Source organism: Pan troglodytes, chromosome 2 (genome assembly GCF_028858775.2).
Source record: "Pan troglodytes isolate AG18354 chromosome 2, NHGRI_mPanTro3-v2.0_pri, whole genome shotgun sequence".
NCBI classification, from domain to species: domain Eukaryota; kingdom Metazoa; phylum Chordata; class Mammalia; order Primates; family Hominidae; genus Pan; species Pan troglodytes.
In genome coordinates, this window is record NC_086015.1 from 175,737,513 (window position 1) to 175,881,691 (window position 144,179).

Genomic DNA, 144,179 nt, shown 5'->3' on the forward strand with positions numbered 1-144,179 from the left:
TCTTATCCTGTGACCTCTGAAGTGCTATGGAAGTGAGGCCTGCAGATCATCGCTGCTCAGCCCCCTGGATTCAGCCCCTTTCATAGGAGTAGGTATGGGGGTCTAACCTCCCACTTTGCTGGAGTAGCAGTTACTTTTGCCAGGAAGCCAGGATATCTAAGGCTCCTGGGGCTCCGTGTGTACCTGAGCGGCTGCTCTGCCAAGACTCCCCATAGCTCTGTGTATCTGACTGAAGGCCCTAGTGGAGTGGGTTCATGAGGGGATCTCCTGACCCAAGAGTAGCAACGATCCATGGGAGAAGCATTGGTCCGCAGGGTCGCTCATTCACTCACGGCTTCCCTGGATGGGGAGGTTCCCCTGGCTCCATGTTTCTCCCGTGTGGGCGGTTGTCCTGCCCTGCTTTTCTCCATTCTCCATGGGTCAGGTTGTTTTCTTGATGAATTCCAACATGTGTATCTGTATGTTTCGGTTGAAAGTGCAGTATTTACTCGCCCCATCTATTTCTCTCTGTGAGAGCAGTACACACTAGCTGCTTCTGGTTGAGCTAAGAAAAATAAATACCCTTTTAATGTGTTTGCTAGAAGATAGAAAACATTGCAAAGAACAGAGTAGAATTCATATTCTTAAAAACGAATATGAAAACTTATTCTACTTTCCTTCTTTACCAATGAAAATAAACATATTTATTGTCCTCCATGCACTTTTTTCTTTGAAATAATAACTCCTCAGAAAGACCCTTGCGGTTAAGAATATCAGCTGTCACACAGAGCTAAATCCTTTTAATTGTGAATTTTTTCCCCACAAAGCATGATGAACTACATCTTGACAGGGCAGGCAAAGTATTAAAGTAAAATATTTTTCCCCAAATTTTATTTTTCTTTTCTTTCTTTCTTTTTTTTTTTTTTTTTTTTTGAGATGGATTTTCACTCTTGTTGTCCAGGCTGGAGTGCAATGGCGTGATCTCAGCTCACTGCAACCTCCACCTCCTGGGTTCAAGCAATTCTCCTGCCTCAGCCTCTGGTATAGCTGGGATTACAGGCACACGCCACCATGCCTAGCTAATTTTTGTATTTTTCGCAGAGATGGGATTTCACCACATTGGCCAAGCTGGTCTCAAACTCCAGACCTCAGTAATCCATCTGCCTCAGCCTCCCAAAGTTCTGGGATTACAGGTGTGAGCCACTGCGCCCAGCCCCCATTTTCTGAGGTGAAATGAAGGAAGAGTTAATCATTCATGCTCCTTTTCTTGGGTTCAGCTGCCATCCTTACTTACCTCTGATGGAGGACCAGGGATTTCTGGGACTTGAACTCCTGTTATAGAAGGTCAGATTAGCCTTAAGCTGAACAGCAGCAGCTACCTGGGCCTTTCTCCCCTGAATAAAAGTTCTGAAGATCTAAAATGAAAATATGAAAGGAAAGAAATTATCAAGTTCTGTCTACTAAATATCTCAGTGGATTTCCTACCTCAACTGGTAGATTCGTCTTAAGGCCTTTGTTTGGAGTGTTTTCCTACAAGTCTCAAAGTCTAACAAAAGCAGGCGTTCCCGGTCAAGCTCTGCCAAATTCACCACGTGACCTAGGACCTGAAGTGAACTTCCGTTTCTCCTGTTCTCTCTCTTTCCGACCTTCCCTCCCCGCCAAGGCAATGCAGACAGGAACTCAATATATTATTTTGAGTTCTCCAGAGGAAAAGAATTATTATTAAAACAATAAGCTCTCAAGATAAATACCTATATATAATGTATATACATTCATATATACATGAGTATATACTAGCTTTCATGTCTGTATTCTTTTTTTTCTTTCTCACCCAGAACTCAAGAAGACATGCCTGTATCCCTTTCTTTTTTGTCTTTTGAGATGAAGTTTCACTCTTGTTGCCCAGGCTGGAGCGCAATGGCGCGATCTCAGCTTACTGTAACCTCCGCCTCCTGCATTCAAGCAATTCTCCTGCCTCAGCCTCCTGAGTAGCTGGGATTACAGGCGCCCACCACCACGTCTGGCTAATTTTTGTATATTTAGTAGAAATGGGGTTTCACCATGTTGACCAGGCTGGTCTTGAACTTCTGACCTCAGGTGATCCACCCGCCTCGGCCTCCCAGTGTGCTGGGATTACAGGCATGAGCCACCGCACCCGGCCCAACATGTCCGTATTCTTAAAGCTATAGAGGTGTCTTTGCTATTTTGTTCTCTTAGGTAAGAACCGGGTCCTCACCTTACACTTTATTCCTCAGGTGAAGAGACTCTGTGTGTGTCCATTCAGGGAAGCATGAGAGCATTTGAATTCAGCTGAGCAGGTTTAGTCATCTAGGAGCTGCTCCCTTAAGTGTTTAACACAATCGTTAACTAACTAAAACTTGCAGGAAGTTAATCTGGAATTTCCCAGTAACTACATGTTTTAGATAAGTTTTTGAATTGAGTCCAAGATGATGTGATAGTGCATGTTCCTAATTAACTAAGAAACTGAGAAAAGCTTTCTTAATCTAAAAACAAAGCCAAAAATCTTTCCATGCAAGGAAAGAAAATCTTAATTGATTAACTCATTAATAGAGCAGGAAAAAGAAAACAAAAGCAAAAGCAAAAAAACTAACTTGAGATATAGCTGAACTCATAATGTGTATTTGTTTTTATTTCCAGTTGCTGCTTACCCTCATTAGCTGTGCAAGACCAAAGGATTTTGTGCTTTCTCTTGCCTAGTAATTGTTCAGTCCAAAATTTAACCATGTTGTTTTTGTGTTATTACCAGGAGCAAGAGGACATGTGTATTGGTGAGAGAAGAGGGGTGAGGAGTCAGGGATAAGATGAATCTGATTAACTTCAGGGGTTATTAGAATAAATCTTGTAGGCTTGAAGAATCTTGTAGGCTTGGAGAATCTAGAGTTCTATGAGAAATGGTAAGTAGACTTTATAAATCCTGGCTGTGTTGCTGCTATGATCTTGGCCTTCCCCTGACATACTCCCAAGAAATAGAAACGAATAGAAATAGAAATCTAATAGAACTAGAAATAGAAATATTTCCCAAGAAATAGAAAGTAAAACTGACAAAGCCAATGCAAAGAAATCAGTTCGGAAGCTGTTAATTTTCACACGATCTGTGTTCAGTAACCGCCCTCTATCGGCTCTCCTGAATAGCACACTATATGGGACGGAGAATCTGAAAGGCCTTTTTGCTGGTTTTCTTACTAACAGAGAGTTCATAAACCAGGATCTTCTTCGGCCTCCAAGGTAAGGAAATTTGTGATCTCCAAGCTCCCTCTTGTATGTATTGTGAACGCCACTGTCAGAAGAGAAACACCAAAGTTATTCACCTGGAAATGTTGCAATATGAAGACCATGTATTTGATGGAGATGTTATTTAAATGGTAACTTTGTTAATGAATTTCTTTGCTAACTTTCCCTGCTTTATTTTCATGCCAAAAACCAGAGAGGTACAGAGAACAGAACTCGGCACCACAGTCTAAAAGTGTTAAGTTTCAGGCACAACACTGCTGTTTTTGAGCTGTAGGTCCTCAGACAAGCCATTTTAGCTTTCCGAGCCTCAGATTCCCACTTGCCTGCTTCTTCACCACTTCCTGGGGTGATAAGAGAAGACCAAATGATATGTTTGTGAAGGTGCTTTGCCACTCATGTACCCTATGCAGACCCTATTATTAGTAGTACTTTATAAAAGTAAGACATCATTTTCTCATTTACAGGACTGAGGATTAGAAAGAATAATGCTGGGTTTCTGGCTGCCTCCGCTTTTGAGGGCCTAGGAGGCATTCTGACCTAAAGAGAGTAGGCAGTGGAGTCAGACATAAATGTAAACACTGTTAGTGTGACCTTTGCAGATCATTTGTCTGCCCTGTGCTTCTATTATGCTCTCTGCAAAGTAAAGAACTTATTTACAAAATGCCTCATACAAGTGGGAATACAACAAACAAGTTCCATCCCTAAAGTTCTTCATAGAAAACAGAGTTATAAGACGCACTCAGTATCCAAGGATAGATGATACCAGGAAAGGGCCAAAGTTAATTAATCCTCTTACAATAAAGAGCATATTTCAAGGTAAATAATAAAAATAATTATATTAAAATTAACAAAATGTATATGGTTATTTGCAACTATGCATTAATTCTTAGTCCAAAGAATGTTGAGGAGTTGATTTGGCATGAAGAGGACACATTTTCTTGGACAAAATTATGGGATGGCACAGTGCGACTTTGTTTAGCTCATACTACCTTTGTGTAACACCATCAAAGGGGATCTTTTTTACCAAAAACTTTTTTTAAATCAAGGGTTTTCATCAATTTTCCAAAGGGATTAAAAAAATTCCTTGACATTTAAGCTGGTACATTTTGGAAGCATTTCTTGTATCATCATCCTTACCGATTACTCTTCTTTAGTGTTAATTTATATGATTCCTTGTCTATTTTTTTTCTTCAGTTTTTACCTAGTCTGTTGACACGTGACTATACTTGATGTTGGAGCAGTTCTCCAACATTATTTTCATCAATTTCATGAAATTCTGCATCTTTTGCAAGAATCACAACTCCACTTTGCCATCTATTTGACTTGTGTTGTCAGATGTTTACAGTATTCTACAAGCAGTAAGAGTTAGGCTGAAAAAGTTTTGACTTGTGATCGGGGATAGTCATTCAAGCTAAGCAGAGAAGATTGTTTGAAAGGGGAACAATTTTATGGGTGTTTGGTTCATGAGTGAATACTTTCATGTAATGGCAAATATTCCTATATAATCATGTTCTAGAGGGATTTAAGTAATGAAAACTCAGATAAGAAGGAGTCTCTGGGCCAGGTGCGGTGGCTCATGCCTGTAATTCTAGCACTTTGGAAGGCTGAGGCAGGTGGATCACGAGGTCAGATCGAGACCATTCTGGCTAACACGGTGAAACCCCGTCTCTACTAAAAATACAAAAAATTAGCTGGGCGTAGTGGTGGGCACCTGTAGTCCCAGCTACTTGGGAAGCTGAGGCAGGAGAATGGCGTGAACTGGGAGGCAGAGCTCGCAGTGAGCGGAGGTTGCGCCACTGCACTCCAGCCTGGGCAACAGAGCGAGACTCCATCTCAAAAAAAAAAAAAAAAAAAAAAAGGAGTCTCTGATAATGCTTTTTCTTCTATCCAAGAATTCCTTTTTGCATTTTTGGTTCAGTTGTGGTGGATTTAGGCTGAACCACATTCACTCTCATATAAAGGACCTGCATTTGCTTGTCAGTTCCCAGCCTGGGTTAAGGGGTGCTAACTTTGCCCAATAAGATCAATTCATTTGCATGGTGTTCTAAATCAATGTCTCTTAAACTCCATTCTGTGCTATCCTCTTTATTAATATTCTGCAAACATATGTAAAATAATGTTATATTTTAGTAGTTTGATGTCAAACAAAATTAAAAGTGATGATTCATTGAATTCATTATTTCTACCAGTAAAGAGAACAGTTAATTTTTTGTTATGTAAAAAGCCAGTAGTTTAATTAAAACACACCACTAAGAGTGAAAGACTGGGAAGAGATATGATTTGTATTATATATTTGTATATTATATAAATTTATATAGTCAGATACCATCTAACACTAGTCAGAATGGCTATTACTAAAACGTCAAAAGACAGCAGATGATGGCAAGGTTGTGGAGAAAAAGAAATGCTTGTACACTGTTGGTGGGAGTGTGAATTAGTTCAGCCATTATGGAAGACAGTGTGGCAATTCTTCAAAGACCTAAAAACAGAAATACCATTCAACTCAGCAACCCCATTACTGGGTATATACCCAAAGAAATAGAAATCATTCTATTACAAAAACACATGCACATGTATGTTCATTGCAGCACTATTCACAATACCAAAGAGATAGAATCAACCCAAATGCCCATCAGTGATAGACTGGATAAAGAAAAAGTAGTACATATATACCATGGAATACTATGCACCCATAAAAAAGAACAAGATCGGCCGGGTGTGGTGGCTCATGCCTGAGGACATGGATGGAGCTGGAGGCCATTATCTTTAACAAACTAACACAGGAACAGAAAACCAAATATTACATGTTCTCACTCATAAGTGGGCGTTGAACAATGAGAACACATGTTCTCCCCACAAATCACATCTTCTTATGTATAGTAAAGTGGCAAAAAATAGCAATGAGTGAAAATTCTGTTGCTGAGAAACTTATAACTTCAAATGTAAACATTTTTAATTCTTTTTTATCGCAAAATCAGAATATTTATTTTGTTCTTTTTCATATGACAGTGTTAAAACATTCCTACCACAGCAATATTGCTCTCCAGGAGCTTACAATCTAAAACAGTCAACGTTATTTGTAGACCCCAGTAAGTAAGGCATTATATCAAATGCAGACTTTTTTTTTTTTTTTTGAAACGGAGTTTTGCTCTTGTCGCCCAGAGTGGAGTGCAATGGCACCATCTTGGCTCACTGCAACCTCCACCTCCCAGGTTCAAGCGATTCTCCTGCCTCAGCCTCCAGAGTAGCTGGGATTATAGGCATGCGCCACCACACCCAACTAGTTTCTGTATTTTTAGTAGAGACGGGGTTTCACCATGTTGGCCAGGCTGGCCTCAAACTCCCGACCTCAGGTGACCCACCCCCACTCGGCCTCTCAAAGTGTGTGAGCCACTGTGCCTGGCCCAGACTTTGTATCTTTTGACGAAGTAGCTGGAGAGGGCAGGATCAAAATTAAATGACATGAAAATGTATTCCCCTCCACCTGCTCCTTATAAGGAACCCCTTATGACTAGAACCCAAGACCAGTACCCACAGCCTGAAAGGGAATTTCAGACAACCCTACCTTAGAAGTAGTGAAGAAACCTTAATCTCTAATCTCCTAGTGGATACAGTGATGATTCCATTTGTGGACAATGGGGATGCTGGGAGTTCCTCCATCACAGACTAGAGATAGCACCTAAGATTCTGTAACTCTGGGAAGGGTACCAGCCTTATAGAAATTCCAGTGGGGCAACTGCCTCTTGAAGCATGCTTAAAGTCTCTAACAGGTTTATAAATGCCAATTTCTGATTGGTATTTATATCCACAGCATACCATGGTCTACTGCATCAGGAGGGCTATGGAGATTTAATACAGTAGACATGAGATTTTAAAAACTGAAAGAAAAGGGAAAGGACAGCAGAGTAAGGGGGCCAAAGAAATGGTGATGCAGTCTTCTAACAGATGTGAACAGGGAAGGAGGAAAAGAGAAGTTTAGATCCAAAATGAACAAAGAAGTCAAGCATTACATTCCAAATGAACAGGTATACAGAAATGAAAAGTTAATGAAATCATTGTATTATCACAATCCAAGAGCTCAAGATGGAATTTAAGCTTTTTCTCCTTCACTGGCTTCATCCTTTGGCAGCCAGTCTAAGAATCTCTGAAATTCATATTTTTTAGGAGATTATCTCTATCCTGAATACCTGTATCTCTATCCTGGATACCTGAAGACCTAATCTAAACTGCTATTTATTTATTTCTGTGAATTTCAAAGTCATAACATTTTGTCTTAACTGGCCTTGAATTTTCTTTTTTTTCTTTTTTTTTTTTTTTTTCTGAGACAGGGTCTTGCTCTGTTACCCGGGCTGAGTGCAGTGGCACAATCATGACTCACTGCAGCCTCGACCTCCTGGGCTAAAGCAATCCTCCTGCCCCAGCCTCCCAAGTAGCCAGGACTACAGGTGTGCACAACCATGCCCAGCTAATTTTTGATTTTTTATAGAGATGGGATCTCGGGATCTCACTGTGTTGCCCAAGCTGGTCTCAAACTTCTGGACACCAGCCATCCTCCCACCTTGGCCTCCCAAAGTGTTGGGATTACAGGCATGAGCCATTGTGTCTAGCTGGCCTTACTGATAAGGTTCTGTTGTTGGGAGGGTATTCTATGGCATTTCATGCTGAGATTTGTAGAGAGCACCAGTGTCACTATTAAATATTGATTTCTATTGATTTCTCATGGTTTTATGATTCCTTGGCTTGGGACAACAGGCTGTATTACACCTTTGTGTTGGACTTTGTCAGTACCTGTCATTCACCCTGCTCATGTTAAGTATCATCATTGCAAGGTGATGGAATGAGAGAAAAGCACAAATCTCTAAATGTTGGTTCTTGGATTTTAACCTCAATCCAGTAGGCTCATAACCCTCTCTTGGTTCAAAGCCATACAAGTATACATTCCTTGCTCTCCAATATTTAACTAGCACCCACGGAGAAAGTACAAAGGCCAACAGGATAGCTGTGTTTTGTTTCCTCTGCCCTGAGACACAACTAGATCTAGCACCAAGGAGGGCAGGATTTAACAGATCAGCACACAACGAATCAATTTAAAGAGGTAGTTTGAACCGGGAATAAGACTGCAGTGTAGGCTACGACTGAACAGAATAAAAATCCTATGTGGTTCTTCATTGAGAACAGGGGTTTTGGCCACTTGTAATGTAATTAAACCCCCACTAATAACAAAGATGCTTACATAGAGGATGAGAATCTGCTTGGTGTGAGCACAGTTGTTGGAGCCTGAGGAAAATCTGGCCATCAGCAAACCACACCCTGAGTCTTACCAAAGAGAAAGCTCTGCTTTTGCCCTTCTGGCTCATGACTGGTAGATTTACACTGCAGATCAAAGGTCTCTCTCAACAATCAAACTACTTCCAAGAAACCATAGACCTTTAAAAATAAAGGCCAGTGATTTCATACAGGCTAGTAAAAATACTTTGGCTATAGCCTTTCACGGATGTGTGCTTGGGTACACATACACACAGGTGGAGCTCAATAAATGTGGAATGATTAGGTATTGATCAGCAGTATTTATATGTGAGTTAAGTCCAGACACACCATCTACCAATCAGCAATTCAAATTTCCATGCCCAATACCAGACAGCCAACCTACCAGGTAATATTTCCTTAGCTTAAAGCAGAGATTCTCAAAGTGTGGTCCCTTGTAACATCAGCAGGAACTCAGAAGTGCCACTTTGGGGGCTTTTGATTGAGGCCCAGCAATTAGTGTTTTAACAAGCCTGTGATTCTGATGCACACTAAAGCTTGAAAATTACTGTTTTAGAGGCAGACATGTGAAAACAATAATGGGAAAAATAATTCAAACTCTTTTGCTTCACTTCAGCTGGAACAAAAAGTAAACTGAGAATGGTTTTACTTAAAAATATCTATTTCTATTTTCTCAAATTGATTGTCATTTTTTGATTGGCAAGTTCATGCTAATCAGAGTGTTAAGTGGGAATGCAAGTCAATGAGTCAGCCATCCAAGAATACACACTCTGCAAGCTGTAAGTCTGTATTTAGTTTCAAACCACCCCTCTGCACACTACAAAGATTTTGGTATAACGCATTGCATCTAGAGAAAGGTACAATGTATTTCCCACTCATTGAATCCAAAAGCTGCACCTTCTTTTCTTTTTTTTTTTTTGAGATGGAGCTTCACTCTTGTCGCCCAGGCTGGAGCGCAATGGTGCCATCTTGGCTCACTGCAACGTCCGCCTCCTAGGTTCAAGTGATTCTCCTGCCTCAGCCTTCTAAGTAGCTGGGATTACAGACACCCACCACCACACCCAACTAATTTTTGTATTTTTAGTAGAGACAGGGTTTCACCATGTTGGCCAGGCTGGTCTCGAACTCCTGCCCTCAGGTGATCCAGCCTGCCTTGGCCCCCCATAGTGCTGGGATTATATCTGTGGGCCACTGCGCCCAGCCTTGGACCTTGTTTTCTAATGTTCTAATGTTAATGTTCTAATGGTTCTAATGTTAAGTTTGAGTTCTGGGTTTAGTTGGGCGAGAATTTCCCTCAGCTGCCATCAGTCCTGGCTGAAGTTAACCCCTTTCCATCACTGACCCAGGGCAAAAAAAATTTACTTACTATCTGTTAAACATCCAGAAAGGAAGCAGATGATCAAGTCAATGAATAAAAAGCTACATGGATTAGATAAGAACATATAACTTGGCTCTAAGATGATGGAGAAGGAAAAGACATCTCATGGGTGGCTTCTCCTTAAGAGAAATGGGAATCTCAGCTTATTAGAAAAAACAATTTGGGAGTTTACTACTTTAGCTCAGAGACTGTAAACTAAACCTCTGTTGAGCAGGTGTGTGTGTGTGTGTGTGTGTGTGTGTGTACGTGCACAAAGAGGAGCAAGAAGGGGTGATTGGAGCAGGAATCACATCTTCAAGTCTTGAACAGCTTCCCAGTGCAATCGATAAGGCCATGCCATAGAGTTTGACGTCAATGGCAATACTCTGTGATGTCCACTACCACTGCCCTCTTCCAGCTGAAGAGGAAGTATCTTGTACCAGCCCCTGCTGTTACTGCAATGCAGAGGTACCCATTGTAGGTCATGAAGATGAGCATGAGGAGGTAGCTTATGACCACCTGGATGATGTGCAGCACTGTTTGCAGGAGGTGAGGAAAGCTCAGCATCTGCTGCCCAACAGTTTTGTGTGTCTACATAAGGATGGTTCCATTTGGTCCTGGGACAGGCATGGAATTGTAGCAAAAGCTGACTTGTGACTTACACAGCAGGCTGTCTTGGGCTATCGAGTCCTTCATAGAACACTGCTAGTATAATCACTGCCACAAAAGCTCCAGCCATTTCTCCAGCTGTATTGATCACCAAACCGGAAAACAGTAGTTCCACATTCTTAAAGCCAAAGTAGAAGGTCATAGACATCATCATCATCATGTTGCTGTCTCCTCCACCACGGGAGTGTGAGGCTGAAGTGGTTGGGTGATGGTGAGGAGGTTGCATGGTAGTGTTGGAGTCCATATAGCTCATCCCCGTATGATGGGAATGATCCATTTTTTCCAGGAAAAGTTGAGAGTCAGCAGAAGATTCTTCCCAGGTCAAGTCCAGCCACTAGCGCCTCTCTCTCCGAATCTTAGCCTGTCACCCCCTCACGACTCCTCGAATGGCCCCTCCACTTCTACCCGGCTCGACATGTCCACGACCACCACCGAAGCCGAGGATTTCCCGCCCCCAACATTTCTAATTCTTAACAGTGTAGCATATTTACAAAGATTGGAAAGACATTTAATAAAATGTTAATGATAAGACTGTGGGTTGTTTTATTGCCTTTATGCTGTTCAATATTTTTTCAGTTTTCTATGATGAACCTGCCTTAATTTATAAACTGAAAAAAATACGTGAACAGTGTTTTAAGGCATCTGCTAAAATGTTAACTAAAAATAGTATCCCATTTTAATTTCAATTCACCGATTCATAATGTAAGTATTAAATATTTTCTTTTGTGTACTTTTTTAAATAAAAGAGAATTTAAAATTATCTGTTTGGATTAATAATCTTTGGATAATAGTCACCAAAAGTATGTATTTTTTCTTTTATTAAAACCATATGCAAGATCGTAGCATTCTTGCTTTATTTTAGAGCAGTTTAGCCTGTGTTAAACATCTCAACTTAAGTCTGGCTGCTTGAGTTTATAGACTTAGCTCTGCTACTTTCCAGCCCATAACTGTAGAAAACTACTTCCTCTCTCTAATTTTTAGTTTCCTTTCAACTGGAATCTTAATAGCATCTATATTAAAAAGGTCATAAAAAAGCAATTTATCATCATTGCCATGATATATGATTAACTTGTTTTTGATTTATGTTTCTGTAGGTCTAGCAATATTATTTAAAGAGAATTTTGAAGGCTGTTTTACATTAAAAATTATTTATGTTTTGAGCTCTGAAAAGTTAAATAGCATAGCTCTAACCAACTCCTCTACCACCCAACATTGAAAATCAGTAATAATCTACATTATCTAATCATTATGACAAATTCATGAAGTCGGCAGAGTGGTATTTTCATTTTACATGTATGGACTCTGAGGCCCAGAGAGGTGAAAGAAGCCCCAGAAGACACAGAGGAGGCCAGAGTAGAGCAGAGGGCTTCCGACTTGCAGACCACACTGGTCACAGTGTGCACAAGCAATTGCTTTCCAGTTGAGTTTAACTTTTAATTCCAATATGGCCTCTCTGGTTTCTTCTTGATCTGTGCTGGGTCCATCATTCCATCCCAATCTCCCACACTCTTGCCATCAACCAAGCTGTGCTGTACAGTGAACTTTCCCACCAACAGACTTATGCTTATATTGGTGCTTTGCCAGAAGTGCCTACCATCCTTCAAGGCTAAAATCACCTTCTTCTTCCTTCATAAAATATTTCCTAATTTACTTCATTTGGTGCTCTGTTTAATTTTACCCTGTTTTAAATCCTGATAACTCTTTGTTTTTCCTCTTGCTCAGCACTTATAATGCTCTGTTTTGCATTTCAGTTATTTGGGTGTTTGTCTTCTCTCAACACTTCTACTGTTTACCTTAAAACCCCTTAAACTACCCAGCATAAAAATGACTTAAAATGAGAGATGCCTAATGGACATGTATTGAATGAATGAATGAGTTAATGATGTAGCAGGCAAATAAGTACCTATTTTAAAATATTTATTTCTGAAACAAGCTTGGAGGCACACATCATAATGTATAGAAATACCTCCCTTTGCCTGAGTATTTTAATGTAGCAAGTGACTTACAGATTCTATCTGCATTTCATTCATGAAAATTTTTTCATGTTTTAAAAATAGGAGTCTTGGGCTGGGCGCAGTGGCTCATGCCTGTAACCCCAGCACTTTGGGAGGACAAGGCAGGCGGATCATGAGGTCAGGAGTTTGAGACCAGCCTGGCCAAAATGGTAAAACCCCGTCTCTACTAAAAATACAAAAACTAGCTGGGTGTAGTGGGGCACAGGCCTGTAGTCCCAGCTGCTCAGGAGGCTGAGGCAGAAGAATTGCTTGAACCTGGAAGGCGGAGGTAGCAGTGAGCCGAGATCTCGCCACTTCACTCCAGCCTGGGTGACAGAGCAAGACTCTGTCTCAAAAAAAAGGGAGAGTCTTGTTCAATTGTCCTTGGGTCTGATCTCATTAATATACTGAAAATGAATTTTCTTTCCTTTTCTGGCACATTAACTCCTACAGACCACAGAGATGAGGCACTCAGAGAGAATTTCCTGAATACCAAACAGATCAGAGAGTGAGGGCTGGAGCCCATCGTTGCAGCCAATCTTTTCCTGGTGGGTCAGGGTATTCCTGCCCAGGGCAACATCATATTCAGCTGATTTGTTTCACAGACTGCTCAGTATGGTTAGACAGACTGGTTGAAAATGTTGTCTTACATATGACGTAGTGGATGATATAATAGTATCTAATGCAAAATGTGATTCTAGAAATTGGGAGAAATATGCCTTTCAAGTTTTAATGCTCATCATCATTTCTTAAGACATGAGTTTTATGTGGTTTTAGATAGCTCTAAGTGGTTTATGCAGTATATCTTATCTATTAAGAAGTCTTGAACTTCTTGAATATGCAAACTAAAGATATAAAAATAAATTTGGATTTTCGAACCAAAGAACCTGTGTTTTTGAAAAATAATTTGGGAAGGGGAGAAAATGGTGAGATGTAGGTCAAAAGATACAAACTTATGTAATATTAATAAGTCTAGAGATCTAGTATATAGTAGAAGGATTATAGCTAATAGTATCGTATTATTAACTATATTGTATATTGAAAATTTGCTAAGAGAGTTGATATCAGATGCTCCTATGACAAAAAAGTAACTATGAAAAGTGAAGGATATGTTAATTTGCTTACTTACAGCAATTATTTCACTATGTACACGTGTAACAAAGCATTATGTTGTATACACTAAATATATACAATACAAATAAATAAATAATTTGAAAAATAAGTTTTATGTTTACAATATTTTAATTTAAAAAATTAGAAGGCCTGGCTGGGTGTGGTGGCTCACATCTGTAATCCCAGCACTTTGGGAGGCCAAGGTGGGTGGATCACCTGAGGTTGGGAGTTCGAGACCAGCCTGGCCAACATGGTGAAACCCCATCTTTACTAAAAATGCAAAATTAGCCGAGTGTGGTGGCACATGCCTGTAATCTCAGCAACTCGGGAGGCTGAGGCAGAGAATCATTTGAACCCAGGAGGCGGAGGTTGCAGTGAGCCAAGATCACGCTACTGCACTCCAACCTGGGCAACAAGAGTGAAACTCTATCTTAAAAAGAAGAAAAAAAAACTCCATCACAAAAAAAAAGAAAAAAAAATTAGAAGGCCTTAGCTTTTTTGGATGATAAGCTACTTTTTATTGTCTGAAATTCTTAGTAACCCCAATGTAAATGAAAGTCAACTTTGCCAAAAAGGAAGTGCAATGGGAATTTCCAGAACATTACCAGCAATGAATGTGTCAGAGGCTTGGAGATGAGCCAGATGAAACTAAATTAACAGATGGGTGATCTCAGAATATTTGATGAAAAGAATTTTTAACAGGATCTCCCCCACATCCCAAAACAATCAATGTAGCTCTTAAAGTTGGAGCTTGGGATCAGAAAACTCACCTCCTTTGGGGTAGAGTGATGTGATGAAAAACTATGGACCTTACAGTTAAATTGATCTGTATTTAAATCCCCCATCTCAGCCGCTTTCCAGCTATGCTGTGGTGGTTAATTTTATGTGTCAACCTGATGGAGCCATGGGGTGCCCAGACATTTGTTTAGGCATTATTCTGGGTATGTCTGTGAGGATGTTTTTAGATGAGATTAACATTTGAATCCGTAGACTAAGTAAGGCAGATTGCCCTCCCAGTGTAAGTGGGCCCCATCCAATCTGTTGAAGTCCTGGAGAGAACAAAAGACTGAGTAAGAGAGAATTCACACTCCCTGCTTGACTGCTGGGACATCAGTATTCTTCTGCCTTCAGACTCAGAGTAAACCTTACACCATCAGCTCTTCTGTCTCTCAGGCCTTCAGACTCAGACTAGAACTGTTACCATTGGCTCTCCTGGGCCTCCAGCTTGCCAAATGCAGATCTTGGGACTTCTCAGTCTCCATAATTATATGAGCCAATTCCTCAAAATAAATATTTTTGTTATACTAAGATAAATATCACATATACACACACACCCCCCGCCCCCATTGGATCTGTTTTCTCTGAAGAACTGAGACTAAAACATATGTGATCTTGGATAAGCTGATTAACCTTTCAATTTCTGGATTCAAAAACCACAAAATATTGCCGATCATTAGAGAAAATATTTGTGATGTATTTTATAAGTATCTATAAGCATCCAATATTTTAAATCTGTTATTGTTACTGTTTCCCTCAGGATTTAGATAGCATTGTTCCAAAAAATAATTATCTTGCTGTTTGTATTTTAGGTAACATAGAAAATAGTTTGTAAGTGGAAGGTGAGTCAAAGTAGCTTAAATGAAATATTTTTAAAGTATGTTCAGTGTTCTTTCAAAAGCCCCGAAGTGTATCTATAACTTTAAATAATAAAGTCTTGAAAATTAAACCAAACTTTGACATTAGTACTTTATATGCACCATGTTCCTTTATTATGTGCTTTGATTTTGAGACATCCTGAATCTTCACTGGGTTTCTGTTGTACCAAACTTGGCAAGCTAAGCCAAGGAGGAAATAGGACATGTCTCTCTCTTGATGGACAATAAAGTGTTCCCTCTTGTTTACAGCACTCTTTCCCTATTAGGTCATGCCAATTTGGAGACTGAAAAAAACATGGCATTGAGACTACTTAGAGGGCATTTTAATCTGGCTACATAGAACTTCATGTGCTATTTGGGGCACACGTTTATTATGGCCCCAGTGAATAGAACAAATCCTGACCACGAGGACCAATAAAACATCGTTTATCACATTACACTGGTATCCAACTCCCACTCAGCAAAGCTGGAACAAATAATCCAAGCTTGATTATAATTGACCCGGCTATGGACTCAACCCTAGAAATGAATCTTGGGGGTAGCTGTCACTGAACCCATGTAGGCAACAGGGCCAGACCCAAGTGAAGTTGTGAAGCTGTGAATATTGCCTGTTGGTGACCTTCATCTCCTATTTGTATCCTATTTTCCTCCTTTCCAGGCCAACTTTTATTATGTTCCTCGTTTCTTTTTTGTGGTCTCTCTAAATGCTTTATTCCTGTTGCAGTTAAAGCTGATTTATATTTTGGAATCAGTGGCTTACTATTTTACGCTTTCAGTTGTATTTGTTTTTTAAACAAAGATGGCAGCTATAGAGCAGTGCCTAGCATAAAGATGCCAATTTGGAGACTTTTAGTTCCATCTCTACCAATTAGTTGGTACGTAGCCTTTCTGGGTCTAAGTTACTTCTCTGTAAAGTCAGGTCAATAAAAATTACCTCCCAAGTTACAGTGAAAATTAAATAATAACAACTGTAAAAAGTGTTTGGTAGGATTTCTAGTTTCTGGCCCAGCATGTAAGGAGGTTGGAAGACACCACTCTATCCAAACAACAAGTAAAAAGCTAAACTTAAAAATCAACAGCTCCTCCTAGATCCACAAGATAAGTGAAGTCACAGGGAAAATCACTGCCCCCAAAATTGGAGTGACCAAGAGGTGAATACAGAGAATCACAACACGGCAAACAAAAGCTCGCAAGTAGCCACCTCCACCATAACCAAAGCCAGAGTAGGAAAAATCTGAACTGTAATTGACGAATTGCTGAAAGTTCAATGTAAAGAACTGATATGGTTCAGCTGTGTCCCCATCCAATCTCATCTTGAATTGTAGCTCCCATAAGCCCTACATATCATGGGAGGGACCCAGTGGGAGATAATTGAATCATGGGGGACGGTTTTTTTCTGTGCCGTTCTCATGATAGTGAATAAGTCTCACAAGATCTGATGGTTTTATAAAGGGCATTTCCCCTGCACATACTCTCTTGCCTGCCGCCATGTAAGACGTGCCTTTGCTCCTCCTTCACCTTCTGCTGTGATTCTGAGGCCTCCCCAACCATGTGAAACTGTGTCAATTAAACTTATTTTTCTTTATAAATTACCCAGTCTTGGGTATGTGTTTATTAGCAGCATGAAAACACACGAATACAACAACTTTGAGAATTAAAAATTCCAGGGGGACCCAGCTGGGGGAAGGGGGCCTACACTTTTGTTTGTCTTACCCGCAAGAGATCTATCAGGTCAGCAGAGTGAATATTAGAGAAAAATCCCCCTGTGCTTCTGGCAGAAAGAGGGGAGGTAAAGGAACCATTTTGAAATACACTAGAGCATTTTGTTCTTCTTAACAAGGTCTTTCCTCCCGATAAATAATTTAACGAGAGCCAAACCTGCTGGGCTTTTATCAGAGCCTGACTGACCTGGAAGAAAGAAAATGCCCAACTCCAGCCTGCTCTGGCCACCCTGTTCCACCAAAGGTGAGGTTGGGAGGACTGAGAAGTATGCATGAAGTTCACAATCTAGAGGCATAGATTCACTAAAAGAGCCCAATCACAGGACTACAGAATGCTTCCTACCCTGCTTACACCTTACCACCATACTACTAAGGTCTTGTTTGTAGCAGTTTCTTTCACCCAGTACTTAGTCTTCTAGCTATCTAGAAAAAAATACACGACATACTAAAAAGCAAAATAAAGAGTTTAAACAGGCAGAGCAAGCATCAAAACCAGAATCAGATATGGCAGGAATGTTGGAATTAACAGATAGAGAATTTAATACAACTATGATTAATATGCTAAGAGCTCTAATAGATAAAGTACAAAGCATGCAAGAACAGATGGGCAATGCAAGCAGACAGATGGATATCCTAAGAAAGAACCAAAAAGAAATACAAGATACCAAAAACACTGTAACGGAAAATGCCTTTGATGGGCTTATTAGTAGACTGGACATAGCAGAGCAAAGAATCTCTGAGTTTGAGGATATCTCAATACAAACCTCCAAACCTGAAAAGCAAAGAGAACAAAGACTGAAAAAAAGAGAATAGAATATCCAAGAATTATGGGACAACTATAAAAGGTGTCACATATGAGTAATGAGAGTCTCGGAAGGAGAAGAAAGATCAAACTACAAGACCCAGCTATATCTTGTCTATAAGAAACCCACTTTAAATATAAAGGTAACATAGGTTACAAGTAAATGGATGCAGAAAGATATACGATGCTAACAATAATCAAAGGAAAGTAGGAGTGCTATATTCATTTTAAACAGAGCAGACTTTAGAGCAAGAAAAGTTATCAGCAATAACTGATAGCAAAATATTAGCAGATTGCTAAGGATTTTTGCATGTGTGTTCCTGAGAGATATTGGTCTATAGTTTTCTTTAATGCCTTTGTCTAGTTTTGGTATTATGGTGATGGTGGCCTCATAGAATGAAACAGAAAGGTGGAGGTTGCAGTGAGCCGAGATCACGCCATTGCACTCCAGCCTGGGCAAAAAGAGCAAAACTCCATTTAAAAAATAAATAAATAAATAAATAAATAAGTAAATAAATAAATAAATATTAGCAGATTGAATTCAACAATGTATAAAAAGAATTATATATTACAACCAAGTGAGATTTATCCCGGGTATGAAAGGCTATTTCCTCATTTAAAAATTAATTAATGGGGCCAGGCGCGATGGCTCATGCCTGTAATCACAGCACTTTGGGAGGCTGAGGCGGGTGGATCACGAGGTCAGGAGTTTGAGACCAGCAAGGCCAACATGGTGAAACCCCATCTCTACTAAAAATATAAAAATACACTCACACACAGACACACACACATTAGCCGGGTGTGGTGGTGTACACCTATGATCCCAGCTACTCCAGAGGCAGAAGCAGGAGAATTGCTTAAACCCAGGAGGGTTTAAGATCATTAACTATGAAGAGTCTTCAAAAAGTTCATAGAAAAATGGAACTTAAAGATAAAAACAAAAATATAAACTTTATTTCTCAATATAAGCTCCATCAAGGTCAAGACATTTTTGTAACCAATAATACCCACCATTTAGTTCGTCCCTAAAGAACTGAGGGTCCTGAGAATTTAACCATGTCACTGTCACCATTTTTACATTATTAACTGAAGAAAAATGGCTGCCCTTTACAGATTTTTTTTTTTTTTTTGAGACAGAGTCTTGCTCTATTTCCCAGGCTGGAGTGCAGTGGCGCAATCTTGGCTCACTGCAAGCTCTGCCTCCTGGGTTCACACCATTCTCCTGCCTCAGCCTCCCGAGTAGCTGGGACTACAGGTGCCCACCACCACACCCAGCTAATTTTTTTGTATTTTTTTTTTATTAGAGACGGGGTTTCATCGTGTTAGCCAGGATGGTCTCAATCTCGTGACCTCTTGATCCTCCCACCTCAGCCTCCCAAAGTGCTGGGATTACAGGCATGAGCCACCACACCTGGCCAGATTTTTTAAAGTTAGGAAATAAAAGAAGTCAGAAGGAACCAAGTCAGAACTCTAAGGTGGATACCTAATTATTTCCCATTTAAAGTCTCACAAAATTGCCCTTATTTAGTGAGGGTTATTCCTCTGAATAAGCAGCAGTATTGTTGTGGTGGAGAAGGACTTTCTGTTGAAACTTGCCTGGATATTTTTCTACTAAAGCTTTAGCTAACTTTCCGAAAACATTTTCATATGTTATCATTTTTTTGCCCTCCAGAAAGTCAACAAGCAGAATGCCTAGCACATCCCAAAGACTATTGCCATGACCTTGGCCCTTGACCAGTCTGCTTGTGCTTTGACTGCACCACTTTCACCTCTTGGTAGCCATTGCTGTGATTGTGCTTTGTCCTCAGGATCACACTGGTAAAGCCACAGTTCTTCTCCTGTTACAATGCTTTGAAGAAATACTTGAGAATCTCAATCTCACTTTTAAAAAATTTCCATTGAAAGCTCTGCTCTGGTTTGCAGCTGATGCGGATGTTGCTTTTCTGGCCAGAAACATCTGTGGCTGGTGGCGCCTTTGCCTAGGTTTTGCTCGGGACTGCTGGGCTCATTCCACCCACTTGGCCTGGCAGGCTGCATTCAGCTCACGCTACCAGCCTGGACCTCACCCCTCCAAGGAGACTGCAAGTCAGGTGTGGAATGGTGAGGGGTGTGTGAGTGAGCATGGGGTCTGGCCACTGCACAGTCAGACACGCTGTTGCTACCATGGGGCAGGCAGCTCCAGGTGCCAGCATGGGTGCCAGCTCTCTGCGAGCCTGAAGCTGTACCAGGCGCACCACAAGTAGCTTCCCCAGCTGGCACTGGGAAATGAGTGGTGCCCAGTAGCTTGGAGATGCCAGGAACTGCAGGGCCCCAAAGAGGGAGTCATAGTCCTGGCTCAGGATGCTCCCAGGTCTGGGGTCCCTGAAGGGCCGCAGCTTTTCTCTCCTTCTCTTTGCCCACAACATGGTGAGCAAGGGTCTTGTCTCAGCCCTGTTTGTGGGGCATGTTTCAGCCCTGCTTGTGTTACAGCTTTTTTAGCCTCGCCATTTGGTGGGTCCCAAGTTCTTGTCCTGCAACCAGGAAGAATGAGGTATGCAGACAAGTGGAGGGTGAGCAAGACAAAGAGGAGCTTTACTGAGGATAGAACAGCCCAGAGGAAACCCGCATGGGGTATCTCATTTCCTCAGCCAGGGTTTCCTGATGAGTGTTCAGCTCCTAGCAGAGAGGAGACCCTAGAGTAGGGTCTCCAAAGCTCCTCTTTGCAGTCAGGTCATCCCGTTGAGTGTTCAGCTTACAGCAGAGAGGAGGCCCTAGAGTGAATAGCTCCTCTCTGCAGACAGGCAGGCCCATCATCTCTGCAGCTGTCAGCAGGGAGAAGGTCCTAGAGTGGGTGGCTTCTCTCTGCAGGCAGGTCCCCTCATCTTCTATGATCTACCTGTTCTCTCCCCGAGTCTGGCTGAGTCTGGGCTTTTTATGGGCCTCAGAGGGAAGGAAGTACTTGCTGATTTGTCCATGGCTGGCCATGGGCAGGCCCAAGGAAAAGCACCACAAGTTCCCCCTCTGGCCCGAGGGACTGGCGATGGTGGCCCCAGCCTTCCAGCCCTCCCCGGCTTAAAGGTGGGGCTTCACTGGGGACCAGCCCTCTTCTGCCCTGGAGCCTGCTTCCTGCCACTATTCATGGTGCCCAGGCTGTTCATGCCAAAGAGTGTCTGCAGGCCAGTGCCAGGCTGTCCTCAGCACTACCTTGGCCTCCCTCCCATGCTTGTCAGTGCACAACATCAGGAGGGGGCTGAGACAGCAGGAAGCTGGCATGTAAGTGCTGCCCCAAGCATGTGCACACCCAGCCAGGCTGTGACAGCACCCAGTCTTGGTGTCATCCTTGCTCTGAGATCAGATCAGGTGATGACAGTGGGGAGAAATCAGGCAGTGGGAGTAGGCACTGCTGAACCTCAAGGGGTGGAGCAGGGAGGGATAAGGGGAAATTTCCTGGGCCCCCAAGAGCACAGAGATGCCCAGGTCCAGAGTGGCAGCAGGGCAGCTGCAGCTGTACCCAGAGAGCTTCCACCCCACCAATTCCAAAGGGGCGGGCTCCCACTTGTCCCTGGCTACCACCAGCTCCATGGAGTGTGCAGCCCTGGCCATACTTCCTCACAGTCTGGGGCAAGGGCTCCAGGTCCTCACTGGGTCCCTCTCTGGCCACTCGCTCTGGCCTCTTGCTGCACTTATATACTTGGCAGCTGCAGGACACTGTGGTCCCTGGCGGTCCTGCCTGAGGGGCAGGTTTTGATGCAGGCACTGACTCTGGCTTGAGGTGGGGTGGCGGTGTGGCCAAACTGCTGTGGCTGTGCCCTGGCTCCAAGAAGGACTACATAGCTCATGGGAGGATCAGGGCATCCCTGGCCCTGGCAGCAGCAGCAGGCCTCAATGTGAGCAGCATGGGTGAGGGGCAGCGGTGGGGGCACCAACACCTCGGGGCTTCCTGGGAGCCACTGCCACGCCCAAGCATGCTGTTCTCTCGCTGGCAGGTGGCTCAGCCAGCCCCATCATGGTGGCCCCTAGGGCAGTGGGCTCCTGGGAGACTCCCAGGGGCAGACTCCAGGGATTGTCTGCCTCCTCCCTGCACCCTCCCCATAGTGGTGGCAGGCAAGAGTGGTGATGGAGGGCCAGGGGTCCCACCACCACCACTGCTGCTCCTGTGGCCACTGCCCATGTCACCTCACTGCAGCCTGGGCCGCTTGGGACGGCCCGCTGCTGCCAGCACAGTGATTTTGGCATCCATTGAATGGACAGTTTGCTCAACTTTAATTTTTCAGTCACATTTGTGTAAACTAAACTAATCAAGATGTCTACGGTGTCGGCTATTGTTCCTGCTGTTAAAATAGTCAGTCCACTTCCAGTGGGGCACAAACAAGGTTTTTTCTTTACAAACTGATGTGGATGGTCTGCAGCAGCGGGCTTCATATTCAACATTGTCGTCTCCCTTCTTAAAATGAGTTATCCATTTGTAAACTACTAATTTCTTTGGGGCATTGTCCCCATAAACTTTCCATGAAATATCAGTGATTTCACAATTCTTCCACCCAAACATTAACATACATTTGATATTTGTTCTTGCTTCAATTTTAGCAGAATTCATGTTGTTCTGATAGGGGCTCTTTTCAAACTGATGTCTTATTCCTTCTTAGTGCCTCAAACTAGATCCTGTTTAGACATGTTATAACAAGTTAGTATGAGTTAATTTTGGTGGAAAAAAATTGAAATCCATGTGTAGTTGTTTTCATAAGATGCATTTCCCATAATATTTGTAAAGTCCCTTCATATGTTTGCAAGTCTTGCATATTGTGGTGAACAGCTGCTTTCTTTTTTAGGGCATGACTCTTTTGGAGAATACATTCACTTTCATTTTCTACCTGGTGCTGCTCCTTTTGAAATTCTTTTATGATTTCATATGCACTGATATGAGCATTCCCTATTAAATTTTCCATCTTCTGTGACATGCTTCTATGTTGTTTTAGAGGCACGCAATTCATTCCACATGCACTCGTATACAGACCACAAATTTGCTGTAAACATTACTGGAGATTGAACAGCAACACTATTACATAAGTGTTTTCTTAGCCTACTGTGCACAGAATTATTTGTCAACCAGTCCATAACTTTGCTGGCTCCTTCAAGCAAATGTGGCATTAATTCATTAAAAGCTACTGGAGTTTCATCAGCTGGAAGGAATGCCAATGCAGATAAATAATGTGTTTTTATTTATTTATTTATTTTTTGAGACAGAGTCTCGCTCTGTTGCCCAGGCTGGAGTGCAGTGGCACGATCTCGGCTCACTGCAAGCTACACCTCCCAGGTTCACGCCATTCTCCTGCCTCAGCCTCCCGAGTGGCTGGGACTACAGGCACCCGCCACCACGCCCAGCTAATTTTTTGTATTTTTAGTAGAGATGGGGTTTCATGGTGCTAGCCAGGATGGTCTCGATCTCCTGACCTTGTGATTCGCCCTCCTTGGCCTCCCAAAGTGCTGGGATTACAGGCGCACGCCACCACGCCTGGCCAATAATGTGATTTTAAACCGATGTTTTTGTCATTGCCATATCATGTGGTCAATCCACTCATCTGAATTTTCTGCCAAATGCATTGGGCTGAACAGTAAAAGCACACTTTATTGGTGACACCTTGAAATTCACTTTTAGAGGCCTTGATTACACCTAATTTCAAATCTGCCACTATGGTTTAGGGATTCAGTTAGAAATTAGGGATTTGGGGATTTTGACATTCGGGATGGTGGCATCTGGGATTGTGTTTTTTGGGATTACAATTGGCACCATTTCATTATCGTGCTGGTGAACCATAGGGTGCAAAGCATTAGATGTGGGGTTCAGTCTACAGGCCCTGCAGGCTGGATATCTTCTATTTGCCCTTCCAGATCCACCCCGCAGTACTCTGCCCTGCTGTGGGCCCAGAGTCTGACCGATATGGCCTGCACAAACAAGCTACCCTAGTTTCTGTTTAGAACATGGAGGCAATGGCAGAAGAATGAAGTCAGAAAGAGAATGTATTATACCATTCTTGCACTGCTATAAAGAAATACTTGAGACAGAGTAATTTATAAGAAAAGGGGTTTTATTGGCTCACAGTTCTGCAGACTGTACAGAAAGCATAGTGGCATTTGTGTCTGGGGAGGCCTCTGGAAACTTACAATCATGGCAGAAGGCCAAGGGGCAGAGAGCATGTCACATGGCTGGAGCAGGAGCAAGTTGGGGGAGGTGCTACACACTTTTTTTTTTTTTTGAGACAGTGTCTCGCTCTGTTGTCCAGGCTGGAGTGCAGTGGTGTGATCTCGGCTCACTGCAACCTCTGCCTCCTGGGTTCAAGCAATTTTCCTGCCTCAGCCTCCCGAATAGCTGAGATTACAAGCACCCACCAGCATGCCCAGCTAATTTTTGTATTTTTGGTAGAGATGAGGTTTCACCATGTTGGCCAGGTGGGTCTCGAACTTCTGACCTCAGATGATCCAGCTGCCTTAGCCTCCCAAAGTGCTGGGATTACAGGCATGAGCCACCGTGCCCAGCCAGTGCTACACATTTTTAAACAACCAGATCTCACAAGAACTCACTCACTATCACGAGAATAGCATCAAGGGGATGGTGCTAAATCATTCATGAGAAATCCAAATCTATGATCCAGTCACCTTCCACCAGACCCTACCTCCAACAATGGGGATTATAATTCAAACAGAGATATGGTGGCAAACAGAACAAAACCATATCAGAGAATGAAGTTTGGAGAACCTGTTTTCATGCCTCCTTCTCTGTTGGTTTATACGGCTGCCTCCAGGCTTTCCTTACATAGCTACCCTCTCTTAGAGTGGGGAATAATTCCCTTCTTTGTCTTACCAGGCCTCGATGAGGATGCCTGTTACTACTAGTCACAGAGCATTGTACTGCCTCTTGTTGGTTTCCTTAATTGTGCCCACATCTCTGCACAGAGTCCCTATATTAAATGCTCCTCAAATGGGCCTGTTTGAGCTTGCCATCACCTTCCCATCTGGACTTGACTTATGCTCCTCATGTGCAGGGAGAATATAATGCACCTCAGGTGGGCCTTTCTATCTTAGATCCTTAAAAAATTAGGCCGGGCATGGTGGGTCATGCCTGTAATCCAGCACTTTGGGAGGCCAATGCAGGTGGATCACTTGGGGTCAGGAGTTTGAGGGAAGCCTGGCTAACATGGTGAAACTCCTCTCTACCAAAAAATACAAAAACTAGCCAGGAATGGTGACATGCACCTGTAGTACCAGCTACTCAGGAAGCTGAGGTGGGAGAATCACTTGAACTCAGGAGGTGAAGGTTGTAGTGAGCCGAGATGGCACCACTGTACTCCAGCCTGTGCGACAGAGTGAGACCCTGTCCCCCCCGCAAAAAAAGGAAAAATATAAAAAGCCATAATAGAAATCATTTTCTATTCATTTCTCTGAGTAATTCACCAAGTACTGTGTGACATTTTTCATAGCTCTAAACCATTTTATAAATGTTTACATACACTATTTCCACCAATCCTGTTTATGAAGCAGGTGATCATCAGTAGCAGCTTCACATAACACAGGGGCTCTCACAATACAGCAGCATAGGTCAGCAACATCACTTGAGTCCTTGTTAAAATGTAAATCATTGAGTCCCACCCCAGACCTACTGAATCAGAAACTTTTTGGGTAGGACTAACAATCTGTGTTTTAAGAAGCCCTCCAGAGGATTTGAAAACCACTGACGTAACATGATTACATATGCATTTTTATGTGAGGAACCCCATCCACTACCCCCTGCACCTCCACCCCAATGCAAAGCAATATTTTTTAAAAATTCAGTCCAGTGGGTCTCAAACTGGGGTATATCAATACATCAGAATGACCCTTGGAACTTGTTCAGAATCCCAGTGCTCAGGCCCTAAACTGGACTCACTGAATCAGAATCTCTGGGGCAGCATCTTACACGTGACTACCTCTGTGATATTGTTTGGCTGTGTCCCCATCCAAATCTCATCTTGAATTCTAGTTTCCACAATTCTCACATGTTTTGGGAGGGACCCCGTGGGAGATAATTGAATCATGGGGGTTGTTTCCTCCATACCGTTCTAGTGGTAGTGAATAAATTTCATGAGATCTGATATTTTTATAAGGGGTTTCCCCTTTCACTTGGCTCTCATCATTCTCTCTTGTCTGCCACCATGTAAGACATGCCTTCACCTTCTGCCATGATTGCAAGGCCTCCCCAGCCATGTGGAACTGTGAGTCCATTAAACTTCTTTTTCTGTATAAATTACCTAGTCTCCTATATGTCTTTATCAGCTGTGTGAAAACAAACTAATACACTCTGCTTACACCATCAGCTGGAGACACCTGGAATAGATTACAACAAGCCAGAAGTTAGAATGCATATCACCTAGAGGGTTAACTGGTTACCGCTGAGGATTGGGAGCCGAGGTCCTAGGGGAAGATCCAGCTACTTACAACAGAAAACCCTTTCTCCCTATTCCAAACCTGCAACAACCTGGAATCAGTCTGAAGGCAGCCCCCCACTTTCCTCAGAGTTGTTGCAGGTTTGCAACAGGGAGAGAGGGTTTTCTGTTGTTCATAGCTGGCTCATGTTTGTGGCAACTTTGGATGCAGATAAGGGTATAATGTTTGATCTTTTTTGAGCTGCCTGCCCACTTGCGTCTCTCATTCTGAGACTCTACTTCCAACCATAGCTCCCACTAATTGGGCATATGAGCAGGACCCAGATGATTGCACTCAACCAATTTATTGGCTGGCTAGCAACCAATCAGATTCCCTCTCAAAAAAAAAAACAACAAAGTGCAGTAAGGCCTTGCTACTCAAAGTGTGGTCAGCTGACCAGCAGCATTAGGGAAATCCCTGGGAGTTTATTAGAAAATTAGACTCTCTGGCCATCTAGACCTACTGAATTAGAATCTGCAATCTAACAAGGTCCCCAAGTAATTCATATGCCAGTTAACCTTTGAGAAACACTAAGTCTGGGCAGCATGGTGAGAACTTGTCTCTACAAAATAAAAATATTAGCTGGACTTGTGGTGCATGCCTGTAGTCCTAGCTACTTGGGAGGCTGAGGTGGGAAGATTGCTTGAGTCCAGGAGGTTGAGGCTGCAGTGAGCCATGATTGCACCACTGCACTCCAGTTTGGATGACAGAACCATACCCTGTTTCAAAAAATCAAAAAGCAAACAAACAACAACAACAACAAAAACCACTGACTTAAGAAACAATGTTAAGTCAGTAATAGGTGCCATACCCCATCCATAATTGGTTTGTTTTTATACATTTCTGATACATGGAGAGGAAGAGGAAATAGCCTGGGTCTTGAATTTTCTGTATCAAGCTCTCTGAGGGGAAAGCTTTCCTTTATTTTGTGATCTTGGATGTCCAGGAGATTTTTGGTTGTATCCCTATGATAAACCTCACTCTACTTAAGCTATCTTGAGTGAGTGTTTTTTGCAAGAGATAGCTTGCCAAGTGATGAACTAAATCACGACTAAAAGAAAACTAAAATGGAAATTTTGTGTCCTTTTGTAGATTTTGTACAGAGTATTAGTTATGGGTAAACCAGCTTTTCTTTCCCTTTTTAAAATAAGAAATAATAAATCATCATGAAAAATTCAAAGCCAGGTGCAGGGGTGCACACTTGGCCAGCTACTGGGGAGGCCGAGGTGGGAGGTTCACTCAAGGCCACAGGTTTGAAGCTGTAGTGCACAATGATCATGCCGATGAATAGTTACTGTGCTCCAGCTTGGGCAACATAGCCAGACACTGTCTCCAAAAAAATTTTTTAAATAAAAAATTCAAATGTTTCAGAGAGTAGCAAACTGGGGGAAAAAAGTTTTTCTTCCCTTAAGATCTCTGTTCCCAGTCCTCAGAGGTAATGAATTAACAACTTTCTGTATAACCTTTAATAATTTTCTTGATTTTTTAAAAATGTTTTTGACATGGAGTTTTTCTTTTGTTGCCCTGGGTGGACTGCAATGGCATGATCTCAGCTCACCACAACCTCTGCCTCCCAGGTTCAAGTGATTCTCCTGCCTCAGCCTCCTGCGTAGCTGGGATTACAGGCATGCACCACCACGCCTGGCTAATTTTGTATTTTTAGTAGAAACGGGGTTTCTCCATGTTGGTCAGGCTGGTCTTGAACTCCCAAACTCAGGTGACCCACCCACCTCGACCTCCCAAAGTGCTGGGGTTACAGGCAGGAGCCACCACACCCAGCCAATCTTTAATAATTTTCATATGCACCTATAACATTTTCTTTTTTTCCATGAGCCCCAATAAAAGAAAATCAGAAAGCAGATTATCTTATCATCAATACACATCCAGGGATATATTTGACAATATCTAACATTTGACTTTGGTTTAACTCAAACCTTTTTAAATTGCCCTTCTACAGCTTTATTTTTAATAGTCCTTAGAGACAAGTAGTAGGACAAACACTGTTACTTTTATTGATTCAATATATGGTTACACTGATGTTTAAAGTCACGTCCACAGTTCTCATTGAGGTTCATTAAATAAATAGTTACGTGAAAGTTCCTGCTGTATTGCTTTAAAATAATTGAGGACATTATTCAGTAGGTCACATGTCGGGATTTTCTTTTAGAATTTAGTGATAAAGAAAGATGATCAACTCTGAGAAATTAGAAGACTTCTTCCTGTTTAAAATAAAGACTGAGTCACTGACTAAATTTTCTACTTTTTGCCTTGACTGCCAGGGTCCTCAGGGCCAAACTGGAAGTTCAACCACATAAACTGATTTTTCTAGTTAGCATATTTTTGTTCATTTCCTTGGCTATGAGCCGGATATGGTTTGGCTCTGTGTCCCCACCCAAATCTCATTTTTAATTGTAATCCAAATTGTAATCCCCAGGTGTTGAGGGAGCGACCTGGTGGGAGGTGATTTGATCATGGGGGTGGTTCCCCCATGCTGTTCTCATGATAATAAGGGAGTTCTCTCCCAAGATCTGGTTGTTTGATAAGTGTGAGACTCTTGCCCCTTTGTGCTCTTCTCTCCCTCCTGCCACCATGTAGGATGTGCCTTGTTTCCCCTTCATCTTCTGCCATGATTGTCAGTTTCCTGAGTCCTCCCCAGCCACGCAGAACTGTGAGTCAATTAATCCTCTTTTGTTCATAAATTACCCAGTCTCAGGTATTCTTTATAGCAGTGTGAAAACACACTAATACAGAGCTACTATTTCTGTGTCACAATTTCATTATATTTTTTGTTTAATTATAAGCTGTTTCAAGTATTTGGGGGGAGTAAGAAAGAGGTTTAGATAAAATGACTTTTAAGATGGGGAACACAAAACCCCAATAAAAACTTAAATTTACAGAGATATTTACTGGCAGAGCTGGAACTGGGATTACAGTTTCCCAAATTTTAGTTCATGGTATTTCCTCTCTTCTACATGAAATGAATGGTGAGGTTTTCCTTCTTAATCATTTTATGTCTGTTTTTAAAAATATGGCAGTTCCACAAACATCATGGCTGGATGTTGTTTGCTGGAACCTGTGCCCCAGCTTTTGAAGGCCACCCCTCCCTGCCTTATTTGTTGTTTTCAAAGGCAGTTTTTCTATAATGCAGTACTGGGTGCCTGGGGTTTGCCAGCAAACAGAATGAAAAGATAAAGGTCGTATATTTCCTGCTACACTAAATGGTTCTTCAAAAATGCAGAACACCACTGTTCTGTCAGCCTTTCTGCAAAGGGATGGCAAATATCTACCTTGAATAAAAGCATGTTAAAAAAAATAAAACACTTTGGCAAGCAGAGAGGTGAGTCATATTTCAACAAAGGATTAATGCAAGTCCTGTTTTGTTTGTTTTGAGAACTCAGTCATTTTTTTAATCAGGTAGTTATGAGAATTTTAAATTCTATTTTATAAAAAACAACCCAACTTAATCCTGTGATGATAAATTCTATTTTATAAAAAACAACCCAACTTAATCCTGTGATGAACTATGACTTTTATTGACCTTTTACAAAAAGTACAAGAAAGCTATTGATAAATCTTTTCTTTCTTTTTTGTAAAAAAAAAAAGAAAAGAAAAGAAAAGAAAAAGAATCCAGATGAAACACAAAACACAAACCGCAGTGTATGGGATGGCAAACGCCGTTGACTTTCAAGGCGCCCTCTACTGGCAATGGCTTTAAATTTTTAAATGTCTATTATATTACAGGCTTTGGAATTTCATTCTTTAACCAAATAAGATTTTCAATACATTAGTAGAAAGAAAACACATGCAGGAAAGAAAGCCCCAGATATTTTATCTCGGGAATATAAATAAGCGAATATATACAAAAGTATCAGGTATTATTTTACATATCCTGAAAACTATGCGTTGTTAATAGGAAGAAGAATAATACAGTTAGTTGTTCATCAAAGATTTATTGAGCGCTTATAAGAGGCACCATGTCAGGCATTGGGGTCACAGAGGTGAGGCTGACGTGACCCCCACATCAAGGGTCCTAGTCTTGTGAGGGAGTCAGACCTACCTGCAGACAATTACCATGTCATGTGTGGAGTGCAGTGTGAGACCCGAGGAACGACCCCTAAATCCTCCTGAGAAAGGAGTTAGGAAAGGCTCCTGGAGGAGGCTGGCAAAGAAATACAAGAACAGTGAAAAGCACTCTAAGGGGAAGGAAGGGTGTTAGGTAAGAGAACATGGCGCATGTGCGGAACACGAGCAGAACCGCGGTAATAAGTTCCGGGTTGGCTAGCTGTACCACAGCACGATGTGCAGGGACGGCCAGGAGAGGATGCTACAGAGCAGCAGCTCTCAAACTTTTCAGTCTCAGGACTTTACAATCTTAAACATTATTGATGACCCTTCCCCCTCCCCCACGAAGAGCTTTTGTTTATGTGGGCTTCATTTATTGATGTTTACTTTTTTTTTTTTTGAGACGGAGTCTCGCTCTGTCGCCCAGGCTGGAGTGCAGTGGAGCGATCTCGGCTCACTGCAAGCTCCGCCTCCCAGGTTCACGCCATTCTCCTGCCTCAGCCTCCAGAGTAGCTGGGACTACAGGCGCCCGCCAGCACGCCCGGCTGATTTTTTGTATTTTTAGTAGAGACAGGGTTTCACCCTGTTAGCCAGGATGGTTTCGATCTCCTGACCTCGTGATCTACCCGCCTCGGCCTCCCAAAGTGCTGGGATTACAGGCGTGAGCCATCGCACCCGGCCGATGTTTATTTACTTTTAAGAAACTGTTGGATGGGCATGGTAGCATGCACCTGTAGTCCCAGCTACTTAGGAGGCTGAGGTGGAAGGATCACTTGAGCCTGGGAGGTCGAGGCTGTTTGCCAAGATTGTGGCACTGCATGCTCCAGCCTCTGGGTAACAGAACAAGACCCTGAGGAAAACAAACAAAAAGAGAAGGAAGGAAGGGAGGGAGGGAGGGAGACTAAAGCTGATAAATTTGAAATGTAGTTATTAATGTATTTAATTACATGTTATCTTAAGCTCTATTTTACGAAAGAAATCCTGAATTTTTAAAATACAAATTAGTGAAAAATGTGGCGTTGTATTATATTTTTACAAGTATCTTTTTTTTTTTTTTTGAGACGGAGTCTCGCTCTGTCGCCAGGCTGGAGTGCAGTGGCGCGATCTCGGCTCACTGCAACCTCCGCCTCCTGAGTTCAAGTGATTCTCCTGCCTCAGTCTCCCGAGTAGCTGGGACTACAGGTGCGTGCTACCACGCCCAGCTAATTTTTGTATTTTTAGTAGAGACGTGGTTTCACCATGTTGGCCAGGCTGGTCTTGTACTCCTGACTTCAGATGATCCACCCACCTCGGCCTCCCAGAGTGCTGAGATTACAGGCGTGAGCCACCACGCCCGGGCCTACAAATCTCTTTAATGTCTAGCTTAACTAGAGACAGCTGGATTCTCACACCTGCTTCTGCCTTGGATCTGTTGCAACATCACATGTCTGTAGCTGCTGGAGGACTCCGCTGTGCACTCATGAAAGAAAAAGTGACAAAGGCAAATAACATAGTATTATGAAAATAGTTTTGATTTTGTGGGCCCCCAAGGGGTCCCCAGACCACACGTAAGGAACTACTGCTGCAGAGGTGGGCAGGGGCAAGGTCACGAGGGAGAGCCGGGCACATAACATTAAGTGGCTTGAAACCTGCCAGTAGGCAACAGGACTTGAAGCTGAGAAGTATCTTGTCAGGTGTGAGTTTTAATTCATCGTTTTTGCAGCTGTGGAGGGGATATATTTGAGGAACATGAAACTGAGGGAGACAAGAAAAGTAGTTAGGGAGTTATTGCAATTGTTTGGGCAAGAAGTGATGACTCAAGTAAAACAGTGTGTCCAGGGATGGAAAAAAAAGGGAATGGTGTTGGGAAATATTTAGGAAGTAAAACTGATTGGGCTTGGTGATTGATTGAAAGTTGAAGGACTGGAGGAAATAAATAAAACTTATAATTCTAGCTTGAGTAACTAGAGACCTCAGAGAAGGTGATACAATCAAATGACATAGGGACCATATAATGCAATGGCACCGCAGGGAAGAAGGTAATGCATTTAGATTGAGGCTTGCTGCCCTGGTAGGCCTAAGGATGGCTCAGGAGAGACATCTGGAAGGAGGGTGAATGTATGAATCTGAATCTTGTGCATGCGCATATTTACCGTAAAACTTGAGTTTAGGGCCCTTTATCTGAATAGGCCCCTTTTACAGGTACACAAGATGTTGCTTTTTAAAAACACACATAGGTAAAAATACTTTTTAAGTGCAGTTAGTATCACTGACTCTTCCCACCACAACTTCTCCTCCATTGTGATTCTCCACATGTTAGATGGCTTGGAATGGCTACAGGCATTTTGGGGATCTGCTAAGGAAAAATTGAGCTGGGGATACATTTAGCTTGAGTTTAGAAGGATATATTTATTATATGCAGCTGCTTCAGTTAAGTTATTGCTGACTTATCCAGGAGAGGAACAGCTTCCAGGAATATCCCATTCTATACTCTGCTGAAGTGGAGGGCGTATGTATTGCAATATGAACTTATTCAATGGCACTAAGCAAAATAAATTTCAGCAGAGTGGAGCAAAAACAATGTTAGAAATGTTTGGGGTCAGAGTGAATCTGTGAAAAATTCTCTCAATCATCAGACATAAAAAATGTAAAGAGAATTTTGTTCTTATCGCTGACTAATCAAAATGGAATTCTCCTCTGGAAAGAATTGTGGTGCAGTAAAGATGGCTATAGGCTGGGCGCAGTGGCTCATGCCTGTAATCCCAGCAGTTTGGGAGGCTGAGGTGAGTGGATCACAAGGTCAGGAGTTCAAGACCAGCCTGGCCAACATGGTGAAACCCCACCTCTACTAAAGATACAAAAATTAGCTGGGCGTGGTGGCGCATGCCTGTAGTCCCAGCTACTCGGGAGGCTGAGGCAGGAGAATTGCTTGAATCCAGTAGGCAAAGGTTGCAGTGAGCTGAGATTGCGCCACTGCACTCCAGCCTGGGTGACAGAGTGAGACTCTGTCTCAAAAAAAAAAAAAAAAAAAAAAAAAAAGGCTATAAACTCTTAATCACACCCTCCATTGTGTGATGGTGTCTGTCTCCCCTCTCCTTAAATCTGGGCTGGTCCTATAATTTGCTTTGACCAACTGAATATGGTGGAAGTGATGTTGAATAACTTCCAAATCTGGACCTTAGAAGACACAAAGCTTTTCGCTTTTGCATATTGAGAATGTTCTATCTTGGAATCCAGATGCCATGCTTTTAGTATTACAATTCAGAAGGAAAGCCATGTAAAGGAGATCCAAGGCAGTCAACCAACAGCCAGCACCACTGCCAGCCTCGTAGTGAGCCATCATGGAGGTTCTAGCTCAGTGGGACCCTGAAGTTTGTAGTCACAGGCAACATCAAGTTTAGCAGATGGTCCGCCAAGCTAAGCTCAGTCCACCCAGAATTCTGAGACAACAAATGACTGTTTTAAATTGCAAGTTGCATAATAATTTGTTGCTTGGCAATAGATAACCAAAACCCTATTGCATCATGTATAATTTTAAACTCTCCTTTGGTGTATGTGGTGTGTGTGTACACACACAAAAATTTTTCTTTAATGGAAATCACATGAAGTAGAATTTTGTGATGTTGATATTTGTCAACTTCTAAAACTATGGACAATTCAGTGTTTGGGCCAGAAGGAAAATAAAAGTCAAAGGGGAGTTTTTTGTTGAGAGGACAAATTTGACTGTATTTATAGAGCTAAGAGGAAGGAGTGAGTAGAAACAGAGAGTTAAAGGTACAGGACAGAAGGGAGGTACTTTAGCAAGTCCTTGAGTGAGACAATAATGAATTGGATTAAGGACACAAATAGAAACACTGGCTTTATCCAGAAGGAAGTTAACTTCATTCTGTGAGACTGGTGGAAATGACGTAAGCAGGAGAGTTGTTACTCAGCTTAGTAAACCATTTATCTTAAAGTACAATACTTAAAATAACGTTAACCTGCAGCTAAGCAAAATAAGTATTATTTCTTGATTTCATGAATTTAGCTGGAATGAAAAACATTTTCTCTATTAAAAAAATAATGAAAACAAAAAGGGAAAACCACATCTTAAAAGTGGTAGATTGCTGTTGGCCGGGCGCAGTGGCTCACGCCTGTAATCCCAACACTTTGGGAGACTGAGGCAGGTGGATCACGAGGTCAGGAGATCGAGACTTTCCTGGCTAACACGGTGAAACCCCGTCTCTACTAAAAATACAAAAAATTAGCCGGGCATCGTGGCAGGTGCCTGTAGTCCCAGCTACTCGGGAGGCTGAGGCAGGAGAATGGCGTGAGCCTGGGAGGCGGAGCTTGCAGTGAGCCGAGATCATGCCTCTGCACTCCAGCCTGGGCAACACAGTGAGACTCTATCTCATTAAAAAACAACAACAACAACAACAACAAAAACGTGGTAGATTGGTTTGTCTGGTTAAAATTTCTCAAACTCTAGGCCCAGCGCGGTGGCTCACGCCTGTAATCCCAGCACTTTGGGAGGCCGAGGTGGACGGATCACAAGGTCAGGAGATCGAGACCATCCTGGCTAACATGGTGAAACCCTGTCTCTACTAAAAATACAAAAAATTAGCCGGGCGTCGTGGCGGGCGCCTGTAGTCCCACCTACTGGAGGCTGAGGCAGGAGAATGGCGTGAACCCGGGAGGGGGAGCTTGCAGTGAGCCGAGATTGCGCCACTGCACTCCAGCCTGGGCGACAGAGCGAGACTCTGTCTCAAAAACAAAAACAAAAACAAAAATTCTCAAACTCTAAAATTGACTTCAGGCTGGGCATAGTGGCTAACGCCTATAATCTCAGCACTTTGAGAGGCTAAGGTGGGAGGATTACTTGAGCCTAGGAGTTTGAGACCAGCCTGGGCTACATGGTGAGACCCCATCTCTTAAAAAAAAAAAATTCCGTGGAACACTTATAGAATATGTTAGATAGGTCATTTTTTTAGTGCAGTTTACAATGGTTTATTCAACATAGCAAAAACTATCTGCTGAGAAAAATTTAGAACAGACATGAGTTGTGCAAAAAGCAAAAAGAACTTCACTCAAAAGCATTTTTTGCTTTAAAATTTGGTAGTTAAAAACAGGGCTTCCTTTCAGTTGTTTCATTTTGTTTGGAAATATTTACTTATTAGTCTTAATTATATTTGACATAACTTACTTCTTAAAGAAGAAGGGTAATAATACCCCAATTCTTATAAGTTTAATTTTTCTTGGTGAGGACTTATTCAAAATCAACTTTAAAAAAACCACTCAGGCCAGGTGTGGTGGCTCACACCTGTAATCCCAGCACTTTGGGAGGCTGAGGCAGGTGGATCACTTGAGGTCAGGAGTTCAAGACTAGCCCAGCCAACATGGTGAAACCCCATCTCAAATAAATACAAAAATTAGCCAGGCACAGTGGCACGTGCCTGTAATCCCAGCTACTCAGGATCGTGAGGCAGGAGAATTGCTTGAACCTGGGAGGCGAAGGTTTCAGTGAGCCAAGATCATGCCACTACACTCCAGCCTGGGTGACAGAGCGAGACTCAGACCATGTCCTCTCCCTCTCACTCCCCACAAAAAGAGAAGAACATGGCAAATGGCAGTTACAGCAAAGAAACACACTCAGGAAGGAGGCTTCAAAATCATTTTTTCAAAGTCTACTGTGTGTCCTGTTTTAAGTGCTGAGAAAACAGGAAAGGCCAAGAAAGACAAAGTTCCTGCCCTTGTGGAGCTTACAAATAAGCACGGGGAAAAAAGAAAACAAGCACATACATACAGACATGATCATCAGAAGTGAGATGGAACAGCAACAATCAGTGTCGCAATCAGATGAGAGGGCCAGGGGATGGGGACGGGGTGGTGATTGGGAGGGTTGGGCAGACTGGCTGGCTGAGATGGACTTCTCTGAGGCGGGGGCATTTAATCTAAGATGCCAACAATGAGTCAGCCATGAGAAAATCTGGGAGAGGAGCCTTTCAAATGAAGACACGTGCAAATGCTGTCACCAACCTCTCTCACTCTGATGACACAAAATGTACTGACAGCACTGAGCTACCATGTGTGCCTATTAGAAATCATATTTACATTTCCAGTCTTTTGGATTTGAGACATCTGGTACTGATATCCGTATCTTCTAGATGTTTCAATAGGGGGTCCATTAGAAAATCTGAGTTATAAAAAAAATTAAAAACATAGGGGATAAAGAGAGAATGAAAATAACAAGAAAATCAATATTAAAACACACATACAGTTTACATTTAAATGCCCCAAAGGAGATGTGTTGGAGCTGTTTGGGGATCCATCCAGCCAAATATAACCACACACCAAGAGGTTTTGTTAGGGGACATGAAAGTAACTATAACAGAATAGGAAAACCAAATTTACACACTTGTATGTGGATCATTTAGAATATAAACAATTCACTCTGAAAAAAAGTTTTATAAATTCCTCTGGTATTGACATAAACTAAGCATAATAAACTCAAGTGTGAAATTATTAGATTTATTTGTAATGACAAGGTCAGTTTGAGAACCTGCCTTCAGTGATAGTGATGCTTTGGCTGAAACAATTCAGCTCAAACTCTTGGCATTATGATCATCCTTTCCTAACATGTGTACTGAAGGTCCCAAAATAGTCCCAGGGCCTGCTTGGCTTTTATGAATACTCTAGCCAGTCCAAAGGAGGGCAACACATACTGTATCCAGACACGAAACAAATGTCATCAAGGAGGCCACTGAACCACCTCTCTAAAGGAAAGACAGCTGGAGTACTCCACTGGGCAGAAGATTGGGAAAGAATTGTGGCTAGCAATTTGGCATACAGAAAGAAGAGAAGAGAACACTGTTTTCAAATGGGAAACAGAAAATGAGACGGGAAAATGAAAGCACATTCCCAGATGGAGCAATTTTATTTCCAAACATGATTCAGAATAGATATATGCTTTGCTACCTCCACACTGGATTTTCATTTTATAAAATATATTTGCTATTAAAATCATTCATAAAATCTACCTTCCCCTTCATAGTGGGAAATAAGCAAAGTCAAAGGTTAAAAGGTCATGCATAAAATAGATCCACCAAGATAATTATATAATAGTCTTAAATTCTTCACAAATCAATAAAACATTAATTTATACTTCACTACACAGCACTTCAAGGTTTTTCTTTATATATTAATGTTTATATTTCACAGACAACAATTTTACAAAAAGATTATCATTTTTTTCATAAAATAGGAAAAGAAAGCCACAGTACTAAAAAAAAAATCAATCTGCAGAGTGTAAACATTTTTTATAAGAATACAAACTAAAAGAACAATGAAACTCAAGTACATTATCAGAAACAGTGGTTGACCTCTTTTTTCCTTTACTCCCTTTTCATCTGAGAGAGCCTTTTAGAGATCCGGAATCATTTGCTGTCTGCCATTACTATAGGCTTTGGCTCACAATTCTGGGGAAAAATGCCAATTGAAGGAACCCTGCATATACATTTTATTTTCTTTTTCTTCAAGACAGACAACCTCAAAATAAGGTCCAAATATTGGTTCCTTCAAATGGTGTCAAAAAGAATAGTATTATATGAGGAGGATAGTTATCATAGAATAAGAACTAAAATCCCATTTTTTTTTAGGAAAAAAAGACCTTCGATGATGCAGGTGTCTGTGTATAAGGAACTATGACCTACCAAAAAACCACCACATAAGGAGAGGCCAATATAATTTGCCAGTCTGACAAGATAGTTGGTATTATAAGTGGAAGAGACCTCAAGGATCACATAATTCAGCTCTTTGATTTTAGACGGAGGAAAGACGAGGCCCAGAGATGGGAAGTGGCTTGCCTAAGTACATTAGCAAGTTAGCTTCAATGGTTATTTTTATACACACACAGGCACACATACATACTGTTGCACTGACTTCTGTTTTGTACATAAAATGCTACTGGCTCATACAATACATCAATAAATATGCAACTTTTCATTTGTTATTTCATTGCTGGAAGTGGGAAATACCCCATCTTCCCAGGAGTGAAATGGTTCTACTTTCTCTCCGTGGTGCCCTGTATCATTACTCAGCTCTACTGCTGCTCTCCGCAGCCCCTAAAAGTAGCATGGATCGGGGAAGAAGGAAGGACGGCAGGAAGGCAGGCAGAGATCCTCAACTCAAATCACAATTGGAGTGTCTTGTTGTGTCAAAGATGTTCCCACTGGCAGTGAAGACTTTACATGAAGTTAAGCTTGGGCTGTTGAAACTTCCAGACCTGGCTGGAAGGAGGAGATGGGGGATCTAAGCACCACCAGGTGCCAGTGTACGCCCTTCACTCAGAACATGAGCTTGTGTTCCTCTGACCCTAAAAAGCGGAGATGAGCAGTGTGTGCCTTGCCTAAGCTACTGAACTATAAACCTAGATGACTTTACTAGGTGCAGTCATAGTTTCTAATTATTTTAACTTGTATATGCATATAGACATGAAAATATTTATGCCTACGTTATAGTAGTATTAATAGCTGTTATATCATTTCCACAAAATTACACGTGGTTATAACTGTAGGGAAGGTTTTAAAACCCTAAGGCAGTTTTTTTAAAAATACCATTGTTTTTAATATTTATTATGGACATCTTTCTGAAAAACCTTAAGTCTAGCTATGTATATTAACATTAAATAACTTAAAAAAATAAACAATACATTATATTGTAGCAAAATAGCTCCATTTTAAAGCCATATAAGTGAAAAAATTGAGTTTTCAATAATAGACTAGACCTTCTAAAGGTATTTTTCACAATTTTGAACTAATATTAAATGTATTTTCTTTTTTGACTATGCCAAGTATATTCACACTGCTCTTGGTACTTTATGTCAGAAGTATTTTTATGTGAAACACTAGGTTGTTTCATTTGTCTGTTTTCACTTGCTCTATAATGAAAAGTTTACTCTAAATCTAAATAAGTTTGCTCCCAAAGATCTCCCCAAGGAGAAGGGGGACAGCATAACCAAAAAAACAACAAAAACCTAATGATATACAGATATCCAGTGCATGCGACTTCATATTTTCTAATAATAGTGGTAGAAAGTAACTTTCAAGTATCCCTGTAATCCAACTGGACTTACAGATAGCGATCTCATAAAATGAACATTCTAGAGGAAGAAAGTCCTTTGAGAAACTTGTTCTTTCCAGAAAACCTTTGCCAAAATTCCCATAGGAAACAAAACCATCCATTCACAAAAGACCAGAGGGTACTTGGTCCCCAGTACTGACCTGAAAGTGCACGCATTTAATACTGCTCTGAACTCAAGGTTAACTCTAGCAGAATTGAGGAGTCCTCGTTTTTTTAACTTATTAAAGGTCACTCTATCATCCAGAGCTGGAAGAACTGCTTCTAAAAAGAACGTCCTAATGAAGGCAGGACCCAAAGTTATTTCCAGTTCCTAGTCCTGCTTTCTGTAGCTGTAGGTATGAGTATAGTTGGCTAAAATAACAAGAACAGAGAGATTGGCCCACTCTGGGAACCAAATTTAGATGTTTTGCACTTAAGTTAGTCAAATTCATTTTTAAAAATTAGGTTATCATAAAGACTTCAGTTATGGAATAGAAATTCCATAACTCGCAAGTAGAGGGGAATGGGAGGAAGAATTAGTCAACTAAAAAGTGCATGTCTTTCCAAAGCAGGTGTAGGAGGTCAAGAGGGGCTCGAGGCTTCTGGAAGTTTTGCTCCTTTACAGGTTTTGATCTAGCCACTTGATGTAACTATTCCTAGTCCGGATTCCCACTGAGAAGTTGGTGGGCCAGCTAGTGAAAATCATACATCCGTGAAAGCCATCCTCAAAGTGATCTAGGGTCACCTCCACACCGGCACTCTCCAAACGCTTGGCATACATGATGCCATCGTCTCTGAGGACATCATGCTCACACGTCAGAATGTAGGTCTTTGGGAGGAGCTGCAGCACTGCCTGGTCTGCAATGAGTGGGGCGGAGCGGGCATCCAGCAACTGAGGAAGCTCCTGGACAATCCTGGCATTGCCTGTGGTCTGTACGACAGGCTTGTAGTTCTTTGTGAAGGATGCAGGCAAGAGGGATGTCCAGTTGAGACGGGCCCTGACGGCAGCAGCCTCTTCCACATCAAGTGAAGTGTGATTGTTAACGATCATTGCCTGCACAAAGTCATAGTTGCCTTTGAAGTAGTCCACCCAATACTTCACCATGACATAGCGGGGCAGGATTGGGGTGTTCACATTTTGCTGATAAGATGGTGTGTTAAAATCTAAAGCTTGAAGAACCGGATAAATTAAAGCTTGTAGTTTGAGCTTATTTTTTAGGCTGGCATCTTGAGTAAACTAGAGAAGAGGAAGCAAATACATTATTTCATTTTGCATGCCTTCTTTTATAGGAACCATACCCTGTAGAGTAGCTTAATGTGTTACTCTGAATCTGTCAATGGTATAAGTGTTACATTTCTACCAGGCACTGTATAAATAATATAGTTTAAAAAATAATTCTCCATCATTACCATCACCACCCTATCAAGCTGCTAGATATTTAACTAAGAAAGGTATGACGTTTACAACTCAGTTTTGAGTGAACCCTGTACTTGTATCTATCTTTAGGCAGTTAAGACACCTAGGTATTATGAATGGATAATGTGTGAACCTTATTTAATTTTTTATTCCCTACAAAACCCCCCAAAAAGGTCATGGCTTCCTAGGGGGAAAAAAAATTAGTCTTACTCTTCCAGAAGAGAGGGGCAGAAAAAACTTAATAAACAGATTACGAGACTCCTGAGTGTTTTAGTAGGACCTCAGGGTATGCTTTCTGGTGAGCATCTTCACGCTTGGTGAGACAGAATTTAAATAGTTCTGGCAATGCACCCTCCATTCTACATAATGAGCATATGCCAGAGTGAAGTTGTCATGGGAATGTGAATGAATCCCTTACCTCAACAGATCTCAGTCCCCCAACACCTCCCCACAGTGTTAACATTGCCCCATTTTGTAATTCTGGTGTGCAAAATTATATATTTGTCGTGTAACATCTAAAAGAAAGCTAACTAGTCATGAAGCTTCATAGACAACTAAATAATCTTCAAGGTAACTTTAGCCATACACTTCTGCTTCATACTTGGACTTTAGAAACCCATTCCCAGGTGAGATGTGACTGCTCTCCAAAAGCAAGAATGGTCAGTAAATAGTACTTTGAATACGTGCCAAAAATTGTATACACATCACCTCACTAAGTCCTTGCAACAGCCCTGCAATCAGATGACACTGTCCTCGTTTTTCTGAGGCTCAGAGAGGTTAAGGGACTTATCCAGGGCCCCGCAGCACTCAACGGTGGGTCCTGGGTTAGATCCCAGTGCTGTCTGGCTTCAAAGCCAAGAATGTTCTCTCCACTGAGCCAAGAGTCTCTTCTGACCATATTTGGATGGAAAACTTGCCAATGCCAAATGGAAAATCAAGTTCTCGAATTATAGCAAAAGAGTTAGAAGCCAAGGTACATCATAATTAGAATGACAGATGGTATTTGAGGACACCAAATGAAATTTGGAGGTGAGAAGACAAAGATGTCTTAAGTTACTTCATCCATAACAGGAAGAAAATGTGCTTTTTCCCACTTGCCAAAAAAATTGGGGTGCTATTAGAAGCTAGATATAGTTTTCAAAGAATTAAACCAGGTAAAGCTCATAGTAACTTGTAAGATAATATTTAAATGGCTGAATCGTTTAATTTCTTTCTTTTACATTAAAAAAAAGTTGGGGAAACAAATTTTAAGGTTTTAATTTGGCTCAAAGTTGTAAGGAACAATCTTAGGAACTGGAATTTAAGCAAAAATACTCCGCTTTGCAAGTCAAACATGAAAAAGGGGCAGGGGATACTGGAGTTCCATCCATAGCCCTGAGAAGCAAGGGATGTCAGCCCTTCTCTAACACTGACTGTAATCAGGGACTTTACAAAGACTCATAGGTGACACTTCCTCCAATGACCCATCTTCCTACTTCAACAAGATCTCTGAGAGCTCTACAAGTGTAATCGCATGAACAATTTGGCCATCTAGTGACCGGCCCACCCAGCTATGCGTTTGCCACACATAATGGAGGGTGTGTTGGTCTGCTGGACCTTGTCATGCACCGCTCAACCCACCAGCACCTTAGGACAGTGGTGTTACCTGTTGTCCAAGGGCAGCAGCCAGATTTCCACCAGCACTGTCACCAGAAATGCAAATTCTGCCTGGATCAACCATATACTTCTGTAAGACTTCTGGCTTCAGGAAATACTTTGTGGCCCGTACAACATCATGAATTTGCTCAGGAAAATAAACCTTTGGAACTAGCCTGTATCTGTAAAAACAAAAGTTGTATTCATTTAAGGCCTTCTCCAATTTTGGGGGACATTTAAAGTTTAGATGGAAACTGGTTCTTTTAAATCTGGAAATAGATAAGAAATTAATTCAATGGAATTATTGTATGAAAAAGAAAAAATAATAAAATATAAAAATAAACCATTTTCTTGCAAATCAAATACTTAGTTTAAAATGTGATGATTTTGTGTTAGTAATAGTACTATTTTTCTTTAAACTATCAGCCACCAAACCAAACCTACTTACCACCAAGAACAACCAAAATAAAACTTCAAAGTAAAAGGCGGATGTTCATTACAAAGACATGGATAGCACAGTAATAGATTTTAGAATTTTATTTCTGGAAGTCAGTGTTCCATTCATAATGCCTCTGGATTAAGAGGTGACTTGGCAGGATTAACCACTTCATTGGTCTCACATTTAATGAGTCCATCATTTACTTCATATAATAAAATTGTACTTCACTGGAGAGGTCCATATTAGCCTGACATTAAACCCAACAAATGCATTCAATACCTGGAAGACTGTAACTAAAAGGCCGGTTGTTAACCCACAAAAGGGAAGCTAAGTTTTCTAGACGGCCTAGAGCAGGCCCTCGGGGATACTTCTGGGGCTTCTCCAACTGGCCCCACTTCGCAAGATCAGAGTCCTTTGGAATCCTACTCTGTACACCTAGTAGAATTCATATCCCCTTAAGATTCCCAGAAAGCTCTGGTTTTGTCAAATGCCTCACCCATAGTGTTATCTTACACATCTACATTGGCAATCTTGGTTTAGAGTTCCCTCTCACTCTCTACTCCCCTCTTTTGCTTATTAATTCTCACTCATCCTTTAAGCCTTAACTGGAGGGTTTGGCCTCCTCTAGGCCACCTTCCTTGGTCATATCTCCACTTGCTTTTGGGCTTGAACTGGCTACCATTCCTTGATATTTCTATGTGCCAGGGTATGTCACTCACTGTTCTTATTGGCTCATATGAAAATTATCATATGTTTTTCCTAAAGATTGTGTTCTCTGATATCAGGAACTGTGTTTTATTCATAACTGTGCTTCCAGTATCTGCCAATGTGAGGGGCACATAATCATCCATCCAATAAATCTTTTTTGAGTATTAACATACCTTCATTTTGCAAACGAAGAAACTAAGGCATACAAAAGTTACTTGATTTGCAACAACTCAAAAACAGACCAAAATTAGGTAGGATAAAAACTAATTACCTAATTAAAAATTAATAACAGTCAATGAAGACTCAAGACTTTTGATTTCCATCTTATAATTAGCATACTTATTTTCACAAGCTAATTTTTTCTAAGCTACTCTAAATAAAGACATTTATTTTCCACAGTCTAAAATCCAGCTAGTTGGGCTGAGAGCGGTGGCTCACACCTGTAATCCCAGCACTTTGGGAGGCTGAGGCAGGTGGATCACTTGAGATCAGGAATTCAAGACCAGCCTGGCCAACATGGTGAAACCCCATCTCTACTAAAAATACAAAAAAAGGGCCAGGTGCAGTGGCTTAGGTCTGTAATCCCAGCACTTTGGGAGGCAGAGGCGGGCAGATCACCTGAGGTCAGGAGTTCGAGACCAGCCTGACCAACATGGCGAAAACCCGTTTCTACTAAAAATACAAAAATTAGCCAGGCATGGTGGTGGGCGCCTGTAATCCCAACTACTCGGGAGGCTGAGGCAGGAAAATCACTTGAACCCAGGAGGCGGAGGTTGCAGTGAGCCTAGATGGCGCCACTGCACTCCAGCCTGGGTGACAGAGCAAGACTCCATCTCAAAAAAAAAAAAAAAAAAAAGCCAGGCATGGTGGTATGCACCTGTAATCCCAGCTAGTTGGGAGGCTGAGGCCTGAGAATCACTTGAACCCAGGAAGTGGAAGCTGCAGTGAGCTGAGATCGAAAGAACAAGACCTGGGCGAAAGAGCAAGACCCTGTCTCAAAATAAAACAAAATCCTGCTAGATAATTAAACATCTTGACATTCATTGTAGATAAAATCAAATGGACAAATGTTTGTGAAATACGTTGACAAGTAGTGAATGTGGATCTGGTCATTCTGGAATTACCACATTTTGAAACTAAATGCAATAAAAAAAACTCCCTTAGTGGAGGTGGAGCTTGCAGTGAGCTGAGATCACGCCACTGCACTCCAGCCTGGGCGACAGAACGAGACTCTGTCAAAAAAAAAAAAAAAAAAAAAAAAAAATCCCTTAGCGTTTGCCATATAGCAGATAAAATAAATTTTCTAATTTCTTATTTTTCCATCTGGGGTGGTCAATTAATCATGCAAAATGCTTTTTTTTTCCAGTTGATTTTTCACTATGTATGAAAGCTGCTGCTATATAATCTATATAATTCCATTTGAGCAAAAAAGTAGAATTACGCAGTTTTGTCCACTAGATGACATCATTTCATATGAGTCTATTTACCCCTAGTTCTTGGGGTGGGGGGGTGGGTCTCAATTTTTAATCTTCAGTATTACCAAGCTGAACTTTTAATTTTAATAAAAACAAATGTACTTCATGACTCGAGTTGTGAAAACAAAGGTTATTTCATTTCAGCAATATCCCACATATCACAATAAACTGTTTTCCTGGTTGCCCAGATGGTCAGAACATATCCACTAGTATCCATATGTCAAATAAGTTGAATTTTTAGATGTTATTTCAGAAAAGGTCTGAGAGACTTTGATCAAAGGAAATTGGTAACCTAAAAAAAACATGCTACTGCTCAATCTTCTCAATTAATAATTGGCTTATATAATAGGATAAACATGCTTAAAAACAAACAGGTTATGATGCAAGAGTGTTCCTGGTGCCATAAAGATCCACGGCCTAACCCCTCCCCTCATCTGTTTTCATGCTGGAAACATTCTTCAGTTTTACTCAATAAAAATGGACACTTTTGGCCAGGCACGGTGGCTCACCAGCACCAGGCATGGTGTAATTCCAGCACTTGGGGAGGCCAAGGTGCGCGGATCACGAGGTCAGGAGATCGAGACCATCCTGGCCAACATGGTGAAACCCCATCTCTCCTAAAAATACAAAAATTGCTGGGTGTGGTGGCATGTGCTTGTAATCCCAGCTACTCAGGAGGCTGAGGCAGGAGAATCACTTGAACCAGGTAGTTGGAGGTTGCAGTGAGCCGAGATCGCGCCACTGCACTCCAGACTGGTGACAGAGTGAGGCTCCGTCTCAAAAAAAAAAAAAAAAAAAAAGAAATGGAGACTTTGTAGACTGAAGAATATCCTGAAAGTAGATATTTATTAGGTTACGTGGCATAAGATGAACTTTCAAAGTAGCTTGAAATTCACCTAAGAAGTATATCAAAATTTTGTAATATCTAGACACAGAAAGCCAAGAATCAGGAGGAAATTCATGGGTGGTACAGCCAAATAAAGCATACATAAATATATCTGCTCTCTGCTGCTGGTGCTCAAAGCTATGTCCCTGCAAAGTAGTGAAAGAGGGTTCTGACATTCAATATTTAAAAACTGCAGATCTTAAAGTACCTGATACATAAATATCAAAGATGTTATATTAATATTATGGATGCATATATATTCCTCAATTTGCCCAACTCACTTCAGGGAGAGGATGACTCTGCAATGTCAAGTGGATTACCTAGCTTTATCACTGCATGTAACTCCCATCAGAAGAACAAAATTTGGTGTAAATTCAGGCATGAGGTTTAATCAAATTAATGTGTACAGTCTATCAAAATGACCATATTCCTGCTGGGTGAGGTACCTTGCCAAATGTTCTACAGACGTATGTCACTCAAATCTCAAGCAAACTTCTGGGTTTAAGGATGAGAATGTGAGGTTGAAGGAAAATGTGTAACTTGTCTGTAACAGCTAGAAGTGGCAGAACTGGGATCTGAACTCACAACTGACTTCAAACCTATGCCCCTAAGCCCCGAATGACACCAATGTGCTAAGAGGGTTGAAATGCGCAATTCTTCCTCAAAATAACCTAACCTGGAAGCCATATGTACAACCTTCTGCTGTGGAAGGGACGCCAAGTTCTCTTCATATAGTACTAGTTAGGTGAAAGATACATGCGGCATTCTGGAATAAAATTATACTCCTATCAGATTCAGCAGGAGAGAGGATAAGCCTCACTCCTTTTCCAGATTTTTTACTTTTCACCATCACCCAAGAAAATCTCAATAGATTCATTTTGGGAACATAAAAGAGTTAATATTCCCCACTGTCTTAGGGGTATTTTTAGTAGGGGATATCCAAAACAAATCAACACTTAAAACCAGATTGTGCTCTCTGAGTGAGACAACTCCAGAGGGAGAATCTATTTATTCCACTAACAGAAGTTTCCTTTCTACTGTTGCATCACAAGGTCAAAAAAAAAAGCAAAGCTTCCTTTCTTCCCTGCCCCCTTTATTTTTATTTATTTATTTTATTTATTTATTTTTTTTGAGACGGAGTCTCGCTCTGTCGCCCAGGCTGGAGTGCAGTGGCACAATCTCGTCTCACTGCAAGCTCTGCCTCCCAGGTTCACGCCATTCTCCTGCCTCAGCCTCCAGAGTAGCTGGAACTACAGGCGCCCGCCACCGCGCCCGGCTAATTTTTTGTATTTTTAGTAGAGATGGGGTTTCACCGTGTTAGCCAGGATGGTCTCGATCTCCTGACCTCGTGATCCGCTCGCCTCAGCCTCCCAAAGTGCTGGGATTATAGGCATGAGCCACTGCGCCCGGCCCCCTGTCCCCTTTAAGAGACAGTCTTGCTCTGTCACCCAGGCTTGAGTGCAGTGACACCATCATAACTCACTGCAGCCTCAAATTCCTGGCCACAAGCAATCCTCTCACCTCTGCCTCCCTAAGTGCTGGAATTATGGGTGTGAGCCACTGCATCCCACCCAGAAGCTTCCTTTTCATTAAAAGAACATATAATAAAACTGTGCTCGAGGGGAAGGAATGTGGATGGATGACTGTTTCTCCAAAACTGCACCATTGCACTCCACCCTAGGCAACAGAGTGAGACTCTGTCTCAAAAATAAATAAATAAAAAATACACAAACTAGAGGTAAAAAAATACTCTATTATAGTTAAACTGCACTGAAATTTATAAATATAAGACCTTTTATATTCTAGATTGTATAAATGAGGATACATCTGCAAATCTTAGATATAAGATAAACATTGTAATGTATTTAACAAATACTTATTGTGCAATTAATATGTAAAAATAGTATAGCGTTGTAGAAGCTACTGAGTAGGAGACATGGCTTTTACGTAGTTTTTGTACTCAAGGACTTCACCTATCAGTCATTTGGTCTGTCCCCAGACCCTTGAGCCAGCATGAGTGACATGAATCATGGAGTCCCAACTCCTGGTGCTCATAAGAGGTGATTCCATTACCAAGGCTGCTGGAACCCCTGCCCACCAGCTTCCTCAGATAAAAACCTTCCCCAGTGCCATAACCCACATGAAAGAATAGCAAAGCCATGACGCCACTACCCACTCTAGAGGGCCTCAAGGCAAGGAGCTGCTGGCTCCAGACAGCCTCTCTTCTAGAAGGCGGAGCTCCAGAAGAACCAAGCGTCCACCATCCTCCTAAAGACTCTTGGAATCATCCACACTTACTTCTGTTTTCCTCAGTCGTCCCTCCGTCTGTCTTCTCTCACATTTCATTCCCTCACTGCTCTCTGCCTCGTCCCTCCCCTCCCAAGCCCTCTTACTACACCACTTTGGTCTTCCATGACAAATCCACTTTTTCTAATGAGGTTCTGCTCATTCTTAGGGGTTTCATCCAAACATCACTTTCTTTAAGACACCTTTTCTGACCCTGTAAACGAGGTAAGATCTTGCCTGTTAGATGTCTCTGTTACTACTTGCCCTTCTACTTCCCATCACTTATCACACTTTTAACATTACTTGTTCAAGGTCTTTCTCTTCTAGATCATAAACTCTATGAGGGCAGGAATTAAGTCATTCTTACATTGTTATGTCACCAGCATTTAACACGGTAACTGGCACAAAACAGGAATCCAGTAAATATTTATGGAATAAAAGAAGAAAGAAGCGAGCCACGGAGATCCCGCTCTGAACTGCTTTTTTTTTTCTATTTTTTTGTTTTGTTTTGTTTTGAGACAGGGTCTTTCTCTGTCACCCAGGCTGGAGTGCAGTGGCGCAATCTCAGCTCACTGCAGCCTTGATCTCCTATGCTCAAGCAGTCTTTCCAACCCAGCCTCTCGGGTAGCTGGAACTACAGGCATGCACCACCATGCCTGGCTAATTGTTTTTTAACTTTTTTGTAAGACAGGGTTTTACCATATTGTCCAGGCTGGTTTTGAACTCCTGGACTCAAGTGATCCACCTGCCTCAGCCTCCCAACGTGTTGGGATTACAGGTGTGAGCCACTACACCAGGCCTGAACATCGTTTCCAAGAGAAACATCATGATCATATAATGTTGGCTGTACCTCAACTAGAGCATAGGTTATAAAGTGCTCTTGGGTTAGCCTGAATCTTAACAAGGATTACTATCTCGCTATTTCTACAAAAAAAAAAAAAAAAAAGTACTGTGAGTTCCAAACATGCTGATAAACGCGTAAGTTGTCCTTTTCATTCTATAGGCTAGATAGAGCAATAATCCTCCAGACTCAGCTAGTGCTTTTGAATATCTGAACTCCTCTTATATCAATTGTCTAAAATGATTCTCATGACAATTCTCTGCAGTCATTATCCCAACTCAGCATGCCTTTACCTAGCATGCACACTCCAAGCCTTGCACTGGGTTCTGGAGATGCAAAGGAAGGAAGACGTGATTTCTGTTTCCAGGAGTTCACATTCTTTTGTTTTTGCTTTGTTTGTTTGTTTGTTTGTTTTTTGAGACAGAGTTTTGCTTTTGTTGCCCAGGCTGGAGTGCAATGGCTCAATCTCGGCTCACTGCAACCTCCGCCTCCCGGGTTCAAGTGATTCTCCTACCTCAGCCTCCCCAGTAGCTGGGATTACAGGCATGCGCCACCATGCCAGGCTAATTTTGTATTTTTAGTAGAGATGGGGTTTCTCCATGTTGTTGATCAGGCTGGTCTCGAACTCCCGACCTCAGGTGATCCACCTGCCTCAGCCTCCCAAAGTGCTGGGATACAGTCATGAGCCACCGCGCCTGGCCTTTGCTTTGTTTTTTAAAAAATAGGGTCTCCCTGTGTTGCCTAGGCTGGACTTGAACTCCTGGGCTCAAGTAATCCTTGTACCTCAGCCTCTCAAGTAAGGCACACCACCATACCTCACTGTTTTCCCAGTAGCTCACATTCTAAACATACAGGAAGGGTTCTCAACCCCATTTTGCACATGAGTTTAAATGACCTGCTTGAGGTCACACAGTCATGAGTGATGGAACTTGACTGCCATATGCTCATGCCTCCCATCTGGACACCATGTTGTATAGATTAGGAACAATGCAAAGTTTAAATCAAAGCAGTCCCTTCTAAATTTTAGCCGTTTTCAAAAAAAATCATCTTAAATATATCTTATTCTTCTGTGTCTTATGATAAGCCTTGCAATACCCATTTTACTTGAGACAGATGCTGATAAGGGGAGAAGGGAATGGAGGAACGGTTTAGGGCATGTGGCCAAGTAGTGATATTGAAGCCCGGAGGGTAGGCCCTGTGGTAAATGGAAAATCTGCACGGTGCCAACTGAAGCAAGCCCAGCTTCCCTCCTTTTCTCAGGCCTGCAAGGAGCTGGGGCTACACAAGAAACCAACTGAATGGCCCCTGAAGCTTGTTCCTCAACACCGAGCTGTAGGGCCTTGTCTCCTTAAACATCCCCTGTGCTTTCCTCTGGCCAGCTGCTCAGGCCAACTGCCCAAATCATTTCCTTGACGGTTCCTGTATTACCAAACTGCACTGACAACCCTTGAGTAATCTGGGAGGCCTTGCTGAGAGTCCAGAAAGGTCCAGGTGCGGTGGCTGCTTCCTCAGCAGATTTGGCTCCAGCTGTCTGGACTCTAGGGCTTTTGGGTGACTGCAGGGCTTTTGGGTGACTGCAGGGCTTTTGGGTGACTCTAGGGCTTCTGAGTGACTCTAGGGCTTTGGGGTGACTCTAGGGCTTTTGGGTGACTCTAGGGCTTTTGAGTGACTCTAGGGCTTTGGGGTGACTCTAGGGCTTTTTGGTGACTCTAGGGCTTCTGTCAACAGGGTCAGAACTGCCTCAGTGACTCTGAGCAGCCCCTTCCAAGAGACTGTAGAAGAAAAGATCCACTCAAATCTGGAGTAGGAACAAGGAGGTGGTGCACCATGAACAGGAGGATAGCTGACAGAGAGGCAGAGGGAAGAAGAGAACTGAATGAGCCTGGGGCAAGAAAAAGTGGTTGGCGTCATGGCCCTGCCACTCAGCATTATAAGCTCCCTTCAATAGTGGCTTGAAACTGGATCAAAAAGGTCCAGAGACCTCGGGAACTATCTGACTTATTCCCCTACCCCATCTATGCGATGAGCTAGCTATCTGGCCTTATGCACATCACTTAGCTTCTTGGGTCTCAATTTCCTCACTTATGAAAAAGATATCAAAATATCTTGGATGTTTTATATGAGAATTAAGGTGCTTCATTCATTCATTCCATAAATATTTACTGAATGCTCACCATATGCCAGGGATGTTTCCAGGCACTAATGATTCAGCAATAAACAAAACAAACAACAATCCTGAAACGTTTGCCTTTATAAAATTCATATTGTCTATTTCCACTTATTACAATAAACATAATAAGTCAAATATGTGGTTTGTCAGATATTGATGATAGCTTTGGAGAGAAATGAAACAGAGGAACGTGGCTTGCAATTTCACAAAGGCTTGTCAAAAAAAGGCTTGGCTGAGAGGATGGTATCTAAAAAAGAACTAAAGAAGAAGAGACACGTGTGCAAAAGCATTCGCACAATGCCTGGTACAAAAAAGATGGCGTGATTTTTGTGTTGTATTATTATTATCATCAAAATTATTATAATTATTATTCACATTCTTCTTAGTTGCCCAGAAAAGTGGCTTATACAGAACTGACAGAGACAACCCAAAATATTAATATTACTACTATTACTACTAACCACACCATTAAAATTTGTTGAACACGTATTTCTGTTCCCAAGGCACAAGTCATAGAACCTGACTCTAAGAGAGCAACTTTTTCAACTCTTGGCTGTAGAAGAGATTCTCTTAAAATCCTTACTACTTTTTAGATTAAAAAAGTTACATGTTGCAGGTAACTGATTGCATACTTCTCTAGGTTTTTAGTTAATCCTTTTTTCAGTTTTCAAAACTAACGGTGAAAAGGTAATTTGAAGTGTTATAAAGCTAGTTCAATAAATTTTGTTACATCAGAAATCATTTTTCTGATTATGCTGAGTGTGACTTTGGGCATATCTCTTTGCCAACTCCAGACCTTTATTTTTTACTTTATCACTTGTAAAACAAAGTAACTAGACTGTTATCTAGAATTCCCTTATAAGAAAAATTTTCTATGACTAGCATTAATTACTTACTCAATGGAAACAATGACAGCATTCAATTCCTCAGCCATTGCTGTACACAGCTCATCATAATACCTGATTTCTAAAAGACACAAAGGGAACAATCATTACAAAACAGGTCATTTAATACTGTCCACTCATAAATTCTGCTAAGTGTGAATTGTTTTTAGGCTTGGAGCTAATACTAAAAACAAATAATAAAAAGCAAATGTGAACAAATAATAGGGTTACATGTACACATGAAAAATTAAATCTGATTTCTAATAACATGCAACTACTATATAACAGGAAATGCATAGTTTAGTTTTGAATATATTACTATCTAAATATTTATTTCATAACGGACTATATGAAATGCACCAAATTAATCCTGATTTTATAGCTCTTCAAATGTATATATCTTTCTGGAAAAAAAATCACAGCAAATAAGCAGTCTCTTCCTTAGAATCATGCAATTTTAGGCTGGGAGTGGTGGCTCATGCCTGTAATCTCAGCACTTCAGGAGGCTAAGGAAGGAGATCATTTGAGGTCAGAAGTTTGAGACCAGCCTGAGCAACATAGCCAGATGCTACCTCTATAAAAAAATTTTTTTTAATTAGCCAGGCATAGTGGTGCACGCCTGCAGTCCCAGCTGCTTGGGAGGCTGAGGAAGGGGGATTACTTGAGCCCAAGAGTTTGAGGTTACAATGAGCTGTGATAGAGCCACTGTACTCTGGCCTGGGTGACAGAGTGAGATCTTATGTCTAAAAATAATAAATTAATTTTAAAAATTTTGCTCTTTTAACACTTCATTTGCTGCAGTTCAGTAAAGTGATCAATTTGAAGAATATGGTATTTTCTTTAAATGAACACATAAAAAACTAGAATTTTAGGAAGTCTTAGCATTTCTTAGAGGATTCCAAAGGTCTGCAGTAACAGAACCAATTTAATATGTAAGAATTTAATTCTTAGTTGCTCTCAGTAAATTAAGATCTATATTGTGCCAACTGAGAGCCAAATATTTCCTTATCTATAGGGTTTCCAAGGCAGTCTTAGAATCGGAAGCTTAAGAATTACATAGACACCTGTCACCTCCACCTGCTCAAGTTCTTCCTCAGGCAGAAGTGATCAGTCAAAATTATGCAGAAAAGGCCAGCCAGGCTGACTCTTGTAATCCATCCCATTCCTGGCACCCATACTTGCTGTCCTCCAGTACAATGTTTTTCCTGGCAAGCGTCCAATGCTACAGATTCAATCTCTTTCAAGGCAGAAACTCCTTCTTATTCATTTTTGTATCCCTACACCCGAGCACACCTTAGACTGACCAATGGTCCAGACTTGCCCACAACTGTTTGAGCTTTTGCGCTGAAAGACCTGCAGCCCAGCAAACCCCTTGGTCTCAGGCAAACCTACATACTCCTGAACAGCTATTGAAAATGTGAAAAAAAATCACTGAATAAAAGAATAAACAACGCATATGGAATTAAATAAGATTACTAGAAAAAGTCAAACCTTTTGACCTTTGTTGCTTTTAAAAAAAAATCACATAATGATAAAATAAACAAAACAAGTTGCCATTGCTTTTAAACTAAGGGGATGCCAAAAGCTCTGGACTGAAGTTGAGGAAGTAGCTCCATGATCATTTATTAGCAGAGACAAGACCCCGAATTCCGCCTTGGGAGGTTCTCTTCTGGGCGGCTCCGTTTGGCTGCCTGCCATTTTGAATGTGTTCTACTCATAAAAATCATCCAAATCTAAAGAAAATATTCTTGAACTTTGCAAGATTGTTTCCTTTGAATGGTTGCATATATTTTAACCTTTGCTTTCATAAGCAGATAAAATGTTAACATGTGTATTAAGGAATACCTGGTCTATTTCATAGAAATATATCTTCAAAACACAAGTTGGCAAAAGAAGCACAGATAATTCCCCATATGCTTGCCTGGTGAAACTTCAGCTTGTTTTGGTGCAGAAAGCTGTATCAGCACTGCACAATAAGTTAGTCTGTGATTTACATCATAGGAAATATTTTTACAACAGTCTACCTGAATTGACAAACAAACAAGCAAAAAACCTTTACAAAGGATAACATTTAATCTATCACCCAAACCAGGACCCTTCTGAGAGTGAAAAGGGGGCACTAGTAATAATTTTGCTGGGACAACAGGGGTAAACTGGGACCATCCAGGGGAACCAAGATAAATGGTCCCCTTCTTTCCCACTAAGAAAGCCAAACTCAATTACACATCTCCCCCAAGGCCAACCACAACAACAAACCATCTGAAGGTGACCAGGACGTACTTGCACTTGCCAAGGCCCAGCCTCCTCCGTGGATATAAACGACGCTGCGTTTCAGTGGCTCTTCGGGCTTCGGAGGGCCTTCAAACACTCTGACTTCCACACCATCAAAGTCTGTGTCAGTCACCTTCACTCGGGCAGAAGACCACGCGCTTTTTTTGCCAAAAGAAACAATGATAAAATTCAGTGCCAGCAGGTGATGGCTCAGTCCCAGGTAGTGGATCAGGTTACTCTGCAGGGCGAGGGAGGAAATAAAGAGGGAGGGCGCACGTCAACTTGGCATCACCAGAGCTGCCCTCACCAACTGAGTGTCTGAATTCCTACAAGCAGCTGCCACTGGACTGGAGGGCTCATTGAGCCCTTTTAATACAAAAACCAATTGTATTTACCTTTTGCTTTTGGACAAAATATTTTCATACATGAGATCTCCTCAGGTATCATCAGTCCCATTTTATTGAGAAGGCTTAAACAATAACTATGCTTGTTCATTTCATTGGATAAGTGGTAGTTCTGGGACTCAAACCTAAGATTAGGTTTGAATTCCAGGATTCAGTACCTTTTTTTTCTAAATAAGTATATCACAGTTCCAATAACATACTAGGAGTAAAGAAATAATACTTCATTTCAATGCAAATAAAAGAGGAAAATGTTCTATTTACTTTAATTTCTTTAAATTCCTTTGTAACTTATATATTTGAGTGTGTCTTGTTGTTTAATTTCTTTACATTGCTTTGTAACTTCAATATATTTAATTGTATCTTTAAGTGTGTCTTGTCCTTTTGAAAGGAGCGTGTGAGAAAAAAGAAACATGGTCAAGGGAGGCCCTGGCATTTAGAAGCAGCTCAGCTCAGATATAACCAGAAGCTTTTTAGAAATGAGGCAAAGACCACACTGCCTGATGGTCTCTTCCCTTCTGAACCCTCAGGGTATCAAGCTCTGCATTAAGTGTTCGCAGAAAGTTATTTGGTTGCAGAAGGAACATAGCAAGGAGACCTAATTTACCCACCAAGCAAAGACACTTCTGAGTTTATTTCCTTCTCTCCACTTTCGCAAGTTCATCAGGAAGGGGAACAGCTGGAGAGTAACAGTGCTCTTTTGTAGACGATGAAACAGAACACTGGTGATTAATGATCATAAGATCAAGGAAACAATGTTGCTAGCAGAAATCAGGACTATATGATGTCTGCGATGTGGCACCTTACAGCTTCTCAGGCTGTGCACAGGGTACGACGGTACACCTTGAAGAGGGTCCGTGTGTGCTCATCGCCTCAGCCTCTGGGCAAATTCCTGAGCCCTTTACCCCAGTGTCCCAAATAAACATTATAACTGTGTGTGTATATTTTATATATACATACATATATATATACACACACACATATCTATATGTCCTGTCATGAAAAGAGTTAGAAAGCACTATATTATAACAGCATTAGCAAATGTTAATGAAAAACAAAAACAAGAGGCAATTAATCAAACAATGAACAGCTATTTCATTTATTAAATTAAAGGAATTCCTTTAATATTATTCGCTGGCAAGTGTAAGCAGCAGCAGAGCTCATGAATATTAAGAAAATTCAACTTTTACATGTGCCCTGACATCAACTGCCCAATTTACTGAACAAGTTAAAACTGTTCATGTCTTTGATACTAATTTATGCATGTGTACATGCACATATGTGTTCACACATGTACTGCACAGAGGATTCTAACTATCAACTTAAGTTCTTTGGTAAATTGGAAGAAGGCAATTACCATTCGAGTTTTGTGGTAAAATGTTAGTTTAATTTAGAGAATATTGAGAGCTGCCAGGGAATAGCTAAGAATCACTGTATTTCCAAAGTTTCTAGAGTAGATATAATAAACCCTTGTTAACACCATTATCAATTAATAGGGAACATGTAAGCTCCATTCCGCTTGTCACAGGACAGGTAGTTTGACCGGCACGAAACGACGAAATATGAACAAAGAAATGGCAGACCTGGCTCTGTTATATTATGAACTGTACTTTTCTTTTTAATTAAATGAAGACTTTCTTAAACACTTGAGACAAATTACATGAGTTTCTTTAACTATATGAAGCTATAAAACAAGTGAATTGTCTTTATACGACAGATATGAGAAGACTGTACATTTTGTAAGAGAGCCCACCTCGAGTTTCCTTTATGTAATGCATGCTCTGAGTACATGCGGGTTTGACTCAATCTGTTCATACCTTTCCAGAAACATCTCTCCATGTTAGCTTATGTTTTGCTTGCATTCACAGAATACTTGAACAACCATCTGCATTGTTTACAATAGCAACACAGTGGTGTGGGGGTAGAAGTGCTGATTAGAAAAGGGACAATTTGGCTGGGTGCAGTGGCTCATGCCTATAATATCAGCACTTTGGGAGGCCAAGGCAGGCAGATCACCTGAGGTCGGGAGCTCGAGACCAGCCTGGCCAACATGGTGAGACCCCATCTCTACTAAAAATATAAAAATTAGCTGGGGCCGGGTGCGATGGCTCACGCCTGTAATCCCAGCACTTTGGGAGGCCAAGATGGGCGGATCATGAGGTCAGGAGATCGAGACCATCCTGGCTAACATGGTGAAACCCTGTCTCTACTAAAAATACAAAAAAAAAAAAAAAAAAATCAGCCGGGCATGGTGGCGGGCGCCTGTAGTCCCAGCTACTCGGGAGGCTGAGGCAGGAGAATGGCATGAACCCAGGAGGCAGAGCTTGCAGTGAGCCGAGACTGCGCCACTGCACTCCAGCCTGGGCGACAGAGTGAGACTCCGTCTCAAAAAAAAAAAAAAAAAAAAAAAATAGCCAGGCATGGTGGCACATGCCTGTAATCCCAGCTACTCAGGAGGCTGAGGTAAGAGAATCGCTTGAACCCGGGAGGCAGATGTTGCAGTGAGCCGAGATTGTGCCACTGCACTCCAGCCTGGATGACAGAGCGAGACTCTGCCTCAAAAAAAAAAAAAAAAAGGGACAATTTGTTTATGCAGGGTAAAAGACAGGAATATGAAAGGGTAGGTAGATGAGTAGAAAAAGAATTTAGAAAACTGCTACAAGAAAAACTGTGCTAATGTTTACAATTGTATTGATAAATTAGAGTTATACTAGAGCCAATATCAAGACTGTTTGAAAACTTGAAAATTGATATGAACAGTAACCTGTTGTTAATTACTTTTCTTGGTACTATTACAAATAATAGCTATCACTGCCTGAGTGCCTACAGTGAGTGCTAGGGTAGGTTGCTGAATTCTGGCTACTATTCTGTGAGGTAGGTACTATTATCTTGCTTAAGAGAGAAGAGAACAGAAGCTTAGACATTAAGGAGCCAGTACAGAAGCTGGATTTCTAAAACCTTGAGGGGCTGCAGGACTTACAGAATTGCCTAGAAATGCTGGTGTAAATCAGTGTGGGCCATGGAAGCTGCTCTGAGCCCTATCCAGTATGCGATAACATTTGCATGTCTATATGATATCAATGATAAACTCATGAATATTACCTTTTTTTTCCTCAAATATCTTTCCCTTAGTTCTTCACATTACTCCCCTCCTACCATACTGCCCAGAAAATAAATTCAGTAGCCACACCTTTCTATAGTTGTTACTTCTTTGAAGGGCTATGAGAAAAAAAAGCAAAGAAACGGGAGTTCCTTCCTTCCTTTGGATTTTTAAAAGCCTGTATCTTTTGGAGAATCTTTTTTTTTTTTTTGAGGTAGAGTCTCGCTCTGTTACCCAGGATGGAATGCAGTGGCGTGATCTCGGCTCACTGAAACCTCCGCCTCCCAAGTAGCTGAGATTACAGGCATGCACCACCACTCCTGGCTACATTTTGTAGTTTTAGTAGAGACAGGGTTTTGCCACATTGGCAAGGCTGGTTTCGAACTCCTGGCCTCAAGTGATCCACCCACCTCAGCCTCCCAAAATGCTGGGATTACAGGCATGAGCCACCGCACCCGGCCGAGAATCTTTCAAAAAATAGGCATTGATTTAGAAGATTACATGACGAATAAGAAGTCTCCTAGAATAGAAAGTGATTTCCCAGGCTAGATGGTAGAAGAGGGGAAGAGAAAGTGTTGCAGAGGAAATGAGGGCTGTAATGATAAATATCTGGGAGCCAATGAAAAAAGAACCCTGGGGTGCAAAAACTCCCAGATAGGTCTGTGGAATCTGAAGCAGCTGACCTGTGCCTCATACCCAGACAGAACCCTGGAAAGAGGCAAGACCTTAGGGAAGAGTAGATGCAAGGTATGTCTAGAAAGATAATGCCTCAAATGGCCTTAGAGCCCCAGGCTCCAGCTGGTGAGGGAAAAACAGAATGATTCTGTGTGCCCAGTGAAAGCATAAATGTAGCAGGGTCTGCATGAATGTCTTGCAGATGGACCTAAGACAATCTATCTTTTCTCCACAGCCCATTATATGTACCCAAGAGTTCAACAGGAATAGAAATGTGTGCTAATGGATTTGAAAGATCTACTGTCTTACAGATAAGAACAAAGGATATCTCAGGACAAACTGTAAGGATCAAACACCAAGGATCAGGTGGAACAGTGATGTGGGCTGAGGATGAGTGATACCCACATGGCTTCCCCAAACCACAATGCCTCAGCACTGTATAAGATCCTCCAAAACCTAAAAGCAAATAGTGATGAGTGGGAATTCCTAAACTCACTGGGAATAAGTTTCCTACCTAAAGGATGAAGGCTTAAAATATAGATCAAGTTATATTTCCCTGAGCTTATGAAATCAGATTCAGAGTCACACAAGTAACATTCTGGAAGTAATAAAGTTTCCTGAAACCTCTATTTCTTTTTTTTAGACAGAGTCTCACTCTGTTGCCCATACTGGAAAGCAGTGGCATAATCTTGGCTCACTACAACCTTTGCCTCCCTGGTTGAAGCGATTCTCCTGCCTTAGCCTCCCAAATAGCTGGGATTACAGATGCCTACCACCACACCTGGCTAATTTTTGTATTTTTTTTTTTTTTTTAGTAGATACAGGGTTTCACTATGTTGCCCAGGCTGGTCTTGAACTCCTGACCTGAAGTGATCCACCCGTCTTGGCCTCCCAAAGTGTTGGGATTACAGATGTGAGCTACTGCACCCAGCCTCCTGAAACCTCTTTAGAAGGAGCTGGGAAACTCCAGGAGAACACAGAAGCAAGCCAAGTTTTAAGGGCCTAATGGGCTGTAAATTACTCCATCTTGGCTAAAGTAAGCTAGGGCAGTGCTAGAGGTCTTAAAACTTGCCTCCATAACCATTCCAGGATCTAGGGGAAGAATTCTGCCTAATGAGATGGAAGGGGATAAAGGGTACTCATTACACCTCAGTGGAACCAGACAAAGAAATCCGGTGGGGCACTGGCTCCCTACCCAGGTCTGATGGCTGAAGATCAAAGGACAAACAAGAATCAAAGGAAACCAAGCAGAAACTGTGCTCTGTTTATGAATATATAAATTAGTTATGTTTATATATGGGGTTGGTCTCTGTTGACTAAGTCAACATAGAAATTATGAAGTATACCCTATGGGCAGAGAACTTTGTAGGGGAGAAAGAGAATCATCTGAAACTTAGAGTAATAGAGGAGAACCAAGGCTTGCAAATGAATAGCTGATGTTAGTTAGCTAAGCAGTAAGTGGTAAGAAAGGCCTAGATAAAGGGTTGCACAAGCTCAGAGAAGAAAGGAATTACCTCTGTCTGGGGATGAAATCCAGTAAGGTGTCTAGCCGTCAATTACATGTTAGATGATGTCCCATCATAGGTATGGCTAACAAGGAAAAGGGCTGGAACTAAGATGCAAGTATTGGAAAGTGGTTTGTTTTTGTTGTTGTTGTTGTTCTGTTTTTGGTTTTTTTGTTTTTGTTTTTGTTTTTTTTTGAGACAGAGTCTCCCTTTGTTGCCAGGCTGGAGTGCAATGGCGCGATCTTGGCTCACTGCAACCTCCGACTCCCTGGTTCAAGCGATTTTCCTGCCTCAGTCTCCCGAGTAGCTGGGATTACAGGCACATGCCACCACGCCCAGCTAATTTTTGTATTTTTAGTAAAGACAAGGTTTCACTGTGCTGGCTAGGATGGTCTCGATCTCCTGACCTCATGATCCTCCCGCCTTGGCCTCCCAAAGTGCTGGGATTACAGGCGTGAGCCACCGCGCCCGGCCTGGAAAGTGTTTTAACTCAAAACACCTATGGGTAGGTAAGGTATACAAGCAAAATGGAGGCAAGAGGAGCATGGCAATAACAGGTTCAATCTAAAGGAGGCATGCACAGCACAGAAGTCTGCAGCATAGAATCCAGAGCCAGAGCACCTGGGCTAAAATCCCAGCTCCTCACTTACCAGCGCTGGGCTCCTGGGCAAATGACCAAACCTCTCTGTACCTCAATCTCCCATCCACAAAATGGAAGTAATTATACACATGACCTCAAAAGATTGTTGTGAAGACTGAAAACTAAGGCACCTAGAACAGTGCCTGTCACATAAGAAGCCCTTTATGAGTCAGTTATCACTGATATTACACCTCTGCTCCAGAAGATCATTGCGTAAAAAAGTGAGCCCAGCGACAGATATTCCAATGTTTCTAGGGAAGCTGAGACTATCGTTTTTCCTATTATGCACATTTGTTATTAGTTCCACATGGATTATCAAGTCCTGAAATTGTTGCAGGTTAAAAAAGATGTACAACAGTGATCTTTAAAAAGCTTATTTGTATGGTCATATTGAAGGGGAAGGAGGCAGCTGGGGAAGAACCAGCAGCACACTGATAACCCATACACATCAATGACTTCGCATCTGGTCAAGTTTCAACATGAACCAGCAACATTAACACTTAAAGCATCGATTCTAACTCACTACCTGATTCGTTCTTCACATTCGAAGGTTTGTATTCTATGTCAGTGACTCTCCAATTTTTCCACTACGGTCACTTCATTCAGTCCATCAGCTTTTTAATTCTCTTTATATTTTGCTCTAATTGTGCCTATTATAAGAAAAAATCTACAATCTCATGGAACATTTATTTATCTGCACGAAAATATGAGAATTTAATTAAAATATTAATGTTTAATGTTCAATTAAGAGATGGACCTTAAAGTAGAGGTATGGAACCAAGCCTAGGAGAGAAAATACAGAGGCTGTCCAGAGAGACTGGCCGGACGCAGTACCAGCTGAGGTGAATTGAGTTTTAATGAAGTAAAGATTCAGATTCACTCAAGTAACCTGAAAGTAACAAAGTTTCCTGAAACCTCTTTAGAAGTAGCTGGGAAATCCAGGAACACACAGAACTGTGTTAAGGGCCCTGTGGGCTGCAAGTTACCCTGTCTTGGCTAGCTGAAGTAATCTAGAACAGTTCTAGAGGTCTTAAAACTTGCCTCCATAACCATTCCAGGATCTAGGGGAAGAATTCCACCTAAGGAGATGGAAGGGGAATAAGGGTACTCATTACGCCTCAGTGGAACCGGACAGTAAAATCTGGTGGCGCACTGGCTCTGTACCCAGGTAGTTGGTTCATGTTGAAACTTGACCAGATGCTAAGTTATTTATGTGTATGGAGTATCAGTATGCTACTGGTTCTTCCCTAGCCTCCTGCTTTCCCTTTGATACATGATCAGAAGGCTGGAGAAGGAGAGAGAGTTGGGGAAAGGCAAACAGATGTTTCTGGTCACAGGGCGGTGTTCACGCTTTAGTCCTCTGCCCACCGCCCTGACCTAGTAAGAACAGAAAGAGAACCCACAAGGTATCAAAGTCCGCTTTCCTATTCTCAACTAGAATACAAGGTCAAAAACATACCTTCACTTGCTGAGGCCTGGATCTCTACTCCAACCCAACTCTGATCAAAGCACAGGGCTGAGCACCATTTCTGGGAGGATTTAGGCCACATGGTAAATTCCACCAGAGAGGGAAAGTTAATTTGCTCAGGTAAAGTTGAATAAAATAAAAAAATGGAAGCTTCAGAAACACCATCACTTAAAGAGCTGGTGAGCAGGACAGGAAAAACCAATCAATAAAAGACAAAAAAGAACAAGAGAGGGAGTGAGAAAAAGAGAGAAAAGGGACAAATCGTTAGTGTGGCAACAGAAACAAGAAACTGGAGATATTAAGGGGGAAGAGATTTCAAGAAGGCAGGTTGTCAAATGTCTGCAGAGAGGCCAAGTAGGTCATTGGTGTTGGCTATGGGTTCACTGGTGAACCTATTAAGGACAGTTTCATCCAAGATATGGGGCTGAAAATCATATTGTAATGGGTTGCAAAGTGAGCAGGAGTTGAAGAAAGAGAAAGAGTAAATGCAGGCAGATTACGTTCACTGTTTGTAGACATAAGGAAGGCACTAGAACAGTTGGGAGAGACTTGAGCGTGCTTCTTGGGAAAGAGCTTGTCAAGAGAGAGACAAAGTTACAGAGGTAAAAGGAATTGAGTGAATTGAGATCCTAGAGGAAGGAGGACATAGGATCTGGAAAGCAGATGGAAGGGAGAATTCATAACAGGTAATTTATAGACGGCAAGGAGGCAAAGTGAGAAGATATATCTCTAAATAGAATTTGATTTCTGTGGATGTCAGTTCTGTCTTTGTCCTAAAGAAGATAGTGACTTTTTGGCTGGGCGCAGTGGCTCAGGCCTGTAATCCCAGCACTTTGGGAGGCCGAGGCAGGTGCATCATGAGGTCAGGAGATCAAGATCATCCTGGCCAACATGGTGAAACCCTGTCTGTACTAAAAAATACAAAAATTAGCCTGGCGTGGTGATGCGTGCCTGTAATCCCAGCTACTCGGGAGGCTGACGCAGGAGAATTGCTTGACACCGGGAGGCAGAGACTGCAGTGAGCCAATATTGCACCACTGCACTCCAGCCTGGCAACAGAGTGAGACTCCAGCCAAAAAAAAAGACAGTGACTTTTCAAAGACTGCCCTCTTTGAAGGTAACCCATTGCAATCCGGCTTCAGCCCCATACGTCTGATGAAACTATCCGTTAGGCTCACCAATGAACCCCTGACCCCAATGCCAATGCCGATGCCAATGACCCACTTGGCCTCACTGCAGACATTTGACAACTTGTGCTTTCTTGAAACTTTCTTCTCTCTTCTCCAGTTTCTTGTTTTTCTTGCCACACTGACAGTTCATCCCCCACTCCCCCCATTTTTATTGTCTTTTTGTCTTTTATTGATTGGTTCTTACACTCCTGACCACTGGCCCTTTAAATGATGATGTTCTCAAAAGTTCCATTTTTTATTTCATTCGACTTCACAATTCCTTCTTTCCCTGAGCAAGCCAATGTACTATCATGGCAAATAGGAAGTATTTACCAGCAGCCTACTAAATTCAAAGCCTATGACCTGTATTCATATACTGATTTCTAGTCCTTGATCTATCTTTCTCAAGCTTCCATACATATTTCCAAACATCTCCAGGATCTAGCCTACAAGCTCCTCAAAATTAATATGGCCTACTCTCCCTTCTCCACCCCTAGAGCAATTAACGACACAAATTCTCAATTATCTAACCATAAGTCTAACTTCTAAGCTAGAAACCTTACTATTGTCCTCAGCTTCTTCTCTCACATGATTTCCAATCACCTCATCAAACCCTATTAACTCCACCTGCCAACGTTTTCTGACCTAGTTCTACCCCAGCTCCACCCCCGCTCTCGTTGCTGCCTTGGCTAAGATGCTCATTATTTTCTGCACTTGCCTGCTAACTTGAATTCTAGATAACAGTCTTTCTCTATAACTTGCTGCATACTGCTGTCAGAGTTTCTACCCTGAAAGGCTGATCACATTACCTGCCTGCTTAAAAACTTCTGCTGACTTCCTGTTTCTTACAGGAAAAAAAGAAAAATCTAAAGTTGGCATTCCAGTCTGGTCCCACTCTACATTGGAACCTCATTTCTCACCACCCTACCCCTTGCAGTCAAGCATAACTTGCCTAACATTTTTCATTTTTTTAACCTGCCATTCTCTTTGGCAATGCCCTTCACTGGTATGCTGAAACCAGCTCTTGCTGGGTCTCACAAACCAAATGATAAATTTACAGGAATTTTGCAAGTCAGTTTGTCAGAGGTATGTGACCCAGAGCATCTCTGTCTTGAATAGGGGCTGGGTAAAATGAGGCTGAGACCTACTGGGCTGCATTCTCAGATGGTTAAGGCATTCTAAGTCACAGGATGAGACAGGAGGTCAGCACAAAACACAGGTCATAGAGACCTTGCTGATAAAACAGGTCGCAGTAAAGTAGCCGGATAAAACCCACCAAAACCAAGATGGCAATGAGAGTGACCTCTGGTGGTCCTCACTGCTACACTCCCACCAGCACCATGACAGTTTACAAATGCCACCGCAACATCAGGAAGTTACCCTGTATAATCTAAAAGGGGAGGCATGAATAATCTACCCTTGTTTAGCGCATAAGAAATAACCATAAAAATGGGCACTTGCTCAGGTTCCAGACCTTTGGTGGATCCCCATCTGGCTAGGGATTTTTCCTGTACCTGTCCTTCTTCCCTTTTTTACTCAGCATTATTTTTGTAGAGGAAACCTTTTGTCCCACATGATGGCATGCATGGACCTAAAGGGTTCTATGTGGAGCACAGTGGCACCCTCTACACATAGCAAAGTACTGGATGGAATTATTAAGCCAACCTGTAAAGCACAAAATAAGTAGGCAATAGTAGGGTTCTCTCATTAGATTGCACAATTATAAAATTTCCAATTGTTTCCTCAAATATCCAGGAATTTCATGACAAGCTACAAAGCAAACCTGAGGAGAACCTCACTGCCACTCCATAACAAAATCTAGCTCAGAGAAATAAAAGAGCTCACAGACGGATTTAACACTCTAACCCTGTCACCCTAAAACATTTGGTTTCTTTCCTCCCAGAAAACCTCTAGGGCTGCAGTTCAGTCTCAGGAAGGGCAAAAAGGATAAGGTTGTCTCTTTCCAATTCCAAAACATTTTTTTTTTTTTTTTTTTTTTTTACTATCAACACAGAAAACAAGTAGTTTCCACATTGCCAAAATACTGGCTTAGCTCCAAAATCCTCCTATAGTCTACAGGATATGTCAAGGGCAGTAGCTCACGTGTGCTGACATTTGCTCTCTGCCAGTCACTGTTCTCATTGTCAAGGAATCTCAGACCACGGGGGGTCAGTGAATCACCCAAGGTCACTCAGGCAGTAAATGGTGAACTGGATTTGAACCCAAGCATTCTGGCTCCAAAACCCTCAACCATCACCCTCTATTGCCATTGATGAATGTAGGAGTTTGGTCAGGGTGGTGGGAAAAATTATAGAAGTGATAGAGAAAGACAAAAACCTTCTTGGAAGGCTGGGAGGTTTTGCAAAAGCTTTGAAAGATAATTTGGCTGAAGGCAGCCAAATTCTTTTATCGGGAGCCTGAGAGCAAAAGGCAGATAACAAGCAAGTATAAAGGAATTGATCTGGTTAAGTTAGTTTACTTGGGCCTCGGAACCTGGCCTTTAATCATCTGTGCACAGGACTGCTCTCTCCAGGGGGACAACCATGTTAATTACCCACAAGATGTGTTGACTCAAAGTCATTAAATCTGTACTAAATAAATGCCTGTAGCACCAGCTTGTCAGGGCTGTGGCTGCTGACTCTTTATAGCACCCTCCTTGGTGTCTGTGAGTGGCCCGGTCCCCTAGCTGTGCAGCCAGGCAAAAAACCTGTGTCTGCATACATTTTTTCATCCGTTGCTCAGCCAGGGTCTGTGGGCCAGACCTGGCACATAAGTACATTTATTCTCAAACCTACATCATAAAACTAGAAGATTTTACATCTTAAATTAACATATAGCTTCACATATTTACCCAAAGGGAAACTAAGGCCCAGAAAGGATTTGTAACTCTCCTGGGCTCAGTGACTATGGCAGCATAGCTCTATGCTTGACCACTCTGGATCAAGCAGCCACCCCCATCTTTCCCCTTTCCTTCAGCTCTTCCTCAACAGCACATCACTCTCTTGAGCCTTCCCTGGTAATAATACAGGAGTTATTAAAAAATAATTTTTAGGCAGATAGAGAGGAGTTCTTGGTAAGGCTTTTTCTTTTAATAAAAGCAACCCCTGAACCATTTCTTTTTTTTTTTTATACTTTAAGTTCTAGGGTACATGTGCACAACGTGCAAGTTTGTTACATATGTATACATGTGCCATGTTGGTGTGCTGCACCCATTAACTCGACATTTACATTAGGTATTTCTCCTAATGCTATCCCTCCCCCCTCCCCCCTCCCCCCACCCCACGACAGGCCCAGTGTGTGATGCTCCCCACCCTGTGTCCAAGTGTGCTCATTGTTCAATTCCCACCTATGAGTGAGAACATGCAGTGTTTGGTTTTCTTTCCTTGCGACAGTTTGCTCAGAATGATGGTTTCCAGCTTTATCCATGTCCCTAGAAAGGACATGAACTCATCATTTTTTATGGCTGCATAGTATTCCATGGTGTATATGCGCCACATTTTCTTAATCCAGTCTATCATTGTTGGACATTTGGGTTGGTTCCAAGTCTTTGCTATTGTGAATAGTGCCACAATAAACATACATGTGCATGTGTCTTTATAGTAGCATGATTTATAATCCTTTGGGTATATACGCAGTAATGGGATTGCTGGGTCAAATGGTATTTCTAGTTCTAGATCCTTGAGGAATTACCACACTGTCTTCCACAATGGTTGAACTAGTTTACACTTCCACCCACAGTGTAAAAGCATTCCTATTTCTCCACATCCTCTCCAGCACCTGTTGTTTCCTGACTTTTTAATGATTGCCATTCTAACTGGTATGAGATGGTATCTCATTGTGGTTTTGATTTGCATTTCTCTGATGGCCAGTGATGATGAGCATTTTTTCAGGTGTCTGTTGGCTGCATAAATGTCTTACTGTGAGAAGTGTCTGTTGATATCCTTCACCCACTTTTTGATGGGATTGATTTTTTCTTGTAAATTTGTTTAAGTTCTTTGTAAATTCTGGATATTAGCCCTTTGTCAGATGGGAAGATTGTAAAAATTTTCTCCCATTCTGTAGGCTGCCTGTTCACTTTGATGGTAGTTTCTTTTGCTGTGCAGAAGCTCTTTAGTTTAATTAGATCCCATTTGTCTATTTTGGCTTTTGCTGCTATTGCTTTTGGTGTTTTAGTCATGAAGCCCTTGCCCATGCCTACGTCCCTGAATGGTATTGCCTAGGTTTTCTTCTAGGGTTTTTATGGTTTTAGGTCTCACATTTATGTCTTTAATACATCTTGAATTAATTTTTGTATAAGGTGTAAGGAAGGGATCCAGTTTCAGCTTCTACATATAGCTAGCCAGTTTTCCCACCACCATTTATTAAATAGGGAATCCTTTCCCCATTTCTTGTTTTTGTCAGGTTTGTCAAAGATCAGATAGTTGTAGATGTGTGGTATTATTTCTGAAGGCTCTGTTCTGTTCCATTGGTCTATATCTCTGTTTTGGTACCAGTACCATGCTGTTTTGGTTACTGTAGCCTTGTAGTATAGTTTGAAGTCAGGTAGTGTGATGCCTCCAGCTTTGTTCTTTTGGCTTAGGATTGTCTTGGCAATGCAGGCTCTTTTTTGGCTCCATATGAACTTTAAAGTATTTTTTTCCAATTCTGTGAAGAGTCATTGGTAGCTTGATGGGGATGGCATGGAATTTATAAATTTCCTTGGGCAGTATGGCCATTTTCACAATATTGATTCTTCTTATCCATGAGCATGGAATGTTCTTCCATTTGTTTGTATCCTCTTTTATTTCATTGAGCAGTGGTTTGTAGTTCTCCTTGAAGAGGTCCTTCACATCCCTTGTAAGTTGGATTCCTAGGTATTTTATTCTCTTTGAAGCAATTGTGAATGGGAGTTCACTCATGATTTGGCTCTCTGTTTGTCTGTTATTGGTGTATAGGAATGCTTGTGATTTTTGCACATTGATTTTGTATCCTGAGACTTTGCTGAATTTGCTTATCAGCTTAAGGAGATTTTGGGCTGAGATGATGGGGTTTTCTAAATATACAATCATCTGCAAACAGGGACAATTTGACTTCCTCTTTTCCTAATTGAATACCCTGTATTTCTTTCTCATGCCTGATTGCCCTGGCCAGAACTTCCAACACTATGTTGAATAGGAGTGGTGAGAGAGGGCATCCCTCTCTTGTGCCAGTTTTTAAAGGGAAAGCTTCCAGTTTTTGCCTATTCAGTATGGTATTGGCTGTGGGTTTGTCATACATAGCTCTTATTATTTTGAGTTATGTCCCACCAATACCTAGTTTATTGAGAGTTTTTAGCATGAAGGCTGTTGAATTTTGTCAAAGGCTTTTTCTGCATCTATTGAGATAATCATGTGGTTTTTGTCTTTGGTTCTGTTTATAAGATGGATTACATTTATTGATTTTCATATGTTGAACCAACCTTGCACCCCAGGGATGAAGCCAACTTGATCGTGGTGGATAAGCTTTTTGATGTGCTGCTGGATTCAGTTTGCCAGTATTTTATTGAGGATTTTTGCATCGATGTTCATCAGGGACATTGGCCTAAAATTCTCTTTTTTTGTTGTGTCTGCCAGACTTAGGTATCAGGATGATGCTGGCCTTATAAAATGAGTTAGGGAGGATTCCCTCTTTTTCTATGATTGGAATAGTTTCAGAAGGAATGGTACCAGCTCCTCTTTGTACCTCTGGTAGAATTTGGCTGTGAATCTGTCTGGCCCTGGAATTTTTTTGGTTGGTAGGCTATTAATTATTGCCTCAATTTCAGAACCTGTTATTGGTCTATTCAGGGATTCAACTTCTTCCTGGTTTAGTCTTGGGAGAGTGTATGTCTCCAGGAATTTATCCATTTCTTCTAGATTTTCTAGTTTATTTGCGTAGAGGTGTTCATAATATTCTCTGATGGTAGTTTGTATTTCTGTGGGACCGGTGGTGATATACCCTTTATCATTTTTTATTGCATCTATTTGATTCTTCTCTCTTTTCTTCTTTATTAGTCTTGCTAGCGGTCTATCAATTTTGTTGATCCTTTCAAAAAACCAGCTCCTGGATTCTTTGATTTCTTGAAGGGTTTTTTGTGTCTCTATCTCCTTCAGTTCTGCTATGATCTTAGTTATTTATTGCCTTCTGCTAGCTTTTGAATGTGTTTGCTCTTGCTTCTCTAGTTCTTTTAATTGTGATGTTAGGGTGTCAATTTTAGATCTTTCCTGCTTTCTCTTGTGGGCATTTAGTGCATAAATTTACTTCTACACACTGCTTTAAATGTGTCCCAGAGATTCTGGTATGTCATGTCTTTGTTCTCGTTGGTTTCAAAGAACATCTTTATTTCTGCCTTCATTTCCTTATTTACCCAGTAGTCATTCAGGAGCAGGTTGTTCAGTTTCCATGTAGTTGAGCAGTTTTGAGTGAGTTTCTTAATCCTGAGTTCTAATTTGATTGCACTGTGGTCTGAGAGACAGTTTGTTATAATTTCTGTTCTTTTACATTTGCTGAGGAGAGCTTTACTTCCAACCACGTGGTCAATTTTGGAATGAGTGCGATGTGGTGCTGAGAAGAATGTATATTCTGTTGATTTGGGATGGAGAGTTCTGTAGATGTCTATTAGGTCTGCTTGGTGTAGAGCTGAGTTCAAGTCCTGGATATTTTTATTAACTTTCTGCCTCGTTGATCTGTCTAATGTTGACAGTAGGGTGTTAAAGTCTCCCAATATTATTGTTTGGGAGTCTAAGTCTCTTTATAGGTCTCTAAGGACTTGCTTTATGAATCTGGGTGCTCCTGTATTGGGTGCATATATATTTAGGATAGTTAGCACTTCTTGTTGAATTGATCCCTTTACCATTATGTAATGGCCTTCTTTGTCTCTTTTGATCTTTGTTGGTTTACAGTCTCTTTTATCAGAGATTAGGATTGCAACCCCTGCTTTTTTTTGTTTTCCATTTGCTTGGTAGATCCTTCCTCCATCCCTTTATTTTGAGCCTATGTGTGTCTCTGCATGTGAGATGGGTCTCCTGAATATAGCACACTGATGGGTCTTGACTCTTTATCCGATTTGCTAGTCTGTGTCTTTTAATTGGGGCATTTAGCCCATTTACATTTAAGGCTAATATTCTTATGTGTGAATTTGATCCTGTCATTATGATATTAGCTGGTTATTTTGCTCGTTAGTTGATGCAGTTTCTTCCTAGCCTCGATGGTCTTTACAATTTGGCATGTTTTTGCAGTGGCTGGTACCAGTTGTTCCTTTCCATGTTTAGTGCTTCCTTCAGGAGCTCTTGTAAGGCAGGCCTACTAGTGACAAAAATCTCTCAGCATTTGCTTGTCTGTAAAGGATTTTATTTCTCCTTCACTTATAAAGCTTAGTTTGGCTGGATATGAAATTCTGGGTTGAAAATTCTTTTCTTTAAGAATGTGGAATATTGGCCCCCACTCTCTTCTGGCTTGTAGAGTTTCTGCAGAGAGATCCACTATTGGTCGGATGGGCTTCCCTTTGTACGTAACCTGACCTTTCTCTCTGGCTGCCCTTAACATTTTTTTCTTCATTTCAACCTTGGTGAATCTGACAATTATGTGTCTTGGGGTTGCTCTTCACGAGGAGTATCTTTGTGGCATTCTCTGTGTTTCCTGAATTTGAATGTTGGCCTGCCCTGCTAGGTTGGGGAAGTTCTCCTGCATAATATCCTGCAGAGTGTTTTCCAACTTGGTTCCATTCTCCCCGTCACTTTCAGGTACACCAATCAAAAGTAGATTTGGTCTTTTCACATAGTCCCATATTTCTTGGAGGCTTTGTTTGTCTCTTTACTCTTTTTTCTCTAAACTTCTCTTCTTGCTTCATTTCATTCATTTGATCTTCAATCACTGATACCCTTCTTCCACTTGATCGAAACGGTTACTGAAGCTTGTGCATGTGTCACGTAGTTCTTGTGCCATGGTTTTCAGCTCCATCAGGTCATTTAAGGTCTCCTCTATGCTGTTTATTCTAGTTAGCCATTTGTCTAATCTTTTTTCTAGGTTTTTAGCTTCTTTGTGATGGGTTCGAACATCCTCCTTTAGCTGGGAGAAGTTTGTCATTACCGATTTTCTGAAGCCTAATTCTGTCAACTCATCAAAGTCATTCCCCATCCAGCTTTGTTCCGTTGCTGGCGAGGCGCTGTGATCCTTTGGTGTAGATGAGGCGCTCTGATTTTTAGAATTTTCAGCTTTTCTGCTCTGGTTTCTCCCCATCTTTGTGATTTTATCTACCTTTGGTCTTTGATGAGGGTGACCTACAGATGGGGTTTTGGTGTGGATGTCTTTTTTGTTGATGTTGATGCTATTCCTTTCTGTTTGTTAGTTTTCCTCCTAACAGTCAGGACCCTCAGCTGCAGGTCTGTTGGAGTTCGCTGGAGGTCCACTCCAGACCTTGTTTGCCTGGGTATCACCAGCAGAGGCTGCAGAACAGCAAAGATTGCAGAACAGTAAATGTTGCTGCCTGATCCTTCCTCTGGAAGCTTTGTCTCAGAGGGGCACCTGGCTGTATGAGGTGTCAGTTGGCCCCCCCTGGGAGATGCCTCCCAGTTAGGTTACTGAGGGGTCAGGGACCCACTTGAAGAGGCAGTCTGTCCGTTCTCAGATCTCAAACTCCATGCTGGGAGAACCACTACTCTCTTCAAAGCTGTCAGACAGGGATGTTTAAGTCTGCAGAAGTTTCTGCTGCCTTTTGTTCAGCTATGCCCTGCCCCCAGAGGTGGAGTCTACAGAGGCAGGCAGGCCTCGATGAGCTGTGGTGGGCTCCACCCAGTTCAAGCTTCCTGGCCACTTTGTTTACCTCATCAAGCCTCAGCAATGGTGGACGCCCCTCCCCCAGCCTTGCTGCTGCCTCGCAGTTCGATCTTGGACTGCTGTGCTAGCAGTGAGCAAGGCTCCATGGGTGTGGGACCCGCTGAGCCATGCGCAGGATATAATCTCCTGGTCTGCCATTTGCTAAGACCACTGGAAAAGCACAGTATTAGGGTGGGAATGTCCCGATTTTCCAGGTACCATCTGTCACAGCTTCCCTTGGCTAGGAAAGGGAATTCCCCGACCCCTTGTGCTTCCCGGGTGAGGCGATGCCCCACCCTGCTTCGGCTCACACTCTGTGGCTGCACCCACTGTCCAACAAGTCCCAGTGAGATGAACCCAGTGCCTCAGTTGGAAATGCAGAAATCACCCATCTTCTGTGTCACTCATGCTGGGAGCTGTAGACTGGAGCTGCTTCTATTCTTGGAACCCAAGCCATTTCTTTTCTAACAGAAAAACGACTTGAAGGGCCAGTCTGGCAAGCTTTGATATGCAAATGCTGGCTATTAGAAATTGTCCACCCAATATGGCAACTCCTGCCTTCTTCTTCCTGTCCCGGTGTGTGCCACGTGTCATGGCTGCCTCCGGATAACACCATGTGTTCAGAACATCATGGCAACCTGCATTTGCATATTAAAGGGCTAAGGTGGGTGGACCAGGTGTTTTGCAGGCTACGTAAATGACACACCTGCTCAAACCAATCCCCTGGGCCCTATGCAAACCAGACACTGCCCCCTGCAGCATCCCAATATAAGCAACCACTTTTCTGCCACACACCAAGTTTCTGTTTGTTCTAATCCCCCCTCCCTCTGTCTCTGTATGGGGGAGCTGTTTTCTTCTTCCTTCCTTCTTGCCTAATAAACTCTCCACTCCTTAAAACCATTACATGTGTGTCTGTGTCATTTTATCTAAACTGGTGCGAGACCAAGGACCCTGGTGTTCCTCCAGTCATCAGAGCCGTATCATTTTGGTGCATTGGCCAGGAATTCATTCATCGGAGCGGTGAGTATGGAGCAAATCTCAATCTCAAATCTGTCCTTTAATCTCAAGGCTGTCTGCCGGCTATCCTGTTGCAAAACCTTCCTTCTTTCCTGGTTTCTCTGTCTGCGATCTCTTACTCTCTGTGTGTTGAATGTGTGGGAATTTTTACAGCCTAGGGAAGTAATCCTGTTAGGCAAGATCAGGAAATGCTGTAGACCTGGGATATAGCTCAGGAAAATGCCATTGCAACCTTCTAGGAACAGAGTTCTCCCCTTTTCCACCTCCAACAGTGAGATTACCGGCTAGTAATCCTCTGGCGAGCCCAAGGTATTTCTAAGCCAACAGCGCCGCCTAGTGGAAATAGAAATCCTCTTCATAGGACATATTGCTGGTCCTTTGCTGTACACTGCAATCTCCTTTCACACCACTAAAAATCAGGCTCTAGGCTACTTGTGTAAACAGGAGAGCTCTGTTTTCAACAGTTGGGAGTAAGATGTCTTCTGTGGCCAAATTTTAGTCTCAATACGTCCCATCAGCAGGGAAAACGGCCATTCGGTTCCTATGTATTTTTAAGGCACCTACTCTGTCTCCAAGACAGTACTTAATTAGTAAGGGGATTTTAAGTACGGAAGTTAACCAGAACCATTTTTCTAGGAGTAAATGCTTTAGCACGGGGCATAATAGCAGGCAATCTAGCACACTGCCTCCATTAAAGGAGCCTTGCTCAAAGACGACACAGTCTCTCTGGAGATACGTTTTTTGGGGAGCCAGGCAGATCACACAGGTTTAGGAAGTCAAAGAGAAGTCACAGAAGGTGGATGACCTAAGGTTGCGCAGTAAAGCATGGTTAGTCCCATCACTTAGTTTATCCAGTTCCATGGCTGGGAGGACCATGTCTTCAACCATGGGCGGCATATTTAACTTGGTGGCAGAACCCAGGAACCAGGGAGGGAGAACAGTCAAACACTCCCTGTCTTTTCCTCCACCCTAGGTCATACGGAAAGGAAGGAGACTAAGAGGATGCTTTTATTCTCACTTCTTTTTCTAGATGGGTAACAGATTTTCTTCAGCTTGCACCCCTCTGGAGTGCACTCTACAGCACTGGAACACTTCCTTAACCTAAGGACTTTAAAGAGAAAAGCAACTCATTTTCTTTTATACAAGGGCATGGCATTTTTACTAAACCTTTGCCAAGCATTGTAAGATCAACCCAGCTCTTTTAGCAATCATATTGGGCAGTCCCAGGGAAAACAGTTCCCCAAAAGTTAAAGAAGCAACTTCCAGGGAACCATTTGAGGATCCCCCTTATTTGGGCCCCCTTCAAGTTCCCGTCTCATAACAAAACCTTAGGCAAATAAAAGATGACTTAGGCCAATTTTCTAACAACCCTGATTGGTACATAAAAGCTTTCCAAAATTAAACTCAGGTATTTCACCTCACATGCAGGGATGTTACTCTCCTCCTAAACCAGACCCTCACTGCAGTTGAAGAGCAGGTAGCTCTGTAAGCAGCAGATAATTTCAGAGATGAGCAATATATCTCCTATAATACACCAAAAGGGAAGAAAGCAGGTAGGGAAAGTGAAAAAATAGCAGAAACACCATTCCCAATAGGGAGGGAAGCAGTTTCAGTAAATAACCCTAACTGGAACACCAATAGCTCAGGAAACAAATGGAAAAGGAAGCATTTTTTTTTTTTTTTTTTTTTTTTTTTTTTGAGACAGAGTCTCGCTCTGTTGCCCAGGCTGGAGTGCAATGGCACGATCTCGGCTCACTACAAGCTCCGCCTCCCAGGTTCAAGTGATTCTCCTGCCTCAGCCTCCTGAGTAGCTGGGACTACAGGCACCTGCCACCACACCTGGCTAATTTTTGTATTTTTAGTTTACAAAAGAGTAGTTTCTTCTCTCTCCAACTGGAATATTACCATGATGACTATAGCTTCAGCCTTCATCAGCAACCGTGAGGAAAAGACAGAGGCCTTGGGTCTAATATCTTTGAGACACTGAATTGACACCAATGCTTTCATTCGACTTCTCATTTTGTGAGAAAAATATTTAAAGAAGTATCTGGAGAAGTCCACTGTTAATGTGTTTTCTGTTACATGCAGGAAAACATAAAACTCTAATTGATACTAGGTAGATATAGAGAATGCACAGACATATATATTTTCCCCCCAGAAGGCAGAGTGTGAGCAAGCTAAATACAGCTAAGTATTAGGTCAGTATGATGAAAAATGTAATGATGGAGCTTTACAAAAACTGAATGGGCTTGCTAAAAACATAGCGACTCCTGTACTAGCCTCTCAAGTAGCTGGGACTACAGGCGCATGCCACCACACCCAGCTAATTTTTGTATTTTTAGTATACAAAAGAGTAGTTTCTTCTCTCTCCAACTGGAATATTACCATTATGGCTATAGCTTCGGCCTTCATCAGCAACCATGAGGAAAAGACAGAGGCCTTGGGTCTAATGTCTTTGAGACACTGAATTAACACCAACGTTTTGATTTGACTTCTCATTTTGTGAGAAAAATATTTAAAGAAATATTTGGAGAAGTCCACTGTTCGTGTGGGCAGGGCAACATGCCAGCTACACTAAATGAGATCTGCCTAGGAAGCAGTGGAAAAAAATTATGTGAACTCCTAAGGGTTATTCCTTTAAACTCTAAGATGCTACGGCTGGACTTTTTTTTTTTTAGAGTAATTGTATTTGCCTATTTCATGTTATGGGAGGAATTTGCCCTAAGGAAGTAGAACTATTTTAGCTCAGAATGGTAATATTTCTTCTAAAACTTATTAGGAAACTAGAAGGAATGTTTTGTGGATGTAGTTTTCCTAAAGGTCATGCAGAACTTCCAGGTATTAACAGATTTTGAAAGATGAATAATAGCCATTTTAGTGGTTATTTATTTATTTTTTTGACATGGAGTCACCCAGGCTGGAGGGCAGTGGCACGATCTCGGCTCACTGCAACCTCCGCCTCCTGGGTTCAAGTGATTCTCCTGCTTCAGCCTCCTGAGTAGCTGGGATTACAGGCACCTGCCACCACACCCAGCTAATTTTTGTATTTTTAGTAGAGATGGGGTTTTGCCATCTTGGCCAGGCTAGTCTTGATCTCCTGACCTCACGTGATCCACCTGCCTTGGCCTCCCAAAGGGCTGGGATTACAGGTGTGAGCCACTGTGTCCAGCTCATATCATTTTCAAAGGACTTGTGTAGCATACAGAATGGTTTCTAAATAATATCATCCATAATATTAGTTGATAGTCCATAAGTCTAAATCCAGCATTTTTCAAAGCATTACCAATGAACAGGAACTTTTAAGATAAAGCTAAATATAGAAAAATAAGAAAAGTGAATTACTATAAATTACTATTCATATTATAATTTGAAATTTTGTTAATATTGTCTAAGACAAATCATCCTTTTGGGATAGTTTTTTTCACACTGTTCAAACTACCCTTCATCCTATAACGGCAGACATGGCCTAATGATTCTCATTTTTAATCAACAGTGTTGTCAGACATTTCAGTGATTCTGAACATAATATTATGACATTCAGGGCCAGAGAGCAAGCATTCTCTACTTGCTCTCAGCTGAAAGCAAAGACGTTCTCAAGAGCTGTCAGCCTTTCTCCTTTATGTTCTGAAAGCCTCCTAAACTTGTCAGTTTACTTCCATTACACTTTTATTGAAAACAATGAAAGAAAAAAGTTACTACAGTGTTTATACTTTTAAAGTGAATGTCTTTTGTAATAAGGTAGAAATATCACAGAACCATCGAATGTTGGAATCAGAAGCATGTTTGGGATATCATCAAGTACAATAGCCACATCCTGACTATGAGGAAAGCTGGAGGGGCTAAAGGACCTCTCAAAGCTACACATGTAGAGTCAGCAGCAGAGCAGAGCTTAAAGCAGCAAGGGACTCTTACGGCCATCAGTAATCACACTCTTGCTTAACATGCAAATGAATAAAGCTATTTTTATAAAATCCCCCCCATATATTGGCAGTAACTCTAAATTCTAGTCATTTTTTAACCATTAGAGAATAAGATTAGAAGCATCAGTAGTTAATGGTAATAATAATTTCCGTTTTATATGGGTTTTATGGTTCACAAATATATTTTATAAAATAAGTTTCTAATATTTCATTTTCTTATATTGAGGGCTTTTAAAAGAACCAAAAACCTATTTTATGAAAATTTCATATTTAAAATTATAGTTGAGAATAATGGAAGATTTTTCCCATTATCTTTGCTCTCCTAGATAGTAACCAGATAAATGACTTCCCAGAGAAATGCATAGAGTCATATAAGATAAAACGTCTTTTTCTCTCCATTTTACTCAGAGTTTGATGATGAACTATGACTGGATATTGAAATAATCATTCTTTTATCCTTTGTAGTAAGGCTTACTTTGTCCAGTGGCAACATGATCAGACAAGCAGCTCTCAGATGACATGTGACAATATTAAATTCAATCTTAGCAAGCAGCTTCTCAATTTCACACTTGTGGTAGCTGGATTAACCCAATTATTTTTTGGAGGTTAAGGGAAACTTTTACATTTGCAGAATACCATCCTTTAGAAACCAGAACGTAGGATTTTGTTAACTCAAAGAATTTTATGGAGATGGAAAGATCAGTTGGTATTTATTAAATTTTAGCACAGAATCAGATGGAGGGTTTAGGAAGAAGTAGATATGATTACCTAATAATTCACTTTGAGTTCTTCACTTTGATCCTCAAAAATGTGTGAAACTTGGGACTTTTACTTAGCATACCTTTCGGGTAAAATATTTTCATTGTACCAGTTCCAGGCTCTTGGTTCTAGCACAAAACCCCTGCTACACACACATACACACACACACACACACACACACACACACACATAGATATATATACAAATATATATATATGCTACCTATATATACACCTGCTACATGTGTGTATATATATTTACACATGCACATATCAGGTGTATATAAATGTAGCATGTATATGTACATACACACATGCACACAGGCACACACATACTTGTTACATATACAGTCAAGTGCTGCATGATGACATTTTGCTCAAGAACAGATCACATATATGAGGGTGGTTCCATAGATTATGATGGAGCTGGAAAACTCTTATAACCTAGTGGCACTGTTGTCATTGTGACATTGTAGTGCAATTACTTAATTTTTAAAACAAATTTAGTGTAACCTAAGTGTACAGTGTTTATAAAGCCTACAGTAATGCACAGTAATGTCCTAGGCCTTCACATTTGCTTACTACTCATTCACTGATTCACCCAGAGCAAATTCTACTCCTGCAAGCTCCACGGTAAGTGCCTTACACAGGGGTAGCATTTTTTAATCTTTTGTATCATATTTCACTGTACCTTTTCTATGTTTAGATATACAAATACTTACCATTGCACTGTAATTGCCTACAGTGCTGAGTACCAAGTTTCACCAAGTATTAGATCTACAAATACTTACCACTGCATTATAATTGCCTACATGTTGAGTACCGTTTCACCAAGTTGGAAAGGCTAGTTTCAAACGCCCGACCTCAGGTGATCTGCCTGCCTTAGCCTCCCAAAGTGCTGGAATTATAGTGAGAGCCACAGCACCCGGCCAGGAAGCCCTTTTTAATATGCGTTTTAGAAGGCCTATGGAAAACCAGGGCCAAACCTCTCAATTACTCTAAACTGTCTATAATAGACCAAAAGCCAGATGAGAATCCTGTGGCCTTTATAGAAAGGCTGATAGAGGCACTAAGAGAACACTCTTCCTTTTATTCCCTGATTCAGTGGAGAGACAGCTCATCCTGAAGGACAGTTTTATTACACAGGCAGCTCCCAATATTAGAAGAAAACTACAGAAGCAAGCTATGGGACCAAATAGCACCTTAGAGAACCTCCTGAAGGGGGCCACTTCGGTCTTTTATAATAGGGACCAGGAGGAGGCCCAAAAGAAAGAGAGAAAGCTCAGGGGAAGGACAAAGGCTCTAGCAGCAGCTTTGCAGGCTGGCAAAGTCCAGGAGCCCCAAGATGCATCCATTAGTTGCTATCAGTGTGGCAGGCCAGGGTATTTTAAAGAGGAATGCCCAGGCAGCAAGACGAAGCCACCTCAACCCTGTCCATCCAGTGGCAAAAACCAGTGGAGACAGAACTGTCCCCAGATATGGAGGTCACTGGGTTCAGAGCCAGTCTCACAGATGGTCCCACAGGACTGATGGGTCCTGGGGCCCAAACCTCAGCTCCAGCAGCTCAAACTGCCATCATAGCATAGGAGCCCCAGGTGATACTGGACACTGAAGAAAAGGAAGCAGACCTCCTTCTAAACACTAGACCCAGTCTCTCTCTTTCCTCCTCTCTAAGCCAGGCCTCCTCTCTTCCTATAGCGCAACTATAAGGGGCATTTCAAGAAAAACTCTAATCCAATATTTTTCTCAACCTTAGTTGTGGTTAGGAGGACCTATTTACAAATGCTTCCAAGCCATTGTCATAATAGCTCTACTAGTCAGAAAAGCCTCCTAGTTAACCCTAGGAAATAATTTAACTGTTTACACCCCACATAATGTGGCAGGATCACTGTCCTCTAGGGGGAGCTCTTAGCCGCAAACAGCCAGTGAAGCAAGAGGTACATAAAGCAGGAGAGGCAGTAGTCACTCTCCCCAAACACAAGCGCTCAACTGGCTGAGCTAAGAGCTCTTACAAGAGCACCTAAATTAAGCAAGCGAAAGGTGGCTAACATTTATACTGACTCTAAGTATGCTTTCCTGATTTTCCATGCTCATGCTGCCATTTGAAAGGAAAGGCATTTTCTTAACACTAATATATCTCCTATAAAATATCACCAGGAAATTAGCAGGTTATCCTCAGTTTTTCTTTCATGAGAGACAGCAGGGATGTATTGTAGGGAACACTGAAAGGGAACAGATAAGGTAGCAGAAGGAAACAGATTAGCTGATCAGGCAGCCAAGTCAAAGGCAAGGAAGCCTCAAGGCACTAACACACTTTGAGCCCTTCTAATCTAGGAGGGCTCCATTTTAAAAGAAATTAAACCTCAGTATTCCTCTGCAGAAACAGAATAGGCCACTTCTCAGCCGCATACTTTTCAGCCCTCAGGACGGCGACAGTCAGGATGGCAAACTCTATTTGCCAGCCTGCAGCCAATGAAAGTCCTTAAAATCCTTCACCGAGCTTTTTACTTGGGAATGGATAAAACTTACCAATGTGTTCAGAGATTTCTTTTCAGGCAGAAAACCTCTAAATTGGTTAAGCATGTAACCTCTCTAAGCTCACTTCCCACAAGAATTAACACAACCAGCAGAAGCCCAACCGCAGGAAATAAAACCTTTATTTAACCCAAGAAATGTGGTACTAATAGAACACCTTAAGCTAAAAATTATAAAAGATAAGTGAGTAGGCTGAGCACATTGGCTCACGCCTGTAATCCCAGCACTTTGGGAGGATGAGGCAGGCAGATCACGAGGTCAGGAGTTCAAGACCAGCCTGGCCAACATGGTGAAACCCTGTCTCTACTAAAGATACCAAAGAAAATTAGCTGGGTGTGGTGGCACGTGCCGTAATCCCAGCTACTCAGGAGGCTGAGGCAGAAGAATCGCTTGAACCCGGGAGGCGGAGGTTGCAGTGAGTGGAGATCGCGCCACTGCACTCCAGCCTCGGCGACTGCGAGAGACTCTGTCTCCAAAAAAAAAAAAAAAAAAAAAAAAGTGAGGGCTACTCATCTTACTCAGTCCCACCTTTACCCCAACAGATACTTTTTTTCATTTCTATCCTTTCCTGTCAAAATTTGCTACCAAATAGTAGAACTTCTTTTTAACGCATATTTACAGGGAAATTTTAATTATACATGGGATTGCATTTGTAACTTTGTAAATCCCCAGAGGGAAATGTTATATCCTGGCAAGTAAAATTTTCAATGAAAATTATTTACTATGCCACTCTTGTGGAAATTGTTACAGTTACGCTACTATTTGCAATAGAACTATACACTGTGGCACCCACAATGTGGAATTCTGGTTGTAAAATTCTAATTGCCGTAATATTTTGCCTGATTATCATCCTTATAACAGGATTAATTGTAGGAAAAATTTAGTCAAAGTTGTTTTGCTTATAGCAGGAGTAATAGTTACGGATAAAAAGCAAACATAGAAGTTTTACTATCATTACGTTTAATAGGACTTTTTACTAAAGGTTGGTAATATAATGCACTCTAAGCTATGAAAAAAAGATTATAAAGAAAAACTTTTATATAAGAAAGGATTTTGTGGCCAGGTGCGATGGCTCATGCCTATAATCCCGGCACCTTGGGAAGCCGAGGCGGGTGGATCACTTGAGATCAGGAGTTCGAGACCAGCCTGGCCAACATGGTGAAACCCCGGCTCTACCAAAAATATAAAAGCTAGCTGTGTGGTGCCTGTAATCCCAGCTACTCAGGGGAGGCTGAGACAGAAGAATTGCTTGAACGTGGGAGGTGGAGGCTGCAGTGAACTGAGATCACACCACTGCACTCCAGCCTGGGTGACAGAGCAAGATCCTGTCTCAAATAAATAAATAAATAAATAAATAAATAATTTTGTGAGTTGATGGGTGCAGCAAACCAACATGGCACATGTATACCTATGTAGCAAACCTGCACATTGTGCACAAGTATAATTTTTAAAAAATTTTTTCAAAAAAAAAAAAGGATTTTGTATGGTAAATACTTGTCATAAAAGGAAATGACTGGTTTTTTAAAGGAAGGATGTTTAGAATGAGTCAGAAAAATGTATGTTGTAAGAGAGTCTGTGAAAATCATGAAAAAATTTAATCATTAAAGGAAAGGAATTGTCAAAATTAACGCTAAAGTTACTTTAGACATCCAATAACGTATTTCTCTCAATCATACTGCAAGTTATAAAAATGGCCTAAGCCTAAAGTTATTCTCTAATGGCAAGTCAAGGGAGAAATGCATGCTTTTCTCAAGGAAAATGTTACTTTTATGTTAACGTTTCTGGTAATGTACAGCGACATCTAGTGTAGGCAATCCAGTATTGCAATCCATTGGTGTAACTAATAGGTACCAAACTCTAAGTCAGTTATGGCCTACAGGACCCCCACTGATGGTGGTAATCTTAATGCTCTTATTCTAACACTATATTTTAAACCTTCTTGTAAAACTTATCTCTTTTCGCCTAGAAGTAATTAAACTCCAAATGGTACTGCGAGCAGAACACAGGGACACGCCATTCTTCCATGAATCCTTAGATCAACCTCAGGAGAAGGCCCAACTGCTGCTCCCCCGCACGCTCCTTTTCAGCAGGAAGTGGCCACAGAGAATCATCGTCCAACACCCCCTAACAGCAGTTAGGTTTGCTTCTCTTGAGGGGGGAAATAATACAGGTGTTACTTAAAAAAAATTTTTTAGGCAGATAGAGAGGGTAAAAAGAGTTCTTGGTAAGGCTTTTTCTGTTAATAAAAGCAAACCCCGAACCATTTCTTTTCTAACAGAAAAACCGCTTGAAGGGCCAGGCCAGGAAGCTTTGATATGCAAATGCCGCCCGTTAGAAATGGTCCACCCAATATGGCGACTCCTGCCTTCTTCTTGTCACCATGTGTGCCAAGTGTCATGGCCACCTCCAGATAATACCATGTGTTCAGAACATCATGGCGATCCGCATTTGCATATTAAAGAGCTAAGGTGGGAAATTTCGCCAGGTTTTTCACAGGCAATGTAAACAACATACCTGGTCAAACCAATCCCCTGGGCCCTATGCAAACCAGACACCACCTCCTCCAGCATCCCAATATAAGCAACCACTTTCCCTCCACACACGGGGTTTCTCGTCATTCGAATCCCCCCTCCCTCTGTCTCTGTACCGGGGAGCTGTTTTCTTCCTTGCTTCTTTCTTGCCTAATAAACTCTCCGCTCCTTAAAACTACTCCACACGTGTCTGTCATTTTATCTAAACTGGCGCGAGACCAAGGACCCTGGTGTTCCTCCAGTCATCGGAGCCATGTCATTTACACCTCTCTTGGTCCTATTCTTGTCTCACTCTCCTATGCCTTCCATACACACAGGCACATAAAAATGAGACTTTTAAAAAATTAAGTTTGTACTCACATCTCTGTTACCTACCACAACAATAACTAGATTGTGAGCTCCTTGGGAAAAGGTCTGGGTCTCGGGGGCCAAATTTTTTTCCAGTGCCTCATGTACACGAGGTCATAAACAAATGCCCTTCCTGAGGCTACCCAAGCTGCTAAAAGCCTCCCTTGATTGCCAGGACAGCAGCATTTGTTTTCATTTGAGTGTTCCAAGTAGCCGCTGACTAAAAGCAGCACAAAAGAATTAAACTTCCAAACAAAACCTCCCATATTCCCTTCTTTGATATGACAATTCAGAGCTTGTCCACTCATGCCCTGTGACTTCACAAATGTGTTACACAGGACACTCCAGAAGCTGGGTTAATCTTCTGCTTTTTACAAAGTGCAGGAAGTGGCAAATTAGACATCATCTTTGAAAAAATTGTGTCTTAAATGGCACATAAACACAAAAGATACAAGGGGAATGATGTTTATAGACATCTACTATATCTGAAGAGCCAGATTCAGATGATAATAAATTAAGTACCCTTTTGTATACATTCACATGGTGATCGTGACAAGTTATTGCCTACTATTTAAAATACATAATAATAAACCATGTACTCTTTCAAATGGACCTTTACAGTTTATGACCTTTTGAACTTTCACTCATCTGAATGTCACAAGGACTTGTGATAGGAACAGCAGGTATTACACTCATTGTATGCTCATTTGGGGCTTAGAGAAGTTAAATGCTTTGCTCAGCATCATAAAGCCCTAAGTGACAAAGCAAGCTGGTGGTGGGGGAGGGGCGGGGGGGGCGGCTCACGCCTGTAATCCCGGCACTTTGGGAGGCCGAGGCGGGCAGATCACGAGGTCAGGAGATTGAGACCATCCTGGCTAACACAGCGAAACCCCACCCCGTCTCTACTAAAAATACAAAAAATTAGCCAGGCGTGGTGGCGGGCACCTGTAGTCCCAGCTACTCGGGAGGCTGAGGCAGGAGAATGGTGTGAACCCGGGAGGCGGAGCCTGCAGTGAGCTGAGATCGTGCCACTGCACTCCAGCCTGGGTGACAGAGCGAGACTCTGTCTCAAAAAATAAAAATAAAAAGCAAGCACCAGAACTCTCAAAAGTTCGACTGATCCTGACCCACTGCTCTGAATATTATCAATCAGAGCTCTGATTATTTTAAACACTGTCATTATTTTAAACGGAAACCTCTCCTATTACACAGGTTTTGCTGCACTTAAGATGAAAAGGTTTAAAAATCAGGGTAGGGAGGGGAAGTAGGTCATGAAATGTATCCCAAACTCTACCCCACTGGCAGCACATTCTCTCTGCCAGCTGATCTGCTGGGCTGGTTAGCAGGAGTTTTGCCTACATAAACAGTGTCTGAGAAAATTAGCATCAGTACAAAAGCCCAAGCCTTTACAATAAAGACAATTTCTACAGCCAGCAGTTTCAAGTTAATGCAGCTCAGTCCCTCCTTGGCCTGAGGCATTACAAGACAGGATGGCCTGCCAGTTCCAGAGGCAAGAAGGAAGTCACTGGCTGCTGGGACAGAATCTGGGAAAACACACAATGGAGTGTTTAAATCTACACCAGGAGCAGCTTCTTGTTTTAACGGATCCAAGACGTTGGAACAAGTCACTCCTTCCAAACGTTTAGTCTATTAAAAGATCCACAATTACAACAAACTTGTTTAATGTCTAACAAACTAAGTCTAAATCAAAATATCTATACAACAGTTGAGATCTTCCATATAATGATCTTCCTGAGGAGAATTTACAGATAAAATACTCCACCACAAGGAAAGGGTCCATATTTATTTTTTACCTACTCATTCAAACATTTAAAATTTTTTTAAATTATATGTATTAAATATACCTTAAAGGGGCACAACTGCAGGCTTCCTACATGCATATATTGTGTAGTGGTGAAGTCTGTGCACCCATCATCCACATAGTGAACACTGTACCAAACAGGTCATTTTTCAACCCTCACCCCCGTTTGAAATGCTTGTTCCCTGGTGCCATAAAGAAATAGCACTTGAACATAAATTTAATTTACTCAGCAAGGCCATTTTTACTTCCTGCAGAAAGGGTACACTTGCCAGAAGTTTTGCCACAAGAGTACACCGAACAAAGGAGACAGGGTCATTTATAACCTGACGCGTCCACCCTACTGCTGTGTCCGCTTTCCATTGGCTGGAATGGGACCTCACATTCTGTATTTGTCCCGACTGGCTAGCAACTTAGAACTTTTTAAAAGAGGCACAGGTAGAGGAGAACAAAGGAAGGAGGAAGTAACTTGTGGAATGCTGAGAAAGGTAAAAACACCTTCAAATAAGGAAGAGGGACAGCTATGACCTCATGCTTGCTTGGACCAGTATAAGCATGCCAGGGCAAATATTCAGGCTAAATTGTGGGCTCTAAGAACATGAAGTATATTGATTTCTTTATTACGGCTAGCAGATATTTAAGAATGTTAGCACAGGTCTTTGAATAAATTTTGCTTTTAAGAGAAGTTACTATTTATTCCTAATTAGACGGGGAGGAAAGTCTTTGAAGAGGAACCTCTGCTTTACTTTTTACACCCCCCACCCCCGACCTTTTATAGTCTCCAATGTCTATAATATTCCATTCTGTATGTCCCGCACACCCATCGTTTAGCTCCCACTAATTCATTCAGCAAACATTTGAGTGTTGCCCACCAGACACCTAAGCACGTACAGATAATACAGGGGTTATTAACACATTATTTTAGCCAGATAGTAAGGGTAAAGGTTCTCGGTGGAAATCTCCCTATAATAAGAAACAACCCCTGAATCATCTCTTTTATAACAGAAAAGGTGGCTTAAAGGGCCAGGCCAGCAAGCTTTGATATGCAAATGCAAGCCATTAGAAACTGGCTTCACTCAATATAGTGATTCCTGCCATCTTCTCCTTGTCACCACTTGTGCCAAGTGTGATGGCCGCCTTCAGATAACACCATGTGTTCAAACATCATGGTGACCCAGCTTTGCATATTACAGGGCTAAGGTGGGAGGGCCAGGTTTTTTGCAGGCTACGTGAACGACACACCTGGTCAAACCAATCTCCTGGGTTTTAAGAACGAATTCTTTTCTTATCTCTATTATTATCATTACTCAATCAAGTTGTCCAGTCCAGGGCTACTCAAAGGATGGTCCAAAGACTGGCAGCATCTGAATGCAAATTATTGGGCCCTAACTCTGCGCACTGAGTTAGAACCTCTGGGGCAGACCCAGGAGTTTCTCCAGGTGATTCTTTTACATATTAGAGTTGAGAAACATTGGCCTAGTCAATTAAAGGTGTGAAATAGACTCTCATTAGGCAGTGTTCAATCTTACCGATTTTCTTTGCCAAGGTAATGGGTGAGGCATCTTGGGGCAACACTGCTAAGAGGACGACTTGTAATGACGAAACTCAGGTAGAACATCTGAATGACAGCTGGTGGCCTCTCTCAGGCTTGAATGGACCCTCCCCTGAACTCCTCCTCAAACTTCAAGACACCACCTCTGTGAAGCCCCCCTCCCCCTACTACTCACTTCTCGACAGACAACTGATCTCTTCATGCTCTCCATGTCAAGTGGAAGGTTTGGTTTGTGTGCAACTTCCCTGTAAACTTGCCGAGGACAAACACCAGGTTGGAGTCATCTCAGTATCCAGGCACCCAGGACGGTGGACAGCCATAAATGGATGGGGAGGAGCATGAGCCCTGCCCCAAATCTCAGGGGACCCATGAGGCATCTACTTTGATGTCACATGACAGCCTACTTTGGGGCCGCCACTGGCGTCACAGCCCCCCCCTCCCCATCAGCCACTCTACACCCTTGCACTTCTCTAACATAGCAGACTCAGGAAACAAGGAACCCGCAAAGTCAAGCCAGGTGGCTGTAGTGGGAGTCATAGATTAAGCGTTGCACTGAGTGGAGACTGATAGCACAGCAGAGTGGTCAGACAGCAGAGTGCCCTAGGCTGCGCAAAGAATGACTGACGCTTAAAAATGACTAAGGACTTTATTGAGAGCCTGCCTAGCTTGGTGAAATGCCAAGTCCTTGCCCTCAAAAAACTGTAGAAGAATCCCATGAAATTGAAGCCAAATGTGATGAGACATTTCAGCCTCTAGAAAAAAAAAAAAAGTATGACACCTATGAGCCTTTACTTGCCAAGATACGTGAACTCACTGGCGAAATAGAGGGGATATGCATGAACCATAGAGGCTCAGGGCCCTGAGGACCAAGAGGTACTGGGGGAGAAGGAGGGGCAGGAAGAAGGGGATGAGGAAAAAGTGGAAGTGGAGTGACACGGTGAGAATTTCCCACTCTGAGATGTCTGATGACACCAAAAAATAAGAGGAGAGAGAAACTGAAGAGAAAGATCATGAAGAAAACAAAGAACTAAAGCGTTTAAAAAAAATACTGGCAAGCTTTAAAAAGACTCAGGTTTTTAATTAAAATATAATATAAACCTATTCTGATGTTCTTACACTAAAGTAAGGCAATCAGATCCTGTCTTGCCCCAAATTTTCAAATTTTCATTTTGAACACAATAAACGTATCCAAAGGTGAAAATAATGAATTTAACTTGAAACTATTATTTCATGATCTCTTCTGTGAGGATTGCAAATTGAGGCCTTTAAAGGATGTCAAGTAGATATGAAGAATGCCACTTCGAAACCCATACATCACACCATTACACTACACATGGAACACCCAAACCAAGACTGAACACATTCAGCCGGCTGCGTTGGCTCACGCCTGTAATCCCAACACTGTGGGAGGCCAAGGCGGGAGGATCACTTGAGGTCAGGAGTTCGAGACCAGCCTGGCCAAGATGGTAAAACCCCGTCTCTAGTAAAAATACCAAAAAAAAAAAAAAAAAAATTAGCCAGGCATGATGGCAGATGCCTTTAATCCCAGCTACTCAGGATGCTGAGGCAGGAGAATTGCTTAAACCCACCCAGGAGGCAGAGGTTGTAGTGAGGTGAGATCACATCACTGCACTCCAGCCTGGGCGACAGAATGAGACTGTCTCAAAAAAAAAAAAAAAAAAAGACTGAACAACACTCCTTTTTCAAAGAAAAATTATGTCCCATAACTGAGCAGATAAACACATTCCCACTGCTTAACTCTCTAAAGGATTAGCCCTGAAATTTCCTAGGGCAGAAAAAGCAGAACACAAGGAAAACACTATTTTTCCTAACCCACACATCAGCTTTACATTTCAGGGAGTGCTGGAATAGACAGAGCCTGTGGTGGAGACCATGGCACTACTGTTAATGACCTCAGGAAAACTGCCACTTCAAGTTCTGAAGAAGGTTCCGAGTTCAGGGAAACAACATGCTTGTCCAGGCCAAAGCAACTCCATCTTGGATGCTAATCTGTCATGTTGACTTATGATTAACCCTAGTCCTGGGAAGGCTTCTAAGACTTCCAGTTTATCTACTGTTTACTGTAAATCCTGCCCTGAGGTCAAAACAACCTTAAATTGACTGTACTTCAATTGTCCTACACATCTCTTCTGAATCACAAATACTCTTTCCCTGTTACGTATAAGTCCTGGGTCTGGGGGGGTAATGGTACAGGGATTCACCATCTCATCTTGCCACCACCTGAGACATAGACATGGCTTCCGTTCATAGGTATCTATTAAATGATTAAATGGTTCTTTCTGAGAAACTGGATATGTCAGCCTCTTTCTTTGGTCCCTCAGCTTCCACGGACTTTGGGGGTAGGTTTGCACAGGCCTCCCCACCACAGAACAATGCTTTAGTGAAGAAGGATGTATAACATATGTTACCTTCAACACTCCTATTTATTATTTATAATCCCATGTTTAGGTGTTTTCTTAGTAGCGTCTATTTAGGAAAAACAAACAAACAAAATATGTAAGTATGAAATCATTGTAGGTAGCATTTGAGAAGTACTAATGCTCTGGAGGAGACATAGAATGCAGCAAATTCTCTAAAGCAGGTGCATCCTATGTTGTTATGTAGTTTGATCCTTGTGAATGCTTTGTCATGTAGCTTTTAGAACATTGCTGTGAAAATTATCAGAACTCTTCACTGAAACAAATGTTTGGGAAAAACATGTACTTGAAGAACAAGTGTGTGCCCCTGCCACCAGCTAAGAAGTAGAAAGGATTTAAGTTTGCTTGCATTAGCTATGCTTTCATTATTTTGCTATGTGAGACATATTCAATATAAGATAGTTGGCCAGGTGCGGTGGCTTATGCCTGTAAACCCAGTGCTTTAAGAAGCGGAGGCAGGAGAATCATTTGAGCCCAGGAGTTCAAGACAAGCCTGGGCAATATAGTGAGACCTCTGTCTCTACAAAAAAATAGAATAAAATAAATTATCCAGGCATAGTGGCTCACACCCATAGTCCCAGCTACTCAGGAGGCTGAGATGGGAGGATTGCTTGAGACTGGAGGTTGAAGTTATAGTGAGCCGTGATCACGCCACCGCCCTCCAGGCTGAATGACAGGGCGAGACCCTGTCTCAAAAAACAAAATAAAGTAGTTAAGGATCAATCAGACTTGGTAAAATATAAATAAAGGTGTGCATAATCAAATTTAACTGCTTGATAGACTGGCATATAGCAGCTAAGAATTTTCAAGAATACATCTAATGTAAAGACTCTTAGCTTCTTTGTAGGTTTTGAACTGCGTGTGACCCAGTGATCTGGTAAAGAAATATAAGCATAAGGTTATTTACCACAGTAGTGTTACTTAATATTATCAAACATTTTCCTCCTCTCATACCATGAATTCAGTTAACAAAGTGACTAAACATATTTTCTTTCTGGCAAAGCCTTGCTGAAAGTTACCATTTTATCATCCTTTATAACTTCTAATGAATAAGATTATTAAATAAAAATGAATGAGGGAGTGACTGTTTACATGGGCAATTGTTCTTTCTTTGAAGCTAGGCACCCATTCACGTAGGTCATGAGGAAAACTATGTATTCGTTCACTGCTTCACCCTAACACTTACAACCCCTCGCATACAGTGTGTTCAACGCATGCTTGTGGAACAATGAATATGGAATAAAGGAATGTCCATAATCACTTTTAAAAATATACATATATAGTGCTTGAGAAAGAAATACACTGGTGCTTCCCAAATATCTGAAACTATTTACTAAGACATGCATTAGTATGTCTTAGAGTTAAGAGATTACTAAAACTGATTTTACTTTAGCAAATACCCAAGAAGAAAATCTAACCTAGAAAATGGCACAAGACTGCAAACAAAAATTGGAAATGGCTCACTAAAGTGCAATTATCCAGGCACTGGATAATTACAAACAAAAACAACATAAACCTGGATGAAACAATCAAGTAAATCAATTCCTCAGGACAGTTAATAACTCTATGTCTGATGAGTTTAGTCGTGAAATTAAGCCACACCGACATAAGGAGCCAATCGAAAGGACACCATCTAGTCTATGTGCAATTCTGTAGAGAAATCCTAGTAGTTGGAATTCACAGTTTAGCAGAGTATCATTAAACACCCATCTTTTGGGCTGGGTGCAATGGCTCACACCTGTAATCCCAGCACTTTGGGAGGCAGAGGCGGGCAGATCACTTAAGGTCAGGAGTTTGACACCAGCCTGGCCAACATGGTGAAACCTCATTTCTACTAAAAATGCAAAAACTAGCCAGGCATGGTGGTGTGTGCCTGTAATCCCAGCTACTTGGGAGGCTGAGACAGGAGAACTGCAAGAGCCTGGGAGGTGAGGTTGCAGTGAGCCGAGATTGTGCCACTGCACTCCAGCCTGGGCGACTCAGCAAGACTCCATCCCACCCCCATCCCCCAAAAAAAGACCCATCTTTGGGCCAGGCGTAGTGGCTTACACTTTAATCCTAGCACTTTGGGAGGCCAAGGCGGGTGGACTGCCAAAGCTAAGTTTGAGACCAGCCTGGGCAACGTGGTAAAACCCCATCTCTACTAAAAATACAAAAAGCTAGCTGGGTGTGGCAGGTACATGCCTGTGGTCCCAGCTACTTGGGAGGCTGAGATGGGAGGATGGCTTGAGCCTGGGAGGCAGAGGTTGCGGTGAGGACACCACTGCACTCCAGCCTGGGCAACAGAGTGAGACTCTATCTCAACAACAACAACAACAAAAAAGAACCCATCTTCACTGGGCTCACAATGGGCTTCTCTTGACCTAATAATTCTCTCTAGTCTAGGTCTCAGCCTTCATTTCTTCATACATCTTTCTTCAATAAATCCCTTCCCTAAGGCTTCAATCTTAAACTGGATGCAAATGAAGTCATATAATTTTAAAACCCAAAGGGCCCACAAATACAGACTGTCTTCTTGGAAACTGATGCCCAGAGAGATGAGTGACAAGCTCTGAGTCACCCAGTTACAGACACGTTCAGATAAGAATCAGGGCAGCAGGTTTCTACTTCAAGATTCTTTCATTATATCTCGATTGAAAATAGTTCCAGTTTATCTCAATGCTTCTGCAACCCTAACTTTTTTTTTTCTCTTCCCCTTCATCGACTTAACTTTATACTTATTTTGTTTTGATTTTTTCTCCCACTCTTCTGTTCCATCTGTTCCCCTAGACCTAGAAGTAGAGCATCATTCTAAATCCTCACCACCTGCAACCTTGTTAGACAAGTACGACAACCAGATCTCTGACCTCTCTTTGACATCTCTGGCTTTCCAGGCTTTTGTAGCCTTTTTACCAACTTAGAATTTTAGAATGTCAGAGCTGGAAGGAAAACTACAGAGCAGCCTTTCCCAAACATTCTACAGAACAGCAGGTGGAGGACACAACTTTGCAATGAGAGCAGGCTGAAGACTTCTGAGATCTGTGATTCACTCAGCTCAGGAAATTGCTGCCCAGCAATTCTCTCAGAGATTCACAACGCATGTCAGCTTTTGAAACACACTGACAAGTCCCAGCAGGCGGAGAGAAATTTACTTAACTCTGCTTAAACTTTAGTCTTTTCACAACTCTTCACATCCCTTGAGACTGCTTTGGGAAGGCCTTGCCTAGCCCCCTTGTTTTACAGATGAAGACTGAGTCCATCCTTGACATGAGTAACCAATGTCCTGCTCTATATATTGGGGCCAGGGCTCCAACCCAGCTGAGTCCCAGCCCAGAGCATCCTCTTGAAGTATTTCTCCTCTGCTGGATCCAGTTCTTTCCGGTCTTCCGCACACCAAATACCCAGCACTTCATCTGGGACTACACATAGTGTATTCACATAGTGACTAGTGTTCACACAGTGTAAAAGATGTCCACATAGTGTGTATTTCTGTGGGGGACAGAAGGGTGGATGCTTGCTCTTATTTCAGCTTGATCTTACATCCAATTGTATAGGACATAGGACTGTACTGATTTTGCTTACATAAGTTCTATGTGATGCTCGATACTGGGATATGGACATGCAAAGCCATCCCAATGATCTAAGGGGTTCCAAGGGACTAGAGGAATAAGCCCAGAGTATCCTGAAGGAGATTTGAGGTGAAGGCTCTTCACATGGGCATCCTAGGTTTTATGCGAAAGTGGTGGGTGATCCTGGGCCCTTCCAGAAATGTGGTAGTACATGCTAAACTTTCCACACTTCCTTTGCATTTTCTCCTAACTTCATAACCCGCTTCCCTTTTTCTTGCTTTTCCTATTGTCTTTCTCACACCAAGTTTTCCTAGTTGATTCCAGAGGCCTTAATGTGCCAGGAATCAAGGTCTCTTCCCCATTTTTTCTTGGGGGAGGGAGAGCTAGGAAGGACTAACATGTAGGAGTTTTAAGAAAGTGGAAAACATGCTTTGCCTAAAAAGAAGTGGGCTGGAAGTTACGCAAACAGCTTGCTGCTTTTCTGTTTGGGCATCTCCTGAACAACTGTACAGTTAACAGACAATAATGGTGAGAATTAAAGGGTGGGTGTCAGAAGCTTTCACTGATGAGAGATAGCCTGTACTCCTTTAATCCAACCAAATAGGCCTACTTCCCAAACATGCAACTTGGTTTTGTTGATGGTTTCTTTTCTTCTCCTCTATCACCCATGCCACCCGCTTCTCTTGGCCCCTGCGTGATACTATTCTGACCCATTCTTCAAGGTACAGCTTCAATCTGAACCTTCATAATACCATCCTGGCTCAGTTTTCACCCCTTGGAGTTCACAGCCTTGTACTGCCCATTTGAAAATCACCCATGTACTGACGGTCTCCTAACGTCTCTAGGCTTATGTTCCTGATTATTTTTGCTTGCTGCACAATATCTTTCATCTTCTCAAATAGATTCTGAATCTCTGAAGCACAGGAACCATTTGCAACACTTGTAAAAATGAAAGTAATTCAATAAATATTTATTACATGAAACATTAAATGAGCTTTCTGTAGAATATAGGTCATAAACTCATGTCTTCAAGGACCAGGGCAACTAATGCAAATGAGTAAAACAGGTGTAATATCAGGGAGTAGGGAGTCTTGTGGTAAACTAGAGAAACAATGCCCTCAGAAAGCAGCTGCTGCTCAGCCACAGGCGATTACATGACACAGAGATGCTGGCCTAGTGTTGCCAGATGGCAATTTTTCAAGAGAAGCAGAAAGCCCAGATTGTGTGAAATACCTGTAATTTTCGGTGTTGGCAATGAGTTAAAAAATGTTTAATATGCAATGTGGGCCAAAAATAACATGTGCAGGTCAGTCTCTGGCTGTCAAGCTGGCTGTTTGAAAGTTTGATCACATTGTTTCACACAAACAATAATATGCATAATTGACAGTGTTCTAGCCCCTAACCTGGACAACAAACAGAACCAAGGCATAAAATTAGAAATTTGATTGTTCAGTTTTATTTTGAATTTTAAATTATGTTAATGCATAGAAACAGTTTAATTAGAGAACAATGAAAATGGACATGGAGGCCGTCCACAGTGGCTCACGCCTGTAAACCCAGCACCTTGGGAGGCTGAGGCAGGTGGATCACCTGAGGTCAGGAGTTCGTGACCTGCCTGACCAACATGGTGAAACCCCGTCTCTACTAAAAACACAAAAATTAGCGTGGTGGTGGGTGCCTGTAATCCTGGCTAGTCAGGAGGCTGAGGCACAAGAATTGCTTGAATCTGGGAGGCGGAGGTTGCAGTGAGCCGAGATCACGTCACTGCACTCCAGCCTAGGCAACAAGAGCGAAACTCCACCTCAAAAAAAAAAAAAAACAAAAAAACAAAAAAAGAAAATGGACATGGAGATTACGGAGACTCTAAAGGAATTTATTGGATCTTCTCAAGCTGATGCACTTGTTTCTTTTTAAGATTTCTTTTCCCTTCAAAACAGATTTTATTTTCCTTGATTTGAGTATAGTCTTGTCAGAGGTAATTATGGTCACTCTTGGGGGAAATAACAAAAGAAATGGAAGGATTAATTTTTCTGAGATCATTACTGGGTGGGAGTTAGAAGATTAAAGGAAAATAGATGAGATGATATCATATTTATATAAGATATGTATTTTTAATATCTTTATATGAAAGAAAGTCCAAGTGGCCTAAATGCTGTCCTCCTCACCCTTCACCAGGATAGCGCTATCTACACTCAAATACCAGGAAGTAGGCTATTTATAACTGAGTGCTACAATAGGTGTCCAGTACTGTGCTAAGGGTCACAGGCAATGCTACAAGGTGTTGGCCCTTGTCCTTGGGGCTGACAGGTTAAACTCTTGGTGGTAACTTACAGACGCTCTGGACATGCAGGATTCTACAACCCAAGCAGGGGTGGAAGCTGACAATCCTCACATAAACTGAAAAACCAAAGCAACTTTCAGAGCACGTAAATGTCTTCACCTTTGCAAATGAGTTGGGAATTCACATATGCGATCTAATGTGGCTACCACTGACTAAACTTTTGTTTTGTTTTAAACAGCAGAACTGTTTTCAGAGACTTTGGTTTACTCCTTGACTACCCTTAGCGGGGACAAATGCTCCTTGCCTGAAGCTGAATTTGATTTCTGGAAAAGCCAAAGTTCTTCTAGGTAATAAGTTATAGTAAAGCTGAGGATTTCATTTTGTTCATAACAAGCAAGACTATAAAGCAATAAGACCGATATTCACATGTACCTCATGAAATGACTTGGAGTAACTTTTTTTTTTTTTTTTTTTTTGGTGGGGGGATGGAGCTTCGCTCTTGTTGCCAAGGCTGGACTGCAATGGCGTGATCTCAGCTCACCGCAACCTCCGCCTCCCAGGTTCAGGCGATTCTCCTGCCTCAGCCTCCCGAGCAGCTGGGACTACAAGCGCCCACCTAATTTTTGTAGTTTTAGTAGAGACAGGGTTTTACCATATTGGCCAGGGTGGTCTCAAACTCCTGACAGGTGATCTACCCGACTCGGCCTCCCAAAGTGCTGGGATTACAGGCGTGAGCCACCACGCCTGGCCCTTGTATTTCAAAATTAGCCAGGCATGATGGCACGAGCCTGTAATCCCAGCTACTCGGGAGGCTGAGGCAGAAGAACTGCTTGAACCCAGGAGGCGGAGATTGCAATGAGCTGAGATTGTACCACTGCACTCCAGCCTGGAGTGACAGCCTGGGTGACAGAGCCAAACTCCATCTCAAAAAAAAAAAAAGGACCCCTGTATTTCCCTTCTCAGGGTAGTATAGTAAAATTGGAAAGACTGTGAGAGTCAAATAGACCATTTTATAATCTCTTTGTAGCCACTTGCCAGCTGTATGAGGTTGGGGAAAATGTTTAACCCCTCAAGCATTTTTTTATTTTTTATTTTTTATTTATTTATTTATTTATTTATTTATTTAAGACGGAGTCTCACTCTGTCACCCAGGCTGGAGTGCAGTGGCACGATCTCGGCTCACTACAAACTCCGCCTCCCGGGTTCACGCCATTCTCCTGCCTCAGCCTCCCAAGTAGCTGGGACTACAGGCGCCCGCCACCATGCCCGGCTAATTTTTTGTATTTTTAGTAGAGACGGGGTTTCACCATGTTAGCCAGGATGGTCTCGATCTCCTGACCTGGTGATCCACCCGCCTCGGCCTCCCAAAGTGCTGGGATTACAAGTGTGAGCCACCGCACCCAGCCAAGTTTTTAAATGAACATTTCTTTAAGAATACAGAATATGAACACAGGAATTATGCTTGCTTACTGCTCTTTCCCCAGAATAGTGCTGGTGCAAAGTGATATGCAATAAATATTCATGGAAGGAATGAACAAGAATTTTAATGTCAACTCTTTTCAAAGAGATTCCAATTAAACAAGGTAACCATTTAAGCCACTGAAGTAACAAGTTTAAAAAATCAATTACAATTGTTCTGGAAAAGTGTGTAGCACAATCAACATTCTTGCACATTGCTATTAGCCATATAAATTGGAAAATAACTTGGAAATATGTAATAGGACCTGCAAAAATATTTACAGCCTTTGATCTAGTAGTTCTACTTTTTAGGAATCTTTTGAGGAAAATCCTAAGAAACAGATTATACAATATGTCCACTGTAACATTATTTATGGTGGCAAGTAACTAAACAGTCTAAATTTTTGGTAATAGGAGAATAGTTAGGTTTAAAAATGACACAAGCTCTAATGCATCCATTACAAAAGATGGAAATAACATGCAGTAATTTGACAAATCCTTCTGTTAGAATTCTAATGTTAATAGTGCATATTCAACCTAACAAAAACAAAACATATACACAAAAAGAAACAGTGGTTGTGTTAAGGTGAGATTATAGGTAATTTTTTTTCTATTTTCCAAAATTTCTATACCATGATTATCTACCTTTTATAATAAAATAATTCAGTTCTAATTTGCTAAAGAAATTATGCTTCTGTGGGGAAATTTTTAAAGCAGCTATGACATCCAGGGATTATGGAACTTAAACATTGTCTACTCCCTGACATCCACACACTGCCCAAACACCCTTTACCTACTCATATTCCTATATTTTGCTTCTTTGTACACACTTTGCTTACACAACTTGTCTGTCTTGTCTGGGCAGTAGATACTTTCTCCAAACATAGAGCAGGCTGGACTATAGGATTCCATTTGTTACTGAAATTTCTTCTGCTTCCCCTCATGACCAAACCCCAGTCCATCCTTCAGTATCCATGTCAGACATCCCTTCCTCTATGGTGCCCTATCCAACTCATCCCTCAGACCATCACTCCTGCCTTCGTGCTCTCTAGTTTAAGCTTCTACTTTTAAAACTTGTTGCATTATCATTATGAGCTTCTAGATCTCTCCTTCATTTTTGTTCCCCTAGGTTTAGCATACACCTCTTACATAATTTGTATTCAATATAATTGTGAAATGAATGAATGTATTGCTGTTTATGTTTCCTTTCATTGTTGCTGCTAAGTTCATGCCTTCTGAAGAAGCAGGCAGCTTACCCCTTACCATTTTCCTGCTTAGACTCTTCATGGAAAGGAAACAGGAATCCAGGGCAAGCACAAGTACTTTTTTTTCTTTTCTTTTCTTTTCTTTTTTTTTTTTTTGGAGACAGGGTCTTGCTTTGTCACCCAGGCTGGAGTGCAATGGCGCAATCTTGGCTTACTGCAATCTCTGCCTCCTGGGTTCAAGCGATTCTCCTGTCTCAGCCTCCTGAGTAGCTGGGATTACAGGTGCGTGCCACAGCGCCCAAGCTAACTTTTGTATTTTTAGTAGAGACGGGGGTTTCACCATGTTGCCAGGGCTGGTCTCAAACTCTTGGCCTCCAGTGATCCACCCACCTCAGCCTCCCAAAGTGCTGGGATTACAGGCGTGAGCCATCGCACCCGGCTGCAAGCATATTTTGTTGGTCAATTCCACTGAGGCTGCCTTATGGTATGCACAGAGACTACTTCCTGTCAGGGTGTTATCACCAATACCCTCTTTACTGTAGAAGCTGTCCAAGGACTTTCGGTCACTCATCAATCTATTCACTCACTCAGCAAATATGTGAGTGTTTACTTTGTGCCAGGTACTTTTAGGAGTTGTGCACACAGTGGGGAAGTCCACAGACAAGCCCCTCCCCTCCAGAGCTTTCAGCCAGGCAGTGGAGATGGAATTACTTAGGAGTAATTAAACAAATCCAGTGACAGGAAGAACTGGCAAATGAGGGTAAAGAAAGAACAGGGTGCTGGCCAGGTGCGGTGGCTCACGCCTGTAATCCCAGCACTTGGGGAGGCTGAGGCAGGCAGATCACGAGGTCAGGAGATCGAGACCATCCTGGCTAACATGGTGAAACTCCATCTCTACTAAAAATACAAAAATTAGCCAGGCGTGGTGGCAGCACCTGTAGTCTCATCTACTCGGGAGGCTGAGGCAGGAGAATGGTGTGAACCCGGGAGGCGGAGCTTGCAGTGAGCCGAGATCGCGCCACTGCACTCCAGCCTGGGCGACAGAGCAAGACTCCGTCTCAAAAAAAAGAAAGAAAGAAAGAACAGGGTGTAGTGAGAGGAGGTGAGAGGGAAACCAGACTGGGTAGTTAAAACAAGAGGTCACCTTCTCTAAGCATAGACCCACCCCTTTTGACAAACATTCAAGAAGCCTTTGTCTCCAATAAGGCATCATAGCTGCCAACAACTGCAGTGTTTGTTTCAAACTTTAAACAAAGAATGACCGTCTGAAGTAATACATTAGGGACACAGCAAGAAAGACAGACTTAAAGGAGTTTCTATTAAAGACAAAAAGCTACTAAAACCAAACAGAAGAAAAACCTCATTGTTTTCAATCAAATTATATATTTGGCCACCAGGAGTTAAATGCTACTGTAAGGTTCGTAACGGAATATTTTTATTTTTCTTTCTCTCTTTACTTTTATTTTGAGACAGGGTCTGGCTCTGTTGCCCAAGCTAGAGGGCTGTGGCAGGATCACAGGCTCACTGTAGCCTCAACTTCCTGGGCTCAAGTGATTCTCCCACTTCAGCCTTGCAAGTAGCTGGGACCACAGGTGCATGTCACCACACCTGGCTAATTTTTTTTTTTTAATTTTTTTGTAGAGATAGGGGTTGCACTATGTTGCCCAGGCTGGTCTCAAACTCCTGGGCTCAAGTGACCCACCTGCCTCGGCCTCCTAGAGTGCTAGGATTACAGGTGTGAGCCACCGTGCCTGGCCTAGAATATTTTTAGTAAGTAGTTTCAAGTTTATTTCATCAAGTAATACTTACTCTTGATGTTGGTTGTGTGCTTTCATCATCCTATTATTAGCTTATTAAAAGTGACCAAAATTAAAGCAGTGTAATAGATCTAACAACACAAGGTGGGCTAGTCCCACCCGTGGTTCAGTCATGTAAAGATTTCCTTCAAACTTTGATACTTTCAGAAACTCCAGAGCAGTAGCTTCCTGTGTCTGCCATGCTCTTTCACCTCAGACTCTTGCTGTTTTCACTTCCTGGAATGTTCTTCCTATTGAAAGAGTGCTACTTCTCATCCATTCAGACCCAGCTCAGCCAGCACTTCCTCTGGGTTCCTCTGAGTTCCTCAGACTTACAGGGGCTTCCTCCAACCTGGCTCCCATAGGACCCACTTTGTACCACAAACTGAAGCCCTCAGCATATTTGTTTGGGATTGTCTACATCTTGGTTTTTCAGAGTATGAGAAGCTCCAGGACTCTGCAGTGTCTGACACATTCTGGGTAGCCAATAAATGTCTGCTGAAAATACGCTGGCGCTTTAAAAATGAATAATGCATCATTTTCCTCCATAAACAGAAAGAAGAAGAGCTATAACAAAATATAAGACTATATGTTTAAGTATAACTTCAACATCTATAAAAAGACCCTGAAAGCAAACTGTGTGCACACAAAGCCACAAGGACCAATCTGTATTTCAGCAACTTTAAGGATTACAGGTGTGTCAAATTTTAACATGCTACCCATGATTGCTTGCCAATCTTCTAAAGCCTGAATATGAAAAAAAAAAAAAAAAAATGGGAGGGGGTGGTTAGAGTTGGGGATGAGATAAAGACATTTAACCACTCATAATACCCAAATGAAAGTCCAACTCTTTAAAGCACTTAAATTCCATTATTTGCTCTCGAAATATGCTTTGAGAGAGACAGAAACCATGTTAATGTTTTTAGAGTAATTGAACATCACTACCAAAGAGGTTCCTTCTGTAGACGTAACCAATAATACTATTTTCCTTTTCATCCATGTATTAAGCTTCATTTAATTGAACAATTCAGAATTGTGCAATTTTAATTAGCTATGTGAGGAAATAAGACTGACACGTTATTGGTTTTGGTCAGTAGAAACCTCTGTGGCTGCCAAGAACCAAATTTGGCACATGGAGTATCCTGTAAAATACTGACCCACTGTCCTTAACAAAAGTATAGTATGTGTATTTAATTTTTAAATTTTTTATTTTTTTGAGACAGGGTCTCACTGTCACCCAGGCTGGTGCAGTGGCCCAATCATAGCACACCACAGCCTCAAGCTCCTGCATTCAAATGATCCTCCCACCTCAGCCTCCTGAGTAGCTAGGACTATAGGCACGTGCCACCACACCCGGCCAACTTTTTAAATTTTTTGTAGAGACGGGTCTCGCCACATTGGCCAGGATGATCTCAAACTCCTGGGCTCAAGCAAATTTCCTGCCTCATCCTCCCCAAGCATAAGCCACAATGCCAGGCCTGTATTTAAATGTTATACAACCATAGAACTAATAGGATTTAATCTAAAATGGACTAAATTTACTATTAATCTGATGAGAACCTTTTTTTTGAGACAGACAGAAAAGTCTACTTAGCCTGTGAAGAGTCCAGATTGTAAAATATGTTTCCACATTGATGAACCAACTGACATTAATTTAGTTATTTGGGGAAAGAGTTATGTGTGTGTGTGTGTGTGTGTGTGTGTGTATGTGTGTATTTTACTATTTAGTACATCAGTAATTTCCATCGGTAACCTCCACCTTGAATTTTAATCACAACCTATAAACTATATTTTGACTATTTCTTGTCAGAAATGATGGCTCAATATCAACATTGCCAAAGTCAAAACATCACTTTTGGAGGACATCCTTGACATCACTCCAACAGACAGGTTACGGATTGAGACATTGAATGGAAAGGCACAGGTGCCTGGAGTGCACTTGTGGGGCCCTGACAGGCCCATTGCAGTCCTCAGGTTCCTCGGCTTCTCAGGACAGTCCATCATAGCAGCCCCACCCTGCTGGTACTACTCCGTCTGGGCTTCTCTGATGCCTTCTTCCCATTTTTTCTTGTTTTCCCAACTTCTGCTTCCTCTGAGGCTCCACCTCTTCTTGGCAGCTCTAACACTATTCTTCATTCAGGGGATTTCATGGATTTCCAGGGTTTCCATTATCACTGACCTGCCAACAAATTTCTCCCTATTTCCTATATTTCCTTTACTTATTCATCTCATGTTTTTAGCACTGGATTTTAGCTCCAGGAGGACCAAGTGCTGTTCGTCTTGTGAATTGCTATATCCAAGTACTAGCACCTAATAATTGCTCAACTAACATGATAGAGAGGACATGGTATATTTCCTCAATTATGGTGGTCAACTGAAGACACCTATGTTTCATAACTTCAGAAGTCAAAGTCATCTTTTCCATACTCATAGGCCAGATCTCTAAGCCCCAGAGTTGTCAATCATTTGAGCAAATCTAAAGCCCTTTGTTGAGGAAAATATCAACCCTGCTTGTAAGTACTTCTTCACTACCTTCACATTGAGGCAAGGTCACCCGCCATTAGGACTAGAATTCAAGTAAAGCACTTTAATTTAACAAAATGTCATTTCAACAACTTTGCCTAAGGTACCTACAGCCTAAGGAACTCTTCACAGTTGACACAAAATTCTAAAATGAACGATACCTTGGCAAAGCCCAGTGGAGCTCCTTGATATAAGACAGTGACTAAGAGACGATTTCTCTAGCTTTTGGAGCACTACCTCCAGACAGATTACCTGGAGTAGAATTTTGACTCTGCCACTTATGGGGTATGTGACTTGGGCAGATATTTAATTAACCTCTTTGTGCCTCAATAAGTACTACAACAATAGTACTTATGTAACAAGGCTGGTATAAATATTGGGTTAATGTATTCAAATCGTGGTTAGAAAAACAAGCTAGCAGCTGGGTGTGGTGGCTCAAGTCTGTAGTCCCAGCACTTTGGGAGGCCGAGGTGGGTGGATCATTTGAGGTCAGGAGTTTGAGACCAGCCTGGCCAAAATGGTGAAATGCTGTCTCTACTGAAAATACAAAAATTAGCTGAGCATGGTGGTGCACACCTGTAATCTCAGCTACTTGGGAGGCTGAGGCAGGAGAATCGCTTGAACCTAGGAGGCAGAGGTTGCAATGAGCTGAGATGGCACCACTGCACTCCAGCCTGGGTGACAGAGTGAGCCTCTGTCTCAAATAAATAAATAAATAAATAAATAAAAAAGAAAAAGAAAAAGAAAAATGAGCTAGCTATGATAATGATGATTCATATATCCAGTTAGAACATCAGCAAACTAAATCTACGGACCCTAAAACTTTAACTTTAGGAAGAGGTTTTGAGTTCTTGTTATATGCCAAGCACTGGGTTAAGAAACTCATATACACAATTACATTTAATCCTTATAAGCCTTGAAGGAGGTACTGTCATTATCTTCATGTTCACAGATAAGAAACTAACACAGATGTTAAACAACTTGCCCAACTAGTCACAGGTGCTAAAGTCAGGATTTAAACCTAATAGCCATAACCAACAGCAGCCCATGTTAAGAAGATCTACACCTGTATAGAAATCCGCAAACCTGAGAGCAATAGCAGATTGGCAGGAATAATGGTGACGATAAAAGAAAAAAAAATTACCTTTGTAGTTTAGTGTAGACAACTGACAAAAATCAGATTTGGACTAAATATATTTCTCGTGTGCCAGGTATTGCTCCAAGTGCTTTACATATTTAACTAATGTTTGATGATGATAACAATGAACAATAAACCTTTATTCACATATTGTGCAATCTTCATAACTTTCCAGATGGAGCATTTTAATCACTTGCTAGATCAGTAAACAAACCCTTGGGTTATGTCCTCTGTTCAAGGTCACACAGCTAGGATAGCTCAAAGCCGGGATTTGAACACAAGTCTCCTCGATCCCAAAGTCCATGCTCGTAAACACTATGAAAATGTTCCCCAATATTTGGTAAATATACCATCAGTTTCATGAGGTGTTTTGTGAAATAAGAGATCTATAGTCAATTAAATTTGGGATTCATTGTACACTCTCTTTAAGATTCAAAATACATATTAGCAGAGAGTTCTCAAAGGTTTTACAGTTAAAAAAGAAATCCTGATTAACTCTGTTAAACTTAGCTTATTTAACCATAGAGCCCTATTCAATGGGTAATATATATCTTTTTTCTTTTTTTGACAAAGACTCTCAGTCTGTCGTCCAGGCTGGAGTACAATGGCGTGATCTTGGCTCACTGCAACCTCTGCCTCCTGGGTTCAAGCGATTCTCATGCCTCAGCCTCCTGAGTAGCTGGGACTACAGGTGCGCCCCACCATGCCCAGCTAATTTTTTTTTTTTTTTTTTTTAAGTATAGATGGGGTTTTACCATGTTGCCCAGGCTGGTCTCGAACTCCTGAACTCAGGCAATCCACCGGTCTTGGCCTCCCAAAGTGCTAGGGTAACAGGCGTGAGCCACAGCACCCGGCCAATATATATCTTTAAAGCAAATACTGAGGCCATTAGCCTGAGGTTGTCACTGTAGCTATAGCCCCCAGGTAAGCAGGCCAAAACCCAATTCAACATAAACAGTAAAATAAAACTTAAGCTTAACCTATCAGAAACCACTAACTAACCTCTAGCCACTGGATCATACCCAAATAAGCCAAAATGCCTAGCTGTAGCCAATCAAGTAATTTCTCTACCTCTCTTGGGTGTTTGGTCTATAGAATCTTGCTGTTCACCCTGCAGAGTGCAGCTCTCTTGGCTCAAATAAACTGTTAAACTTATTTTGTCTCAAGTTTGTTTTTTTTTTAAACTGTATTAGCATCCTCCAGGACTAAAATTTGTAAATACATAATACACTTTTTCCCAATGTGATGCATTCTTAATGTGGATCATACAACTAGCCACAAAAGAGCTGAGAGTGGAGGGAGAGGAGGGAGAAGGGGAAGACAGAAGATTGAACAACCATAACAGGAGACTGTTGAATGTAGCTCAAAGGGCAATGGGGTCCAGCAGACCTTGTTCACAGCCAACTTCACTAAGCAGGCCCATGTCTGTGAAGAAGTTACTTAACTTTGTTGAGCCTCTATTTCCTTTCCTATAAAATGAGAGCATTAACTACTATTTTATAAAGTGGTTGTGTTTGTAATTCTGCAAATGCATCTATTATTATGCAGATATCTGCCAGCAATCTTATTGTTAAAAGCTGATCACTTTCTAAAAGCAGAATTTTTATTTTATTTTATTTTTTTTTTGAGACGGAGTCTCACTTTGTCACCCAGGTTGGAGTACAGTGGCGTGATCTCAGCTCACTGCAAGCTCCGCCTCCTGGGTTCAAGCAACTCTCCTGCCTCAGCCTTCCAAGTAGCTGGGATTACAGGCACCCGCCACCATGCCCGGCTAATTTTTGTATTTTTAGTAGAGACGGGGTTTCACCGTGTTAGCCAGGCTGGTCTCAAACTCCTGATCTCAGGTGATATGCCTGCCTCAGCCTCTCAAAGGGCTGGGATTACAGGCGTGAGCCACTGCACCCGGCCTCTAAAAGCAGAATTGACTTGCTTTGCTAAGGAAGTTCAGGAAGCCCGGATAATTGCTGTCTGGCCCTGCCTCTCACAAACAAGGAAGAACTGTGTGCAGTGAAATGGAAGTGACTGAAACCTTGGGACAAAGTGACTTTACCTTGGAAATGATGCATATACCAGAAACAGTGAGATACACATCTTCCACTTTTTAAAAAGTAGATTTCAAAGTTTTCAAAGAAAGATAGTTTGAGTCTCAGGGCAGGGACAACATTATGGGACAGGCAGCTCTGAAAAGGGTCTCTCAATCTCTCATGGGGTATTTATCAACTATCCTATTCAAGGGGAAAAAGAAAAGGCAGATGACTATCAAATGTGGAAAATCACCAGTGTTCTTTTAAGGAGATGTCCTATAATTAACATTTAGTCAGAAACAGACACATAATTCATGACAAATTTGAAAACAAGCATAAATCTATTAAAACATGAGGAAGTTAGAAACCCAGAAAACAGCGAGGCTTGCAAAACACAGTTGTGAAGGACAACACAAAACCATTTTTGGCTACATTCAGAGTCAGAAGCACGTGGAAGCACAGGGCCTGCCCCTTGCGACAGATGCGGTAACAGACGCGGTAACACAGTGATAATGGAAGCAGAACCATGAATTCCTAATTTCTCTTTAGTCTCTCTATCGTGAATGGTCTTCAAACAAAAACAAAAGTCCTAAAGCAGTAAGAGGAAAATTATGTCAATGATAGGAGAGAAAATTTATGATTTGGTGGGGAGCCTGTACATAAGTAACAACATAAGCAACATCTAAGGGCCATAAAAGAAAAACAAAACGCTAGCAGAGTGTTGAGAAAGAAATTAAGGCCAAGGAAGGGCAGTGAGAGGGAAAGAGACGGGGAAGTTCTCAAAAGAGATGATTTCTGAGTTGGTATTGAACGATGCGTGGGATATTGGCCAAAGTAAAAGGGTGGGAGGGCATCTGGGACAGAGAGGACAACAGGAGAAGCGTAAGCAGATTCACGAGCTGAACTGTCATCCATGACACAGTGAGGCTGCAGTCAGCAAAATGGTGCCAGGTTGTAGCAAGCACCAAGTGCCAGCCAAGGAACTTAGCACTTTTATTCTACAGGGGATAGGAAGTGTGGGTGGGGTGGAGGAGTGGTAACTGGAGGATTAACAGTCAGATTGGAGCACTCAGGACTGGGAACGAGGGATCATTTCACAGCCTTGACTTGATTAGGCCGAATGTGTGCAAGTCAAATAAATGCAGCCTGAGCATCCATCCAGGTTTGACTGAGAATCACTCTGGTTTAAAACCATCGCACTGAGCTAGGCATGGTGCCTCATACCTGCAATCCCAGCACTTTGGGAGGCTGAGGCAAGAGAATCACTTGAGCCCAGGAGTTTAAGACCCACCCTGGCAATATAGGGAGACCTCGTCTTTACAAAAAATACAAAAATCAGCTGGGCATGGTGGTGTATGCCTGTGGTCCCAGCTACGTGGGAGGCTGAGGTGGGAAGATTGCTTGAACCTGGGGAGGCAGAGGTTGCAGTGAACCACGATCATACCACTGCACTCCAGCCTGCGCCACAGAGACCCTGTCTCAAAACAAAGAAAAAAACACTGTTGACCTAGCATGATTATCAATAGCAGTCCCTGCTACTCTCAAAAATGTCCTGGTTTGGACAATAAATTATACGGCTACCTAAATACATGTAACTTGGGGACTATCTATCTGTGTTTAATAACAATGATAATAGACATATATTTTAAAAGTTACAAACTGGAGAAAGGTGAGCTTCCCAATAGGTATTCTACAAATGGATTACAGGTGGGGCACTAGCTATCAATGTTTAAATATTTTATAGAGGTAAAAACTTAAAGCCATTTTGTATAACTATACAGAGTTGAATAATTGGCATCAGAGTTGGCATTCTATTTGAGAACCATTTGTGTAACTCTTTATAAATCTTGTGAATTCTGTTATTCAAGCTCATACAGATTCCCCCAAAATTGCTTCCAGAATCCCCAGTATACTATACAAATGTAATTGTTTCTATGACACGAAAAATAAGAAGCACTGATGTAGATTAATTGTGGGAGCTCAAAAAAAAAAATCAGGACAAAAAATTCACTAGTGACTAAGTTATCATGAGTGTCCTCACAGCATAGCCCAGCAGGGAGGGCATGAAACTAAGAGTCCATGAATTTCTATTGCAGTTCCCATTTCGCCAGCATAACTGATCACATGTTTAAATTTAAAAAAATTTTTTTAAGAGACAGGGTCTTGCTCTGTCACCCAGGCTAGAGTGTAGTGGTGTGATCATACAGCCTTCACCTCCTAGGCTCAAGAGATCCTCAGTCTCCCCAGTAGCTGAGATCATGTGCCACCACATCTGGCTAACTATGTTTTGTAGAGACAGTCTTACTTTGTTGCCAAGGCTGGTCTTGAACTCCTGGCCTCAAGGGGCCTCCTGCCTTGGGATTACAGGTGTGAGCCACCGTGCCTGGCCCTGATCATACGATCTTGATGGTGTCCTTGAGCCTTTCTGAACCTCAAGTTCCCTTAGCTGACAAATGGAAATAACAATGGCAACCAGTTATTTATTGAAAAAAAAATGAAATGAGGTGATATTAGTAAAAACCTTCATAAAATCTAGAGTACTTTATAAATATGAGGTATACTAAAAAGTTATGTTCTTTAAGGTCTCATTTCTCTCAGGGATAGCCTCTTTTTCCACTTGCCACTGGTGTCCCTGAAGGGCACCCTTGGTAGAATCCTCCAGATCTTACTGTCACTCCAAACACATTCATTTCAACTACTTCTGCCACTATCCATTTGCTGACCACTCCCAAATCCATATCACCAGCCCAGCTCTGTCTCCTGAGCTCTGGATCTGTATATGCAGCTGTTTATGATCAGCCATCCTTGGATTAGTCCACTGACACTTCAAAACAGGGTCCCAAACTCTATATCTTCACCCTCAGATCTGCTCTTGCTCCCAAATCAGGGTCATGGTCCCCATTCACCCAGCTATTCCAGAATCTGTCCCAGGAGTCATCTTTGACTCCTTCCTCTCCGATGCTCCATACTCTCCCCTCCAACAGCAACTCTGATCAGCTTTCTTCCAAATCAGTTCCACTTTGTTAGTTCATGCTCTCACCTGGATTAGTGCTTCCTAGATGGCCTTTTGCCTTTTTTTTTTTTTTTTTTTTTTTTTTTTTTTTTTTTTTTTAAAGACGGAGTCTCCCTCTATTGCCCAGGCTGGAGTGCAGTGGTGCAATCTTGGCTGACTGCAACCTCCACCTCCCAGATTCAAGGGATTCTCCTGCCTCAGCCTCCCGAGTAGCTGGGACTACAGACGCGTGCCACCACGCCCAGCTAGTTTTTTTGTGTGTGTGTGTATTTTTAGTAGAGACTGGGTTTCACCATACCGGCCAGGCTGGTCTCAAACTCGTGACCTTGTGATCCGCCTGCCTCAGCCTCCCAAAGTGCTGGGATTACAGTTGTAAGCGACCACGCCTGGCCTACTTTTGCTTTCTTACATTCCAGTGTCTACACTGCCACTGAGAAGGACTATTCTAAAACACAGTTTTGAGCATGTGACTTCTCTGCTAGAAGACTGTCAGTTGCTCCTTTCTCCTCCACAGAGCTCTTCCTCACCTGACTGGTGCTTCCCTTCTGCCTCCCTCTCTGACCTTTGAACTTTAAGCTCCAGCCAGTCTAAACCACTTGTAGTTCCTCAGCTACACCATCCTCTCCCACTAGAACTTTCACATACTGCTGCTTCTGGCTGGAATGCCCCTTTCACCCTTCTCTTCTCTGGTTTCTATTATAAGGAAATCTAGCACAAATCTCAACTCTTGAGTTCAGGAGTAACACAGGCTGGAATCGAATTCAGGCTCCACCTCGTATAAACGGTGTCATCTTAAGCAAGTCACTTTTCTTTGCATTTTGGTCTCCTCCTTTGTCACATAAAGAACACCTGCCTGATTGTATTACCATGGGCTAAACTAATTGAACACAAAGCACATAGCACAGTATCTGCCACAGAGTAAATGCTCACTATATGCTCAATAGATATTTTTACTGTAGGCACTCAACCTTGACATCTCAGATTAGATACGTTTCCCCAGTGCCCAGGTCCACTTTAGATGTTCTTTCCAAGGCTCTTGCAGCCATCCACAGATGCCTCTATCATAATTCTCCTTCCATCATTCAAGTGCCCACCTTATCGCTGGCAGTTGGTTTATCATCCCTCACTTGACTGTAAGCTTCTCAAGATTAGGTATCTGCCTTACACATTTCTGTTTTGCCAGACCAGCTCCTTAATATTTAATACGTGATGACGTCCAGGGTTTTAATTTTATTAAACACTGAAAGAGAGCTTGTTAAAATTTCAAAATATGACACACCTTAGATTAGGCAGGCAATATAGTCAGGTTTTTCACTTGAAAATTCAATTACAGGTAGGCACGGTGGCTTATGCCTGTGATCCCAGCACTTTGGGAAGCCAAAGCAAGAGGATCACTTGAGCCCAGGAGTTTGAGACCAGCCTGGGCAACATAGCAAGACTTTGTCTCTCCTAAAAAATAAAAAAAGAAAAATATAGCCAGGCATGGTGGCACGCACCTGTAGTCCCAGCTACTCAAAAGGCTGAGGCAGGAGGATCCCTTGAGCCCAGAAGTTCAAGGCTGCAGTGAGCTGTGATCACACCACTGCATCCCTGCCTGGGTGACAGAGCAAGACCTTGTCTGTAAGAAAAAAATAAAAAGTAAAAAACGAAAATAAATTCAATTACATTTCTTCATTCTATATAAACATAAAATGAAAGAAGTGGTAGACAGTTCCCACATAATTTCATTTGGCAGCAAAAGTAAATATATGGTGCTCACTTCAGCAGCACATACACTAAAACCATAACAGTTCAGAGAGGACTAGCATGCCCCTGCAGAAGGATGACACACATTTGCAGTGTTACATATTTTCTTTAAAAAAGTAAATATGGCTGGGCGCAGTGGCTCACCCCTGTAATCCCAGCACTTTAGAAGGCCAAGGCGGGTGGATAACCTGAGGTCAGGAGTTTGAGACCAGCCTGGCCAACATGGTGAAACCCCATCCCTACAAAAATACAAAAAAAAATTAGCCGGGCATGATGGCGGGGGCCTGTAATCCCAGCTACTCGGGAGGCTGAGGCGGGAGAACTGCTTGAACCTGGGAGGCGGAGGTTGCAGTGAGCCGAGATCGCACCATTGCATTCCCGCCTGAGTGACAGAGCAAGACTCTGTCTCAAAAAAAAAAAAAAAAGTAAATATATGCTATTTTAAAATGCTATTTTAAAAGAAGCAATTGTGCATAAAAAGAACATTTAAGAATGATTAACTGTACTTTCACACTTCACAGAAATGTCTCAGATCAAGCTCAAATTGCATGGTAGAAATAGGATGTCCCATTAAAATAATGAGGGTATTTCTATGCTCAGGGTTATATTTGTAGAAGTACCAGAAAAAATAAAAAGGAAACTATAAATTGGGCATTATCTTACACACCTGGTAGCTGAATCAGTCTGACCTTAATGTTTCATAGGTACTATCTGCAGAGACCAACTCAGGTTGTTCACCTGTCAGAACTAATACTGATTAAATAATGCCCCTGACACTATTCTTAAAACCTTTTGCCTCCATATGTTTAAAGAAAAATCCTAGCAAATCAGCTAACAATTGTGGTTAGTGAAGTTACCAATGTGCATGAAGAAATACGCATCATCACAATTTCTGGACAATCATTATTTACTGATGTTTTAAAGTTAAATTCACCTGACAATAGTAAATATTCCAGTTCAAAACTGTTATGAAACAGGTTAGCACGTTGAAGTTCTGCACAGTTTCCAGCTGAGCTGTCATTTAAACCACACCCACACAGCCCAAAAGCACATCATGCACAGAGAATTCAGGTGAGGTGACATTAAGTCTCAACAAGTTTGGGGACATTTGGCAAGATAAAAATCCTTGATCAACTAGTCCAAAAGCACTGTCACCCATAAGAAACAGGGGGAACACCCAGCATAAATACCAATTTCAGCACTTCTTTTACATTGTGTCACTGAAAAGATTCATAGTGTAAGCAGTAGTAAGTTAGAAAATAATCACGACAAGCCAGGCTCATGCTCCGAGCTCTCTTGGGACACCATTATTACCTTTAGCCACATTTTCCTTCCATCATTCAAGCGCCTACCCTATCACTGGCAGTTGGTTTATCATCCTTCACTTGACTGTAAGCTTCTCAAGTTTAGGTTTCTGCCTTACACATTTCCGTTTTGCCAGACCAGCTCCTTGCCTTGGTGTTCATTTAATAAGTGATCACTTCCAGGGTTTTAATTTTATTAAACACTGAAAGAGAGCTTGTTAAAATTTCATAATATGACACATCTTAGATTAGGCAGGCAATATAGTCAGGTTTTTCACTTGAAAATTCAATTACAGGTAGGCACGTTGGCTCATGCCTGTGATCCCAGCACTTTGGGAAGCCAAAGCGGGAGGATCACTCTTTAGAAGAGTTTATCACTCTTCTAAACTATACATAGACTCTCCCTCCTATGAGACTTTGTAACTACACCTGTTCTACACCTATCAGCTTCCAGCTTTTTAATAGCTATATATTAACATGACTTCTCCATCCTACTAGACTGTGGTTTCTTCTAGGTCACTTTAGTGACTCTCCATAGCTTCACACAGGATTTCAATCCATGTTAAGTCTAGGTAACTGAGCACAAAGCATGGCACTATGATAGCTATATCGGGGATCCAGAAAGTCTTTTTAAAAGAAATTCGATTTTTCTCATAAAGCAAATACTAAAATATATATTGATATGCATATGCACATCAGTTCCACTTTAGAAATAGAAAAATTATCCCTGGGGGGAAATAGTTATTTTTTGTTTTGAAAGATATTTTTTGTAGAGATGGGGAGGGTGGCATAGTTTCACTATGTTGCCCAGGCTGCTCTCGAACTCCCGACCTCAAGTGATCCTTGCACCTCAGCCTCTGTAAACTCAGCCGATAGCAATAACCTAAGCACATTCTGAGAATGACCCTGTATGGCAGACACATCTAAATGTGTGTTCTGAGTTAAGGAGTCCCCAAGTGCCCAACCCAGTGATTTGTCCTTTATCTATGATAAACATGTGAGCACCCCCCATCATGTAACATGGGATGTACAGGGGATTGAGGCCCTGAGTTTTGGGTTAAATGAAGGTTGCCAGGTGGAAGTCATTAGGGGGAAGACGTCAAGTGACGATGCTATGTAAACTACATGTTTGTAGGCAGTTGTGATTTTCCTGCCCTGCCTGCCACCACTGGACTGTAGAAAGACAGATATGTTGTCCAGCCTCCTGCCAATGCCCCTTTTCTATATATAAAGTGGTTCTTCTGTCCAGCCCACCACCACTGGACTCTTTCCCTTGTATGCAAGCCCCTAATAAAACCCTATTTTTGGCTGGGCACGGTGGCTCACGCCTATAATCCCAACATTTTAAGAGGCCAAGGCTGGTGGATCACCTGAGGTCAGGAGTTCAAAACCAGCCTGACCAACATGGTGAAACTCTGTCCTTACTAAAAAATACAACAATTAGCCAGGCATGGTGGCGGGCACCTGTAATCCCAGCTACCCAGGAGGCTGAGGCACGAGAATCACTTGAAACCAGGAGGTGGAGGTTGCAGTGAGCTGAGATCACGCCACTGCACTCCAGCCTGGGTGACACAGTGAGACTCCATCTCAACAACAACCACCAAAAAAAAAAAAAAACAAAAACCCCATGTCTTGTTTACAGGCTCTGGGAATCTTCTTCAGCCTCTTCAACCTGGTGCCTTCACTACTGAGGTTAATGGGGGTTTGGCACAACAGTCTCCCAAAGTGCTGGGGTTACAGGCATGAGCTACCATGCCTGGATTAAAAAAAGCTTTAAAATAATTTATTACTACATGTTCATTGTAGAAAATCTAGAATATATCAATATGAAAACTGAAGATACAACTTTATGGCCCAGAAGAAAAAAATCATGTTTTAAATTATATCTTTCTGCTTTTTCTATACAAACATAGATACATGTTTTGATATATAAATAGTGTATGATCTATTTTGTAGCCTTTTCCTGCTTAACACATAGTACAAATCTTTTGCAAGTCATTAAACATTTTACAACCTAAATTTTTTTAACTGCCTAATATTCCCAAATATGAATTTGCCATTATTTAATCTTTTACTGTTCTTACATTTTTCTTTTTTTTTTCTTTTTTTTTTTTTTTTTTGAGACGAAGTCTCACTCTGTAGCCCAGGCTAGAGTGCAGTGGCACCATCTCGGCTCACTGTAACTTCCACCTCCCTGGTTCAAGCGATTCTTCTGCCTCAGCCTCCCAAGTAGCTGGAATTACAGGCGCGCGCCACTGCACCCGGCTAATTTTTTGTATTTTTTAGTAGAGACGGGGTTTCACCATGTTGGCCAGGCTGGTCTTGGACTCCTGACCTCAGGTAACCCGCCCGCCTCGACCTCCCACAGTGCTAGGATTACAAGCATGAGCCACCACGCCCGACCTTCATTCGTTTAAATGGTGCTGCAAATAAAAGAAAAAAAGATTGCTGAATTTTACTTCACGTTTATTATAAGTGGCAGTGCTTTTAGACAAGTTCAACAAGTTTTTGTTTTTTTTCTTTGTCTTACGGTGCTGATGAACAAGTTTTTTAATCCTGTAAAATGTTTCCATCTTTATAGCTAGAGGTTTGCCTATATCCATCATTACTTACCATAAATTCCATCTAGAGGGATTACGGGGTCAAAAAATAAACACACTTCTAAGGCTTTGATGGATATTGCCAAACTGTTCTCCAAAAACATGGTTCTAACATACATTTTCTCCAGCAGTGTACACTTAGTATTTTAACCTGCACTGAGATTACCATTTAAAAAAAAAAAAAAAATCTTTGTCTGCATAGCATTTGGAAATCAGCCTTCAGGACTTCCCCAAACTCTCTTCTTTTGTTCCTCTAGTCCCCTGCTGCCTGATCATCTAAATTACACCTCTGCCCTTCCCAGACCTACTTTTGTTTGTGCTTTTCCACTGCTCAAGTCTTATGGTGGCTTTGCTATAACACAGAAATTTGCCTAGCTAGTACTTTATCCCCTTAGGGCCAAAGTGTCAACTAATCTGATAAACTAATTCATGCTAATGTAAAGGGGCTCATTTCCAGCAACACGTATGCAATATAACACGCAGTTTAAGGAAAATATATTGTCTACAACAGCAATGCCTTTTATCTTATAGAGCAGTGGTTCTCAAGTTTTCTGCAATGAAGATCTTCTGGGGAACTTTTCGTTTTTTATTTTTATTATTATTATTATTATTTTTTTGAGACGGAGTCTCGCACTGTTGCCCAGGCTGGAGTGCAGTGGCCTGATCTCGGCCCACTGCAAGCTCCACCTCCCGGGTTCACGCCATTCTCCTGCCTCAGCCTCCCGAGTAGCCGGGACTACAGGCGCCCGCCACCACGCCCAGCTAATTTTTTTGTATTTTTAGTAGCGACGAGGTTTCACCGTATTAGCCAGGATGGTCTCGATCTCCTGACCTCGTGATCCGCCCACCTCGGCCTCCCAAAGTGCTGGGATTACAGGCGTGAGCCACCGCGCCCGGCTGGAACTTTTCTTAAACACTGCTAAGAACGTTCATCTCCCAGAGATTCTAAGTAAGTTTGGTATGTGGTGTAACCTGGGCATCAAGTGTTTTGTTTTGGTTTGGTTTGTTTTAAATAGTTCTTAGGTGATTCTGACATAGCATCTGTGTTTGAGAGGAGTCAGAGAGATCCTAAGTAGCTGCTTCTTAGGGAATATGGGGAACCCCAAGGAAAAAAAGCACAATGAACATAATCTCAATAGTCTGACTCACTGCACAAGATAAAGGACATAAAAAATACTAAAGCATGAAGTATTTGCCAATGACAACAGAATAAACTAACATTCACATTTCTTAATGGTAGGCAGCTGATGCTGTCTTAGGAAATAGGCTGAGCTTAATCTCTCAAACAGCTTCAATTGCTTTTGTAGTTGAGCCAATCAACTCAAACTAAAATTATCTGAGTAACGAGGTTGACACCATGCAATTTATTTATTTATATATATTTTTTGAGACAGAGTTTCACTCTTGTTGCCCAGGCTGGAGTGCAGTGGCACGATCTCGACTCAACGCAACCTCCGCCTCCCAGGTTCAAGCGATTCTCCTGCCTCAGCCTCCCAAGTAGCTGGGACTACAGGCACCTGCCACCAGCCCTGGCTAATTTTTTGTATTTTTAGTAGAGAGAGGTTTCACCATGTTGGCCAGGCTGCTGGTCTCAAACTCCTGACCTCGTGATCCACCCGCCTCGGCCTCCCAAAGTGCTGGGATTACAGCGTGAGCCACCGCCCCAGGCCATGACACCAGGTAATTTAGTAGTAGCACTCCAGGTTTCAATTACATAAATTACTTCCAGTTTATATTTATTTTATTGCTTCAAAAAAGGTGAGCATTCTTATAGATGTTCCCACAATCCACAATGGACCCTTGGGGACAACTAGAAGACTCACTACAAGTACCAGGCACTTAAATACATTACTAAACCTTATAGCAAACCTACAAGGTAGTTTTTTGCCCTATTTTACAGGGAAAACTCAGGAAGATTTGAGGTGACACTGGAAAATTGCTTTATTGGGTAGAATATGTTTCCATCTGATCATAATGATCCTTCTGATATTTCACAATTTAGAGGAGAAGTGATAAGAGCCATTTTTCTGCAAATCCACTCCTGAGCCACAGTGTCAGGTGAGAACACTGGTTACCTCATCTATTGCTGACTTCAGGTTACACCCACTATCATTCCCAAGCACCACCTGAGGGTATACTCTGTGGAGGACCTTACACAGCCTTGTCCTTAATGGGCTGGCAAGCCTAGCTAGGAAAGAAAAGCTTTTCTCCAAACCTAGCTTGTCCGAGATTAACTTATGATGGAGAAGACTTCTTTGGTGACCTGAAAACTAAGAATAATCTCTGCAGCCAACACAGCAGTTTGATCTTTTTCCTGTTTTCCTCTGTTTAAGTTATTGTCGTAGACCATTAACCCACCCAGGTAAACATCACTGTTCCTCAATCTTTGAAGGGTATTACTTTCAAATTACATAATTTCATGGGGGAGGAGAGGGAATGCAAGGCTTCCTACAACAAGACTGACTTTCTTGACACCAGTGCTAAAGAAGGGGATGATCATTTTCACCATGTCAACATTATAGGAAGCAAGAGGAAAGGAAGGGGGGCAGGGGTCTATAGCTTCATAGACCTTTCCTAAGAGACAAAAGGGGCTTTGGAGGTGAGAATGTGGCTGAATTCAGGAAAAGCAAATCCACGCTAGGAATGTGCTACAATATCCTAGTAAGGGGACTTTTCATAGGATAAAGCCCCCACAGATTATGTAATCCTACACATAATGAGTGGACAGGGAACAGGAACATAAACCCTCTGGGAAAATCATGACTTTTTAAAAATCAGCTTTCTCAGGTTGAAATGATTTTTTTTCTCTTTCTCTAGTTGTCATTTCTGAAAGAAGGAGTTTATAAAAATATTCTGAGATTAAAGCCCAAGGTTGTGGGGAGGGAGGAGGCTTGGTTTTGGAGAAGGTTAGAGTTTAGATAGAGCAGGGTGCTCAGAAATACTGTCCAATCAGAGGGCTCAGCCTTGGCTGCAGACTGTAGTTTAGATTTTAGATTCTCTGACACTAAAAATAATGCCTCTTACCATGGAATAAACCAGAGACAGTTATATTTTCCTGTGTATGGAAGGAATGAACACACGCCCATGATACAGTGGAGAGAAATGTTACCCTCCCAGGTTAAGGCAGGTAACCTCGCTCAGGAAAAGGTTATCTGACAGCCAAGGACATAAAATAAATGCTGCAGGGCAAGCAGAAAACATGCATCATGCAAACCAGGGCTGCGGCTTCCTCACCTCCTTCCAGCCAGCCCAGCCTCCCAGTCCTCTTTCTTGGGCTGAGCTGAGATCTGCCTCGGGTGAAACAAGAGATCCCTATGGTTCCTCAAGTGCTTGGATGGAGAGCCCTGCCTTCTGTCTCCGGGAACGGAGCGCTCCACAGCCTGGGGACATTGGGAGACTGCCCGTGCCTGCTTCTGCTTCTAAGGTGGCTGCATTCCCAGGAACTAGAGCCTGCTTTTCCCGAGCTCTCCTAAAAATATTTATCCTCTGCCGGTCCCTATGGGAGAACGACAGTGTGAAGAAGGGTGGTTTATAAAATGCTTAAGGATTTGCCTTTTGACGTTGCAAACCAAGGAAGAGGACGATATTTAGGACAGACGAAGGTTTAAACAGTTGTCAAATTCTATTCAAGCACTTCTTCCCTGTCACAAACGCAGACGGGGAAATGCAGATCTAGCCCGCTGCTAGCAAGGAGGCGAATGCGATACCCTGAAAATTCCCGACTGGACCACCTTAAAAAGCGACAGCCTCAATGCATTAGGAAAAACCTGCGTTTTCGTGGAACCCGGCGGAGGAATTTTGTATCCCCTTCAAATATTGCGTAAGAGGAGGAAGAGAGAAGCAGCGCTGGGCTGCACCTCACCACTTGCTGTGCACCCCGGAAAGTGGCGTCCAGCAGCATCAGCTTCCAGGGGTCGGACACGGAGCCAGGCAGCGGGATGTAGACGTAATAGGCGGCCAGCGCCACCAGGGCGGTGAGCAGGACACAGGACGACCTCATCTTGCCCCGGCTCGGCTCGCCAGCGGGCTGGCAAAGAGGAAAGGACGATGCCACCCGGAGACCTCCGGCAAGTTTCTCCCCGCGGCAGCTGCTCATTCACGCGCTTCTTATAAGCCCAGGAGCCAATCAGAGGCTGCGTCGGGAGGAAGTTGGAGCGCGGACGTGCCCCCCCTACGGTGTCCTTGCAAAGTGTGGCAGTCACTACAGGTTTGAGGAAGGCTCTGTCGCTGCTCTGGCCGTGGCACAGCGGACTCTGGAGGACACTGGTTTGTACTGCATGCGTGTGAGGATGTCTTTCCTCCTGGAAGGTCTCAAACGGAAAATAGTTTCAGTGTGACGAGTCTCTGGACAAAGCAAGTGGGTCATTCTGACTCAGAGTACTGAGAAAGGAAATAAAAATTCTGTTTTCTGGAGCCAGACTTGGAGTGGTTTGTAAGTTCTAGCTGATATATGGCAAAAGAAGATATTAAATTCTTCTGGCTCAAGCAATGAAAGGCCAGTAGTACATCTAGCACCCAAGTCTTGGTTTCTAAATCCTATGCTCCAATAAGAGGAACCACGGCTTTTTGACACCACCTCTGGAGAAAAGGCTGATACCAGGGCTGGGGCTGTAAAGTACAAGATGAACCTGTTGTGCCAGAGATGCGGAAGTGCTCAAAAAATGATAGGAACTGGTCAAAGGTCCACAGCTGCCAGCTTGAAGGGTCTCCCAGTGGCTGAAGCTGGGATAATTTTACCATCAATATAAATCATCATAATGGATAACCCATTGATTGAAATAAAACTCAGCAATCTATATTAATATAAATAAATGAGGAAAGAAGAAAGGCTTTTCTTACAATAGAATGCCAGCTAGTATCCATAGAAAATCATAAATGAATGCTAAAACTAGAGGGTAAAAATTTGACACAGAATTTTGGTCCTTCATCAGAAGATCTCTCCACAAATTACTACAAAGAGAAAAAATAATAACTTTTTATTGGAGAAACGTGTGGATATCACCTGAAAAATTCTTTCAGTGAGTCAATGGTAGCAGAAATACACTTAAACCCAGATTTCTTGTTAATGATTGGGGGTGAGGAGGGGTGGGTGAGTACTGAATGGGAGAGAGAAAACTTCACTAGCAAAATTTCAACCAGAAATCCAGAAGGAAAACAGTTAGAAGACCTGTTTCAAGAAAGTGGTAGGATGACAACTCCAAACTTATAGATGAAGGTCTTAAAACACCTAGTATATATAATTATGCATCTTAAGATGGTAATTTTAATTTAATCAAATCAATAGAAGTGAAATAACCATAAATTTGGTTCTGATAATGAGATTTTTAGGAAACAGTTGGCTTCCTCTTCAACACTGAAGGAAAACTGATAAGAAGGGCACACTTTCATGGTATTTCAAGCAAGTTCTCTCTTTTTTTTTTTTTGTTTTTTTTGTTTGTTTTTGGTGTTTGTTTTTTGTTTTTTTTGAAATGGAGTCTTGCTCTTTTCGCCCAGGCTAGAGTGCAATGGCACGATCTCAGCTCACTGCAACCTCCACCTCCCGGGTTCAAGCAATTCTCTTGCTTCAGCCTCCTGAGTAGGTGGGATTACAGGTGCCCACCACCACACCTGGCTATTTTTTGTATTTTTAGTAGAGATGGGGTGTCACCATGCTGGCCAGGCTGGTCTCGAACTCCTGACCTTGTGATCTGCCCGCCTCAGTCTCCCAAAGTGCTGGGATTACAGGCATGATCCACGGCGCCTGGCCCCTCTCTCTCTCTCTCTCTCTCTGTGTCTTTTAAGTTGCTGGTTAAGCTCATAACTCTAAACAGATAGGAATGTTTTTGTTTATGTTTGTGTGTGAGTATATGTGTAGAAAATTAGAAGCTATTCTTTTTTTTTTTCTTTTTTTTTTTTGAGATAGAGTATCGCTCTTGTCACCCAGGCTGAAGTGCAATGGCGCAATCTTGGCTCACTGCAACCTCTGCCTCCCGGGTTCAAGCCATTCTGCCTCAGCCTCCCGAGTAGCTGGGATTTCAGATGCCTGCCACTAAGCCCGGCTAATTTTGTATTTTTAGTAGAGACAGGGTTTCACCGTGTTGGCCAGGCTGGTCTTGAACTCCTGACTTCAGGTGATCCACCCGCCTCAGCCTCCCAAAGTGCTGGGATTACAGGTGTGAACTACCACGCCCAGCCAGAAGCTAATCTTTATGGGTGATTAGAAATAATCCTGGAGATATAAACCAAGCTGACTACTGGATTTAGTTACATTACTTGCTTTCAGGAAATCTGCAAAATAAATCCAAGTTTTACCTTGTCGACAATATTCTTCTCCTAGATTTTGACTATATGTTCATAAAAAACATAGATCTTAGAGCTAATGACAAAACCAAACCGAACCAAAAACAAACAAGCAAACAAATCCAAAAATCCCCACACCTGACTCAGCCTTCCCTCTTCCACCGGCAGTTAACACACTCGGTGTTATAGATGAGCCTCTTGAGGATTAGCGCAGCCAAATGGCTTACTCATATTCCTCTAGTTTGTAAGTGATAGTAGCAATATTTATTTCTGCCTCTCAGTGAAGTGTGGCTTCCCTTAAGCAGTACGCTAAGAGATAGAAACTAAGAAAGAACAAAGAAACTGCAGTAATTCTCAGATCAGAAATCTGAGAGCCTCTGTAGATCTGACAGTTTTTTAAAATGAGACTAATTTGAGATAAATATAAACACCTTCATCACTTGTTTTCAATACTTCATTCATTCAACAAACATACCTGGCCTACATTGGGAAATAAAGAAGTTGTGGCAGGCAGGCTGTAAGGTCTCTACTCTTTGATTTTATATGCTTGGAGGGTGGTGGGGAGGGGTTCAGGGGAGGATGTAAGCATGATACAGAAGGAAGAGCCAAACAATAAACAAAAATTAATAAGCAACATGCATTAATTTGCCTTGCTATGAGGTAATTCTGTGGTAAGCACTTTGAATATATTAACTAATTTAGCTTCATAACGATTCTACGAAATAGGTACCATTGTTACTCTAAAAACAGGCACTGAAAGATGAAGTGCTTTGCCCAAGCCATCCAGCTGGTATGTGAGCCCAGAGTCTGAGCCTAGTGCTCATGTGCTTTACCACTCAGCTCTACTGCTAAGTGGTTAAAAATGAAAACGGCCGGGCATGGTGGCTCACGCCTGTAATCCCAGCACTTTGGGAGGCCAAGGTGGGCGGATCACCTGAGGTTGGGAGTTCGAGACCAGCCTGGCCAACATGGGGAAACCCCGTCTCTATGAAAAATACAAAAATTAGCTGGGCATGGTGGCACGTGCCTGTAATCCCAGCTACTTGGGAGGCTGAGGCAGGAGAATCACTTGAACCCGGGAGGTGGAGGTTGCAGTGAGCCGAGATTCCACCATTGCACTCTAGTCTGGGCAACAAGAGTGAAACTCCGTCTCAGAAAAAAAAAAAAAAAAAGAGAGAGAGAAAACAGAACAGGGTGTCTGGGAGCTGCTTTAAATTGGGTGGGAAAGGGGACCTCTTTAAGGAGATGCCATTTGAGCTGAGATTTTCATGACAGGAGAAGACTGCCGTGCAGGGTTGTGGAGGTGGAGGGAACAGGTGCAGAGGCTCTAAGATGCTAACCCCATCAATGAACACTAAGAGCTAGTGAGGCAGGAGTAGTGTGGGAAAGGTGGTGGGACAGGCTAAGCCACAGAGGTAGTGTGGGCGCAGAAGAGCAGATCATTTAGGACCATGCAGGCCATGTTAAGGAGTTTGAATATTCTGGTACAATGGGAAGCAATTGGAGGTTTTGTAACAGGAAAGTGACATGATCTGATCTATTCATATATTTAAAAGGAGCACTACAGCTGCCATGTGGAGAAGACCTGTCAGGTGGCTTTTGCAGTAGTCCAGATGAGATACGATGGTGGCCCGGAGCTGCAGTTTAGTTTAGCAATGGAATCAAGGGGACAGATTTTGGGTATATTTTAGAGATAGGGGAGATAAGACATACTCATAAATTATGAACGATGATAACAAGAGTCAAAATACTCTGCTTCTAAGGCAATAAGATGTAGTTTGAGTGCAGAAATTGACTTTTCCCTTTTTATGGAATTGTCTTAGATTAATTTTTATTAACATCTAAATATATGACATAGCAATATCATTGCTTAACAAAATCTTTATTTTTATCACTTGAAATAATTTTCCCAAAATTCCATCTATTACACCATGTGAAGTGGTTTTCTTCATCCAAGACAAGCAGAACTTTAGTTCAACATTTATTGAGTTTTGCTATCTGTAAGGCACTGTGGTAGATGCTGTCGTGATGAAAATATAGTTCCTTTCCCTGTGAAAAGGTGTTCTAGTTAGAGAGAAAGTCAGATAAGTAGATAGTTTCAAATATGTACACAGTTCAGAAATGTAACACAGAAGAAGTCAAAATTAATTCTGTTCCAGAAAAATGAGGAATAAGAAATACTCAAAAATGGCGATGACTGAGCAAGTTCTGCAGGCTGAAAAGGAGTGTGTGTACAGGCAGACAATAAGTGAGACCATCCCAAGCAGAAAGAAGAGATTATATGGGAGTTCTGAGGTGTGATGGGAGCAGAGAACTACACATAGTTCAATATTTCTGGAGCATCAGATGCAGGGAGGTGGAGTGTAATGAGAGTATAACCTGAAGAGTTAGGGATCACACAATGAGGGCCTGCTACGAGTGTGTTATGTCACTGAAGAGTTTGAACATTATCCTTTAGGCAGTGGAGAGACATTGAAGGGTTTGCATGAGATCACTCCGGTGGCGATGTACAGGGTATGTTTGTGGGGAGAGAACAGAGGAAGTAGTTGGGAGGATGTTGTTTTGTTTGTTTGTTTGTTTTTGTTTTGCTTTTTGGTTTTTTTTTGGAGATGGAGTCTTACTCTGTCACCCAGATTGGAGTGCAGTGGCGCGATCTCGGCTCACTACAACCTCTGCCTCCCAGGTTCAAGCAATTCTCCTGCCTCAGCCTCCCGAGTAGCTAGGACTACAGGTGCACGCTGCCATGCCTGGCTAATTTTGTCGTTGCTGTATTTTAGTAGAGACGGGGTTTTACTGTGTTGCCCAGGCTGGTCTTGAACCCCTGAGCTCAGGCAATCCACCCACCTCGGCCTCCCAAAGTGCTAGGATTACAGGCATGAGCCACTGCACCTGGTCAAGGATGTTGCTTTTAAGGTGTCCAAGATAGAGATGGTATTAGCATAAACTTGTATCAGGTGATGAAAATGAGAACGAAGAGTCAAAAGATACCTGAGAGGTAGAATCAAGAGGACTTGTAAAGGGAGAATAAAGGAGTCAAGATGAATTTCCAGGTCACTCGCTGAAGCAGATGGGAGAATGGTGTTGCCTTTTCAGAGGTAAAGAATGGTAAAGGGTAAAAGATTTAAGGGGAAATGATAAATTCAGTTTGGAAGAGTTAGGTTTGAGGTATCTATAAAACATTTAAGTAGAGACAGTACATAGGCTCCCAGACACAAGCTGGAGATGTAAATGTGAATCTTCATCCTGTAACTGAAGCCATGACAATGAATGAGACAGAAGCTCTGCGTGTGTGTGTGTGTGTGTGTGTGTGTGTGTCTGCGCGCGCGTGATGGGGAAGGGTCTAGGGTTGGGCAGAAGAAAAGCAGGCCAGAGGGTGTTGGAATTTACTGTTTAGGAGAAGGAGAAGTTGACAAGAGGCCAAGAGGAAGTGGTCAGAGAGGGGTCTGTCTGAACTAGAGGCACGGAATAGTGGTGAATACCGAAAGGCAAGGAAATCATTGAGAAGTTAAATTGGTGGAATTTCCTAATTGGATTCTTGAAAGGGAGAGGGAGAGGATGGAGCCAGCAATGACTTCAAAGTTTCTGGTTTGGGCAATGTCATTAACTGGCATAAGAAATATCAGAGGCCAAGCAGGTCTGGGGATAAAATAATGAGTTGAGGCCAGGCACAGTGGCTCAACGCCTGTAATCCCAGCACTTTGGGAAGCCGAGGCGGGTGGATCACAAGGTCAGGAGATTAAGACCAGCCTGGCCAACATGGTGAAACCCCGTCTCTCCTAAAAATACAAAAATTAGCTGGGTGTGGTGGTGCATGCCTGTAATCCCAGTTGCTCAGGAGGCTGAGGCAGGAGAATCGCTTGAACCTGGGAGGCGGAGGTTGCAGTGAGCTGAGATTGTGCCACTGCACTCCAGCCTGGCAACAGAGCGAGACTCCATCTTAAAAAAAAAAAAATGAGTTCAGTCATATGATGTGCTCCAGGTAAAGCACCCTGATGAAGATGTCCAGCAGGCCACTGGATTTAGAGGCTGGACCCTTACAGGAGGTGTCAGGGCTGTACTTGGGAACAGCCAAGATGGGTAACCCAAGCATCATAACATATTAAACCACTTATACAAACTATATAATACAAAGTATATGATACAAGTATATTACCAGGGACACATGATATATCAAACTCTGAAACAAAGCATCAAGCCATTAATACAAACTATGTAAGTATAAAATACAAAGACTGATACAAAGTAATAAAGGTCTTTAAACTGTTTTTAGTTTACTCAGCATTGTATTCAGCAGCATTCTCTGGTCTAAATGCAATGTTAACATTTAATTAAGGTCTATATCACTACACGATATATTTCAAAAAATGGCTTGTCAATGACTTCCTTTATGTGTCTGCCTGTTTTGCGTAATGCCCTCTACTGGTTATGGTTTGAAGCTCATACTTCATCTTGCCAACCAAACCGGTATTATACTCACTTAACAGCGAAAATCTAGGGTTGTGTTCAAAGAATAAAAGGAATATTCTCTCTCTTTTTTGAAACCACCCTGTTATATCATCACCCCAAAGATTTATGAGTTTATAAAAAATTCATCCTGGACCAGCCTGGACCAGGCTGAATTTTTCCTGGAGTTGGCTCATGGCAACTCCAGGAAAACCACAGTGTTGCTTCCTGAACTGGAGCATCATATTGCCTCCTTGTACCACCATAAACACACATTGCAGGGACCACTCCTGGTGCCTCATCTCCCAGTTTCCTGTATCTTGCCCTCAGTGATTAGTTTAGTCTCCTATGACTGCTGTAACAAAGTACCACAGACTTGGTGGCTTAAAACAACAGACAGGTATTTATCTTAAAGTTCTGGAGGCTGAAATCAAGGCTTTGATTTTAGGTGTTGGCAGGGCCAAGGTGTTGACAGGGACATGCTCTCTCTGAGGGCTCTAAGGGAGGATTCTTCCTTGCCTCATCCTAGCTTCGGAGGTTGCAGGCAATCCTTGGTGTTCCTGGGCTTGTAAATGCCACCAGTCTCTGCCTCTGTCTTCCCATGGCTGTCTTCTCTGTGTGTTGGTCTTTCTATCTGTTCTCCTCTTAGAAAGACATCACTCATGTAGGCGGATCACTTGAGGTCAGGAGTTTGTGACCAGCCTACCCAACATGGTGAAACCCCATCTCTACTAAAAATACACAAATTAGCCAGGTGTGGTGGCAGACACCTGTAATTCCAGCTACTCAGGAGGCAGAGGCAGGAGAATCACTTGAACCTGGGAGGCAGAGGTTGCAGTAAGCCAAGATTGTGCCATTGCACTCTAGCCTGGGTGACAAGAGCAAGACTTTGTCTCAAAAAAAAAAAAAATAAAGCAAAGAAATAAAAGAATGGCTACTCCATAGGCAGAGCAGTGGCATGGTCTGCTTGACCAAGTACACTTAGAGTTATTTCTTGATTATATGCTAAACAAGGGGTGGATTATTCATGAGTTTTCTGGGAAGGCAGTGGGCAATTCCTAGAACTGAGGGTTCCTCCTCCTTTTAGACCAAAGAGGGTAACTTCCTGACATTGCCATGGCATCTGTAAACTGTCATGGCACACTGGTGGGAGTGTCTTTTAGCACGCTAATGTCTTATAATTAGCCTATAATGAGCAGTGAGGATGACCAGAGGTCACTTTCCTTGCCACCTTGGTTTTGGTGGGTTTTGGCTAGCTTCTTTACTGCATCGTGTTTTATCAGCAAGGTCTTTGTGACTTATTATTGGGAAAAAGCTGAGTGTTGGCAAGAAAGCTGAAGCAGGGCTTGCATGTCTGACATAATGTCCTCTGGAATATGTCTAGACTTGCTGACTCCTTGCTTCTAGCCCTCCTAGGCTCCTAGATCGATTGTATTCCCATTATCTCATTTAGCAGAACATGTTGCATATAAATGCTGAACCGTCACAGCTGTAGATCATGTGCCTGCCCTTTTGACGTCCACATTCTCGCCACCTGTTTTTTTTTTGTTGCTGTTGGATTACCAATAAATAGCGTGGGTTCACAGAGCTTGGGGACTTCACAGCCTCCACAATCTCGATGGCCCCCTGGTCCCACTTTACTTCTCAAACTTTTTCTCAATCCTTTGACTCCACTGGACTTTGTCGCCCCCACGACCTGGTGTTGGGTCTGATCACCCCAACATTCCTGGCACTCAATGTGAGGTAACAAAGGCCCCAGTGAAGGAATGCTAGAGCGTGTGAAAGCGGAGGACGCATCATCAAAGGACACCCGAGGATGTCTAAAAGAAGCTCAGCGGGAAAGCTGAGCGCTCGGAAGAACGAGGGTAACAATGGGACAAAGTGAAAGCAGACATTCTGCTTATTTAAATTTCTTAAGGCATTGATTATGAAGAGGGGGAAAGATAGTAATTTGTTATCACTCTTCAGTGCAGTAAAGCAGCTTTGCCCATGGTTCCCGGAACAAGGGATTATGGAGTTGGATGAATGGGAGAGAATTGGCAGAGATTAAAAAAAAAGCGTATAAAGATGGAGCAAAAATTCCAGTCTCAGTTTGGTCAATGTGGGCACTAATAAAAGTAGCTCTTGAGCCATTTCAAACAGATGATGAGGCAGATTCAGATGAGGAAGAGGAGGATGAGTGTAAAAAACTAACTTCAGATTCTGAATGTGAGGAACGGAAAATGGAGGAAATTAAAGAAAAGAAAAAGAAACTGAGGCTGGGCGTGGTGGCTCACGCCTGTAATCCCAGCATTTTGGGAGGCCGAGGTGGGCAGATCACAAGGTCAGGAGATCGAGACCATCCTGGCTGACACGGTGAAACCCCGTCTCTACTAAAAATACAAAAAATTAGCTGGGCGTGGTGGCGGGCAACTGTAGTCCCAGCTACTCAGGAGGCTGAGGCAGGAGGATGGCGTGAACCCGGGAGGCGGAGCTTGCAGTGAGCCGAGATCGCGCCACTGCACTCCAGCCTGGGGGACAGAGCGAGACTCTGTCTCAAAAAAAAAAAAAAAAAAAAAAAAGAGAAACTGAAAAAAAAGTATGTTTTACTAGCCCGACGGCTCCACCTGCTGAATTAAGTGAAAGGCCACCTCCTCTCTCTCCCCCTAATGGGCGAGAAGATGAATTAGCTATGAAACTTACTGCTCCTGTAGTTGCAACATTAAAACCTGGAGCAATTGATGGTGCTATACAAAATTCTATTCAAAAGGCTACAGCCAAGGGAGACCTTGAAGCATGGCAATTTCCCGTAACTATAATCCAGCAGGGAGAACAGAATATAGCTAATTGGACCACCTTTCCTTTTAAGATGCTCTCCTCCCCAATTTCTACCCAGCTTACCCCACTGCAATACTATCTTTAAGCCTTGGCTCCTTGGCCAGGGCCTTAGAACTGATAACCCAGTACTTTAATAACTGGAACTGGGTCTACGACAACATAATAGATCAGGACGGAAACGAATTCAGTAAATTAAAGTGAGGCGCATATTCCTATAGTGGCAAATGGGGGCAATGAGAGAATGTCCTTCTGCTGTGTTTCCAAAATCCATCTACAAAGGAGAAAGAAAGAGATATACAAGTAGTTAAAGGAAAAACAGTGTACCCTATTCCTTTAAAAGCCAGGGTAAGTTTAAAACGTATAATTGATAGTTGAGGGTCTTCTCTGTGACTCTATAACTCTCCAATACTACCTTGTTGTCAGTGTAAACAAGGGTGTAGCCCGAAAGCACTGAGACCACTGACCACCACTAGCCTTCCTATCAAAAAATCCCTAACCCAGTAACCTGTGAATGGCCCAAATGCATTCCATCGGTAGCAGCAACTGCTTCGCTAACAGAAGAAAGTGGAAAAATAACCTTTAGAGGAAACCTCATTGTGAGCACACCTCACCAGTTCAGGGCTATCCTAAGAAAAAAAAGCAAAAAGGTAGCTTACTAACTAAAAAATCTTAAAGTATGGGGCTATTCTGTTAGAAAAAGGTGATTTAATATTAACCACTAAAAATTCCCTTAACCCAGCAGGTTTCTTAATGAGGGATTTAAATCTTAATTACCATACAAAGGTCTGAGCGGACCTAGGAGGAACTCCCTTCAGGACAGGAGGATAGATGGCTCCTCCTGGGTGATTGAGGGGATAAAACCACAGCAGGTATTCAGTAATTGATAGGGAGACTCTTGCAGAAACAGAGTTAGAAAAATTGCCTAATAATTGGTCTGCTCAAATGTGCGAGCTGTTTGCAGTCAGCCAAGCCTTACTTACAGAATAAAAAAAACTCTATCTTAATCCTGACACAAAAGGTTACCTACACCCTCTCTGAAACAAATTTTCATAAGAATTGTTTATGGGAGTGCATCTTGAAGGAGCAGCTGGGTTGTTATGAAATACTCAGGAACCCAGCCCAGCTCTAGAACTCGCCCCTGAGCTCAAAGGCAATGTTGGGCATGCTGGTAAAGGACCACTAGAATCCAGCAGCATGGACCCCTTTCTTTGTGGTCAAGAAAGGTGGGAAAACAGATGCAGGACCACTACATTGATGAGTGTAACGAGTCCGATAAACAGAAGTCCATGGGTGGTTACGCACCCTGGAAAGGAATAAGCATTAGGACCATAGACGACACTCTAGGACTAATGCTTATCAGAAAATGACTAGGGGTGCTGGCATCCCTACGTTCTTTTTTCAGATGGGAAACGTTCCCCACAAGGCAAAAACGCCCCTAAGATGTATTCTGGAGAATTCGGCCTAGTCAGAGTGTATGCACCTTTTTACCTCTCAGATTTGAAACAAATTAAAATAGACCTAGGTAAATTCTCAGATAACCCTGATGGCTATATTGATGTTTTACAAGGGTTAGGACAATCCTTTGATCTGACATGGAGAGATATAATGTTACTGCTAGATCAGACACTAACCCCAAATGAGAGAAGTACCGTCATAACTGCAGCCCGAGAGTTTGGTGATCTCTGGTATCTCAGTCAGGTCAATGATAGGATGACAACAGAGGAAAGAGAACAATTCCCCACAGGCCAGCAGGCAGTTCCTAGGCTAGACCCTCACTGGGATGCAGAATCAGAACACGGAGATTGGTGCCACAGACATTTGCTAACTTGTGTGCTAGAAGGACTAAGGAAAACTACGCAGAAGCCTATAAATTATTCAATGATGTCCACTATAACACAAGGAAAGGAAGAAAATCCTACTGCCTTTCTGGAGAGACTAAGGGAGGCATTGAGGAAACATATCTCTCTGTCACATGACTCTATTGAAGGCCAACTAATCTTAAAGGATAAGTTTATCACTCAGTCAGCTGCAGATACTAGAAAAAACTTCAAAAGTCCACCTTAGGCCTGGAGCAAAACTTAGAAACCCTATTGAACTTGGCAACCTTGGTTTTTTATAATAGAGATCAGGAGGAGCAGGTGGAACAGGACAAACAGGATTAAAAAAAAAAGGGGGCCACCACTTTAGTCATGGCCCTCAGGCAAGCGGACTTTGGAGGCTCTGGGAAAGGGAAAGGCTGGGCAAATCGAATGCCTAATAGGGCTTGCTTCCAGTGTGGTCTATAAGGACACTTTAAAAAAGATTGTCCGAATAGAAATAAGCCGCCCCCTCGTCCATGCCCCTTATGTCAAGGGAATCACTGGAAGTCCCACTGCCCCAGGGGACGAAGGTCCTCTGAGTCAGAAGCCACTAACCAGATGATCCAGCAGCAGGACTGAGGGTGCCCGGGGCAAGCGCCAGCCCATGCCCTCACCCTCAGAGAGCCCCAGGTATGCTTGACCATTGAGGGCCAGGAAGTTAACTGTCTCCTGGACACTGGCGCAGCCTTCTCAGTCTTACTCTCCTGTCTCGGACAACTGTCTTCCAGATCTGTCACTATCTAAGGGGTCCTTGGACAGGCAGTCACTAGATACCTCTCCCAACCACTAAGTTGTGACTGGGGAACTTTACTCTTTTCACATGCCTTTCTAATTATGCCTGAAAGCTCCACTCCTTTGTTAGGGAGAGATATCCTGGCAAAAGCAGGGGCCATTATACACTAGAATTAGGAGAAGGAAAAAGGGTAAATATATATACAGACTCTAAGTATACTTACCTAGTCCTCCATGCCCACGCAGCAATATGGAGAGAAAGGGAATTCCTAACTTCTGAGGGAACACCTATCAAACATCAGGAAGCCATTAGGCCCCAAAATTCTCCTTACCTCTGAATCTACTTTCTCCGATCCCTGCCTAAAGATAATTTTATGGGGAAGAGGATTTGCTTGTGTCTCTCGGGTGACACTCAGGTGCCTTTGTGGGTGCCCACCAAACATCTGAAGATCTATCATGAACTGTGGCATCTAGTGGACCCACCTGTACAGTGTGAATTGAAGGTTTCAAAAGCCTCGATTTGCTTTCCCTGTGCCTTCTGTTAGACGGGGCCTGTTTCTCATTATCAGTGGCCTCTCGGCTACGGCCACAAAAGTTTTTGCTTCTGTTTCAGTAGATTTACTAATGTGGGGGTGGGGGTATGCTTGTGTTTTTGCAGGAGATGAACAAACCATGTGGATGCCCTCAAGATGTGTACAACTATAGAACAGGAGATGGGTACGACCATAGAACAGGAGATGGGAGGGTCCAACCATGGACCGGGTTCCGCCAGTACGAGCCATGAGCCAGTTGAATCTGAATGCAAAGAACGAGGACCGATTGGAGTCACAATGCTTAATGGACCAATGCTTTCTGACTCAGCTCCTCTCTACCCTGAATAAAGAGACCCTAATAGTTAGGCAGGAGTACCATCACCCCTGTTCAGCATGAAGAACTTACAGAAGACGGACCTTCATCCTTCTGCAACCCCTAGGATTAAGGGTCTTCTTGTAAAAGGGAAAGGGGAGATATGTGGGAAGCATTCAAACCAGAGTGACTCCAGTTTGAAAAAGGGCTAAGAAAAATGAAGCTGGATCACCAACTGGCAATTAAGGACTGCACAGCCTACAATTGCCTTGCTCAGTTAAAAAAGACCACCTTTTATGCTAGTAATAATGATAGCAATAGTGATACCTTCTCTTTTACAAAGAAGAGAAGGGGGACATGTTGGGAAAAAGCTGAGTATTGGGAAGAAAGCTGAGGCAGGGCTTGCATGTCTGACATAATGTCCTCTGGAATGTGTCTAGACTTGCTGGCTTCTTGCTTCTAGCCCTCCTAGGCTCCTAAATAGATTGTATTCCCATCATCTCAAGTACCAGAACATGTTCCTTATAAATGCTAAACCATCACAGCTGTAGATCAGGCACCTGCCCTTTTGACCGCCAGGTTCTCACCACCTGTTTCTTTGTTGGATTACCAATAAATAGTGTGGGCTCCCAGAGCTTGGGGCCTTTGCAGCCTCCCCAATCGCGATGGCCCCCGGTCCCACTTTACTTCTCAAACTGTCTTTTTCTCAACCCTTTGACTCTGCCAGACTTCGTCACCCCCACGACCTGGTGTTGGGTCTGATCACCCCAACGACCTATATTTTGTGCTACCCTCTTATCTCATTCTGTGACTAAGAATGCCTAACCTCCTGGGAAGGCAGCCCAGTAGGTCTGAGCCTTATTTTTCTCAGTCCTTATTCAAGATGGAGTTGCTCTGGTTCGAATGCCTCTGACACTTAGAGCTTTGTTGTTGAAAACTGAATTATATACTGTACTTTTGCTTTTCTCTTATTGAAAAATCATCCTACTTTGTTGATTATTTTCTGTAACGTCTTGAGGTAATTTAAAATTCCACCTGTCTCCATCAGAGAGACAGGGACTCTTGTCCTTTTTATTCACTGCTATACCATGGGTGTCTAGAATATTGCCTGCACATGGTAGGTGCTTAAATAATATTTTGAATAAGTTAATACTATGAAGCATTGGTAAATTCACTCAATTTTAATGAATGAATTAAATATCTTCAAATTTAATGACAATTGTCTTTATTCAGATTTCTGAACAATATATTCAGAGAAATAACTTTAGAGAAAAAGACAAGTGAAGAAAAAGAATAAGAAGAAAAGCAATGGATAAACAGGAGAAGAGAATAAAAAGGAAAAATTTTAAACTCCTATTAACTCCCCCAGAAATATTGATTTTATTGCTTATTGTTTAATAAGTGAACCATCTGACTCTGCATATGCCTTGTGGTGAAAATGTTTGGGACATATGAATGAGACATTTTTTGCATATACGTCATAGTGGGCATTGGCATACCTGTAGCCTCTCAGAATCTTTTGAACACTCTTTCTAAATGTTGGTAACTTCCTATACTGCAAATGCTAGCTCTGCAGGTGGGATGCTATAAATCTCACCTTCCCCAGTCTCTCTCATCTCAGAACCCAGCATGTCCACTGGATCTTGACTTAGCAGAATTCAAGTAAGATTTGACCCCAAAAGAAAACACTGCAAAAAAAGATTTTGCAGCGTCTGTCAAGGGTGCAGAGTCTGATCAAGAGGTACAAAACTCTCAGCAGCATCAGAAGCAAAATGTCCTGGTGGTATAGTCTGTGTTCGCTGTTCACAGAGGCTCTGTGGACAGTCTCATGGTGGCTTTAGGGAGTGCAGGATTGTCCCTATGATTTTTTGTTAAAACTTGCTAAAGTTGCCAGGCACGGTGGCTAATGCCTGTAATCCCAGCACTTTGGGAGGCCGAGAAGGGTGGATCGCCTGAGGTCAGGCGTTCGAGACCAGCCTGGCCAACATGGCGAAACCCCGTCTCTACTAAAAATACAAAAAATAGCCAGGCATAGTGGTACGTGCCTGTAATCCTAGCTACTTGGGAGGCTGAGGCAGGAGAATCACTTGAACCCAGGAGGTGGAGGTTACAGTGAGCCGAGATCATGCCGTTACACTCCAGCCTGGGCAACAGAGCCAGACTCCATCTCAAAAAAATAAAATAAAAACTTGCTACAGTTGTTTGGTTCTGTTGTTTGTAACCAAAAGCCCTAACTGAGATAACCATTCACAGTGTAAGTTCACACTGATGGTTTTTAATGTTTTGTAAATCCAGCCCATTTAATATATGTGGATTCCTCAAGGCAGAGCCTAGCCAGTGCTGGCACATCACTGGATACACAAGAATTACAATATAGATACATTTGTTCTTTCTCCTTTCTATTCATCTACAGGTCTACATGATTGCATTTCCATAACTAATGAATGCATAGCCCTAACATAAAATACAAAGTGCTACATATGCACAAAATAAAAATATATACAGAACCTGATGCATATTTTTGTTCATATTTTCTAAGAAGACAAAATAAACACAATGTTGAGGCATTGGTAGGAACTTACAGAATTGCAAAACAGGGTTGTGAAAGGCAGCTAAGGGAACAGGAAAGATCACTGGCATCTAGTCCTAGTTCAATTATGGACGAACCATGTGATCTTGGGCCTCCTGGACCTCAGTTTCCTCATATGCAAATGCTAGGGTTGGGCTAATAATAATAGCTATTATTTATTCAGCATGTGCTTTGCCAGGCAAGCTAAAAGAGAGGTAAGTAATGTTATTATCCCAAGCTAAGAGAGGAGGTATGAGAGGTAAAGAAACTTGCCCAAAGTCACTGTTAGACAGTGGCAGAGCTGGACTATGGACCCAGACATACTGCTACTAAAGCTTTATTCCTGAACATTTAGGGTGATTCCATATCTTTGCTATTGCGCATAGTACTGAAATAAACCACAACTAGGATTTTTAAAATCCTTGCAGACAGATATTTATGTTCAATTACTCTGACTGTGTCCTTGGATGCCACAGCAGTGTTAAATTCCCATTAAAGTTTCTAAATACTTGTCAATTTCTGTACTTGTGAACTGGTAACAATTTGCATACTGGTTCTGGTCTATAGATCATACTTTGAATGGTACTGTTATTAAAATACTTAAAGTTATTGCATAGTATGAAGAAAAGCTAATTGGTTAACAATTCTGTTGGAGATATAAGACAGCTCTGTTCAAGGGCAGTCTACTGTCCATTCAGTGGCTGTACTAATCTTACTGCCTTGAGAAACAAGGCAAGTTCTACTGTAAGTATACTATACTTTGTTATAAAATCAGCTCCTCATACCATGTTACCGATTATAGAACTGTTACAATTGTAGAACCAAACTTTATCTTATTCTCTGTCATCTAATCAATCATCAGAAAGTCTTCAATTTTTGTTCGCCCTGCATCTCATATACATAACTTCTTTTTTCTTTTAAAAAATTTTTTATAACCGTATTTTAATTTTTTTTTTTTTTTTTTTGAGATGGAGTCTCGCTCTGTCACCCAGGCTGGAGTGCAGTGGCGCGATCTCGGCTCACTGCAAGCTCGGCCTTCCAGGTTGACGCCATTCTCCTGCCTCAGCCTCCCGAATAGCTGGGACTACAGGCGCCCACCACCGCGCCCGGTTAGTTTTGTTTTTGTATTTTTAGTAGAGATGGGGTTTCACCATGTTAGCCAGGATGGTCTCAATCTCCTGACCTTGTGATCCGCCCGCCTCGGCCTCCCCAAGTGCTGGGATTACAGGCGTGAGCCACTGCGCCCGGCCTTTAAAAAAATTTTAATAGAGACAAGATCTTGCTATGTTGCCCAGGCTGATTTCAAACTCCTGAACTCAAGCAACCCTTCCGCCTCAGCTTCCCAAAGTGTTGAGATTACAGGCATGAGCCACCATGCCCAGCTACCTTCTTTTTTATTGCCATCACGTTCATAGGCTCATGAATCCTATACTATTACAAAGATCATTGTGATAGTCTCTTGTCATGAGTGTCTGCTTCCTTTTCTTTTCTTTTTCTTTTTTTTTTTTTTTTTGAGATGGAGTCTCACTCTGTTGCCCAGGCTGGAGTGCAATGGTGCAATCTCGGCTCACTGCAACCTCCACCTCCAGGGTTCAAGTGATTCTCCTGCCTCAGCCTCTGAGTAGCTGGGACTACAGGCATGTGCCACCACGCCCAGCTAATTTTTTGTATTTTTAGTAGAGACTGGGTTTCACCGTGTTAACCAGGATGGTCTTGATCTCCTGACCTCGTGATCCGCTCGCCTGGACCTCCCAAAGTGCTGGAATTACAGGTGTGAGCCACCGCACCCGGCATGCTTCCTTTTCTTTTCTTCATTTAGAAGGTGAAGTGAGAAGAGACTGATTTTAATGCATTCTCTAGCTCTAACATTCCGTGATTTATCCCCACTGTGCTTATTGATTCTGTTTTGATCTGCCCAAGGACCTAAGTGCCACATCAGAGTCTATGCTACAAAAAAATTCATAGGAAAGGCAATACAGCCTGGAGGTCAGCAGCTCAGATTTGAAAGGTACAAGCAAGTTCAATATGCTGACAATCCAGAATCTGTAATCTTGGCTAATCTGCATTGACATTTATTGTTTTTTCCATTTAGAATTATAACCCTACAGGTAACTAATATTTCTGTAATCATATTAATATATTAATTAACATAATTAATATTTCTGTAATCCTAATATTTAAGATATTAATCCTAAATATTAATTAGGATTAATAGTTCTCAATCCTAAACTGAATGAGAAATAACGAGAATAGTGTAGAAATAACAAAAATCACAAATTTAGGCCAGTGCAGTGGCTCACACCTGTAATCCCAGCACTTTGGGAGGCTGAGGTTGGCAGATCACTTGAGATCAGGAGTTTGAGACCAGCCTGGCCAACATGGTGAAACCCCGTCTCTACCAAAAATACAAAAATTAGCCGGGTGTGGTGGCGGGCACCTGTAATTTCAGCTACTCAGGAGGCTGAGACAGCAGAATCACTTGAACCCAGGAGGCAGAGGTTGAAGTGAGCCAAGAATGTGCCATTGCACTCCAGCATGGGTGACAAAGCAAGACTCTGTCTCAAAAGCAAAAATAAAAACATCACAAATTTAAATCTGTGTTATTAATAGTTTTTAACTGCTTTAGGTATAAAAATAACAATAAGTTTTATAATCAATATGTTTGTGGTTTTTAGCTTGTTAGATGTGTATATACTATTTAAGATAATCTATTAGACTTGTGATTTTAATAATTATGAAACTTTTATTATGTGCTTCAATGTTTACATTAATCAATAGTGTTTACATTTAATTTGTTTTTAGTATCATATAGTAACTCATGTTTAGATACTTAATGGAATGAATTATCATTACCCAAAGTACATCTAGGAATGAAAGTTCCTTTCTTTGAAAAGCTCCAGGATATTGAAGACCCTATCAACATCCCCATTTCCCTTGTTTGCCCTCAAGGAAGTAAACCATTTTGTGCTTCGGAAGCATTGGAGGGAAGAAGGAGGAGAGGGCGAACACAGATTCTGAGGTGAAGATAGATTCTGATCTGAATTCCAGTGTATTTTTCCTGAAACACGTTGAAGGCAGATGTGAGAGTGATGGGAATCCCTGATCCACTCCCACATGGCACTCCAGGAGAAGGAATAAACTCTCAGTGAGGGTAACTTGGTGATGCTTGGGAACTGAACAAGTGTCATGGTTTCGGGAAATAAGATACTCTTACTTGAGCTTCAAGTGAAAGCAGTAGAGGTGACTGCCTGCTAATAATTTATGCAAGCATTGACAACACTTCAGAGGTGGTCAAAATGGACTGAAGACCAGAGTCCTTTCCCCTAAATTTTTTGGATTGTACATCATGCCACAGATTTTTTGTGATCCTAGAAAGAAGGTGGGACCTGCCTGCACTATCTTCACTCCTTGAGAAATGAGCTGAGATGGGTTAAATTTCCCACTGATCCTGATGAGTAGCCCATATAGGTAAACATTAGAAAACTACAGAAAATGAGGTTTTATTGGACCCAGTATTGTGAAGGAGATTTTCATGCTTTATAAATGTGGTGGAGCCCTGCACACTTTGACTCAGCCTGACCTATTCAGGGCCTATGAGAAAGGGAGAGATGGCTGGGCACGGTGGCTCACGCCTGTAATCCCAGACTTTAGGAGGCCAAGGCAGGTGGATCACCTGAGGTCAGGAGACTAGCCTGGCCAACATGATGAAACACTGTCTCTGCTAAAAATACAATAATTAGCTGGGCATGGTGGTGGGCACCTGTAATCCAGGCTACTCAGGAGGCTGAGGCAGGAGAATCATTTGAACCTGGGAGGCAGAGGTTGCAGTGAGCCGAGATCACACATTACACTTCAGCCTGGGTGACAAGGGTTAAACTCAGTTTCAAAAAAAAAGAAAGAAAGAGAAAGAAAGAAAGAAAAGAAAAGAAAAGAAGGAAGGGGGGGCGAGCACCATGGGATGCCTCATACCTGGCAGTACCTGTCCCCATGGGAGGAAATATAAATAGGACCACCAGGTGAAGCAGGTGGAGGCAAAGCCCAGTAATGTGTCTTAAGTCAAAGATGGCCAACCAGAACCTAGCCCTTCATTTCTATGGCCTAGGAAACAAAGCCAAAGCCTAAGTCACCTTTTCCTGATTCAATAAGAGGAATTGTGCCACAATAATATGTAATTTTTTGTGTCTTGAGAAATTTTAAAGTGCACTCAAGAAATCAAGCCAGAGCTTGCTCAAGGATAGTTCAAAGTCTGTTTTACATAAAACTATTTTCCCTGTGATAATCTTGTTACACATAAATTTGATTTTTCTCTAGAGACCTAAGATAGTATTAATAAAATAGTATTTTCATTACAACCCTAACGAGATAATGGACTAGACTAATAGACTGTACACTCAAAGCTTTTTCTTTGAGATTTTCACAATTATTTGTAAAGTTTATGTGTAGATGATGATTAGTATTATTTTGAAATTTCAGATAAGCATTGTGGTCTCTACCTTAAAGTATTCCAAGACTTTTTAAAGGAAATGTTTCTTTCAACTTATGTTCCTTATTTTCACAGCATTAAAATATGTTTGCTCATTCTGCTGGGGGAAGAGTTAGTGAAAGACCTTCAAAATTCATGGAAAGGTTCTTGAATATATGTCACTGGTCTCCAAGAGGAAGTCAAAGGCTTAATAAAGAAAATGGCACGATTCGGGCTGTTTTGCTTTTCCAAGTTTTATATTATAAAAGTAATCCATGTTCACAATTTTAAAAAATGAAGCAATATAGAAATGGTGTTCAGAGGTATTTACTACTAACAGTTGGGTACATGATAACACATTCTTGGCTTTTAATTTCACTTTGGGGTTCTCAGTGTGGTGATTTTTTTTTTTTTTTTTTTTTTTTTTTTTTTTTTTTTTTTTTTTTGTAGGGAGAGGGTCTTGTGTTGCCTAGCTGGTCTCAAACTCTTGGCTTTAAGCCATCCTCCTGCCTTGGCCTCCTGAAGTACTGGGATTATCAGTGTGAGCCACTGCACCTGGTGAGGAGCAGTGATTTAATACATACCAATTGCTTGATCAGTCACATTCATGAAAAAAAAAACGACAACAACAAAAAGGATTTTAATTAGGAAAAATGAAACAATGTAATTTGAAAATATTGATAACATCTTAACTCATACATAGCAGCTTCATTTGATCTTCAAAAGAAAGGAAGCATGCAAAATGTTGATAAAAAAGTAAAGGAAATTACACTTAATGAAGGAGAAAATAGATTAATATTTTAATAACCTCTAAAAAATAAGTTCAATTATGTGTGAAAGAGAAGGTAAAAATAATGAGAGATAAAGCATTAGTTTTTTTTTTTTCCTGATCACATCTGTGACTATATTAAGCATCACAACCTTCATATTAGTATGCATTGGGGAACATTTTCTTTGTCATACATATTAACACAGAATTGCCTCTCTGTCATGAATGGTATCATGCTCTATGGTATTGCCTTGTGCACTCCAGTTGTACAGAAAAGAAAGCAGCATGATTGGAATTAAATTGTCTAGATCAGGCTACATCAGTTTGTTTTGTCATTTTATCCCCAGTGATTAACATAGTCCCTGGCTTAGAAGTACCTAATAAATATTTGCCAAGTAAGTGATCATAGCAAGAGCATTTATTGAGTGCTTTCTAGGTGTCAGGCACTGTTCTAAGCACTGTTCTAATCAACACTATTTCATACAATCCTTACATAACCCTACAAATTATTTCATAAGGTACCCATTTGTTCATTCTCTCTAGAGTAAAGGTTAAACACTTTTAGAATCATGACAATTTTAGGTTTCCACTAACTCACTCCTATTGTCCAAAATATGGAATTTATCTGCCTTTCTGTGCCCCTCTGGTGCTTGGCAAATCACACCTTGTTTGCTTGTTTTTTGCAGTTTTAAAACTTCTGTAAATACTCTCATATGTCTTTTCATAGATACATGTATTGGTTTCTCTAGGGTAAGTGTCAAGGTTGTAGGACAGGTGTATGCCAGATCTGTTCCCCAAGAGGTTGTAGCATTTTCTATCTGCCCACAATGTATGAAGGTTCTGATTTTTCCACATCCTCACCAAATATTTTTTAATTTTTCTAAATTAAGAACAATAGTCTCTTTAATTTTATCCATTCTAGAGTGTGTATAGTGCTATCTCATTTTAGTGTTAATTTGCATATTGCTGATGACTAATGACTTTGAACATGTTTTCAGGTGCTTATTGGCCATAGTTTATATTCGGTCATGAAGCATCTATTCAAAACTTTTATCCATTGTTTATTAGCTTTTTGTTATTGGGGTATAAGAAATCTAGGCAGAGATACACATGTATATCTATATACATCATTTTCTATATGATCTATATCCCATAAATATCTATAACTATATATCTAGATTTATATCTCCTAGATATATGTTGAAGATGTATATGTGTGTGTGTAAAACATATGCATACCTATATGTTTTGTAAATTCTTTTTACAGTCTGTGGACTGCATAATTTATTTTCTTAGTGGTTTCTTTGTATGAAATTATGATGAGGTCTAATTTATCAGTTTTTTCTTTCATGGTTATTGCTTTCTGTGACTTGTCTAAGAAATCTTTGCCAAGACTCAAGTCATAGAGATATTTTCCTATTTTTCTTCCAAAACCTTTACAATTTAGCTTTCATGTTTAGGTCTATAATCTATCTCAAAGTCGTCATCTGTGTGTATGGTGTGAGATAAGAGTTGAGATTCATTCTTTGTGAATATTTATTTCTTTCCATGCCATTTGTCAAAAAGACTCTCCTTTCCCCCACTGGATTGCTTTGGTGCCTTTATAAGAAGTCAGAAGGCTGTATAAGGGTAGCAGTCTTCAGACATTCTGTTTGTTTTATTTATCGATTTGTTGATCCTTATGCTAGTACAACACTATCTTGACTAGTGTAGCTTTAGGTTAAGTCTTGAAGTCAGGTAATGGAAGTCCTCTTTATTCTATTTCAAGATTACTTTGGCTATTCTAGGTCCTTTGCTTTTCAACAAATTTTAAAGTCATCTTGTCAATTTCTACAAAAAGTCTGTTGGGATCCTGATTGGGATTTATTCTATCTTCCAATTTGTGTTTGATATTTTAACAATATTGAGCTTTACAATCCTTGAACATGGTATATCTCTCCAATTTTTCAGGTCTTTAATTTATCCCAGTAATGTTTTCTAGTTTTCAGTGTAGAGGGTTAGCATGTCATTTGTTAAATTAATTCCTAAGTATATTATGGTTTTGTTTTTCATTTCTGAGATAGGGTCTCGCTCTGCCACTCAGGCTGGAGTGCAGTGGTGTGATCACAGCTCACTGAAGCCTCAACTTCCTGGGTTGAAGTGATCCTCCCACCTCAGCCTCTCTAGTAGCTGGGATTACAACAGTGAGCCACCACTCCCACTAATGTTTGTTTTTATTGTTGTTGTTGTTGTTGTTGAGACAAGGTTTCACCATGTTGCCCAGGCTAGTCTCGAACTCCTGGGCTCAAGTGATACTCCCAATTCCCACCTTGGCCTCCCAAAATGCTGGGATTACAGGCATGAGCCACAGTGCCTGGCCATATTATATTTTTTGATGAATTATAAATGAAGTTGTTACCTAATTTCATTTTTCGATTGATGATTGCTATATTTTAAAAAATCATTGATTTTTGTATATTAATTTTGCATTCTGCAACCTTATTAAACTCAATTAAATATTTCTATGGGTAGTTTTGTAGATTCCTTAGAATTTTCTATGAATTGGTTAGATCATCTGCAAATTAAAGCAGTTTTCCTTGTTTCCTTCTGATCTTTAGGCCTTTTCTTTGTTTTTCATTCTTTATTGCAATGAATAGGACCTTCAATAAGATGTTGAATGGAGGTAGTGATAATGGGCATTTTTGACTTTTTCATTAAATATTTTACTATTAAATGTGATCTTGGCAGTGTTTTTTCATAGAAGACATATTGAGAAAATTCTCATATTTCTAGCTTGTTGAGAATTTTTATCATGAATGTTTACTTGTTTTTGAATAGATGATTTTTTTTTTTTTTTTTTTTTTGAGACAGAGTCTCGCTCTGTTGCCCAGGCTGGAGGGCAGTGGCGCGATCTCGGCTCACTGCAACATCCGCCTCCCGGGTTCACGCCATTCTCCTGCTTGAGCCTCCTGAGTATCTGGGACTACAGGCGCCCGCCACCACGCCAGGCTAATTTTTTGTATTTTTAGTAGAGACGGGGTTTCACGGTGTTAGCCAGGATGGTCTCGATCTCCTGACCTCATGATCCACCTGCCTCGGCCTCCCAAAGTGCTGGGATTACAGGCTCGAGCCACCGCGCCCGGCCGAATAGATGATTTTTTAGAGCAATTTCAGGTTCACAGCAATATTGGGCAGAAAGTACAGAGATTTCCCATATACCTCCTGCCTGCCCCCCCACGTGCATAAGTTCACCATTATCAACATCCCCTAAAAGAGTGGTACATATATTACAATGAAATGCAACATTGACACATGATTATTACCTAAAATCCATAATTTACATTAGGGTTCATTGTTGGTATTACACAGTCTATTGGTTTGCACAAACTTATAAGGGCACGCACCATTACAGTATCATGCAGAATAGTTTCACTGCCCTAAAAATCCTCTGTGTTCCACCTATTCTTCCCTTCCTCTCTCCTAACCCCGGGCAACCACTGATCTTTTTAGTCTCCATAGGGTGTTTACTTTTATTACATCATTTTTACACATCTATTGAAATGATCACAAGGTCTTTTTCTCCTTACTCTGTTAATACAGTGTGTTACATTGATTATGTTTTGAATGGAATAAACCCTATTTGATCATAATGGACGATCTTTTTTATATATTGCTGAATTTGATCCACAAGTATTTTGTTAACTTTTTTATTTATTTATTTTAATTTTATTTATTTATTTATTTTTTTGAGACGGAGTTTCACTCTTGTTGCCCACGCTGGAGTGCAATGGCACAATCTCAGCTCACTGCAGCCTCCGCCTCCCGGGTTCAAGCGATTCTCCTGCCTCAACCTCCCGAGTAGATGGGATTACAGGCATACGCCACCATGCCTGGCTAACTTTGTATTTTTAGTAGAGATGGGGTTTTCTCCATGTTGGTCAGGCTGGTCTCGAACTCCCAACCTCAGATGATCCACCTTCCTTGGCCTCCCAAAGTGCTGGGATTACAGGCGTGAGCCACTCCGCCCAGCCTTGTTAACTTTTATGTTTCATCTACCTTCAAAAGGGATATTGGTGTGGTGTTTATCTCTTTCTCTGTAGTGTTCTTTTCTCAGGATTTTGTACTGGGGTATCACAAAGCTCATAAAACAAACGGTCGCTTCTCTTTTATTTTCTGAATTAGTTCATATAAAGACAGTGTTAAATATTTCTTAAATATTTGATAGAGTTCCCTATTAAATCTGTTTTTTGTGTGTGTGTGTGTGAGGTTAATTAACTCCATTTTAATAACAGGTATAGAGCTATTCGGTTTTTCTGTTTATTTTTGTGAAACTTTTGGGTATATCTTTCAAAGAGTGTTCACTTTATCTAAGTTGACAATTTGTTGGCATAACACTCTTATTATCTTTTTAATATCTGTGGAATCTGGGCCGTGCACAGTGGCTCACACCTGTATTCCCAGCACTTTGAGAGGCTGCAGTGAGAGGATCTACTGGGCCCAGGAGTTTGAGACTAGCCCGGGCAAGAAAGCGAGACGCCCTTGGCACGGTGGCTCACGCCTGTAATCCCAGCACTTTGGGAGGCTGAGGCGGGCAGATCACGAGGTCAGGAGATCAAGACCATCCTGGCTAACACCATCCTGGCTAACACGGTGAAACCCTGTCTCTACTAAAAATACAAAAAATTAGCCAGGCATGGTGGCGGGCACCTGTAGTCCCAGCTACTTGGGAGGCTGAGAAGGGAGAATCGCTTGAATCTGGGAGGCGGAGCTTGCAGTGAGCCGAGATTGCGCCGCTGCACTCAAGCCTGGGAGACAGAGCAAGACTGTGTCTCAAAAAAAAAAAAAAAAAAAAAGGGAGATGCCATGTCTTCAAAAGTAAAACAATTAGGCCGGGTGTGGTGGGTCACGCTTCTAATCCCAGCACACTGGGAGGCTGAGGTGGGCGTGTCACCTGAGGTTAGGAGTTTGAGACCAACCTGGCCAACATAGTGAAACTCCGTCTTTACTAAAAACACAAACATTAGCTGGGCATGGTGGCGGGTACATGTAATCCCAGCTACTTGGGAGGCTGAGGCAGGAGAATCACTTGAGCCTGGGAAGCAGAGGTTGTAGTGAGCTGAGATCACATCACTGCACTCCAGCCTGGGCAACATAGGGAGATTCTCGAAAAAAAAACAAAAAACAAACAAACAAAAAAACACACAGAGATTGTTGCCCCTGTAGTCCCAGCAACTCAGGAGGCTGAGGCAGGAGGATTGTTCGAGCCCCAGAGTTCATGGCTACAGTGAGCTATAAGTACACCATAACACTTTAGCCTGGGCAACAGAGGGAGACCTAGTCTCTTAAAAAAAATTCTGTAGAATCTGTGGTGACAACCCCACTTTTCAGCTAATATTATTCATTTCTGTTCCTTCTTTTTCCTTGACCAATTTTTTTTTTTTTTTTTTTTTTTTTTTTTTTTAAGAATCATGGTCTCTCTTTTGTCACTCAGGATGGAGTGCAGTGGCATGAACATGGCTCACTGCAGCTTCGACCTCCTGGATTCGAGCAATTCTCCCACCTCAGCCTCCCAATGACCTAGGACTACGGGTGTGAGTCACTGTGCTGGAGCTCCTTGACCAATTTAATTTGAGGATTATAAGTTTTGTTGATCTTTTCAAAGACTAACTTTTGGTTTTCTTAATTTTCTCATTGTTTGTCTCTTTTCTG

General features: G+C 41.8%; 1 protein-coding gene, 1 long non-coding RNA gene, 1 other non-coding gene and 1 pseudogene across 4 annotated transcripts in view; 1 reads left to right on the plus strand and 3 right to left on the minus strand.

Annotated features, from left to right (window-relative positions):
* Positions 1–1,623, minus strand: part of LOC112208682 (uncharacterized) — a 2,271-nt gene extending 648 nt beyond the window's left edge. The window contains exons 1-2 of the long non-coding RNA XR_002943235.3: positions 1,274–1,623; positions 1–544 (exon numbers count right to left, since the gene is read on the minus strand). The exon at positions 1–544 is cut by the window's left edge and continues 648 nt beyond it. This is a non-coding gene — a long non-coding RNA (uncharacterized LOC112208682). The remainder of the gene's footprint in view (positions 545–1,273) is intronic.
* An 8,602-nt stretch (positions 1,624–10,225) lies between these two features.
* On the minus strand, positions 10,226–10,899 carry LOC100610238 (high affinity copper uptake protein 1-like; annotated as a pseudogene).
* Positions 10,900–37,174: 26,275 nt separating this feature from the next.
* Positions 37,175–118,514, minus strand: NCEH1 (neutral cholesterol ester hydrolase 1). Of its 2 annotated transcripts, none has more exons than XM_526382.8 (5): positions 117,578–118,514; positions 54,402–54,630; positions 52,134–52,203; positions 42,443–42,614; positions 37,175–40,617 (listed from the first exon to the last, which is right to left on the minus strand). In XM_526382.8, the coding sequence occupies exons 1-5, from the start codon at positions 117,809–117,811 to the stop codon at positions 40,000–40,002; spliced, it is 1,323 nt and encodes a 440-aa protein (XP_526382.2). In that variant the 5' UTR covers positions 117,812–118,514; the 3' UTR covers positions 37,175–39,999. The 2 variants fall into 2 exon arrangements, with proteins under 2 accessions (XP_526382.2, XP_063663393.1); XM_063807323.1 differs by having other exon boundaries at positions 54,402–54,550; positions 117,578–117,817.
* Positions 109,817–109,918, plus strand: LOC112208771 (U6 spliceosomal RNA). Its single transcript, XR_002943343.1, has one exon. It is a non-coding gene; the product is annotated as a U6 spliceosomal RNA (small nuclear RNA).
* Positions 118,515–144,179: the final 25,665 nt, after the last annotated feature.

Coding starts and splice junctions, on each gene's coding strand:
- NCEH1 (XM_526382.8), bottom strand. CDS start 117,811: ATGAGCAGCTGCCGCGGGGAGAAACTTGCCGGAGGTCTCCGGGTGGCA. Junction 52,204..54,401: donor CTGGGCCTTGGCAAGTGCAA/GTACGTCCTGGT, acceptor TGTGTCTTTTAG/AAATCAGGTATTATGATGAG. Junction 40,618..42,442: donor CTGCTGCCCTTGGACAACAG/GTAACACCACTG, acceptor CCTCTTCTCTAG/TTTACTCAAGATGCCAGCCT.